This window comes from Amphiura filiformis, chromosome 7, assembly GCF_039555335.1.
Source record: "Amphiura filiformis chromosome 7, Afil_fr2py, whole genome shotgun sequence".
NCBI lineage: Eukaryota > Metazoa > Echinodermata > Ophiuroidea > Amphilepidida > Amphiuridae > Amphiura > Amphiura filiformis.
This window is the reverse complement of record NC_092634.1, coordinates 22879907-22998304: the sequence shown is the minus strand read 5'-3', so window position 1 is coordinate 22998304 and position 118398 is coordinate 22879907. Positions and strand designations below refer to the sequence as shown.

Here is a 118398-nt window from a genome sequence, read left to right as displayed (position 1 = left end):
AATGTTACTAATGTACAAACTCAGAATGGGTTCACTTCAAATGATAAAGAAACAGCTAATCATTTTAACACTTACTTTACCTCTATTGGAAACACATTAGCTGATGAATTTAAGTGTAGTAATGATAGTGTTCACAAACTCAATAATGATGTTGAAAATGCAGATTTTAAATTTGATATTATAACACCAAGTTTTGTATTTGATCAAATGTGTCAGTTTTCAAATAACAAAAGTACTGGTATTGATAATGTGTGTATTAAACTCTTGAAATTAGCTGCTCCTGTCATCTGTCACCCCCTTGCATATATATGTAACCTTTCCATGTTAACTTCTGTCTTTCCTACTGTGTGGAAAAAAGCAAAGGTACCTATTTACAAGGATGGTGGCAAGAATGAAGTCAGCAATTATAGGCCTATATCAGTTCTGCCAATATTATCTAAAATTTTAGAACGAACCGTTCATGATCAATTGTACAACTACCTTACATTAAACAATATTTTAAATCCATGCCAGTCAGGTTTTAGACTTAATCACAGTACTAATACTGCTCTCCTAGATGTAACTGATTATATCCTGAATAACATGAATGATGGTAAAGTAACCGGGTCAATTTTCTTAGATCTTAAAAAAGCCTTTGATACGGTAAATCATGATCTTTTATTTGATAAATTGTATTCATATGGTATCACTGGCATGTCACTGGACTGGTTCAAATCATATTTGAGTGGTAGATCCCAAGCTGTCAATATAAATTCAACTCTCTCTGATTTTAAAGATATTAATATTGGGATACCACAAGGATCAATATTGGGTCCTTTGTTATTTATTATTTTTGTTAATTCTTTACCAGAATCTGTTAATTGTAAGTGCGTAATGTATGCAGATGACACAACTCTTTTAAACAGGGATTTTTCTCGACACGGACTTAAAAAAATCCACTTTTTTTCTTAAATTAAAAAAAGGGGAGAAAATGGAGAAAAAAAAACATCTGCAAATTGCAACAGATTTTGATGATTTAGGCTACTAGGTCTAGAGTTCTGGCTATAAGACATAAGGTTCGGGTTTGAAATTATGATTTAGGGTTAGGGTTTAGATTTAGGGTTATGTCATAGAGTTAGAGTGTAGGGTTATGATTTAGGTTAGGGTTTAGATTTAGGGCTCAATGCTCTAGAGTTAGGATTACACCCCCCCCCCCTGTATAAAACATTGTTCCATGCATCTCACACGTACATGTATGCATGGGTGCATATTGCCTGGCTATAGGGCTATATAAACAATGACATGTATCTGTGTGTTGACACTGCACGAAAAGGTGTGAAGTGGCTAGAGTTCATGTTGGCTATTACATAACAAAGCTAATACTGATATAATGGGAAAGTCAATGACTTTGAAATTTTGTGGCAAATTTGCACTCATTTTTAAATAATTGTCACTCTGACTGTGTGTTTTTTGTGTTAAATCCACAGGCCTTTTTCCAATGACTGTTTCTTCTATCTTTTCCGATTTTTAACATTATGCGGCATGTTGAACCGTAAAATTGTGCGTATTTTCTACAGAATGACGAAGCACCTTTACACGAGTCGTAACATTACGCGGCATGTTGAACCGTAAAATTGTGCATATTTTCTACAGAATGACGCAGCACCTTTAAGCGAGTCGTAACATTACGCGGCATGTTAGACCGTAAAATTGCGCGTATTTTCTACAGAATGACGCAGCACCTTTAAAAGAGTCGTAACATTACGCGGCATGTTGAACCGTAAAATTGTGCATATTTTCTACAGAATGACGCAGCACCTTTGAACGAGTCGCAACATTACGCGGCATGTTGAGCCGTAAAATTGTGCGTGTTTTCTACAGAATGACGCAGCACCTTTTTTGAGTCGCAACATTACGCGCGGCATGTTGGACCCTTAAATTGTGCGTATTTAGCAGATATGCTCATTATGCACTCGATTTCACATTGCTATGGCAAGCTATTATTCATCTAAATAACATTTATAAGGGGGGGGGGTCAGAAACCTATAAGCTTACCAAATATTTGTGTTCAGCCCTGTCATACCCCTACGATCCTAGTTTATAATACTCACATGCCTATAGCAGACTTCCAAATGTCCGTAAATCCATCATGAACATGGAATTTAACAGGCTTTTATAATGGTTATCCTATCTGATATCACGTCCATGTTCATACACTTTGTCATGGAGCTGAATTCGGCAGCCATGACCTCCACAACCGTATCAAAATAAATTTTGATTTTCCAACTGAAAAATATTATGTCAGTCTGATTGCAAATAATTATAATCATGCATTATATTTGAAAGCAAAACAAAATCACCAAAATGCAGATTGTGCTTCAATTCAATGAGTTTAAATTCTGCACTATCGAGTTGCACAATTTTGCATTTCGGTGTGGAAGCTTGCCCATTTCACCCCCCTTCACTTGCTTTTAATACGCTTCATTTTACACCATTAAATTCTTTAGAGTAATTGCAAAGATTTGTGCCAAGTCTACATATTTTACAATAAGCAATGAACTTTTTAGACTGCGACAAGCCTGTTTTAGGCTGATTACATGTCTGTCCTTTAAAAATATAAACTTTTTTTCATTTTTTATATGATCAAAATAAATTGCAATTTTTAGGTAATTTTTATGTTTTGATTTCAAATCTGGACATTTTTGAGTCCGTGTTGAAAATAAATTCTGTTATAGACTTATATGGTTTCTGTCTGTACAGTGTACATAGGGAGAAAGCATGATATCATCATTTCAACACTGTGCAATTGTATGTGGGAGAATGTATGATATCATGGTTTCTGTCTGCACAGTGTGCATAGGGAGACTGTATGATATCATGGTTTCTGTGTGTACAGTGTGCATAGGGAGAAAGCATGATATCATGATTTCAACACTGCAATTGTATGTGGGAGAATGTATGATATCATGGTTTCTGTCTGCACAGTGTGCATAGGGAGAATGTATGATATCATGGTTTCTGTATGTACAGTGTGCATAGGGAGAAAGCATGATATCATGATTTCAACACTGTGCACTTGTATGTGGGAGAATGTATGATATCATGGTTTCTGTCTGCACAGTGTGCATAGGGAGAAAGTATGATATCATGATTTCAACTGAACAATTTTTATGGGGAGAAAGCAGACTACTTATATGGTTTCTGTCTGTACAGTGTACATAGGGAGAAAGCATGATATCATCATTTCAACACTGTGCAATTGTATGTGGGAGAATGTATGATATCATGGTTTCTGTCTGCACAGTGTGCATAGGGAGACTGTATGATATCATGGTTTCTGTGTGTACAGTGTGCATAGGGAGAAAGCATGATATCATGATTTCAACACTGCAATTGTATGTGGGAGAATGTATGATATCATGGTTTCTGTCTGCACAGTGTGCATAGGGAGAATGTATGATATCATGGTTTCTGTATGTACAGTGTGCATAGGGAGAAAGCATGATATCATGATTTCAACACTGTGCACTTGTATGTGGGAGAATGTATGATATCATGGTTTCTGTCTGCACAGTGTGCATAGGGAGAAAGTATGATATCATGATTTCAACTGAACAATTTTTATGGGGAGAAAGCAGACTACTTATATGGTTTCTGTCTGTACAGTGTACATAGGGAGAAAGCATGATATCATCATTTCAACACTGTGCAATTGTATGTGGGAGAATGTATGATATCATGGTTTCTGTCTGCACAGTGTGCATAGGGAGACTGTATGATATCATGGTTTCTGTGTGTACAGTGTGCATAGGGAGAAAGCATGATATCATGATTTCAACACTGCAATTGTATGTGGGAGAATGTATGATATCATGGTTTCTGTCTGCACAGTGTGCATAGGGAGAATGTATGATATCATGGTTTCTGTATGTACAGTGTGCATAGGGAGAAAGCATGATATCATGATTTCAACACTGTGCACTTGTATGTGGGAGAATGTATGATATCATGGTTTCTGTCTGCACAGTGTGCATAGGGAGAAAGTATGATATCATGATTTCAACTGAACAATTTTTATGGGGAGAAAGCAGTAACAGGGATTTTTCTCGACACGGACTTAAAAAAATCCACTTTTTTTCTTAAATTAAAAAAAGGGGAGAAAATGGAGAAAAAAAATACATCTGCAAATTGCAACAGATTTTGATGATTTAGGCTACTAGGTCTAGAGTTCTGGCTATAAGACATAAGGTTCGGGTTTGAAATTATGATTTAGGGTTAGGGTTTAGATTTAGGGTTATGTCATAGAGTTAGAGTGTAGGGTTATGATTTAGGTTAGGGTTTAGATTTAGGGCTCAATGCTCTAGAGTTAGGATTACACCCCCCTGTATAAAACATTGTTCCATGCATCTCACACGTACATGTATGCATGGGTGCATATTGCCTGGCTATAGGGCTATATAAACAATGACATGTATCTGTGTGTTGACACTGCACGAAAAGGTGTGAAGTGGCTAGAGTTCATGTTGGCTATTACATAACAAAGCTAATACTGATATAATGGGAAAGTCAATGACTTTGAAATTTTGTGGCAAATTTGCACTCATTTTTAAATAATTGTCACTCTGACTGTGTGTTTTTTGTGTTAAATCCACAGGCCTTTTGCCAATGACTGGTACGTCAATGTTTTCCGAGTCGTAACATTATGCGGCATGTTGAACCGTAAAATTGTGCGTATTTTCTACAGAATGACGAAGCACCTTTAAACGAGTCGTAACATTACGCGGCATGTTGAACCGTAAAATTGTGCATATTTTCTACAGAATGACGCAGCACCTTTAAACGAAGTCGTAACATTACGCGGCATGTTAGACCGTAAAATTGCGCGTATTTTCTACAGAATGACGCAGCACCTTTAAAAGAGTCGTAACATTACGCGCATGTTGAACCGTAAAATTGTGCATATTTTCTACAGAATGACGCAGCACCTTTGAGCGAGTCGCAACATTACGCGGCATGTTGAGCCGTAAAATTGTGCGTGTTTTCTACAGAATGACGCAGCACCTTTTTTGAGTCGCAACATTACGCCGCGGCATGTTGGACCCTTAAATTGTGCGTGTTTAGCAGATATGCTCATTATGCACTCGATTTCACATTGCTATGGCAAGCTATTATTCATCTAAATAACATTTATAAGGGGGGGGGGGGACAGAAACCTATAAGCTTACCAAATATTTGTGTTCAGCCCTGTCATACCCCTACGATCCTAGTTTATAATACTCACATGCCTATAGCAGACTTCCAAATGTCCGTAAATCCATCATGAACATGGAATTTAACAGGCTTTTATAATGGTTATCCTATCTGATATCACGTCCATGTTCATACACTTTGTCATGGAGCTGAATTCGCAGCCGCGACCTCCACAACCGTATCAAAATAAATTTTGATTTTCCAACTGAAAAATATTATGTCAGTCTGATTGCAAATAATTATAATCATGCATTATATTTGAAAGCAAAACAAAATCACCAAAATGCAGATTGTGCTTCAATTCAATGAGTTTAAATTCTGCACTATACGAGTTGCACAATTTTGCATTTCGTGTGGAAGCTTGCCCATTTCACCCCCCTTCACTTGCTTTTAATACGCTTCGCACACCATTAAATTCTTTAGAGTAATTGCAAAGATTTGTGCCAAGTCTACATATTTTACAATAAGCAATGAACTTTTTAGACTGCGACAAGCCTGTTTTAGGCTGATTACATGTCTGTCCTTTAAAAATATAAACTTTTTTTTCATTTTTTATATGATCAAAATAAATTGCAATTTTAGGTAATTTTTATGTTTTGATTTCAAATCTGGACATCTTTGAGTCCGTGTTGAAAATAAATTCTGTTATAGACTTATATGGTTTCTGTCTGTACAGTGTACATAGGGAGAAAGCATGATATCATCATTTCAACACTGTGCAATTGTATGTGGGAGAATGTATGATATCATGGTTTCTGTCTGCACAGTGTGCATAGGGAGACTGTATGATATCATGGTTTCTGTGTGTACAGTGTGCATAGGGAGAAAGCATGATATCATGATTTCAACACTGCAATTGTATGTGGGAGAATGTATGATATCATGGTTTCTGTCTGCACAGTGTGCATAGGGAGAATGTATGATATCATGGTTTCTGTATGTACAGTGTGCATAGGGAGAAAGCATGATATCATGATTTCAACACTGTGCACTTGTATGTGGGAGAATGTATGATATCATGGTTTCTGTCTGCACAGTGTGCATAGGGAGAAAGTATGATATCATGATTTCAACTGAACAATTTTTATGGGGAGAAAGCAGACTACTTATATGGTTTCTGTCTGTACAGTGTACATAGGGAGAAAGCATGATATCATCATTTCAACACTGTGCAATTGTATGTGGGAGAATGTATGATATCATGGTTTCTGTCTGCACAGTGTGCATAGGGAGACTGTATGATATCATGGTTTCTGTGTGTACAGTGTGCATAGGGAGAAAGCATGATATCATGATTTCAACACTGCAATTGTATGTGGGAGAATGTATGATATCATGGTTTCTGTCTGCACAGTGTGCATAGGGAGAATGTATGATATCATGGTTTCTGTATGTACAGTGTGCATAGGGAGAAAGCATGATATCATGATTTCAACACTGTGCACTTGTATGTGGGAGAATGTATGATATCATGGTTTCTGTCTGCACAGTGTGCATAGGGAGAAAGTATGATATCATGATTTCAACTGAACAATTTTTATGGGGAGAAAGCAGTAACAGGGATTTTTCTCGACACGGACTTAAAAAATCCACTTTTTTCTTAAATTAAAAAAGGGAGAAAATGGAGAAAAAAAAATACATCTGCAAATTGCAACAGATTTTGATGATTTAGGCTACTAGGTCTAGAGTTCTGGCTATAAGACATAAGGTTCGGGTTTGAAATTATGATTTAGGGTTAGGGTTTAGATTTAGGGTTATGTCATAGAGTTAGAGTGTAGGGTTATGATTTAGGTTAGGGTTTAGATTTAGGGCTCAATGCTCTAGAGTTAGGATTACACCCCCCTGTATAAAACATTGTTCCATGCATCTCACACGTACATGTATGCATGGGTGCATATTGCCTGGCTATAGGGCTATATAAACAATGACATGTATCTGTGTGTTGACACTGCACGAAAAGGTGTGAAGTGGCTAGAGTTCATGTTGGCTATTACATAACAAAGCTAATACTGATATAATGGGAAAGTCAATGACTTTGAAATTTTGTGGCAAATTTGCACTCATTTTTAAATAATTGTCACTCTGACTGTGTGTTTTTTGTGTTAAATCCACAGGCCTTTTGCCAATGACTGGTACGTCAATGTTTTCCGAGTCGTAACATTATGCGGCATGTTGAACCGTAAAATTGTGCGTATTTTCTACAGAATGACGAAGCACCTTTAAACGAGTCGTAACATTACGCGGCATGTTGAACCGTAAAATTGTGCATATTTTCTACAGAATGACGCAGCACCTTTAAGCGAAGTCGTAACATTACGCGGCATGTTAGACCGTAAAATTGCGCGTATTTTCTACAGAATGACGCAGCACCTTTAAAAGAGTCGTAACATTACGCGGCATGTTGAACCGTAAAATTGTGCATATTTTCTACAGAATGACGCAGCACCTTTGAACGAGTCGCAACATTACGCGGCATGTTGAGCCGTAAAATTGTGCGTGTTTTCTACAGAATGACGCAGCACCTTTTTTGAGTCGCAACATTACGCGCGGCATGTTGGACCCTTAAATTGTGCGTGTTAGCAGATATGCTCATTATGCACTCGATTTCACATTGCTATGGCAAGCTATTATTCATCTAAATAACATTTATAAGGGGGGGGGGGTCAGAAACCTATAAGCTTACCAAATATTTGTGTTCAGCCCTGTCATACCCCTACACGATCCTAGTTTATAATACTCACATGCCTATAGCAGACTTCCAAATGTCCGTAAATCCATCATGAACATGGAATTTAACAGGCTTTTATAATGGTTATCCTATCTGATATCACGTCCATGTTCATACACTTTGTCATGGAGCTGAATTCGCAGCAGCGACCTCCACAACCGTATCAAAATAAATTTTGATTTTCCAACTGAAAAATATTATGTCAGTCTGATTGCAAATAATTATAATCATGCATTATATTTGAAAGCAAAACAAAATCACCAAAATGCAGATTGTGCTTCAATTCAATGAGTTTAAATTCTGCACTATACGAGTTGCACAATTTTGCATTTCGGTGGTGGAGGCTTGCCCCTTTCACCCCCCCCCCCCCTTCACTTGCTTTTAATACGCTACGCACACCATTAAATTCTTTAGAGTAATTGCAAAGATTTGTGCCAAGTCTACATATTTTACAATAAGCAATGAACTTTTTTAGACTGCGACAAGCCTGTTTTAGGCTGATTACATGTCTGTCCTTTAAAAATATAAACTTTTTTCATTTTTATATGATCAAAATAAATTGCAATTTTTAGGTAATTTTTATGTTTTGATTTCAAATCTGGACATTTTTGAGTCCGTGTTGAAAATAAATTCTGTTTTTAGTTAGTTCACCAGATCCAACAATATTACAGTCTAATCTCAAGAGTAACCTAGATATGATAGCTAAATGGTTCAAGTCTAATAAACTCACTTTAAACATTAAAAAGACTAAGATCATGCTATTCGGCTCTAGACAGAAATTAAGTAAATTTAAGGATATATCTCTTGCCTATGGAAATGAGAGCATAGAAATTGTAAATAAATACAAATATTTAGGTGTAGTATTTGACCCAAACTTATCTTGGAGTGAACACGTAAATTATATGTCATCTAATGTATCTAAACGTATCGGTGTAATTGGTAGAGTCAAGAATTATCTTCCACCTAGTACTGTGAACATGCTCGCTAAAGCTCTAGTCTTCCCTCATTTTGACTATTGTAGTTCTGTTTGGAATAATTTCAATGCTAATTATCATCATGAGCTCCAGGTCTTGCAGAACAAGCTTGCTCGAATGCTTCTCCATGCTGACATCAGAACTCCAATTGACAAAATGATGGAAGACCTGAATTGGGTAAAACTAAATTGTAGATGGGATAATCAATCACTGATTGTTACTTTCAAGTGTCTTAAACAAATAGCTCCATCTTTTCTCTCATCTATTTTCAGTTTTACACATTCAAGTCATGACAAAGGTACTCGAAGTCAAACTCATAATGCCCTGATTGTTCCTACATGGAATATCTTTGCTGGTAAAAGAACATTCAATTACAGAGCTGCAGTACTCTGAATAATCTTCCACTGAACATTCGCTCAAACTTTATGGCCATGAGTATGTATGAGTTCAAAAATGCTATTGCTGTTTAACAATACTGTGTATATATTTTGTAATTATGTTTTTGGTTTATGATAATAATGGTAATGATGTAGTTCCTATTATTTTCATCTTTTTTTTTTTTGTGTATATACATTACTGTATTATTTTCATATCCTCATTTGTATTATAGTATTCTTTGTATTTTGATTGTTTAATTTATTATACAATGTATATTGATATTGTCTGATCTGGACCTCTTGGGAGATCAGTACTTATGTATTGAAAGAGCTTACCAGAATAAAGATAGATTGAATGAATTATTGTTTGAGCCTGATTCCATCAGGACTGACATTCCATGTCTGTGCAATCATCTGAAATTTTGGTTTCCGTTTTTGTTTTGGATCCGCATTGTTATTTTTGAGGTGTTAGTCTGGTACATAGCATAAACAATTTGCTTCACTCTACCCAGGTGTAAAATGGGGAGCTGCTGGTGGTGATCACAATCTAAGTCGGCTGAAGAGTACCTGCGCATCAATTGGAGACTTGTTGAAGCGGAAATGACGGGGGAAATGAACTGATATATCCTAAATGAGCTTAAATGGCAGCGGAATTATGTTGAAGTGTGCTGGTACTTAGGTGTAGTACACGGTTAAATCGCCAACATTTATTTTATTTATTTATTTAAATAAGTAGTTGGACAATGGACATGTGGTGCATCAAATCTTGGAAAAATCTGTCATTATGTCTCCCAATAGAGCTTCAAAGTCACGGTGTGGTAAATCATGATACTGACATGTTAAGCGCTTCAGACTCCGAGTATTATGCATTACAATATTGTATGTACAATATATACGTTATTTAATCTATTGCCATTCTATTTCCAGTAATGTTTAAGTTCTTCTAACGAATGTTTGATGACGAAAAATAGATAATATGTTACATACAATATCTAGCAGAAATATATTATTGATTTTACGTCATCAAACATTCGATAGAACTTAAACATTACTGGACATACGATGGCAATAGATTAAATAACGTATATTGTATATTACATACAATATTGTACGCACAATAAAAAAGTCTGTATACTGCTTAACACAAAAAAGCGAGATAATTTATTCTATAACAATAGCCATTGGTAATCTGGTAACTGATTGTTCTTGCTGGAATGCATGCAGACTCAAACTTTATTTTTTATGTTTTTTTCCAGTTATTTATCATGATAGGCATGCATACTGATAAAATTTGCACATTGTGGAGAGTAGAGAGGGAGTGAGAGGAGAGGAGAATTAAGTATTAAAAAGATGACAAAGAAACCAATAACATTGACACTCTGAGCAAGTGAGATTAGTAGTAGTATAGTAGAGAGGGTGCGGTATTAAGTCGTAAGTGTCACATTAATCTGGACCAGAATAACACTGATCAAAATTTGAGTTCGGGCTCATGAAAATTGATGAGGGTCCGTAGATTTCTCTATCAATCATTGGCAGCGCTTAACGTAGCAGGGGTGGGGGTGGGTGGGTTTGCAAGGAGAATTTGGCCCCATTTATTAATTTTCCCCCCTACTTTTGTGGCGAAACACCCAAAATTATGTAAAATTCCACTTTTTGCGGCAATTGTGTGCACTCTGGTATAGGTAGACCATTCCCTCCATTCTATCCCAAACATTTGGTGATTGTATCATTTCATCATGTACAAAAAAAGATGCAATTTTCTTAAAACATTAACATTGTTAATGGACAGTGCTGTTTCATTCTGAATTTATGTTCCAAATGGTCAACTGGGACCTGGTGTAGGCATATCATGCTATTGCAATCAGGGCCGGATTAACCTTTTTTGGGGCCCTGGGCCAGGCCAAATTTGGAGGCCCCAAACGCACCGTGAGGAAGGCATGTGCACTCATGTGGCCAAGTTTTTAGATTTTACTACGACATTTGCGCGCGAAGCCCGCGAAAAAATTTCAATTGTAGACTATTTTAGCCCGAATTGAAGCTGAATTTTGCTATATAACAGACCAGTGTGCGCGAAGCGACCAAAAATTTGCAATTTTTGTAGGTTATTTTGGCCCAAAACATGGTGTTTTTCGGCTAAAATGGAAGATGCCAACTGCACAGAGCAATTTTGGGGGCCCCAAAAATTTGGGGGCCCTGATTGCAATAGAGATTAGACCACTTCAAACACAGGTGAAAAGTTAAAATGTAAAGTTACAGAAAAACTTTCAAATCAGGATTGGCATGGGATTGATACATAGACAGGATTCTTTTTTGAGAGGTGGGGCTGGGGAGCTAAAAAGTGGCTCTCATGCTCTTTTATGTATTTTTCCTTCAAAAATGGACCAATTTCAAAGTTTTTCTCCCCAAAAGCAAACTTTTTATGAAAATGAGCTGATTTTCAACATTTCTACAGAAAAAAGTTGACATTTCCCCAGATTAGCATCAGGGCTGGACCTTAACTTTTTTGGCACTAGAAAGTTGGGTGTGTTACACGCTCGACAGAAATTTTACAAGCCTGAATAGTCTGCAGTTACATTGATGTTATGATGTTGTTTTTCCAAATCATTGTTGACTGTTGAGAGAACTTTTAAAAAACGTTGAAGCTAAATGGGTAAATCCTACATTTCGAACACAGTTCATTTGGAAAAGGATATTACCTGTTTGACAAATATTTGTTAGCATCTTTCAGAGAATCCATCCAAGAATAGCTACAGCAAATCCACAAACAATACAATGTCCCCATACTTCCTGGTATATGCCACACAAGTTTAAAGAAATGGAAGACACTTTCATTAATTTGGAAATACTACGACAGAAACAAAGCAACTGGTATTGCAAGTAGAACTCTACAATCACATGAGGAACTGGGTTCCATGACAACTAAACATGGTGTCAACATAAAACGCATCCTTGTTGATGGAATAGCCGGAATTGGGAAAACAATATTGACACATTCACTCACTCAACAGATAACATTTGAATCAGGTTGATATATATATCAATTTATTATTTAACATTCATCTATATTGCATTTTGTGTATTAAACAATCTATACATATTTTGTGAAAAAGTAAATTTCCTGTTTTTCAATATATATAATGTAATGGATGGCTTTATATGGACGGATAAGTTGGACGGTATCATAATGTTTAGTGCATTACCAGTAAAATTACATACATACAAAATACAATCAAGCACACACTAAAAAGTCTACCATGGACATACTGAATTTAGTATGTCCAAAGATGGTGAAACAATTTGAAAGTACATTACCTTCCTCTCTGTTAACAATTTGGGAACATTGCTAAAAGGTTCTGCATTATTCATGCCCGCATGTTCAATTCCGTTCTACAGTAGCATACCATAATATACACATTAATTTATTCCACAGAAAGTATAAAATGTGTACCATAAATTGATCCCAACAGTTTATTGAATAGACTGCGGTATGGGATACTAGTTTGAATTTTTGTTTTACAAGCAGGACCTCAATTCTCCACTATAATTCACTGCTTTTGTCCAAGATTTCTAGCAGCTCTTATAAAAAAGTAACACATTTATTATACAGTTTTCAAGGAAGGCAATACTTTTTGGTGTGCTGTTTTGTAGTTCTAGCGATATCAGCCATACAATTAAAGACCTTTATTTGTGTTTGTAACCACACGCCTGAATTAAATACGAAATGTTAATTATATCTTTTCCTTGCTTGCCATCAGCTGGACGGATCCTTAAAGAACTTGAGGAACCTCGATTAGAGAAAAGCGAGGGCAATAAATCTTCTTTCCATGGTCTTATTTTCACATACCACTGTCGGCAGGAGGGCTCCCAGCTCCAACCAAACCATGGGAAATAACCCTTTCCCTTCTTCCCTGGACCTCTGTAGACTGTGCAACTCAGTGGTATACACTTAGTAGGCCTATGTGGTAAAGTTCAACATAGTTATTCAACATGCAGAGGTCAATTTCTTATTTAGATAGTTATTCTTTCTTTTAATAGTTTCTTATTAAAGGGGCATTTCGTGATCCACAGCCTCATCCCCCCACTTTTCTCACTGGAAACCTCTGGCTACATAATGTTTATGTACAAAATATTTCTTGCAGATTAATTCGTTTAGCAAAGATATCGTGAAATTTGAATTTCGTTCTGGTGCACCAGAACGAAATTACAACGCATTGTCTATGGAGCAGTGTAATACACATAATCATGCATAACTTCATGAACGCAAAATCGGAATCAACTGAAATTTTGGGAATAGGTTTTTTTCGTGGATATCTAATGAAAAATGACATAAATAGAGGATGCTAGGATCACGAAATACTCCTTTAAGAGGCGCGTTCTCACTATGACTGTTTGATACCAGGACGTGGACTCGATCCTACATCGAGACCACTTCCAAGCAGAGTGAGAACGCGAAATAAGTGGTCTCGATCCTACATCCAGGATGTAGCATCGAGACCACCTCATTGAGGTAGTCTCGTACCTAGGACGTGGTATCAAACAGCATAGTGAGAACGCGTTTACAAGTGGACTCGATCCACTTATACCGGAAATGCTCTATGCATCGACCTTGATGGCCGTCGTTGTACTATAGGCCTATACAATACAGTCTACATTATATAATTTTCCATTATAAAATTTAAACATATGCATTTTCAACTTTAAAAATTCATAGCTGGTATTATAGAACAAATTTCTACAGGCTTTATTTCATGTAGTAATTTACAACATTTATTTTTTATGTGGAAAAAGCTCGGAGAAAGTGGCTATACACGGAAGTTCGTTTGAGATGCTTGCCGTAGTTTGATGAGCAGCATGCTTCTCGTGCAGTGTGAAAACAACGGCATCGCGGCAAGATACAGATTTTATCCAGTTTCAGAATTAAACAAAACGACATTGAACTTTACAGGATAGTAAAAGGATATTATTCAGGTGTAATATATTCGTTTTTGAGGTGTACATTTTGCTAGACTGAGTCAAAATTACCAATCAAAAATAGTATTTTTGATAGTGATTTAGAGGTTGTGTTATGTGTAAATCGGTGTGCTTGACCAAAATCAGAAATAACAACCCGATGTATTTCTCTCATTTTGCACGTATAGGCCTATATAAAATAATAGTTTTTAGAGCGTTTTATTTCAGATCTTTCCCAATTATAGGCCTACATATCACAAAATAACATATCCATAGATTGCAGAAATATATCAGGGGGCCTGGAAATAAAAAATGATCTTTCAAAATTGATAGTCTAGTAAAGTTTGATTTGTGCTGTGAGTTCGGCTCAAAACATGTATTGCAACAGAATTTGTGACGTCATGCATTGATATTATAACATCCGGGTAAGTGGAGTCGATCCTATCTCAGCATTTTGGTGTTAGTGAGAACGCGAAATCAATGTGGACTGAGTCCACTTGTATGTGGACTCGGACCTAGGTACGAGACCCCATGTCTGTAGTGAGAACACGACCTAAGATAGTTATTCTTTCTCTTAATAATATTTTCTAAACCTTTATTCTTTATGCAGTAGTATCCAATTTGACTATGGTTAATGTTGAATCTTTATGAATTCTTGAGCATGCAAGGAGTTTGCATTTCTTGTCTGCCTGACCATAGACACTGATATTTTATCTTATTTTATTTTTACTTATTTTCACTTCATAAATTTTCCTCATGTGATTATATGAAAATAATTTAAGCTGTGGTTTTTAGTGCAAAGAAGCAATTTGAAATACCAACAGAAACATATAACAATTATAACCAGAGTCTAGAACAAAGTAAAACTTGTAGTGAACATAGCTTGGTGCAAAAATTATATATACTGAGACCTTCATGTCCAGACAAGGCATAGTGCCTATAGGGCATATTGTATGTTCCACCTGTTGTTAACTAGTCAATAATGACATTTTGGTATGAACAAACCAGTAGGATTTCTAGCTGACAGCTTCCAAATTTGCTTTCAAAACTTTTTAAGGATATGTTCGCCTAATGCATTATTCATTGAACACAATGATGGTATGAAACTGTGAATTAACATATTTTGTGATGCAATTAAGAAATTGAGTCCAATGTCAACTCAAATCTAATTCGACATGTTTACATTTCAAATATTAGAAATCTGTTAGCTTCATTGTACAGAATTTCCCATGTCTCGATCACCTTTATTATTTTAGAAAGATTATATTCAAAGTTTATTAATCACGAAAGATAACATTTTCCCAGTTTCCTGGATAATCTCACTTGGTGTTCAAAAGTCAATATTTTAAAGAATTCTTTTGTTTGCTGTTGTTTTCTGGCATGTTCCAATGGACCATAGGCCTATCTTCTTTTCTTCCCTGATGACTTTCTGCTCTTTTTGTGAGAACAGGTTTCATATGTTTCCTTGCACATTGGTTAAGGCCTATCCAACACGATTTGCTTTTTATGGTGTATATAAAAATATCATGTGATAATAGATTTTTAGGGTTTGTTTAGCATTAACTTGAATGTCACTAAATAAATATATGTTGTATATAATTTGAATGGACGGCTTAACACAAAAACATGTCTATACATATTTATATATATTTATTTTCACAATGTAACACATATCTGTAGTTTATATTTATATACATAAGTACAAAATTTACAAAATATATTACATAACTCTATACAAAGGCACAGTAATTGAACATGTCAATACCAAGCAGTTTCTTCTATCATTACATTTTGAATGAATTTCTAGTCGACAATGTACATCTGAATTAAATTCAGTATACTAATGGTAGCTATAGGCAGTCACACGTACACATGAAGAGTTTCATCGAAAAATGTTATAAGCGCCAAATATATGAAAATTGAGATGACAATGCCAAACAATGGCGTGATTACATTTAAAACTCGCAACATATCCACCAGTAAACAGGTGTGCAATTTATTTCTTTTTTTGCAAAATGTGATAAATATCATATCCATTTAACACAAATTGGTCTTTTTCTAAAATGGATTTATCACGTTTTACGATGAAACTCTTTATACACTGACTTGACTAAGTTAAAGGTTATATGAACTGTTATAACAATTCAACACAACCTTTTACCGCAGAACTCACAATAAACATTGACATTGAGAAGGGCTGCATATATTATGGGTAAGGCAAAGGCCGGGGGCACTTGTATTTCAAGGTGGACACCATGCTCATGTAAAAAACAAGTAAAAGGGTTGTTTTTCAGCATTGGGCAAGTACAGCGCTGTACCTGTTTAGGGTGTCAAAACGCCAAAAATCAGGAAAAAGGGTATACTTTTCCAAGCAAAATACTTGCTTAGGGTACCAAAGTTAAATGACAAAATAAAAACGGGTGAAATAGGCTATGTTTGGCTTCTATCAGAACATATGGTAGGGTAAAATATTAAGAAACATCAAACTACTAATATTAAACAAGAACCTGAACATGAATTTTTACTTTCTTAGCGTTAAAAAAATGGCAAAATACTTGTTTAGGGTATGTTTTGCATGCGCGAGTAAGACTTGTTTAGGGTGCGCTTCAAGAGTCCATACATGAGCATGGTGTCCATCACGTAATGTAAGTGCCCCGGGGCAAAGGTAAAAGCAAAGATAATATAGTGAAGGAAAAGTGCACAATGCTCTATGATGTCCTTTTCCTTGACTTTACACCACACTATAAATTTGCTGTGTGGTTCACTTCTACTAGGATTTACCTTCCTAATACTTTGTTTTAACATTCCAGTATGCAAAAACTCATTTCAGGAAAATAGACACAACAGACAGACCTCGCCTAATTGCCCAACACTGTATGGTTTGACCACATAGTCTAGGGATTGTGAGAAATATGCAGCCAATATTCTAGGAAAAAGACCAAACTTTTATGCTGAAAGCATGCTTAAACTAATGTACTGGTAAAGCATTTACAGTATGATTATGAATCAATAAAAGCTTAAACATGTTCAAGGCATGATATCACCAAATCAAGTCAGAATCTAACCAATAAGATTAGTTATTATTATGCAAGCAGTGTAACTATTGGCTCTCGACCTTGCAAGTTCAAGAACTCGATCATCTTGTGATCAAAATCAATCGGTCTTTCCTCTGGATTCCTGAAGCGGTCTGACATGTTTGAGCCGAGGTAACGGATGAGTTCGCACTGCTGCTCAAATTGTTCCAGCTTGCGCTTATACTTCTTACGGACGTATTCGGAGCTCTTTGGATTGTAAGCTGTAGGAATAAGAATGATATATGAAAGGTTAGAACACTAGTCATTTGCATGCTAATTTAATGCTTGTTTATTTGGTCCATATGACAAAGTATGGTGGCTATATGGGTAAAATTTTATCACATCTATAGTGTCAACTTTGCATGCAAAGTGTGAAATATTGGTACAATATAACAATAAGTTACAGTACTTCTACAAGCACGCCATCGGTTTCTTACAGAACCGCTGCAGCTACTCTGTGTGAGTAGTAGCTTTCGTCAGATGTGTCCCTGACTTCATCAGGACTAGCCTATCTACTTCTTCATTGGTACAATGTTTGCCATTTTTGTGTTGAAATCATGGTTTGAATTGACAAATTTGAGAAGTAAAAATTATTTCAATAAAACTCCTCTCACCAATAGTTTGTGAGATTGTTAAAAGTTAACACCCTAAAGCATTTTCAAACCCGATGTGGCAGTGACGTCAAAGCGTTGAGGCATCTGTTTCGCGCGCGCATCTATGCAGCGTCTGCGTGTGTATGCCAGTGCTCTGAGCGAACACTAGCGACACTGCCACATCAGGGTGCAAAATGCTTTAGTAAGATTTTGTTACTAACTCAAACATTTTTTGACATCAATCTTTAATATGCTTGGATCATACCTTTGAGATGATATGCCAGATACAGCAGTGCCGATCTGGACGGTGTCAGGAATGGAAACTTGGGCTTGAAGCACCCAACAGCCGTCAAAGATTTGGTGATAGCTGATGAAATTGTCTGTTCCATGTAGCCAAGCATAGGCAGGGAGGTTACCAGCAGTGGGTCCTTCTTTGGTGGAAGTTTGTGTGGAAGCTTCAGGTTGTAGTATTTCTCTGGGTACCTGCGTTAAAAATACCAATGTGAGGGTCATTTGTGAAAACTGTTGACAAAGTTTACCCAAGCATTATAGGTAAATAGTAGCAATATAAGTTTGAGAAACATTTCATCATGTACCCTAGCATAGGTAAAACTGTGAAATGTGAATTAGCTTTAAGTTTAGATGTCATTTCGCCATTGATATTTGGCTTATTCAATCATGTCATAAAAGATCAGCAGTTCATTCACTGAAAAAACTTCATTATCACTTGATCCCTTGTTACTTGGTTCTTGTTACATGATAATCCAAGCAATAGTTAAGAAAGAATGAACTTTGTTGAGAATTGTAAGCGTAATATGTGGCCTGCTACCACAAAATTTTCAAAAACCCTGACTACCGTGTTGGTGTTCTTCGATTCACACGCACCTGTTCAAGCCAGAAATATGTCTGCATGTCTGGGCCATTCACAAGGACATACTACTGACTTGTACAGGTGGTAAGAACATCAACTCAGTCAGCAAGGAAGTGTCAAAATGACCAACTTGCGACTTTATACTCATTTCCTTGTAGCAGGTCACATATTTTCATACAATCAACTCAGGAGTACATAAGTTTGCAGCTACTATCTTAATTCAAAGCCTGTGAGGAATGGGAAGGTTAGGACAAGAGACAAAATAGTAAAAACATACCTGAGGAATTTCTGTAGTTTGTCTTCAGACTCGAAGCAGTAGATCTTCTGTCTGTACTCAACAATCAGCTCAGGGTTCCCTGGAACTATTGCTTCATATCTAGAGTAAGAAAAAATATTTATTAGAGGTTACTATTCTGAATAAGGTAAACAAAATGTATATTACGAAATATGACTGCTTTCTCAAATGAAAATACTCTTAAAAGTTCTTAAAGTGGCTGCACCAGACATTTTCCCTGGAGAAGGCAAAGTGAACTTCAGGAGGTCAAAAGTCATGAAATTTCTGCAAAATTGCAGTGAAAATTGTAAATTTTCAATTTGTTTGGTTTCTATTGTGCAACTGGGTGGCAAGATCTCTGACAGGGGGAGGGGTATTTCCCCATGGCCCACATCAACATCTTATGCCGCACATCAAAATCTCAACAAGGACCATATTGGAAATAAGCACGAAATATTGGCTTTCATGGGCAATCTTGGTTCCGCAATTTTATACTTTATATTTTTATCTTATTTTGTATCCATGTGTATTAATACAACTATAAAAATGTTTTATTCTTGCATAATTACGAGGGGGTATCCAAAAGTTTTTGACATCACCAAGAAGGAAAAGAGCTATATCGATGAAGTTTTGTCAGTGTATTCACTGGTCCTTATGTACATTATGGTCCAAAAATGGTCTCATAAGTATGTTTACTTTCTTTACAGGTGGCGCTAGATGGGCAGTAGGCGCATAACCTGCAAAATGGTGAAAATTGAGGCACACAGCGTGATTAAGTTCCTGCATTTGGAGGGTTAGGCCTACAATGCTCAGAAAATCTATGATGAAGTGAAAGCTATCTACGGTGACGATTGCCCATCATATGGCACTGTTGCTTTTTGAAAAAAAATTTCCAAACTGGCCACATGTCCCTCACAGATGAGCCAAGAAGTGGACGTCCATCACTTACGGATGATGTGGCCACAGTGAAGAAACTAAAAAAAGTGGAGGATCTTATCATGAAAATGTTATGCGCCTACTGCCCATCTAGCGCTACCTGTAAAGAAAGTAAACATACTTATGAGACCATTTTTGGACCATAATGTACATAAGGACCAGTGAATACACTGACAAAATTTCATCGATATAGCTCTTTTCCTTCTTGGTGATGTCAAAAACTTTTGGATACCCCTCGTATGTAATTTGATGTGCAACCGAAAAAAATGAATCAATCAGCACACCAGCATTGATTTATCTAAGTTAACGAGTAGAACATGGTTTTTAACCTATAATCATTCACAGAATAACCCACCTTAATTTCCCATCCAAGTACGTAACAGGGCAATACCCCTGAAGCTCAATCTGCATTGGGAACATACTCTTGATTTCCATCTGAGTGCGTCTCCTCGGCAACATGTCATACGATGGCAGTTGACGAGGTGCCAGTGGCGGTACGTACTGTTCGGGGTGCGCGAGGAATTGCTCCATCCTCTCCTTATTTTCCATCTTGTAGTAGCGCCCTCTAAATTCTACGGCAAATTCCTGAAAGATAAAATGTACAGTAAGTTTTTGTTTTCTACAGAGTGCAATGAAAACTTGAGCCCTAATTACTTCAGCCTCATCCCCTGAGGACTATGCTAGCATTGAACCTTTGTAACAGGTCTGTTGGTCCAGTTAGGGGGTTTGAATCAAGTCACTATCCTTACATACGGCCAGTGGTAGCTGCTGGGTACTTTTGCCAACAAGGCTAATCAGGGTGAAAGCATGGCTTGTCACAGTTGTGCAACAAGGAGAGAGGGGTGGGTTCTGAGAGGAGAGGTGCCCACCCACAGATGCCACTCAGTTTCACTCAAAATACCTGAAACTGGTGAGAAAAACCTGAAAAAGCATGTGAATGCAGGACAAAAAGCTTCAAACGGGCTGAAAATAAATAAAAATTCAGGCTAAAACCTGAAAAGTGGCATCTCTGCCACCTGAGTGGAGACATTTTTGACAAATAATAGTTGAAACGGACTACTTTGGTACACAGTTTAAAGGTATAATATCAATGAGATGGACACACTTCATGTTCTTCAATGAGCGGGAAAAAAGGCATGTTTCAATGTTTGGAAACAGAAACTTACTTGAGTTGGGTTTACAGAACAGTCGACAAGAGCACCATCTTTGGCCAAACTAACAGGACAGTATTGTCCAAAATCACCCAGTCTGGATAAGAACTCTTTGGGTGTCACACACATATCATGGATTGAAGCAGCCTTGCCTGCAAAGCAAAATGTAGAGAGATTTGGGTTGAAGAAATGATGATTACACAATAATGCAATATTACTAAGTGAGGTGTATATGTCCAAACCTGTCATTTAATTCTTGTTGGGGAACAAAATGTACCACACAGATATCTTTTGAAATAGTAGTACAAGATTACTTTGATACCTATTCATTTTAAAATGCATAAAATATGTTTAGGGATGCTATAAAATTGAAAATTTTGTACATAGCTTGGTAGATTTAAAAAAAGACTGGGAGTAATTGCAGAATCTAATTTTTTTAAAATCAGGTTGGGATTAGGGTTAGAGGGTTAGGATTACAGTATTACGGTTAGTGGTAGACTACAAACTACAATGGGTTATTCCATTTAAAATCCACACTACCCCTGTGGAAGTTTAGCTAAAGTCTTCCACAGATGGAGTATGAGTTTTGAATACAATAGACAATTGAATAACTAAATACTCACACCAGCTGTGGAAGATATAGGTAAAGCCATAATACAGGGGAGGTATGGGTCTCAAAAGGATTAACTTTGACCAGTTACATTTGAAAACACTATCCCTCTATGGAAGATATTTCCAAAATCTTCTACATGGGTAATGTGGATTTTAAATGGAATAGCCCAATTAAACCAAAAGAATGTAAGAAATTTGCTGCATATCTAATTTGCAGATACTTTTGTACAGGATATAAATCAATGAACATTTTCAAAAGTCACAAAATTTGCTGGTTCAATTGAAGTATTTCTTTGCAGTGTACAGCAAATTATTTTCTGTCTTGCAATGCTCCTTAAGAATTTAAAACTGCCTCAACATCATTCTGGTTTTGTTAATTAATATCAGTTGTCAACACTATATGTCCCCATACAGTCCATGAAGCCTGTATGTGACACTATGCCTTCAATAAATAATAAGAAATCTTTGACTCACCATCAGTAATTCTCTGCAGGTATGTCTGTATCTTTCGTACACTCCTCTTGCCTTCCTCGGCTGCCTGGTTCCAAACCCACCACTTAGAACGTTCCCCATCCACAGCAACCCAGTTACGGTGTTGTTCTTTATACCATTCCCTCACTGCTGTGATCTCTTTCTGCCAGGCTGCTATTCTTATGGCAAGAATCTGGGCACTGTCATGCAGTGGTAATACCCTGAAGAGAGAGAGAGAGCAACATTGAAAGCACTCAATTCAACTCAATTTGATTCATTATTAAAAATAAACTTAACACCATGGCCCAAAGGCCAGCCTGTATATGCGACATGATCAAGGGGAATGGGTCACATGTCGACCCTGGTCAAAAATGAGTTTTACACATGTTTCTAAAAAGGACATTTAGAGCTTTCAGAAACTGAAAACCCCATGTTGGTACAACTTTTCTTTGCGAAGTTATGTCAATTTATCAATCGTTGAAAACAATATAAAACAAAAGAATTTTAACACTTTCTTTGCTAATATCTCAAAATCAATATAAGTGACATCTGACTCATTCCCCTTGATCATGTCACATATTATATTGCTAAAAATATAAAATAACATAAAGAAATTCTATAAAAAATAAATTGCATACAATCATTGAATTTACCAAAGCACTCATTATTAAATAATAAATTACATTGAAGAAGTTCCCATATTAAAGCAAATAATTGTTTGAAAATTTTACCCCCATGCATTAAAACATCCATACTCACTAATTTCTCTTACCAAGGCCCAAAACTCAAATTGCATATTAGTTTGTTTACAATATAAAATAACATACCAAGTAATTCTTTAAAACTAAATTACATATAATTACTGAATTTACAAAAGCACTCATTATTAATAAAGTACACTGAACAAGTTTCCATATTAAAGCATATAATTGATTGAATAAGTTTATCCCATGCATTATACATCCATACCTGCAAGACCACAAACCAGTCAACCATATGCAGCACACTTACATGCAATCTAAAACACAAGCTGTAGCATAGCAGCAGACATTACATTAAACCTAATGCATCTGCACTCTCATACAAAATAGTCATCAAAATTACACTCATACATTACAAACTTCACTGCTCACAGCACCCCAGGTGCTTGTATCCTTAAACACTCATGGTACTCACCCACTCTCAAACTGCTCCCAAACCCCCAATAATATTGAACATCTACATTTTAAGAAATATAAACATTATTATTTATTACAAGCAAAATAAGACTGGATGCATAACTTAACATTACAGCCAATTATGGAATGCACTGTTCCTTAAACAAGCTTGCTGTGCTAGTACAATGAAATCAAAATTAAAAACTACACAACTACAACTGATTAGCAAGACGTCAATAAAATATAGTTCAGGCAAAAGGTTAAACAGGAAAAAGATGCCTTTTTGAATGAATAAATAGAAGGAAAATGATAAAATCAATACACTAGTTAAAGTTTGTTAGGCTTATAATAGGCGAAAATTATTCGGCTTTTGTTACTGCGCGCATCAATAAAGTCGCAACTCAAGCTCACGTTCACATAAACGTGCGCCAGTCACGCATTACTCAACTCACAACTAGCATAAGCACTGGGCCCAACTGCGTGCATGCCATTCTATATCAATACACTGTGTTATGAGTCTTTTATTTTTTTGCCTTATATTATCCAATCAAACTTAGCATGGGTGTTCAGCAAACTGATAAAATAAGACACAGGACTGTTCTGAATACAAGATGTTCTAATCTTATCTTGAGAAACAGAATTGCATTACGGAGATTGTTGTTCTGAGATTCAATACCGGTAAGTGGCACGTAGATATTATCTGCAAGACCATTGATTTATATTTCTGTACCTTGCAACTTAGTGGTGGAGCTTTGACTCGGTTATTTGATAGTGAACACATTCATGACCAAATTTTGTCACAATATCCCCTAAGTTTTACCCGTATATACATGTAACCATCACAGCAACAACAAAAAACACACAAAAAACAACAACACTTAAACAAAAAGGTTATGCTCCTAAGCCAAGTTTCTGACTAAGTATGTACTTCTTTCATTTTTGGTGCATTTACAAATGCGTTTTAACAATACTCTGAACAAGTTGACCTTGACCAGAAAAACAAAACTCTTTCTTTGCCATGCACATGTTTTTCTAAAGTGGTCTCCTTATAAATTCCCAGACTGTTTTAAGAAAAAACTATGAACTTTAACAAATAAAACAGACCAACCCATGCTGTGATCAAATAAGAGAGCAATGAGGTGTAAAAGTTTTTTAATGAAACCTTTTGGAGTTGAGGATTTTTCAGCAAGAAAATAACATCAATCGCTTGCAAATCCATAAAAATGTAACATATCGTTGTTAGGCAGGAAAAACCTCCTATGCGTTTGTGGCCCCTGAACATGCTTAAAACATTTCCAACCTATTCTCAGGTCTGCAAACCTGTTTCCGGCCATTTTTCAATTTGAGGGCCTATTTGCTTCATTATTGTGGAATGCGGTATTTTTGGCAAGTCAAGTGATGCTTATTAGGGTGTGGCGAAAAACTTTTTTTTTTCTCGGATCGACTTGAAACTCTCAGAGAATTTTACTAGGGTACATACTACTATTGTGCTGAAATATCAGTAAAATCGGAGCATGTTTAGGGATTTTGTGAAAATCTACTGCCTGGGTGAAACATGCTTCGATCTTACTAATATTTCAGCACAATACTAGTATGTACCCCAGTAAAATTCTCTGAGAGTTCCAAGTTGATCCAAGAAAAAAGTGTTTTTTGCCCCACCCTAATGTTTATCTTCCCAGAACTGATCCACATTACACCACTGGCAGAATGATTTGGTGGTGTGCTACATTGTGATGAATACGTACCTGTCAGGTGATTGTCTATCCTTCATGCCTCTCAACATCAATTCCCTGCTGTCTACTTTGAGCTCTAACACTACCACTGGTATAATGCTATGCTCTGTCATCAGGTCCACCTGTTGCTTGGTCACTGGAAACCCATCTAGTACAAACCTATAGATACAGAGTGAAAAAAAAAAGAAGATTAAAAAAAAGTGACCCTAGATGACCTTTGATCTCAAACATGTCAATGTACACAAGGGTCATTGTATTCAAGTCACGCTAAAATCCATCAAAGCATGTAGCCAGGGTTAATGTTATTTTGCAAAAGGTTAACATTTTCTGCACCCACACACCCACACCCCCATCAGAGCTTATTTTACAGTTCCCTTTCCAAATTCTGTTTGGCGGGTGGGGACAAAAATAGTTAAACATCTTAAACAATTTATGAGTTTTAAGAGTCTTTTTGAAAGAGTTTACAAATGTGCAGCTACAGAAAGACAAAGTGTTTCACAGCGTAGGAGCAGCTGTACAAATAGCTGACCTTTTTTGGAACAGGAATCAATACATGTCAAATGTTCCAGTTCATTCATGGGTGGTTGGTCTAGCCACCCCATGAATTGAGGTTGTGACTCAACTGGTTGGGATATCCTATTCTAGCCTGCAGCAAACACTTGTCACATCTTAGAATTTGAAATATGTCAATATTAAGGCAGAGCAGCAGCATTTACATGCAAAATAAATAAAACTGAACACTTACCCTCTAGTGTTTGTTTTCATATCCAGCATTACAATCTCCAAGGCCAATACACTGAGTTCATCAGGTACTGTCAATCCTTTCCTCATGTGTGCGTTCAGCTGTTTGGCCAGCTCCGTCTTGGGTTGGTGACTTAAGACAAACCTTACAGCCTCACCGATGGACAGCCTTAGCATACCGTATTCAGAAACAAATCTATTGGCCACTGTGGATGAGATACAAATGTATGGAGTTAGAATGCGGTAACATTTACCAAGAGACAAATGAATTAAAATTGTGAGCGGTAATGAAATCCATAACAAGCAGTGAGGTTTCAACAGCTGCGCCGTCGGACTAAAAAGGTTGTCAAGCTTTCTCGAGATGTGAGTCGTGACCCTGACTTCTTTAGCATAAATTTGTTTGCATACTCACACGTAGGCATGGAAACGTTAAACGCATGTACCGTTAAACGCTCGCATGATCCGTTAAACATTTAGCAATTGTGGTAAACGTGTAACACGCAAGTCATTTTCAGTTGAAAGTAACAAAATCTGAAGACGATCTTAATAATTTACATGAAACTTGCTCAAAACATTCATTATTTAACACTAATACGTCGAAATAATGCAGTTTCTGACATGTCTGGGCCGTTGACTTGGCGAGTTTTACCTTATGTACGGCGCCATTGGTACTAACATATTCTGTCAGAAATTCCGGTTTTGTGAGGTGCACCGCGCCAGATGGGGCTGGATCAATGCGTGTTAATACGTTAAACGCACTCATCACCGATGCGTTAAACGTTTAGGAAAATAAACGGAATAACCCATCCCTACTCACATGATGTCTTGCCCGATTTTGGTGGTCCTATGATAGCCATTCTGATAGGCACTACAGGTTTAGGTGATGCCTGCTTTAGGTATTTAAGTGGATGCATTGTAAACTGTTCCCTAGCCTGGATGGAGGATAAGTAGTAGATGTGTTGCCTGTAGATGGCTGGGTAGGATGGAAAGCCTGGGCCTTGCATAGGCTGAATACAATCACCTTGTTGCAGCTGTAAGAAAAGATTGATAAATTATGAGCTAGCAATTAGTGCAGAAGCATCTGGGTTTATATCGAGATGATTTTTGCAGGCCTTGACAAATACTATGTAGCATTACATGGCAACACCGTCTTTGACAGGGTGCATCTTGTCAAATAGACTCTTAGTATCTTACGTCAACAAGAATGGGCTAAATGTTTGAGGGGACCGGTAACGTAATGTGAAACAACATACAATAGGATGTCTCTTATGATTTCCTATGGAAACTAGAATGTGCTAAATCAACAAGAATGTGCTAAATGTTTGAGGGGACCGGTAACGTTATGTGAAAAAACATACAACAGGATATCTCATAGTATCCTATGGAAACTCAAACTGTCAACAAGAATTGGCTTGATTTTTCAGGGGACCCATAACATACCATGTAAAAAGTAAACATTGACATTCAAGTTACATTACCTTGACAGGACACCATTTGCCAAATCTACTCGGATGTTTATAACCGATCTGTAACATTTTCTTGGCTACACTTTCTTTCACAGGATACACCTTCTCAAATAGACTCTCTCTGTAATCCACTATGGGCTTCATGTTCTGCTCCAGGGTGAAGCGTACTATATGTGGTTTGCGGCCGGCGTTGAGCTCGATGCGAGGGATTAGGATCTCTTCTAAAGTTTCCTGTGTCACAAAATGGAAATGGATAAAGCTTTAAAAACAAGTTTTACAGAATTTGATGTTTGAAACTTTTCATGTGGACAACAAGAAATGTTCAACAAATGTTCTGAATTTTTTACAAAAATTTTCAGTCAAAATCAATAATCTTGGCCAAAAAACGCTGATTTAAAATGATTTTAGCACAATTAAAAAAATATCACCAAACTTGCAAATTCTGGGTCAGTCGGTCCCATAAAAAGGGGTATTTACGCCGCCTCAGCTTCTGAATATATGATTGCCTATGATATGCATTGTGTTCTTTCATGCACAGTGCATGCTCTAATTTATGCATTATAATGCTAGGCATGCACTGCTAATAAAACCATCGCATGCACATCACAGGTAATCACACATACAGCAATTAATGGAGATATGTCTTTGTGCCACTGACCCATTTGTGTGATATAATCAGCACATCAATATTTGACCACTCCAGCTTTACCTACCTGTACAGTTGACAGTTTACCAGTATCATCATCATACATCTCTGATATCTCATTCTTGAGCCTTTCCTGTGCATCATCCTCTAGTTCCTCCTCGTCCTCTTCCTCCTCTTCCTCATCATCAAACTCCTCAGCCAGCAGACCCTCGATATCGTCTTCCTCCTCCTCGTCTTCCATGTCGTCATCTGAGTGGTCTGATTCATCGCTGTCCCTATTGGCTGCTCGTTCAGCCTGCATGACAAAATATAAGAATAAATAATATGCAATGATCTTTGAATGAGTGCCACCCCCAATCTTAATCTGAACCTAGAAAATATTCATGTTTTGAGTAATTTTTGTTATTTTCTTCCAACAAATTGTCCATTCCTACAAATAGGTTTAATGTCACTAGTTCAGGCTTCAGGAGCAAGACAGTAAACAACAACAAGAAAACAATTGACTGAACCTATTTTTTCGGCCCGTTACCCAAGCAATATTTTTGGCACCTAATCCTAGTTACCCTACTTATTGAGAGCCAGCTACTTGAAAAATATCCCAAATTAAAACACTAAAAGGCATGTGCACACATACCTCTGTTATTATATACAAGTTATAGCAGATTCAACCCATCATGGGACGTTTTTCATACAAATCCAGGCTACCAGGCAATCATGCAAATCACGCTAAAGACGAGGTATAAATGATTGACCAGCAGCCTGGATTTGTTGGAAAAATGTCCCACGATAGGTTGAATCTGCTATAACATTAATTTATTAACTATGGAGATCCATTTACATTTCAATATATTTTGAAAAAGCAATGACCATGAAAAAAAAGGTTTCTTTCAAAACAGTTGTTAAATAAAGATCCTTGTTTACATTTGTTCAGAATTAAACAAAATAAACAATTCTTGTGAGCATTTTGTAAGTTTTGAATAGGTGCCCATTCTCAGTTTCCACAATCAATTTTGTGAGAATGAAGACAATATCATCTGATTTGATGGAAGAAATGGTTCTTAAGATGATGACACACCCTGGAAAGTCCTTCTTTATAACAAGTACAAATGTGTAAATTATACATACCAGTTTTTCCTAATATTCATCATAAAGCAATAGTTTAAATAAAGGGGCAGGTCAGGAGAAAGATAACAAATATGTATTTGGTTATTTTCAAATTTAGATAAAAACAACACCCAAATATTACTCCCATTTAGATTATTAACCTTTTTAATGGATTCAAAGTTAAAGTAGACAAGTGTTTTCCGCTTAGTCCGGCAAGTCATGACCATGCTTCTAAGCACCTGTGTTGAACACATATATTATACAGCCTTTCTGCCCAAAAGGATATATATCAAGAATGTGTTAAAACTGCGACCCCTTGAAAACATACCTTTGTCACTGATTCTACCAAAATATATTATAGCTAATTTCTCCCTATTACCCCAGCCTTAATAAAATACAAGACATCATGTTCATTTTAAATACTGGGTCTTAACCAAAAAAGAGAGAGAAAAAAACAAACTTGCATTCTGAAAAATTCAGCTATTAACAATTCCAGTAATTCTTACCGCTCTTTCTGCTTTCCTTTCGGCAATCTCAGCCATCAATTCCTGCCTCCTCTTGTTCATAGCCGCCTCCTTCTCCTTCAATTTCTTAGCTTTCCTGCGCTCCTTCCTCGCCACTCTCCTGTCTCTCTTCTTACGCCATTTATCCAGCTTGGGAGGCAGGAGGCGGTCAACTATATCACTGTCTTCCACTGTCAGAATGAGGGCTGCATCTGTGTAGAAGCCACGCTCTGCAAGGTACTGCGCTTCTTCAGCTGTTCTTGGGAAGCCTTCTAACACAAAACCAGTGTTCCTGTAAAATGAAAGCAAACCGATTTAAGGGCTGGGGTATGAACGTTTGGACAGTATTTATTTTGGGACATTAGAGCACATCAGACATATCGAATTGCATTCTGAATACTGAAGAATGTCATTCTGATATCAAATAATTTTGATTTTTTGAAATTGGCAATTTAATACACATTTTATGGCAAATCATTAAAAATTGATATTTTTGATATTTAACAGTACTTGAAGTAAACTTTATAAATCTGATGATTTATACTTAAAGTGTATGTAAATGGGATGAAAAGCCGAACAATCAATTGAAAATTTTGACCTTTAGTAAATGAAGATATTGATTTTTACCCAAAAAAACAAAAAAAAAAATTAGGTCTTTTTGGGAAAAAAAATCCATATTTTCAATATGAAAGGTCAGCTACATACACTTTAAGAATATATCATTAGATTTATATAATTTACTTCGAGGACTGTTATATATCAAAAATTTGAAAATATCAAATTTTTATAATTTGTCATAAAATTTGTATTATATTGTGATTTTAAAAAATGAAAATTATTTGATATCAGAAAGACATGCTTCAGATTCAGAATGCAATTCGATAGGTCTGAGGTGCTCTCATGTCCCAAAAATACTGTCGAAACGCAATAAACGCTCATTTTGGATCCCTTAAATGCTTCTTTCTTCAAAATTCAGTTGTTAGCAAAGTTGTAATTTAAGACTAGTAGTTATATAAAAGTGATGTTTTATCAATTTTGAAGTTGGACCACATCGACTTTGGGCCCCTGAAAATGTTGAATTTGCAATAAATTTCATCTTCGTGAGGGTGCTGTTCGAAATGTAAATGAGTTGTGACCTCAATTTTTTGGAAATGCATTGTATTTATCCTATATATAGTATCAGTGACAACAAAAATAATTAATCTGACAAAAAAATGAATTTATGGGGGCTAAACTTGCCAGTTTACAAAACATTACATTTTTTCTTGCATATTTAATGACCCTGTGACACAACGCGCAATTACAGAAATTTTTTACAAATTGGGCATGCAGTTAGTGTATACACAAAGTTGCAGACCTCTCTCTCTTTTTATAAAGAAGGCACAGACTCCCAAAGATGAAATTTATTTAAAGGGCAACTTTTGGGTCCAAATTTAGACACCCTACTCCAACTTTAAATGGCTGCCACAGAAAATCCGTAAGAGCTACAGACCTCAAATTTGCAGGTTTTTAATATTTTTACAGGTACAACATATGACTAAAATATAAACCAAATCTGAGGGTGTCAGGTGGAGCGACTCCTTGATTTCACATGGAGTGACCCTATATCATTACAAAAGAATTACACAACTTTTCCATAACAAAATATATATTCCACATATTTTGTCTTTTTTGAAATTTTATGACTTTTACACACTCTGGGTCTTCTGGGAACACAAATTTTTTATTTAAATGCTTACTTAAATGGTTCTCTCATCCACCAGTCAGGCACTATGTTGTCCAGTGTGTTGATACTCAGTACTTCTTCCTCCATCAGGTTGCCTTTGATGTTCTCTTCCAACTCGGTCAACTCAACTTCCTCCTCTTGCTACAAAGTAATGAAAATCAACATTAAAGGTATAATCAGTGATTTGTCAGTCAAGTTAGCTCAATCTATAAGGCGTTTGACTATAGTGCGAGAGGTGGCAGATTTCACATAATTATATGCATGGAATATAAATAGATCCCCAAGTCTAATTACAGATCACTGGGTCTTATTAGCGAACTTTCAATTGATGATCAAAGTGAATATAATTTTGATATCTTACATCTTCAGGATTTTCCTCTTCAGCCTTCTTCTTTTCTTTCTCTCCTTCACCTCCTTCTGACAAAAACAAAAACAAATGACAAATTTGTTGCTCAGTGGTTTCTGCATGCTGCATTGATAATTACATTTCTAGGCTATGTGCATTATGCTAAGGAATAACAAATATGCCTAATGTAAAAACCTAACAAGTCAGAGTGTGTACAAATAATTCTTGGTTTGTAAACACGTAATCTACATGACAATATTTCTGATGTATCAGGCCGTAATCGACCCAATGTCATCATGAGTATTGATAACGTGTAACACACTTGCAGAGGTGTGTGTATGTAACGTGTGGTATGCATAGACCTAGTGCATAATACTCACACACGCTTGCAGTATGTGCACTTGAAAATGTGAAGTTGAAAACAAGTTTTTATTCATTTTAGAATCAGGTTTTTATGATGGTAACTTAATTTTTGCTCAACAAATTAGTTTATAGTTATTAAAATAATATTAAATCAGCTATGGACTGTAATACCAAATTATGCAATAAACAAACTATCCACTAAAACTATTTCACTGCCTTCTATTTAGGCAAAAAAATCTTTGGTTGTCCTCTACCAGCCAACCTTAATCTTGAAAATTGGACAAAAAGCTTTTACTGTACTAACCCTAATTTTGGAAATTCCAGAAAAAGTTGTTGTTTTCTTCTTTCAGAATTTTTGACATCCTGAATCTAAGATTTCAAACATTTTTTAAACACTTTCTTTACACTCCTAAACTGTTAAAACATGAATGAAGTGATGCAGTATAGAAATATCCTAATTAATTTACACATTTCAAATTCACATATTAATTCTTTTTTATTAACAGCTAATTAGGCCTATATGTAATATGACATTTGAAAAAAATACCACCGACTGATCCTGTCTTCCACTGGGTGCATGGTTAAGACAACCAAACAATTATCTTTTGGTCTTATCAGATACCCTACCTGCTTCCCCATCCTTGTCCTCTGCCCCTTCCTCTTCAGGGTCACTCTCCGGCTCCTCTTCCTCCTCCTCATTCTCTGGACCAACCTTCTTCTTGGTCTTAGCAATGACCAGTTCTTGAAGTCTCTCTTTGAAATCTATGTGGAAGACTCCTAGTTTCTCAGCAAGGAAGCGACCATGGACAGACTTGCCTGATCCTCTAGGGCCAAGGATGAGGAGTCTCACTGGTGGTGGCTGGAGGCAAAAAGGCAATGAAAGACATTACATATTTCTTGATATTCATATATGACTCTGTATGGAGCACTGAAAAATAACTTTCTGCAAATCGTAAGTGCAACGTCACTTTATAATAGTTCCTTAGAATCATAAAATTTGGGCAAAATTAGGTGTGCATATTCCCACTAAAATGTTTGTATGACACCATTTTAGGATGTTATGTGAAAGCTGTAATGTTCTTGTTGATCATATGTGTGAAAAACCACTTCCATTTTGTTAGATGTGTAAGCTATCCCAAAATGCAATGTGTAGCGTACCACATTTTGAGTGGTGAAATGCTTAAAAATTACAGGTTGAGTCAAGAAAGTCAAATTTGTGAAAAACCTACATTGCTGATCTATGTTCAAAAAGAGACCCTACTATTGATAATTCACAAACACCAGCGCAATTTTTTTACTACTACAGGCTGGTTAGTAAAAAACAACACTCAACATTTTTAATATATTGCAACTTTTGTTTTCTTCTTAGTCTCCAATAAAATAAAAAACATTTTACTCCATATCACATTTGTTGCTTTTTGAACACATTTTGATGCTAGATATTGAGGGTTCATCAAAAAGTGTTTCTATAAATAGAATAATGACCCCACTACTTTTTCACTAGTGCAGTCAGAGACATTATACTATAGTATGCATTTCACTAGGTACATACAGTTCCAAAACATGGGTTTGCTTAAAACTCTGGTGTACACTTAAAGGAGGATTTCGTGATCCCAGCATCCTCTTTTTATGACATGTTTCAGTACATATCCACGAAAAAAGCCTATTCCCAAAATTTCAGTTGATTCCGATTTTGCGTTTGTGAGTTATGCATGATTATGTGTATTACACTGCTCCATAGACAATGCGTTGTAATTACGTTCTGGTGCACCAGAACGAAATTCAAATTTCAGGATATCTTAGCTAAACGAATTAATCTGCAAGAGATATTTTGTACATAAACATTATGTAGCCAGAGGTTTCCAGCGATATAAAAATCTCAACTTTTTTTGAGAAAAGTGGGGGGGATGAGGCTGTGGATCACGAAATGCCTCTTTAAGTGTTTGAAGATGTCAATTAGGTGTGCATGCTACCTCGCACTTGACTGCACCAGAGAAAAAGCAGTATAGTGACTCATTCTCACTGAAATGATTTTGTTGAATGTCAGTACCGGGGGAGGAGGTTCTTATGAGAAAGATCGGTATGGGTACATGAAGGAGATTTGTGGTCCATTTTCAGCCTTTTTGATATAAATTTGGATTGTAATTTTCAGAAACTGGTTTACAGATAAGGTGTTTTTTCAAAATCCCCCCCAAAAAAAATTCTGGAAAAGAAAATGTTCGTAAAATTTGAAAAATATTTTCCAAAACTGGACAAATTCACCAACATTTTGAATAGGAAAAAATTAAAAATTGGTGTATTTGGTTCTCTTTTTGGTCAATTCTGATAAACTTTTGGGGTATGATTTTGACTCCCCGACTGAACTCGACAACTGTTGAATACTCACCTCAAAAGGTTTCCTTTTGGCCACAAATGTCAATGGCTCAGATAAGAATAAATCCCTGGTATCAGCATTATTAAAGTAATACACTTTCTCTCTGTACTTGGCTGCAACTTCAGGGTTGCCAGGCCACAACACATAGTTCTCTTTGTATGACACGGGACAGAAATGTTTGGTGTCGCCAAATTGCTTTTTCTTGTTCTTGGCTACTTCCTCATCCTGTGGAAAAATAACAAAACAGGATTTATTTCTAGGCTTGCAGTATATTAAACTGCTCAAAACCAGTATACATTTTGATGAATTTTGAATCTTATTTGTTTTTAGATATGCTACACGATGAGTCAGAAATAGATATTTAGCTATAATTTCTTTAAAACACATTTCAATACTTTTCACACATCAAAATGATGCCTTTTAGTACAATTTGCAAGTGTAACCCCCTTTCCCACCCACGAATGCTGCATTCTTCTTGGCACACAAGGGAAAATATCATGTGTATACATGGTCCATTCCTACTCCACAGATGCAACTTGCCTCCATCCACCCACCCTCCCATCCACAATGTTTTTTGCCCTGTAATCCTCCACTATTAGAGCTACATCTTTCCTCTCCTCCCTCCATCTCTTCCTCCATAGCAACATCTTCATCTGTATCAATACTGGTATACACGGTCCATTCCAGCCCATTATGCTACTCATCCACTCACCCCCCCATCCACAATGTTTATTTTGCCCTGTAACCCTCCACTGTTAGATCTATATCTTACCTCCTCTTCTTCCATTTCTTCCTCATCCCCATCAGCCTCTGCATCTTCGTCTTCCTCATCTACATCAATGCTGGTATACTCCCATGGACGGTAGGTAAATGGCTCTGCAAGAATCATAGTCAAATCAACATTGTATTACTTAAAGGAGTATTTCGTGATCCTAGCATCCTCTATTTATGTCATTTTTCATTAGATGTCCACGAAAAAACCTATTCCCAAAATTTCAGTTGATTCCGATTTTATGCTCGTGAGTTATGCATGATTTATGTGTATTACACTGCTCCATAGACAATGCGTTGTAATTTTGTTCTGGTGCACCAGAACGAAATTCAAATTTCACGATATCTTTGCTAAACGGATTAATCTGCAAGAAATATTTTGTACATAAACATTATGTAGCCAGAGGTTTCCAGTGATATAAAAATCTCAACTTTTTTTGAGAAAAGTGGGGGGATGAGGCTGTGGATCACAAAATGCCCCTTTAACAGTGAAACTTACCTTGCAAAAAGCAGGGCTTGAAAATGTGGGAAGTTTGATACTCTGTGGGAAATTTTATATGAAATGTTGCTATCTTTGTGGGAAATTTGTATTATTTTTTAGGCTGGCAAAGATAGTTTATAATTGACATGCAGAACAAGTAACAGGTTTTTATAACAGGAATCCATCTGTTATGACAAGTGAATGATTCGTTCAATATTACATACGGTTTCTCATAATACAGTGGTTTAGAGATTTGTGAAATGGACCCCTGAACCTCAAAAGATTTTTATACAGTCCAATGGCTTATCCATGATGGAACCCAGCATTGGCGGGATAAATGAAAAATCATGATAAGTGAACTATGAGTAATTCTGCATTGAATGTCTGTAGTGCTGAAATATCCAATATGAGATAATAACTGCTAATAACACTGAATAATGGTATTTGAGCGCTGAATGCAACACATTCTTCACAATAATTCACGTTCAAAGCAGAAAATTAAGTGTTAAAGGCTCAAAAAGCATTAAAACATGTTTCCCTGTGAAGATCACAAAGGTGGATAACAGAGAGATCCGAATAAAAGTAGCCCAGATTACGAAAGTTGGAATGCACATGTATTAAATGTGCAAAACAAATATATGAACATAACTTACGATCCACAGACATCTGAGCTTCTTTAAACATCTCCTCCTCACTTCTAGCCTCCACCTCAACTTGTATTGGCTCCAGGTTAATTGTCCCTGTCAACAGTGCCTGCACAGAAGGCCACTCTCTCTCATAGTCATTCCGTTGATCTTTGAACTGCTGTGTCTCCGGGCCCTCTGGTGGTAGAGGGTCATCTAATGGACCAACATGTTCTTGGTCTTCTTCTTCTCCATCAAGGAAATCATCTAATATGTCAAAGTAAAGTTGTTACATGTCATATTAAAATTATAGTCTTTTTCATGCAAGTTCAATGAGCATGCTCTATGAGCACTGAATTTATTTTAATAAATTCAGTCTTAAAAGACTGCTGAGTGCTCATATGTAAAGCAAACATTCTGAATTTATTTTAATAAATTCAGTCTTAAAAGACTGCTGAGTGCTCATATGTAAAGCAAACATTCTTGGGAGTAATCCTCTGACATGTTACTGTTTAGTGTTTACTATTACTGCTTAATTATCACAGATGAAAATGATAAGCGACGCTTGTAAATGTCCGAGCAAACTTTTCTTGAAATCAATCTTTTTAAAATAAATCATAAAAGTTCTTGTAAGCAAATCTGATTTTCATGTTTTCCAGGCCTATGAAACATGATTGTCCTCTGCTGCTAGTCTGTTGCTCTCCTGTAACTGAAGACTGTCTCTGAGCTCTGGTAAAAGCCTTACTTAAGGCTTCATCCACTTTGACTCAATATTCCTCGAGACTGGTGCCAAACAATCTTGAGGTTTCAAAAATGTACAATTGTTTACACTTTAGACAAATAATCTTGTAGACACACTTGGTAATTTTTTGTATCATCTATGTCATAGGATGGGACAATGGGAAAATCAGAGACAGAGAAGAACATAGGAATGGAAGACTCATTAAAGGGAAAAAAAAACTATTTGGGCCTTTTGCCCTGCAATTTTATCTCAGACCAGCAGAGGGCGTATTAAATGCAAACCCATGTCAACTTATCTATAATACAGTTGATTTTGATCACCTACATTCCTCCAATGCTATGAAGCAAGTAGCTTTTAATGTAAGGTTTTTGATCAATCAAGTACTGAACTAGTCTATTCTGGTTAAAATCCATACACCTCTTATGGAAGACATCACCTTAAGGTTATTAATTATTTTAAACTGTTGTGATTTGGTAGTTCACAGCATCTGACTAATGGTAGTGAGCTTTGGCAAAAACTGCATTGCTCAATTCATAGCGGCGCGTAGAAGAATTAAAATATCACAGATATACTTTTATAGGTGCTGCGGTTCTTAAGTTACGTTGTAAAGAGGGCTGAAACAACAACACTTTTGTAAAATGTACATAACTCATTAACAACAATAAATTAAGCAAGTTTGCAAAGTATACGATTTGTAGAAGGAACTTTTGCAAAACATCAAGGTGTTAATTTTCAATAATATATTGATCTAGATAATGAAAATCAATTTTTAGGATGCTTCGACCAACAATACCTCGTCTACCCTTAATCTCCCACATATGCATATTTTAAATGGAGTCACCCATTCAGATAATCCCATTTGAAATTCACACTCCCTGTGTGGAAGATTTAAGGTCATGTCTTCCATACCGTGTGTATGGATTTCAACTAGATTAGCCCATTGAAGACTTAGTCAAAAATGAAGAATACTCATATTCTACATTACTTCGTTCACCCAATCTTATTAACCCCATCCCATATTACCTTCCTCTCTTGTCAATTCTGTCGTTTCCTCAACACCAGTTTGATCTGAATCAGGTTTAATGCTACTCTCTGCCATGCGTGCATAAATGAATGCATTAATTATGCAAATGAGATGCAAATTATTAACCAGAAATGATTACTACAGGATTAGTATGAAAGTTTATAGTCTGTCTTGTCTCAAGTTGAGAGTAATGTCATATGTGTACATCCATATCAAAACGATGCACTTGTCGGCTGCTACATGTGTCTCATTTCACATAATAGCTAGGAATAAAAACCAGACTCATGTCAAGTGGAGATCACTTCAAATCTTTCCCAAGTCACATGTTTTAGGAATACAGAAAACACTCCTTAACCATGTGACTTCGGGGATTATTTGAAGTGATCTCCACTTAAGATGAGTCTGGTTTTTATTCCTAGCTATTATGTGAAATGAGAAACATGTAGCAGCCGACAAGTGCATCGTTTTGATATGGATGTACACATATTGATTTCACAGTGGCAGATTTGAATACTGCGAGCTAACCTAATTCCGTGGGGCGTATACACATAAGGGTGACTTTTCCATACGCTAGCATCGCAACTGCGTAAACGCTCTGATTAGAATCTGCCACTGCAAAATCCAACATGCCGTTTCTCTCAACTTGAGATGAGACACACTTTAGTCTTGAAACTAATTAGGTCAGAATTAAAGAACTATCATTGCAGGCAAATTTGATGCTTAATTTGTCTAGTGTTATCTTTTTGCTTTACATTTGTATAAACATTGTCTTTAAACTTGGGTCATCTACAAGGCTATCTATAGTACACAAACAGTTTTAAATTGAAGGCTTCAATGTGTACCTGTGTAGTTGTGTTTGATCCAACAATTGATTATCACAACAGGTTAAAATTTCATACATCTAATACATATTGATCAAATTTGCCAGCAATTTCAGTTCCATCATCAAATCTTGATCATGCTATAATTGAAGATTGAATTAAAGACTAATTTGCATCTGACGTCAGGGCAAAGGCGCGGCGTGATTGGTTGCTGACCTGCGCAGTACGGCATTTTTGGTCTGATTGACAGGACGTCATACGCAAACTAGTCTTTTTAATTCTGTCTTCAATTATCACTGATTATATATTGAAATTGTAATACTCCATGTCATAAGCTAATTAATAAGGCTGTTTTAAAGATTAAGGAACAAGCTTTATTTTGGATCACTCAGCTTTTGAACCTGCATGTAACTGTATTTGGTAATTCTCATAGGTGTTCAGATACACATCCTGAGAAGCAATTTAGTTGGATTCTTGTACATTTTGAATATTTCCAGAGTTTACACACATATGTGTGTTCTCTATAAAAATGATCATGGTGATGTCCATTGACACCAAAGCATGGGACATGAAGTAAACAAATATCATGAAGCCAGCTAGCAATGTAAAGTGCATAGTTATCTAATAATAAATCAACTTTCTTATGCAATCGTTAGTATCATGGGCAGTACTGGGAGAGAGGTGGAGAGTTTTTATGTCTATATGGATGTCTACAAAATGGATTGTCATTAATAAGGGGTAAATGTTAGAAATTCTACAAGAAAAGATAAGAATTAGAGAAGTCAAGTTGTCGTCATCCATTGAAAAATGATCTTCACTGCTTGTAGAAGAATGCATGCTTACTTGGGGGTTCACTCAGTAGCATTCAATAAATTGAACCCCAAGATTAACAACAGGTGCTATTAGATAAGGTGAGTGTGAAGAAAACTGGAAAGGGTCTAAAACTAGAATCCCAAACATGCTCATCCATCAGTACACAGTTCTTTAAACCCAATAGGCTTCTACATGCATAGGATGACCTTTGATCGTGTTGGGTACAAAAACTCATACTCAGCAACTTGAGGTTAAATTTTGAGCTGTGTTTGTTAATGGAGGTCATTTAGCTTTGCCATTAAGGATGAAGTTATTATGGCTCATAGTGTAAGCTACTTAAAAAAAGACAAAAAAACAGGGTCTTAGAACTGTCATGCAAGTAAAGATAATGTTCACAAGATAATTAGTAGATGACTAGGCATTCCCACAATGATCACAAGGTGGTCATATGAGTATACATCAAAAGATGAGTCATGCAAATTAACATCTAAACTTCAGAGTAGATCATGCAGTAAGACTATCCCTTCAGGAAGATACCTTTTGCTTTACGTTCAGCTTCTAAAATCTCTGCTAATATATCCTCTGCTGTACGGTCATCACCCTTGGTAACAAGGTCATCACCCTTAGCAACAAGATCATCACCCATAGCAACAGGGTCATTTTCATTGGTGTTTTTGGTTGTGGGTGAAGGTGGGACATTCTCAATACCTTTTTGTGTGTGTAAGTGAAAACAAAGGTGCAGTTGATGATATGTGCAAAACATTCAATCAAATAACATCAAACAGTGAAATTACAACCTCTAACTAAACTTTGCAATATACTTTCAACATAGGTATAGATCAGGTCAATCTAAAATCTACAGAAATAATGCTCAATAGGTCTCAAATAGGGCAAATTGATGCTATTGTGTTGCTATAGCTCAATATAAAGGAAAGAAATCTGCTTCATAACAACCCAGTGTAGGTAATCTAGCTAAATCATCACATAATGCCTTCATTGTGGTTGCTTTATTTTTCATTTTTTAGATGTACTCTAACTTTACATAGGAAGGCTTTGGGTTATCAGTGACAAAAAGGGACTCAACTTGATAGAAAATTATCAGAGATTTGTAAGAATAATTATATTTTGTGCAATCTTTTTTGTTCCATATCTGAAGCTGCTGGTGGTGCAATAAACCTGTTCTTCTCTAAACAGGCTGGTGCAGCCAAAAAACTCGGCATTTACCATTCTGTGAGTACAACATAGTATTATCTGCAATAACTAGTTTGTGTTTTGTTTTAAAAATATGCTTTTCAAATGTCTATTAACTCTGTGAACTTTGAAAAGTTTATTGCTTCACCTTCAGACACTACTGAACATTTCTACACTAACTGCTGTTTCTAATATCAAATGTACTGGAAGTATTTGTCAGCAATTCTGTCAACCTTGAAAAACATTTCTTCAATAAACACTTCATTTTAGCTGGTTGCACTACTTTGATAGTTCTATTTCTTAAATTGCATCTGGCCATTACATGGGATTAAGCAAACTTAACAAGTAGCCAGGGGGAAGCAGGTACAATCCCTCTCCCTCAGCATGACTTGAGCAAGCCAGTCAAAGTTGGCAATGGATTTCACAGGCTGGCAAACCTGGTTACTTAGAGTTGAATATAGAATATATGACCGGGTGCGTAAAACCATGCCAGAATTAATTTTGTAGGCTTTTCAAATAAGCAAATCACTGACCACTTACACGACCAGCACACATGCATGAGTCATTTGAAATAAAACTTGCTATGATTTGTTTGCTCAATATCAGAAATCATTATGTAAAATCTTGTTGGTGTTGGCACAGCCTAAAATGATTAATTTCTTGATTTTATAAGTTACCAGAATTGCTGCTTATCTGTACATATCTATGTAACAGTCTATCACAGTTGAAATCCATACATCCCCTATGGAAGACATGACCTTAATCCTTCACACAGGGGGTGAAGATTGTAAATAGAGTCACCCATTCAGGTAACCCCAAGTTCACACGCCCAGTGTGGGGGATTAAGGTCATGTCTTCCATAGGGGGGTGTATGGTTTTCAACTGGAATAGTCCAATATAATAATCTATAACGAAACTAAATTTATATCTATAATATTCCATATGAAGAAGAAAAGTGCAAAAAAGTAGAAAAGTTAGAATTTGGGAAACAACTGATGACTACCTCCGCCGTCTGCCTTTTGTTCTCCTTCTTTCAGCGCTTCTGGCTCTCCTCCTTCGGCAGTTTTGGCTGCTTCACCTTCTGTTTCTGTTTTTTGCTCACCATCTGGTTTAGTCTCATCTTTTTCTTTTCCTTCATTTGGTATGCAGTGTTTGGTAAGATGTAATGAGTATTAGTGTATGATTATAAATGCAATAATTTGTGATGGAATTTTGTATTGGTATCATATGTTGCACATGCAAGACTATCAAAAGTGCAGAGAAATGCATAATGTTTTTTGATAGTCTTGCATTCTGCGGACATTCTTACACCTTGTAGTACCCTTCTTACTTCTCTGTCATAACGCATGCATTCTTCATAAGGTAGAAGTTTTGTATGCATATCACTTGTGCATCAGTTATATATGCATATCATGCAATGATTTGGAAGTGAACATACACACTCGGCATGTATTGTAGCAACATGATTTACAATATTTATTTACGAGAGTGATGTGAACAGGCTATTATCCTGCTATTAATCAAGCAGCCATTGGACTTGCATGCAGTGGCGGCGCCCAGGATTTTTTTTTTGGGGGGCATTGGAAGGCAAAGTTAATTTCAGGGGGGGGGCAAAATCACCAAATTTTGCTCAACATTTCTTCAAAAAGTTTAAATTTTCGCAATTTTGAGTTTTTACCCGGGGCAACTGGGGGTCAAGAGATCTAACTGGGAGGCATTTCCCCCCTGCACCGCCACTGCTAACATGCACATTCTGAATATGGCCAGAGATTCATCCATAAAACACATCCATCAAATCGTCCTTGTCAACTTTAAGTTGAATTCATTGATTCTTTGTGCAAATTATGAAATGTTTTAAACGTGTGAACTTGGTCTGATTATCAGCATGATGCGTGCACAAATTTGTGAATACGACAAGTAATTTGGCCAAAATGATGTGCAGATGATGCTTATTGATGCTTATGTCCACATCTCTTGCAAACAAAGTAGTAAATTAATGCAGAGTCCCCTAGTCTTGTTGGTTAATGGAGTGGCTAAGCAGTAATGCTTTCAAAGCAGAATGCAAACACAAACACACAAATGAGCAAAAAAACATAAAAAAGCATGCCCCAAAACATGATGTTACACCAACTTGTGTGAATATGTCATCAATTCATAACAAAGCAAAACTAAAACAGCCAAAAGTTGGCCAATCCTTCCTGTAATTTGTTTGTGCAAACAAATCCTAACTCTGACCCTAATCCTAACCCTAACCCTTATTTTGTATAACATTACATGAAGGAATAACCCAAATTTGCCACTTGAGTTGAGTGCAAGAAGTACATAACAGCTGTATTCTCACAACCCACTCGTCGGACCAACAGAAAATCACAACTTGGGCAATATCCTCAATTATGCTTCAAAATATTTCAAGAGGCTGACATCACCTCAAAGGAATAACACACTCTGTAATGCAGAATAATGTCAACCTTTAGCTGAGAAAAGTTTTCAGCATAATTGAGGCATTTGCCAGAATTCCTAGTAGACCTTCCACTTTTCATAAGCTCCCAATGGTATCCCTTTCAGTGGGAGTAAGCTTTTACCTTCATCTAAATCTTCCACCCCTCCTTCAGCCTTGGCAGCAACAGCTTCTTCATCCATTTTCTTACCTTCATCTAAATCATCCACCCCTCCTTCAGCCCTGGCAGCAGCAGCTTCTTCATCTGTTTTCTTCTCTTCTCCTGCTTCTTCTTCTTTCTGTTTTTCTTCCTGCATTCTGTATAAAAAGGAATTTAAACTTTCAGAAAATTGTTGCTCACACAATAGTGTTTTTGTATATTTACTTAGGGATGAAATCAAAACTCGACCGGCGGTTGACCGCCGGTTCCATCCGGTTACCAGTTTAGAACAATAGCAACCGGACCAAACAGCCGGTCAACCGCCGGTCGAGTTTTTCTTCCTGCATTCTGTAAAAAAAAGGAATTTAAACTTTCAGAAAATTGTTGCTCACACAATAGTGTTTTTGTATATTTACTTAGATGAAATCAAAACTTCGACCGGTTGACTGCGGTTCCATCCGTTACCAGTTTAGAACAATAGCAACCGGACCAAACAGCCGGTCAACCGCCGGTCGAGTTTTGATTTTGTCGCTTAGGCCGCACAAATTGCTATGGAAATAGGTATATTTCCATTATTATCTTACTTTGGCCTGCTTTTCTTATTTTGATGAATTCTTTGGGTTCATTTAATATGCTCATGGATGGTACAAAATCATTTTTTTTTTCAAATTTGTAATTCACAACATTTTCAATGTGCAAAACTGCAAAGGTGGTGCTCACAAAAAATCCATGGAGAAAAAACCCACCACTAACTATTATACTGTAACCAAAATCTGGTATAAGATGAGTAAGGTTTGATCTTTCCCTAAGAGAAGTCCTTTTCAGAGGGCTGAGCTTTCAGAATTCTAGCGAGTGCCATCTTCATCAGATGGTATAATTTTCATTATACCATCTGAAGATGGCTTAAAAGTCACAGTTGGATGTTCAAGACTTGAATAGTGCAAAAAATAATGTTACCCATCAAACCTGCCATACAAAAGCTATCACTATATAGTGCATTAGAGATGGGATAATATACAAATTATTGAAAATCAGCTCTCTTCTAAAAATCTGCAATATTGGTGCATAATATATATTTGGAACAGGAAATCAAATCATTCACATGGCTTTGACTAGCATTTTACCCATTTTGTTAAAAATTTAATTAACAAAAGTAATAAGTCAACTTGTGCATATATTTTCCTTATTAGAACATTGCATTATTGTGAGATACAGAAAAACAAGTATGACTTATGAGATTTCAGCATGTTTGACATTGAGCCAATTGAAACTTGAAAGCATGTCTGATAACTTGTTTTAAAAAATGATTTCGTATAATATTCTTTATCAATCAACAAAGGAAACAAATGACAAACAACATATCAGTGCATAGAAGTGACATTAACACACCATAATACAAGGATTGCATGTGAATCACAATAGGCTAATTCCAGTTGAAATCCATACACCACCTATGAAGACATGACCTTGATCTTTTACACAGGGAGTCAAAGGAGTCCCCATTTAGATAACCCCATAACTCCCCGTGTGGAAAATTAAGGTCACATCTTCCACAGGGGGTGTATGGATTGCAACTTGAATTGCCAATTGGAGTGATCTACACAGAAAACGTAATCTGCATCAATGTATGCTTCCAATATCAAGATCAATGTGGAATTGCACAGCAATATTTAGGACAGCCTACATGGTAAAAATGTCATGGCAGTTGTAATAGCACAAAGGGTTGAAGAAACATTTGTAGACCAGAAATGCAAGTCATGCAATGCGTGACAGAAGCGTGCCATGAATAGTAATCAGTGATGCAAGATGCAGTAAAAGTCACGCTGGAAGAAGGATGCTTTACGCAGTGCAGTAGCCTTATACACATGTTTATTAGGCCATCTTAATTTAAATGTTTGTTTCAAAGCCCCCGTGCACATTAGTAAAATCTCCCACTATTTGTGTGTTATTCCAGCCGGATTGAGTAAAATTAAATTTTTCCACTGTTTTCTCTGACAAAAATCTCACTTATGACATCGTCAGAAGTAAAAATAGCCTAGGACGTAAATCTCAATCAAATTCAAAGGAAAAGGGTGAAACTATATGTGAGTATTCCCCAGCAAATTCTTGTCAAAAAGCAAAAAAGTAAACCCCCCTCCAAAAAAAAAAAATGCATTCTGCATTAGGGTTTCAACTTGGAAAGGGCTTTGAGACAAACTATTAAATTTAGATGGCCTTATGCAATGCAGGTTACGGAAGTACACACTGATATACACCAATGCAAATCTGGGGTCCATTTCACTTAACTTTTAACCCTTCGTAACTCATGTAACCGTTCGTAAAGTTACGAATACCCAACACTAGACGTAATTTCACGAAGGGCCCCTGTAGTAAATCTCTATTACTTACGAAGGGTACCATTCGTAAGTATGTTTAGTGAAATGAAACTCACGACTCGTCGTAAGTTACGAATAATTTTGAGACTTACGAAGCTTCGTAAAGTTTAGTGAAATGGACCCCAGGTCTCCTGTGTAGATACCCCATTGTGGGCAAATAATAAATATTAGTCAGTATGCGATGGTGGATGTGCGATATATTAGTATTACCTGTCTGCTGGTGGAGCATTGGTGATTGGAATTACTGGGCTGAGAATTGACACACAAGACAAAATTACACAGAAATGATAAAATGCACATAAATGAATAACTACAGTTTCTGCCAAAGAAGAATGGCAGTTGTTTACATTTTGAGAGCGTGCACAGCGTAAACATGGAAGTGGGATTCTGATTGGCCGAATCAATCGTCTGACAACCATAACAGACACAGTAATCTGATTGGCCGATTACGCGTCAAAACGTTGGTTGAACGCAAACTACGTGGATTAACACGGCGCTCCCGTCAATCTGAGCAATGGACTGCCATTCTTCTCTGAAACAGAGAGCATCTATTATAATATGGGATATGAAATGTTAAGAAAACAGAAATGATTGGTAAATGGATTCCCACAACACATTTTATCATCTAAAACAGTTCATCACATAAACTTCTGCCTTTACACATGATAGATTGATTGATCATTTGATTGATAAATCGATCAGTTAATTGATCGATTGATTTATCATAGACATTTCACTTCATCACCATTTTTCTTCATTTTATTGTTTAGAATCAAGCATATGTTGTTGGAAACCCTACTATAAATAAGCTATCCATTACTTGTTATCATGGGTTAGTAATTAATACATTTACTAACTTGTAATATGAAAAAGCAAATGAAAACAACAACAACAGTCATTTATAAAATTAATGATGTTTGGATACCATCCTCTTCCTTCAGAAATTGAATGGCAACTGGCAAAATCATGACTGCACCTTGTTTCGCCTTGAGTTTGGGAGTGATAGTGTTTTTGTGTGGTTGCACTGAAGCTGTACCAACAAACTGTCCTTGTGCGCATGTTATACAGTCCATCTGATTAGGTTGGCAGAGCGAATTTGGGAAACCTGAGTTCATTACACTGAAAATTTATTCTCAATAATTGTGCTTCACTCGTGTTAGAATATTTGTCCATTCACTTTCTGAATTGAGAGGTGGAAATGAAATGGTAGTTATGTAATGCACTTTAATTTTGTTAGCAATAGCACAAGATTCTAAGAATATGTAGGCATAGGTAGAACAGTTGGTAAAATACAATAAAAAGCAACAGTACACAAAATAAAAAATTGTCATTTGATCTGATCTATGTCTGCACAAATTAAGATAAAAAGAAAAGGATATTTGTGCCCTGAGTTCTGTATGTTTACAGATGGGGACTTCAAGTTGCTTTTCAACATCAAGAATTTCAGGAAATTCCAAAGATAATGAAACACAAACGATTTCAATTAAACATTAGACTAGATCAAATCACACTTCCAGGCATAAAACAAGAAGATAAAAGACCTCAAAGAAATGTTGTTTTATTATGCCCCTTACTGCTTGATACCCAAACAATGCACACACGGGCCTGGCATCACAAGGACAATGGGGATGGCAATGGAGCACACATCCCACACTGATGTGAAAATTTAACAAATTTCAAAATATAAATTCTTTTTTAAAATGGCTGACGCCACCTCCATCCTGGATTGGTTGGTAGTTGAATCCATGTACTTCGGCAACACCCTTTTGCTTTAACAAGTGCATCATCAAACAAACTGACATCGACTTGATGAATGATTTTGGTTTAAGTGAACTGCACAGGACATAATACCGACTCTAATCTGCAAAATTTTGGTCCCCAAACATGCCAATCCAATAGGGAACATTTCACACAAACTCATTAATTAACTGCTGTTAATGAGGTCTTCATTCTTCCTCTTAAATTACTTTGATTACGCAAACATTTTCCACATGAGCAAAAGAATATGGCCGAGTGGTTAACAATAGACCATTTCAAAACTTCCCAAAAGCCTTTGAAAATTGACCTGAGAATACGTCATTATGGATGTGACATCCTCACACATACTCTCGACATGATTTATTCTCACTCAAATTTGTAAAGACTTTCAGAATATAACTAAAAAGGTGAATTTCATTATTTGATCTGTGAGCATTCTTACCTGGCTTCCTCCAGCACCTTAGCCTTTTCTCTATCCTCCTCCTCCTTCCTCAATCTAGCCTTCTCATCAACTTCTTCCCTGTTCATCTTGTACCAACGTTTCAGTAAGAACATGCCATTCTCGCTGCTGTCTTTCATATTGACAACTTCATCTGGCGCTAGGCCTCGCTCGATCAGCAAGGTGAAGTGCTCGCGGGTTTGTGGGAAGTTGTCAACCACCCAACCACCGGCTCTGTGGAATGACAAAACATAAGAACATTTCTCACTTAATTGAAACTACTTTTACTTAACTTGTGACACATTTTTATTTGAATCAAGTTTGTACGAGACAATTGCCTAAAATATATAACAATAATACAATGTAAGAAACAGGTGAATTCCATAATGCAATGGTAACATATGAAGCAGGATTACCCTATGCACAATGAGAAAAAATTATCTTCCTGAAAATTGGGGGAAAAGCTCTGAAAAAGCAAAATTAAAGCTTGTGTGCCTTGTTGTGAAGCAGTTACATAGTAATATCAATGATTATATATCTCAAAATTTCTAAGAAAATAACAGCAAAGAATTGCATTCCATGTATTGAATTGCATTCTACTTTCAAACAAGATTTTATCTAACCATAGTTTTCATTATAAAATTCTGCCTCAAAGAGATCAGGCAATACACAAAATTGATTCATATTAAAAGCGAGACCCTAGCACCAAGTGTCACAATGGCCTATTCTCAATGCAAATCCATACAAACTTGTTACACAATACTAAGATTAATTTGAGTACCCGGGTGTCTGCTCCAATAAAGTTAGGGTAGCTGACCACAAAATTACCCAAAATCCCAGCCATGGCACCATAATTATACCTATCAAGTCCAATTAACTTATATGATGATATATTAAAAAGGCACAGCAAAATTTGTTTGAATCATCACAATGCATTTCAATTATGCACTAAACCAGTCACAGGCCTACAGCTAAATACATACACAGGTCCATTCAAATTCTTCTTCTTCAGTTCCTTATTAACTTCCTGGATTGCTTCCTCCAAAACCTCTATGTAAGCTTCAGGTGCCAACGAATACGTCTGATTCTCCGCCTCCCTGATGGCTGCATCAACAAAAGCTTTCACCTCCGGGTGTGAGATATCCACCTCCATAGCTGGTTCTGTTGGGGCTTTGGTGGTTGCTGCTGTGATGCCAGTTGCACCTGTTGCTGTGGTTTCTGTTGGATGTTGAGATGGAGCAATGGTAGACTCTGCTACTGTGGCAGTATCATCTGAAAAAATAAATGACAGTTTGTATCTTACTTAACTTAATTATAAAAAGACAAAAACCCTTTCTGTCATACTAGGTGAAACAAGCTCAATTGTAATTGTTTATTTAGACCATATTGGAAGTCAAAAGTCAAATTACACAACTTCATGATACTTCTCATCTCCTCAAAGGCAGCTACGCATAACCTCAAGTGAAGTCTTGACCTGTATACAGGGTTGCCAAAACATTTAAGCCAGAGTCACAGGTCAAATCACCAAAAAGTCACCCAATTTTCCTCATAACCATTGGTTCTATGGGACAGGGCAGTGTCAAAATTCAAGGTGAAATAGTCCAAAAATCACCCAATTGGGCTACCAATTCACCTGCTAAGGCTTGTCATGCATGTACAATTTGGGCTTACCTTCTTTAGTAGTTGTGTCCCCATCCTCTTCCTTTTGATCATCTCCTTTGGTTCTATTAATAGAGAAAATAGAGATGAATTTCATTTGATAAAGTTCAAAATTGTCAAGACAATGCAACCAAGAATTTTTGAATGTGGACAACGGATAATGGGTATAATGCAAATGTTTTCCAGAATTTCTGACAATCTGTGACTGCTACTTCTGTATAGATTCGATGCAGTGGGCTATTGGCTGTAGCTAATTATTATCTTCTTGTCAAGCTATTATAGAAATAAGCATCTTTGAAAAGTCTTGAACCAAAGCAAGCGTTCAAATTGGTCAGAAAAAGTGGCGAACAGCTGCTAGTTCTGTAGGGGAAAAATAAGAATACACACAACACAGGCTACAGTACTCTGAAGTACAAAGTACCTACGCGGACGCACACATTGTGCCGACTTTGAAGGCATGCATACCTGCAGCAGAGACGCAACACTACGCGCTGTATACATGCGCGTTCTCACTTTGTACTTCAGAGTGGACAAACTGTAGATGACTGAAGGAAGCAATGTGCTGATTATTTTATAAAGGCATAAAATATGAATGCAAGGGTTGCAGCCTTTATCTGAGTATCACAAATAATATAAAGCAATGCCGTACAGATATGCAGACATGTAAACAAGTAGAAATTTACAAGCAGCTATTTTGTTAATATCCCATCACCACCATAGCAATTGATTGCCTCTTACACTACTGCAGCTAAATCAAACCAGATTTGTTTCTATTAAGAAAGCTACAAAACTCATACTACCACCACCACAGCTAATACAGTAATACTACGTAGTACTATGGGGCAGGTCAATGTTGGCCATAATGGCTAATCTTGCTGATCTACATTTACCAAAGATTAGATCCAAAGAGTACTGACTCTGACATGTTTGCAAACTAGTGTACCTCTGTATTATTACCCTATGTGCCTGTTAACATTTGAACTTTTTTGTGCTCATTTGCACTGTGCCGATAATGTGTGTTAATGCTCCATGCGCAAACCTTTCTAAGGCTCAAACTTGAAGACACAAATTGTCGTTCGACATCACATTTATGCTGATAAATGCAGAAGGTACACTTTTTTAGTCTCCATCAAACCAAGATGGCTTGATTTACCATAGTAATTCTGAGTTGGTACTCTTTGGGTCTAATGTCTTTGACATTTACTAGAGTACTACCAATGAGCTGATGATAACTGATACTACTAATAATCTATAACAAACTTGCTCTCTAAATAGTTTCAAGATTCTACAGAAAGTGTTACAGTACTGATCAAAGATATTTGAATTTTCTTGTGGCGTGACACACAAGGCTAAAATTTACATTCTGATGAATGGGAGGCTTTTTTTTTTTCCATGCTCATACCCAAAACATGTGGGCTGGGCTGGGCCCCATGTGTTTGTGAGATAAATGGTAAGCCTTGCCATCTTCTCAGGCCATCCTACCGGTTTATTTTTTCATGTCTTTACAGTTAACACACAATCGGGTGCAAATGCGAGACACTTGACACAAAGTTAACTTCTTCTTGCACTGCCGTGTAGAAGTGATTTACACGCAGGGCAGCTGCCCGCATGTTCCACGCAAAATGTAGATCAAAGACCATTGATCAGTACTGTTAGTCCGTTTACAAGATTGCAATTTGCTATCAAGGCTGTCCAGATTACAGCCAAAGTTTGGAATGAAAAACTGTAGTCTCTAATCTACATGTAAATAGTTTGAAAGTCTGAAAGTGTGAAAAACATAAGTTATCTCTACCATTACAGAAAACAGGTTCTACTTAACCATGAACAGTTTCTAATGAACTGAATGAAGACACTTCAATCAATTTCTTCATAAGCAGAGTCCACAGACCATGACATGTGGCAAAATATCAGTTTATACTTATAGCACCATGTCACCACAACATTAGGAAACATGGCTAGCCATTCATGCCAACTGACAGAATTCTAGTGATATTATCTACAGAAATTCAATGACCCCAGTATTTCAGAATAGTTTAGTGGACTCTGCCTATTTATTTTGACAAACAATTCGACTTCAAACCGGTCATCATCTTGTTCACCTTCTCCTGTTTTCTGCCCCTCAATGTTTTCATTTTGGTCAATAGTTTGACCCTTGACCTCAACTCCTCCATCCTTATCCTGTTTTGATTTGTTATCCTCAGCATTTTTTGTTTCTTTTACATCACCATTAACGGCATTGTTCTCCTGATCAGATGTGGAATTTTCAGCTAATAAACAAAGGGTGCACAATTAAGTTTAACTACTAGTAGAAATCATATGTGACACGATCTGATCAACTCATACCAAAGTCAGAAATTTTGAAAATTTAGTTTTTAGGCTACCATTACTAACTTGCTCAGTATGCAATCTTACTGATGTTGAATTCCTTTAGACTCTGGTGCACTTGGTTACAACGTTACTTTTTTATGTAATACATTTTCGAATGCTTTGTATTGTTATTTGCTTCTTAATTTTGCCTATATCATTATTGCCAACTTTGGTCTGATTGGGTTAGATTATTAATGTCACATTTAAATTTCAGCAAGGATCATTTGAAAAGATAGTGTACAAAGAATAAAGATGATTAACTGCTTACATACAATCTTAATTCTGCTGAAGCAAGGAGAGTGTATTTACATTATCATTTGTACAACTACAATCTACTGCTGAAGAGATCTATCTTACACAGAAAAGCATAAATTTAAAGACTACAATTTTTTTATCAATACAATTGCAAAGCAAAAAGGATATTTTAACCTTTCACAAGAAATGCAGCAAAGAAAATATAATAAATGCAAGGTTGGAAGGAAATGTTCTTTCTCATCAATATAACTAAATACACTTTCACAATGAAATGGTGTGAATATAGAGGCTATTCTAGAGTTGGGATCGATACGTTTGCGGCATCTTGCTGCGGAGTCGTGTTGGACATCAGGCGTGTGGATCGGATTCCAAATGAAACCATCTACAACCTGACCAACACCACTCCACTGGTTGCCAGAGACGAGATTCATCAACTCTGATTTCTCAGCCGTGTGCTGCGTCTTGGGGATGGCGAGCCTGTGGAAGAGTGTGCGCTTTATGTTCCACCACGTGGGGGGAGGGGGCCGGGGCGGCCTGCGCACGCTGTGCTTGCAGTGTGTCCAGCGCCTCCTGGGGGATGCTGGGGGGTGCTGCAGCCGGGCAGGGTTGCTTGCTCCGCAGCCGACTGATGATGATGAGAGTTGGGATGGGTTTAAACACCATCCTTACTATACAAGCTACTGCATACAATACACATATCTTGGTTGAAAAATGCACATATAGAACATTGAATTCTCAAGAATCGGACTAACTATCTAAGCACTAAAATCTACTGTACAATCCTTGGGCAACAGTGAGTACACACTGGTGTGTTTAAATTAAAGTTGGGATATAGCAATCACACTTTTCTGCCAGGCCTTTTCTGGCACTTGCCCATTGACAAATGGGACAGTTGTAAACTTCCATTATTTTCCCAGATGTCTAATTATAAATTTGCACCGGTCTTGCAATTTTTAATGAAAACTATTGAATTTGGTACAAACAGGGACAATTAAAATCCCAGCAAATAAAATGTGCAACGCAACAACAGGTCAATTTTAAGTCAATGTGCAAGATGACAAAAAGTGTAAGTGCAAGCCCTGCTGCCCACTACAATCTACTAATCAAAAATAGTGTTGTAAAGGTAAAGAGTTGTAATGACCTCGCTACAACCATACCAATCAACTGCACCAAGATTAAGAATCGAGAGATGGGAATGCACGACTCGCATACTTTGTGGTTTACCTCAAGTTCATGTATGTGTACGTGAACGCTCTGTGTGTTTAATTTTATGTGCATGATCTGATACTGTGGCCAGCGTAATGCATACCTATGTCACTACCGATCTTGAGGTGAACAAAAGTTTAAAATCTACTGTATATACTGCTACAGAGGTTGATTAATATAATTGAAGACCGAATTAAAAAGATTGGTTTGCCTCTGACATCAGGACAAAGGCCCGGTGTGATTGGTTGCTGAACTGCGAAATACAGCATTTTGGTCTGTTTGGCAGAACGTCATACACAAACTAGTCTTTAATTTGGTCTTCAATTATAGTAAGAATATGCTTTGATAATTACAAACAGTTACAGCCTATTACTTTGGAGAAAGCAGGCAATTTCAAAAATCTGCCTCCCATATTTGGTTTGGGTAGGCAGGGATGTGCCGCTGAGAATTTGAAAACTTGTGGACCCATCCATATACCAACTTTTCAAGAAATTTGGACCCATCGCTATACCAAAAGTCAACTTTCACCCGAATTTAATGCAAATTGTCAAACTTATCTGCAAATTTCAAGAATTTTGACCACAGTTTGGTAAAATTGGGCTATTTTTCGAAAAGAAAAAAAGGCAAATTTAGAAAAAAAATGATCGATCCATATACCAAAATTGGCCTAGGAAAAGAGGTAATTGATATACCAAAGGGTTGAAATGAGACCCATGTTTGGGGCACATACCTGTATGGTCATTTGAACTGAATAACCCCCCCCACCCCTGGATTTTGACTTGGGAAGCAGATTGATACAAACACACCTTATTCCCAAGTAAAATAGCAGCATCTGTTTGTAACTTATTTGTGATGTAATAAAGCAAAATGAGTCGAATGTCAGGAATATTGATTTTGAGAAATAGCCAATAAAAGCATTCAACTTCCTTTGTATTTTATTGTTCTGAGCAATGCTAAAATGGCCATTTCTCTGTAAACGTAAGTCTGATTATGATGGGGGTTTCAGAGAAATAAAGCTCTGAGAATGTCTCATGTAATGAAATTGAAAACTGAATTTTAATTTTGATCGACATCAGACTCATTTAGCTTGATCACATCACATTTACAGTTGGAAGAGCAGTAATAGCCAAGATAAGTTCTACTATACTAGCACAGTATTGACTACCTGTCTCCTCCTCATCAACACCTGCTTCATCATCTTTGCCTTTGGTAGCATCCTCCTCATCTGAATCTGTTGTTAGCCTATCTTTCTCCGCTGCTATAGTTGGTGTTAAGTGTGTTCATCATATTGCAGGGGATGGTATGAGTGCAAAATGTTAGTTAATGTTCACTTATTATTACAGTGAATTTGGTTTCCTCAAGACAGTAGTGTCTGCATGTGATACATACACTCACACAGTTTCAAGAAAGCCAAGTGGACTTTAGTTCTGCTCAAAGGTGAAAATAACAGTTTTTATTCAAAAGGGGGTCATGTTAACCTGAATTGAGCAACACATCTCAATTAGAGCCAAACAGGGTATAATATTAGAACTGATTTATTGGTCAGTCAAATGGAGCATTTGCTTGTTAAACACAACACAAACTGTGCATTAAGATGATTATGCTTAAAGATTTAACAAAAAATGACCTTTCACATTCATTGAATTCATTTTGATAATATTTTTACCTTCATATAATTCTTGATGCTATTAGCATTTTATAATTCAACACTATTACTACAATATATTATTGCTTTAGGTGAAATATACAATACAAAAATAAATACATGATTTTAATGCGACAAAGTACGAGACTACAAGTGAAATGATGAAGTGGAAATTATCGACCCTGTAGAAACAAATAGGAGACTGAAATGAAAGTATGTCTATTAAAAGAGTGAAAGTATTTCTATTTAGGTTATGTTAACATGAACTATAATATTTTTCACCCAGATGTGGCAGAGACGTCAACGCATTAAGGCAGCTGTTTCGGGCGCGCATCTATGAGGCATCTTAAAGCGAGTGTGTGCGTATACCAGTGCTTCGAGCATCCGCTAGCTACTTGAAGCTGTGCTTAATAAAACGCGCATTGACGTCACTGCCACATCGGGATGAAAAATGGTTTATATACTGTGTTTCATATGACACAATATCATAAAATAGGAACAATATGAAACAAATTATGTGAAGAACATGGCATCTGATACAAATGCAAGAGAATACAGAGATGAAAGTTAAGTTACTCAGAATATGGGATATTCCACTTGAAATCCTTACACCCTCTGTGGAAGACATGACATTAATCTCTCACATATGGGGTGTAGAATTCAAATAGAGTCCCCCCAATCAGGTAACCCCATTTGAAATTCCCACTCCCAGTGTGGAAGCTTAAGGTCATGCATTCCATAAGGGGTGTATGGATTTCAAATGGAATAGCCCAATGATACAGATGAAAGGTGTACACCATGTTTGTGGAAAGATTTATCTACAGGAGAAAATTATATGATAACCAAAATACAGGCTACGATAATCTAAAAGTGAGAATAACCCATACCAAATGTGTGACGACAATGTAAAATTCATGCATCAAGTTAAAAGACAACATGATTTTCCTTAAATTGGTACTCCAGATCTGGTGTGAAATGTTCAAGTAAGAACAGAACAAATAGTATGAGAGTACTGGGTGGGGTTCAGAACTTTTGATTTTGCATTTTTGTACATAATTTATAGCCTATTTCTGACTGATTTTATTCACACACTTTGCACTTCTAATATTGTGATACCACTATTAAAAGTTAGGCCCATGAATGAGCTTAGTTGAGACTTTATTACAACAATGATATTATAAAATTGGATGTCTGTTCTAAAAGTGTGACTTGTCAAGATACTGGTAAATAGCACAACAATCTCTATATCATTAAGCCTGAAATTTACTACCATATGCAAAACGGAAAGAAATATAGCGCATCGTTTCTTTTTTTACTGACAGTGTCTGGAATCTCTGTTCCTTCTCAAATTCAATGGAATTGGTTTGCAACAAGAATGTTCCCACACAGATAAAAGCCATTTAGCTGTATATTCAAATACTGTGATTTTTTCCCCATTGGACTATATCATGACATGTAATGACATAGACATTGTAAGTGAGTCTACTGACTTACAGGCATTGTAAGTGAGTCTACTGACACTATATATACTAGTTAGTAAGTACAGTACACTGAAGTGAATGATATAAAACATGACAGTGATAGAATAATCTGTGTTAGTCCTATATCCTGGAATGAAAAGTTAATGATTAATTTTACAATGTGTATTTTTCAGTGCATTGAATTACGAGGTGGAAGAAGAAGAATTATGTGCATTAGTGTACTGGTAAAAGAATGTAGATTGAACTAAGACATCAGTGAATCCTATGGAACATTTAATGTTAGTGAGTGAACTACATCCTGAGGTGAAATATTTCATTGATTAGTATGTACACACTGGACATCTAAGAAATGTGACTAGTACCTTCTTCTGGTGCTGCTTCTCCTTCTGTTGGTGGGTCAGCTTCTGATATTGCTGTTTGAGGAGACAAATATCAATCACCAATCAATCAATCAATCAATTAGTCAATTCAAATTAATTTGACAGCCAAATATGGTCGTCGGTGACTGGTGCAACAACAAATCTTTTTGCACAGTTGACGGGGTTATTTTTCACGGATACGGTACATGAACCTGATACATCATTATCGAATGTATTGACCTTTCACAGGACCAAAAAGTCATGAAATTTGGTACTTGGGATAGTATGTTGGTTCTCTGTTCAGTATTGGGTTTCACACTTTCTCTCGCTGGCCAAAATAGCAAGTCAGCAGCTCTGACGTTAGCAGTTTAGTTTGAATTCACTTTTGAATATAATTGACATGTGTGCTATCAATATCTGCACACAATATACAGAGAAATTATGTGGCACCTCACCTTTTTTCAAATTTGGTTAATACAATATTATTCACTACATACATACACAGGCATTATGACTATGAGGCATAGTGTACATGTTTTTACAGTATACAGTTTTATACAGTACTAGATTTCGCGGTTCTCGGGTTGGGCGCTTCTCGTGATAGGCCTATTTCTAATTACCCAAACCTGTTACCCATATACCTACCCTGACTTTTTAAACTACTATGAAATGCGTCTCTCAATGATCAAGACCCAACTTGACACAACTTAATCAACTCTGTTTGTTTTATAGGTGTGATGCTTACTTCGGTAGTTCGGTAGGCCTACCCTACCCATAATCTGGAAACCCATCATTCGCCTCTTCCAAGCCCTGACCTGTTACCACATTTAGAGAAACCGAAATTAGTATCTGGACGTGGATATAGGCCGTTACTAAAGTAATGAAATCAATCGCAAGAAATGTGAACGCAAAAACGGTTATAGGCCTTACCACAACGGATAATTTTTATGTTAACCATTCTGGAGGATTCCGGAAATAGTCATGTTCTGCTGAAATAGGCCTATCGCACGTGTTTGGTTTGTGTTGAAAATAAGGCCTATAATTACTGTAATGCTGTACTCCGCGCACTCCCGTTGATACTCCGCGATAGCGCACCGCGAGCACGCGATAGTGCACAGCGTGAGCGCGAACCGCGCAGACGCGAACGCGATAGCGCGCGGACAGAGGGACGGACGGACAGACACGCCGTAATTAGTATTAAGATACATAGTGAACAACTCAAAGGTAAATATTACTGGTTCAAATTTTGATTGATGTTTAAAAAATCAGTTTCTGCCTGTGCCCACAGTCAATGTCAATTTTCACTGAAGCATTATGATACAGAGAACCAACATACTGAGATGTTTTTATTAGAATTCATGAAATTAGTTTTAAATATTTCAGTGTTAAGTTAAAAAAATTAGTTAATTAACCAGGGCTGTACCTACAGTGGGCAGTGGCTAATGGTAGAGCCACTCACTCATTTATTGAGCCCACCACTAAAAATAATCTTAGTGCTGCAGCCCAGTACTTAAATCAAGCTTGTATCAAGAACACATTGATTTTACAGAATAAGTCACAAAAGTGAACAGTTTAGCTCAAATTTAGTCCACTACTAAAAATTTGCTATTCTTTGGTTCACCTCAAGTTCAGTAGGGACATCAATGCTCTTTTGTGGTTGCGCTGCGAGCTCCCCTGACAAACCACCATTGTATGTGTGTGTGTACACTCTACGTGATTAAACATTTTGTGGCAAATTGATACAGTGACCAGCAAAATACGCACCTACATCACTACCGAACTTGAGGTGAAACAATGTATAGCTACAACCCTGTTCACAATATTATGTTATGGCATTGTTAATAAGATGTTAAGAGTGTCAAGCAATTAATCTTGCTTGGTGATGCACATGTTATTGTTCATATACAAGTACTGACTGTGGATAAATATGTGCATTCAATTAGTAACAAAGTAGTTTAGATTTATTTGTGATCCACCTGACAACTGAAAATGTGCATGGTTAAAAGTGACAATGGGCTATCTGCATGCAGCTTTAAAATCCTGATTAATATGGCTCCATATTAAACTGCATCAATTCATAATGCACCTGTTTACACTGTTTGTGGCAAGTATGACTTTATTTCATTCCATCATCTCAACTGGCTACTGCTTTAAATGTCTTCTGTAAGTCGTGCATTACAATAGCATGATTGCATTCTTTCCTTGAGTATTGCTGCATTTTGGGTCATGATGAACGTTCCAACACAGCAACTCATTCTCTGTAGTGCTTTTGTTTGTTGTCTTTGCTTTCTTTCATTGAGGCAGTAATAGAAATTTTCCAGTGTTAATAGCAGTGCGCTTTGTATCAAGATCATCCCTAGCTAGATTGATTGAACCAGGTAAAAAATATTGCACTGATGGAAAAAAAAAACTTTACCAGTCCATAGCAATCAGGACTCAAAACATTATGCAGATAGCCCATACAATAAGCTGAAACAGACAAGAAGTGTGTTAACTGTGTATATCTCAGACTCTCTCAAGTGGGTTAGTACATTGTGCTTTGTTTGTTTTTTTACCGGTGGCGTCTGAAGGCTGAGCGGTCCCTTCTGGTTCAGGAGCGTCGTCAGATTCCTCTCCCATCACTAGATTGTTTGAAATTTCAAGGAAGCTTCATTAAACACCATGAGTACTAAATGCTGATTGGTTACAAGAAAACTATTATAATTTATTGAGCCAATCAGCAGCTTGGTAAGAATGGTCGCAGAGCTGAAGAGGATTGAGCTAAAATATCTAGAAGCTGTATTGGTCACTTGATGAATACATCACATAATTAACCAATCATAAATGTTGTAAGAAAGGTAATAGTTTTCATGGGGTTCAGAGAAACAAATAAATTGGCTGGGGAAAAGTTGAACACCATCATATCTTCTACTGCAATATCAAATTATCAGAACATAAGGAAATTTGTGTCAGGACATTAAAATTATGGAATGTGTGTGATGTTAAAAACTTACACCACCTAACCTCTCTGAGACTTCTTGTGTCCAAATCATGAATTGAACAATATCAAAAAGATGTAAAGTGAATTCTTCTAAATTTTAAGTACATTTCCCATGTCTTTGTCATCAGTAGTGGTGTTTTTTAAATACCTGAAGCTGGAGATAAAAAAAAATCCCCTTTTGCATTTAACCTTTGACCTTAATCCCCAAGTTATGACCCAGAGTTCTATACTTACTTTCTTCTTTCTCTCTGATCTTAGCTTGCACCGTAGCTATGGCCGATTCCAGTGCTTCTTGTTTATGCAGTTCCACTTGCTTAGCTTTGTGTGCTTCCATACGTGGCCTAATAAGAACATTGACATCAAGAACCTGGATGAGAGAAACAAAATCAAATTCAGTGATGAAACAATAATGGTTGACAAACAATGACAAGAGAGGGATTGGGTGATCAGGAGTGTGCTCTTTGAATACATATCTACAATCAAAGAAATATATAGATGGCACACTTTGACAATATGTTAGAATTCTTTATTGCTGCTCTGAGAGTTCAGTGAAATTAGTATAACTATGTTTGACTAGCGGGACACCCGCTAGATGAGTAAATGGGAGCGTTCACTAAAACAGGAGGAATTACTGAACAGGTAGAATCTGTCATTGAAAAGGTAAATTTTATTTATCTGAGTCTGACCCTCCTTAGGCCTACGTTTCTATTTTAGCTTCTTTCTTTCTTTTTAGTTTCTTCTACATGGGCCAATTTTGTTCCATTAAAAAAATTTGCAGCTAAGATTGCCATGTTTTTTTTAAATTTATTCAATCCCTTTCCCGTTACTTTCTAAATCTGTCCTTTCTTATATTTCCCTTTTAGCTTCTTTTTTTTTATTTGCTGCTTAGCTTGTCATTTCCCGTTTTCATGTTATTTATTTAATTTTGTCCTCAGTTTATTTAAATTTCCTGATCTTATTTTATTTTGATTTTTCGTACATTTCCTGATTAGTTTCTTTTTTTCCTTCTTTAGCCTATTTTATTCCCGTTTTCATTTTCTTACTGTGACTAACCATAATACTCGTACCTTTTTGTCCTCATTTTATGTTATTTTTTTATTTATAGTAGGCCTACCTCTTCATGTTGTTCGTACTTTTTAACACACATCTTTTTCCTGTATTTATTACGCCCTACTCTCATAGCGTGTCTACGGTCGTTCACCCGTAATATCATTCATTACGTGAATCTGCATCGCTTACGCTGCAGCTGTGGCGTAATGCTGTGTTACCTGTCGGTATCGCTGCGCTACGCTACGCGAGCGGCTTGCGTTAGATATGCCGTGCGGCGCGCGCATGGCTATCTTAGCAACTGAATACTCTCCTTGTTTACCTAGGATAGCAACGGACCATATTTTCACTGATTTTGAGGCCAATTCTTGACCATTTTCCACCAAATTAATAACAGGACATTCCCGTATATTCCCCGATCTCCCGTATGAATTTGGCGACATTTGGATCGAAACTGACGGAGGCTTTTCACTTTCATACATAGATAGTCACAACATTAGCCTATTTATAGTAAGATGAGAAGTACAAACCTTCCCCTTCCCTCCCCCATTCCCCCTCAACCAATGTCAAAATTGCTTTCATTAACATTGAATTGGGGGAGAGGAGCATTGATTTACAGTTGTTATGCCAGAGTGTGCCAACATTAATTTCTTTGGGGCATGAGCAAACAGGACTTAATGTTGCATTTTGGGAGCCCACTTTGGTGCGTATTTAAAAAAAAAAAAAATTTGAAATCTTTGATAACATCTCTATACTATCAAACACAAATTATGAGCAAGTGCATAATGATGCAGATGTCCATTTGTGAAAGAAACAAAATGTAACATAGCCTGCAAAAGAGGGTTTCCTTTGAACGGTTGGACCACATAATTTCATGCGGATCGTCGTCAGTCAAGATCGTTACCATTTATCGGCCACTCAAGTCATGCAACAAAGAAACAACTGCAACTTTTATTTCGGAGTTCACAATACTTCTTGAGAATACATTGGCTGATGCACAACCGGTTGGGTTTTTTTCTAGGGTATTTTAACTTCCACATGGAGGACATGTCTGATCGCGATGCCTCAATTTTCCGTGATCTCCTTGAATCTGCATATGTACAACATTAAATGACGGGACATGGTCAGTTTTGGGTTCAGCCTCAAACCTTCAAAATAGAAGAATATTATATTTCTTACCCTTGCATTAAATTTCTGTGCCAATAAGAATGCCACCGTTGTTTTTCCTGACAATGGAGGTCCTGTTACACACAGTTTACATGGTGGTCTGGGCTGTGGGCTTATCAGATATGGGCGGGGATTCTTCAGGAAGAGTTCCATCTGCTCAGGTCCAGACATCACATAGATCTTGTCCAAGAACCTGATGATGATAAAACAAGAGATGCATCATGGTTAAATGAGATACTGTACACATACAAGCAGAGCTGTCCTAAAAACATGCAAATTTGGATTGTGGACTCAACTGCCTGCATATCGACATAACCAAAGTAGAATCATATCTAAAATTATAATTTGGAATAATCAAAGAAAGGGATACAATAATTATTGTTTGAAGCAAAAATCAATCATACAGATAATAAACCTGTTTGCACACACAACAGCGAAATTACACAGAGATTTGGATTGACTGAATTTCATTATAGCAGCAGTCAGGTAATTGTTTGCAAGTGCAAATACAATATGTGATACTGGAAAGCAAGAAATGTTCATGTGCAATAAACTTTAAGAATTTCATCAGTGCAGTTTATTTAATGCTCGCAAGCAGTTTTTCTTCCTATAAGCCTTTAAGGGGGTACAACACCCCTGGCCAATTTTGTGCCTATTTTTGCATATTTCTCAAAAATTATAGTGCATTGGTGACAAGTAGGATATGTATATAATAGGGGCAAGGACTACAACTATTGCACTGAACATTCAGCAACTCAAGGCAAGTAGTTATTGATTTATTGATCAAATATTGGTTTTCCCTCATTTTTGACTGTAACTCCACAACTGTTGTCTGTGCTGAAATACAATTTCCAGTGCAGTAGTTGTAGTCCTTGCCCCTATAATATACATGTATTACTTGTCACCAATGCGCTATGATTTTCTAGATATGCAAAATTGGCAAAAATGGCCAGGGTGTAGTACCCCATAAAAATTCGTGAAATTCAGTGAGAAACGTGAGTTCTCTCCAAGACGTGAAATTTTAATGCCGCAAAAATATCATGCTTTACAGTATGTCCAAAGATTGCCATGTGAATGTTGTGAATTTCTTAATTATTAAACTTGATATTTTATGCACTGAAACACATTTGTGTACATCAGGGGCGTTTATTCTTCCGTTAATCGCCCCCAAAGGGGAGGGAATAATTTTACCCCCTTGGGGAAGAATTTTGCATTTTGAAAAAGAACAAAAATAGAGGGAAAAACAGAAGAAAGTCAACAGGGTCCAAGGAAGGTTAAATTAAAATTAACTAATTTGGGGAAAAATGTATAACTGGATCATGTATTATGACTATTTTTGGAATGAAATAGATGGTCACTGGCTGGCATTGACTGCTCTACAGGGTAGGTGAATTCATCAAGTGTCATTTAGGGAAGAATTATAATGGGTACATTAACATAGCATTAGCATGCATGTAGTGGTGTGGCTTTACCCATTTCCATCCCAAAAATAATTATTTGAGGGAAACCATGGACTTCAGCATAAAACAGGGAAACGTTGGGTCAGTAATTCTTCCCTGCCTGGGCAATAGTGACTAGTGGTTATACTATAGTTAATAATGCACACAAAGATTAAGGGAGCTCTTCTTTGCATATTTCATACAAAATCCATTTTCTTTTTAGTTTGGACATCTGCCTATCTACATGTAGGGAAGCATTTGGGATTCTAAGGGAAGACAGAATCATCAATTAGTTAACAGCTAAACCTCAGCTTCAGATCCAAATCCTTGATTATCCTTCCCTAGGCCTACATGTAGATGCAATAGTTCAGTTTCAATCTTCGAACTCTGTTACAGAAGAATTTTAATTCTAAGGCTTTATAAATCAGGGGCATGCGAGTCATCACAAACATGTATATAAATGAGCTGAAAACGCTGCAAACAGTTAGCAAAAAGCTAAAAACGCCTAGCAAAAAGCAGCAATTTGGGAAGACCCTATACTTTTGTACAGAGCAAGTGTACTGGTACAAAAAAAGCTGAAAATCAAAACAAAAAAGCTGAACTCTCACACCCTTTTAAATAATAAATCACAGCTAGCTCTGAAAATAATAAAGAGCCTAGAGGTGTTTGCCTTTGAACCATTAGTGTTTAGATGCAATGGTTCAGTGTACAAAAAAAATGTACCATCTAGGAAAGAATTTGATGTTTTTAGGGAAGACGGAATAGAACAACTCACAACTTAGCCTAAAGGTTTATATATAAACACCTCAAAAGAAATAAGTCTCCCTCTGAACATGTCGTCATAACATCGTAAGGTTTCGTTTTGTACCAACAAAACTAACTTTGAAATAATTATATGACTGTTTACTAAGTGCTGTGTGAAAATGAGAGATTTCCATGACTTCAGGGCTGAATGAGCCTAAATTGAAGACAAAAAGTGCCCTTTCCAAAAGTCACAAAGTAGGCCTATGATTGTTAACTGCAAGGCGATTGGGACAAGGAATGGAACTGACCATCTTACAACTCACTGTGCTGAACTCTGCACCAAGGGGATTTGCATGGCTGAATGATCAAGAATCGATACACATTACAGTAAATGTTCACTTGGTGATGATTTTAAACTGCACTCAAACACATGGGGTTTTCCATTAGTAACAAGCCATGAATCAACTTTTGTGACAAGCATAGGCCTACTTTGTGACTTTTGAAAAGGGCAGTTTTTGCCTTCAATTTAGGCTCATTCAGCCCTGAAGTCATGGAAATCTCTCATTTTCACACAGCACTTAGTAAACAGTCATATAATTATTTCGAAGTTAATTTTGTTGGTTCAAAATGAAACCTTACGATGTTATGACGACATGTTCAGAGGGGGACTTATTTCTTTTGAGGTGTTTATAAAGAAGAAGTTTCTGGGTCTGACAACACACCTATATTTAGGAGGGAACAAGAAAATAAGGAAAATTACATGTAGATAGCAACCAGCCTAAAATTGTACCTTTTGGGTCCATTTTTTGGGATCTCTTTAGTTGGGGAAGAATCTGAGGACGGATGTGACACAGCGCAGTAGGGTGAGGGAATAATTTCAATTTTCTGGAAGAATAGATACCTGGTGTACATCCATATCAAGCGATGCACTTGTTGTTACATGTGTCTCATTTCACATAATAACTAGAATAAATACCAGACTCATATCAAGTGCAGGTCACTTCAAATGATCCCCAAGTCAAATTGTATGAGGAATGTTATCTGTATTCCTATACCATGTGACTTGGGATGATTTGAAGTGACCTCCACTGCGGAGATGAGTCTGGTATTTATTCCTAGCTATTATGTGAAATGAGACACATGTAGCAGCCGACAAGTGCATCGTTTTGATATGGATGTACACATTTGTAAAGAGGGTTATGTGAGTAAATTCCTAATTTTGCATTTCATCATTTTAATAAGTGCCCTCAGGGACTGACTTACACTGCCGCCTAGAAGTGAAATCGCACTACACACAATCTGAACAGATGCTCAACACTGTAATAAATGCTATACAACTTGTATCAAATCTTGTTTGTAACAGTTCCTTGACCCTTTTACATTAATAAATTCAACTTTCTATGACCCTCTGGTGCATAACCCTTCCAAAATAAACTTTTTTTCCAAGGAGTTGAAATCTACACACAAAAATCCCATTCAGATTTGCTCATTACTTATTCATGACCTCATTATCGGCAACTTCACTCAATGGGGCTCTGTGACATGGGATTTTAAACTGCCAACTCAGTAGATACTGATTGATAAAACACATGCGCAGTTGATTTCAACATGTTCCTAGGACCTCAAAATACTTAGAAAATGAGGTCATTCAAAATTTATAAGCACAGTTTGGCTGATACAAGGTGATTTTTCAGAAGTGTAATTTGCCGTACAAGTTGTTGCAGTAACACTGCGAACCAGCCAAATTCTACATGCACCAGCCCTGGGCAGCATGCAGCAGCTCACTGGCCCAGGGTAGTTGACTTGAAGGGAGTGTGTGTTTAGCTAGGTTAGGGGAAAAGTAGGGAAATCATCATCCCATTAGTTTTGATCAGGGTAAACTACCACGGTAAATAATTTTCTGACTTTCAGAAAGGCCAAATGTTGGTGTTTTCTCAATCTGATCACCAATTTCTAACTGAGAAATTGCTAGGAGACTTGATATATCAGAATTTTGGCTGTTCACATTAAGTTAAAGAAGCAACAAGAGGAGGGTACAATGACAAATAAACCAAAAAGTGGGACACCCCAGCTCAAGTCTAGAAGTTATTCACAATTTATCAGACACCATGTCAAAACGCTGCCCTATAGTGATCACTGCAAAGAGCTACCACATTGCCTATTGAGCACTACAGGCTAATAAAACAAACAAACCCAACAGTATTTTTCAAGATTACCCAATAAATTACAAAGGTATCATTGTCCATAAATGTTATCCCATATTTTGAAATGTTTATTTAAAATAGAGGAAACTATATTATTAGGATAAATTTATTAAATAAAAAGTTGAATGCCCCAGAAAATTCTCTGTGCCCATGAAAGGTTACACACATACTGCACACATGCTGTAGTACAGTGCTGAATGGGTACCCGGTGTATTCTCCCAGGGTAGTGGGTCAGTGAGTGCGATACCACTTCTAGGCGGCAGTGTAAGTGCCTGCAAGACACTATTTGGTCGAATATACATGTAGAAAATTTAAAAAATCACTATCATTGACATCATTGAACAAAATAACATGAAGCAGTAAATGGTTTAGAAAACTATAAGCTCAAAACATACCCAACAGCATATTCTGGTTTGCCATTCACCACATTCCCTTTCTGTAACTCAACAGGACACGCCCTGGCCCACTTTGACCGTCTCCATCTATACCGTGGCGCCACCATGCTATTTCCCGCCAACGTCCGCATCAATTCCTCTGTCTCTATGTCCTCAGGAATCTCATCCTCTTCTTGACTCTGGAGACGATATTGGCACTGCTGCTCTCGTGAGGACAAAAGTGTTCAATTTCATCACAGTTTCTTTGAACAAGTTAGCGGCTGGCTTGTTGGCGTCTAACTCAATTAGGTATTGCTGGTCATGATCTGCCATGTAGTCCTGTGAAGAGGAAAAATAACAAAATCAAGTTTTAATTGTACCTTTTTTTAGCACTATATAGCACAGTGTACAGTAATTTCTATTTTCCTGCTTTTCTCAGGGTAACTTAAGAACTGAATTTAAAAAATACACAAGTATTTCGCTTGTTTTTCGATATATCCATTACACAAACTGATTGACTATTTTTTTCTCTTTTCTCTCCATCTCTCCCTTTACTATATTTCACACAGCCATTTTATTTATTTATAACATTCGGCTGAAGCCAGGCTAAGCCCAATAGTGCTCAGAGGCTACTAAATTCAAAGGATGTCATCCGGATATGACGGGACAGGGATATGGGAAGAGGTCTGATTTTAGATTCCTTGATATACAAAACCTTACCTCGAACATCCGTAGCAATTTATCTTTGAAAGCCTTGATGTCAGCAGCAGCCTGCTCCTCAAGATCCTCTGGTCTCCTTACTAGACGTTCAACTATCTCAAAAGTTAATTCAACTTTCTCTTCATGTTCCTTTGAATCAAACACAATGATAGACATGCAGTGAGGACAAAATAATAATGTCACATGCATTTATAAACAGCTTAAAATATTGAGTGATAAGTAAAAAAGACGTAAAACTATTACAATCAAGGACATATCATTATCAAGAACATGGCACAGTGTCATCGCCCCGTTATCTTCATGGCAGAAATCGCCATGGTAGGTTGAATCCACCGCCACGCATGGCCATTTTGTATCGACCTGTTTAATAGTTTTGAGTCACATAATGGGCCAAAGGACATCTGACTAAGGCTACTGACAATACTGCCCTCCTATGGCAAAAGGGCATAACTAACACTTTTGTCAAAATTGAGTTATGACCACTGGTAGGTCCAGGAACCTAATATCTACACACAGAATATTCAAAATGCCCCAATTTTAATTACAAAACCAGAAATTTAACCCTTCCGAAATTGGTTTACATGTACAAGTCTATGGGAGCAATCAACAGTTTTTGTCAATTATCTTGAAAAGATCAATATGTTAGTTATGCCCTTTTGCCAAAGGAGGGCAGAATAGCCCCGATTAGCTCGGTGACTGACCTCGCTGTGTGTCAGTGGAGCATGGTAGGCCATAGGTCATATGCTTTTAGATTACCTCCATGATTGGCCTATACACTGCGCCAGGGTTCCCGTTAAGGTTTTAAAATGTAAGTCCGTAATGACGCAAGTTTGCTGACGAGGTTGCAAAAACTTGCGTCCAGACAGATTTGTGTGCGTCCATCTGAAATTCACGATTATGACGATACACACATACCCCGGGTCTACACCTCATCAAATGTTGATTGTTAAAAAAAATAAAAGTGAATTTTCGCCGTGACATTCCATCACTATTCGCTATGGTCATTTTTCTCATTTCTGTGTTAGTTTTGGTTCGAAAGGTGGTCAAAAACAGGTGCAAAAACATGAGCAAAGTCTGTCAATCTGGAACAAATTTTCGTTCGTAATTTTACTTCCGCATTTCTTTTTTAAATTAACGTGCTGTTGATGCTACAAAGCTAAAACTAGTGCGCTGCCACAAATAATACAAAAAAGGGTTATCATTTGAATTGTGTCTTTAAAATTGCTTTTATTCATCTTACTATAAATAGGGGAATGTTGTATGTATCTATGTGGTTTATGTAAAAGGCTCCGTCAGTTTCGATCCACATGTCGCCAAATTCATACGGGAGATCGAGGAATATACGGAAATTGCCTCGACTTTATTTGGTTGAAATCGGTCAAGAATTGGCTGCAAAAACAGTGAAAATATGGGTAAAAACGGGTTTTTTGTTATGAAAATCAGTTACCAGCCTGCGCGTCACTGCAGCTGGCAGGCAGCGCGTCGGGCGCTATGAAATGCGTAATGCGACTACTACGCCAATGCGCGAGTAAGCGGCGAGAGCCACGCGACTTAAGAGCCAGAGACCAGTGGACAAGATAATAGGGAAAGAAGGAAAAATAAATAAAAATGGACAAAAAGGTACATGGACGGGTCATGGGATTATGATAAAGATGAACACGTCCGCATACACGCTCTGAGAGGACGTATACGGGAAAAATATGTGTGTTGTGTAAACAAAATGAAGCGGTAGACCTATACTATAAAGAAAAATGAAATTAAAACGACAAAAGAGGTACGAGTAATTAGGCCAACGGGTTAAATTAACTAAATGAAACGGGAACAAAACAAAGAAGGAAAGAAACTAATCAGGAAATGTAAGAAAAAAAAGAAGCTATAATAATGATAACAGAATTAAATTAAAAAAAAGGGAAACAGGAAATCACAAGCAGCAAATAAAAAATGAAGCTAAAAGGGAAATGTACAAATAACAGATTTAGAAAAAAATGGGAACGGGTTTAAATAAATAAATAACATGGAAACGGAAAATCAAAATGTATCTTTTCGATGATTCCACCTGTCCAGTAATTCTTCCTGTTATAGTGAACGCTCCCATTTACTCATCTAGCGGGGACCCGCGCGCGGGTATCCCGCTAGTCGTAACAATAATACTAATAAAGGAAACCTAGATTATTTATGAGTAAATAAACTTAAAATATTAAAAATTTAATATTGTCAGGTTGTGATAAATAATTAAATAAACATTAACCGCCCGTTAGCAGCACGTTATCGGCACGTGTTCAGCTTGTAAACAAATCAATCGGGACTTCCCCATCAAACAACGATTGTTAGGAAAGCATGCGAAAAGTGCACAATTTCCTGACGTTGCATTTACAAATATTGCAGAATTTACTTCAATTCTTAGCAGGTGGGTCAAAATTTTGGGGCTTTTATTATCTTAAAAATATAAAAGAATACAAATTTCTTATTTTTATCATCAATTAATGATAAAATTTCGAAGTTTTGTCTGCGTCCACATGCATTTGACATGGACGCAAAATACTTGATTAGCCATGTGAACTTGCGTCCAAATTTGTAAAATACGCGTCTGGACGCAATGACGCACACTAACGGGAAGCCTGCACTGCGCTATATAATTCGGCACATATATATCAGAATTATAGTCAGTTTTTGACTCAAGACGCAAGCTTCTCTCTCAAGACGCAAGCTAACGACTATCATATCTGTTCAAAATATATATTCATGTGCAAGGAACCACATCTGGTTTCTTTATGGTCATTTTCACGGTAAAGGGTGTAACTTTGGATTTTTAACATTTTAATCCGTAGTGTTCTAATAAAGCCACAGAATTCCATGATTTTTGGCCACATAAGTCATCTAGTTAGCAGCTACCTTGGGTAGCATAATCAGCTTTGGGAGTTACTGCGTTCAGTTTTAGCAGGCTTAAATGTACTTAATATTGCCATTTTGAAAAACTATAAAAAACAGTAACATTTTTGTAAAACCCTGTGTTTTCTTCAGTTAGCTCATGGATAATTTTTCTTATCCTGAAAGTACAGTCATATGTTCAGTAAACACTGCCACATTAGATTTAATTGTGAACAGCCCTGTATTTTTTTTTTTTTTTCTTCGATATTTGTCGTTTCGGAGGCTTTATTTTCCGTTAACAATTGTTAACAAACTTTGTGGGTGTAGCTTTGGTTCATAATTCTTGGTTATTTCTTCACTTCTTCTTGATTCATAACAGTTGTTATCTTAACTTGAAATGGGTAACAAAAATTAGTCGATTTGCAAGCTTTTAAAATTTTTATAAAATCTTGACTTCAAAGAGCCGTTTTTCCGTTAACTTTTTGAAGCCTCCAACCAAACTGTTCAGCAAGCTTGTGCAAATATAAATAAAAGAGCTCATCCAATCTATTTATCAAAATGTAGCAAAGTAGATCCTCAAGTCACATGTTTTTAAATTGTGGAGATATATATCACTGTTTGAAAATGGGACCCAATACAAACTTTCCGTTAACAATTTATTGAAGCCTCCGAAACCAATGAAGCCTCCGAAACAACAATAAGATTAATTATCATCTATGCATATCTAAATCGGTGTGTTTCATACTGATATCTGCATTGTAATTATTACTTGATATGTGCAGAATGTCATAAATTAAAAAAAATTTTGACATTATGGTTAATGTTTGAAAAATATACTGATATCCAAAAAAGCCTGTTTCGGAGGCTTCACATGCAAAAAACACCATACTTAACAAATGGGTGAAAAAATTAACATGTGATAAATCTACAATATCTGCCGCATAGAATCATTGATTCAATATACACAAGAAAATAACAGCTTAGATGATCACAACACTGTTGTTTTCAAAAAACTACTTCTGCAATGTTTAACAATAACATGAAGCCTCCGAAACAAAAAAAATGACTTGCTGTGATAATTTAATTTTTGTCACAACTGAAATTCAATAATAGAAGCAAAGCATGAAAATTGGTAATTGTGATATTTTTACCTATTTTTTATGTCAACTTGTAGTGGTTAGCCAAATATTTTACTTTTATGATCACCTGTGTTGTTAACTGAAGCCTCCGAAACACAAATCGCTTGAATTGCCAATTCTAAAAATAACTCCAATTTCTGTGAAACTTGGCTGGGAGGTTCCTTTCATCAAGTAGTATTTGTACATGAAGTTAGACATTCAAATTATTTTAGAAACCCAATTAAAACTTAAAAAATATGTTTAAGGTTTGGAAATTTCCATTGTAAATGACACTTGATGTTAAAAATTTTCAAAACTGCAATTACAAACATAGCACAACATGGTATAAAATTTAACTTATATCCGTTGACTTACTTTGGAATGGGATTTCACATGTATTCCAGCTTTCAAGTCATAATTTTCTGAGGTTATGTAAAATACATTTTTTCTTAGATTTTAACCAAAATGTTATGGAAATGTCAATTTTTTTATTAGAAATCAAAAGATTTAAGCCTTGAAACATTATTTTACTGGAATTTAAGTTGCTTCTATGCATGATTTCAGTAAACAGAAACATATTTAAGTGGTTTGAAATTTTGACCCAAAAAATCAAAAGTTACACCCTTTACTGTGAAAATGACCTTATACGAAATCATTTACGGGAGATATTCATCATTTTCTACCCCAGTATTAGGGTGCATCAGATGCCCCTCATGTCAATGGATTCATCTGTCCCTAGTCTTAAAATGTTCCTATTGTCACAAAACTAACATGTGCCAAGTTTGAATTAATTCGGAAGTCGGCCTGAGGGGCCACCGAGAGCCTAAAGTTACAATGTGTGTTCCTATGTAGTAAAGTTCGTTGACCCCTGTACAATTCCAATTAGAAGCCGATTGAACGATTTAAAGTAGCTGCCATATCAAAACCGTTTGGATTTAAAAGCTCAAATCTTGGGAGCTAAGCGTACTGATAATCATCTTTGAATCTGTGATCCATCTCCAAAGAAATTACCGTGTGTGTTTTATTGTCAAAAGCGCCCCCACAGTCCATATTCTTGGGAAAATCTATAATTTCTATCTTAACCAAGTGCTATAATACTTTATTTCACACTGAAAGTTGTTAATATGTATTATATATTGATTTAAGTTCAGAAAATCTGCTTTGTAAAAGTGTAATGACAACCAGGACATCAACATTTGTAAAATTTGAGGTAAAAATTACCACAAAATGCCTATTTCACTGAAATTTTGTATCGAGGGCGCTTGTGCCAATTCCACACATGCTCATTTTGTTGGTGATTAATTTTTATCACCGATGCGAAGATGATTATCAGTACTATAAGCGCAAAAGATTTGAGCTTCTAAGTCCTAACGGTTTTGATATGGCAGCTACTTTAAATTGTTCGATCGGCTTCTAATTGGAATTGTACAGGGGTCAACGAACTTTACTACATAGGAACACACATTGTAACTTTAGGCCCTCGGTGGCCCCCCAGGACGACCTCCGAATTAATTCAAACTTGGCACATGTTAGTTTTGTGACAATAGGAACATTTTAAGACTAGGGACAGATGAATCCATTGACATGAGGGGCATCTGATGCACCCTACCCAGTATCCAAAGATTTTCTTCTCATATCAAACTCGTGCATGGTAAATTCACGTGTATCGATCCCGGGTATTTATTTTAGTATCTCTGCTGACAAAGTAATTATTAGTGTGCATGGGTGATGTGTAAATGAGATCCAAACTATTGGCTGTTTTTCAACAAAATATTTGGTCAAATAATAAGTTTTTTGAAGAAAATTTATAATAAACCTACATTCTCTAATTTTTCAGATGTATGAAATGTGAAATGCCACATGTGAAACAAGTTCAAAATTGATTAAATGTTGGCAGCAAAATGCCTTTTTAATCATTCATTACTTTTGATAGGAATGCTGTACTATGTTGATTCTGGTATCAAAGTGTTCATTTGTCTATTTACTCATGACATGATGCTGAGTCACATTTTTCAACGCATAAGTGATAAACAATCATGCTGATAGTCTAATCAACAATCATGACACCAAAATAGTTGACCTATTGGTCATCAAGAGCATAGATGGGGCAGTGACTATCGGATACCCGTAACTCTGAACAATTAGGATATTCACTTTAAATTCACATTCTCTTATTCTCATGTCACTACACCTGTATAATGCATAATTGAATTTATACGTGAAATGTAAACCCATAATGTTTAAGTCATGCGACTTTCATCCTACCTCTTCATCACCCATCTCTTCTGGTGCTTCTTCCTCTTCTTCCTCCTCCTCTTCCTCTTCTTCACCTTCTCCTTCCTCTTTGTTCTCCTTCTGTGGTTTGTCTGGATTCCACACCTCTCTGGTGTACAGGTTGTTTGTGTTGGGATCCACTCGCTGGTTCACTCGTCTTTCTTTAATATCATCGTCTGGATTCTAATTGTATAAATTGAAATTATTGTAATTGTTTTTAAATTTACATACATCACCAAAATTAAATATCAGCAGGTTGTCAACAAATGGTAAGATACTGAATGGGTTGATTGTTTCACTTAGTGAGTTAGTCACCGAGTTGACAACATAATTTTTCGAGCAAACAATTGCATTTATCTGCTTCTTCCCTTATAACCTTAAAACATGATCTTTGCACAATCAACTGCAATCTATGATACATCATCTTCATCTATCCCAAGATAAACAAGAATAGTCTTAAAAAAAAAGACAATCATCGCTAAGGCAGTTCTAATGTGAGTGGAGTGGGAAGTCATGAAGGTCATCAAAACAATCAGCCTTCTCACCCCAAATCAATTGAACTTCCAGCTTATGCTGTGATTGGGTCACTTCTCTGGAATTTGACCCCAGCCCTGGTATAAAGGTGTGTGTAGGTCAAGGTCATTACTTACTTTGAGATTGATAATGAAGTCTGGTTTTAGTTTCCAGTTCTTCACCAGCTGAAGCTGATCAGGCACTCGTAGATAATCTTCACTCACAGAGGGGAAGCCATCCAACACATAACCTAGAGTATGATAGAAATAATTTGTTGTGAAGATAAAACATAAGTGGAAAAAAATGAAAATGCTACACCTCAACAAGATTATGTTTAAATTGACAAAACTAAATGTTGTCAACGTGTCATGATCTTGGGTACTTTTAAAACAAATTTCCAGCACGCTATCATTTCATTATGATGCTACTGCATTATTATTGATTATACACACCTACTCTACAGTGATGCGAAATGTTCATTAAAATGTGCACCTTGGTGTTGGTAAACCATTGCAAGCATATCATGTGATGTGATCAAGCAAAATCAGTCGGAAATCGGAAATATTGATCTTGAGATACAGTCACAAAATGAAATATTTCCTTTTGTTTCCTATTGTTTTGGAAACTCTTTAACTGTCCAAATCTTTTGAACTAGTTGGCCAATTTCAATGGGGTTTGCTGCAAAATGTAGCTTTGCAAGATAATTTAATGCTTGTACTTACAATCCAATAAGAAACTGAAAATTGAATTCAGACTTATTTTGCTTGATCACACCACATACCGTAAAGATTCGCCTAATGGCACACTTGGGCTCCCTTAATTTGGGGCAAATTTCATGTACAAATAGAGAGCTCCCTCCTCTGAAATCCCAACTAGAATTAAGGTTCCGTGCCCTTATTTGCCTAAAATTCCACTTATTTCAAGGGAGCCCATACCGCCATTAGGCGAACTTTTACGCTATACATATATCATTTTTGCAATCTGCAGCCTAATAATACCAAAACAAAAGCCAAAACTGCCCCTCAAAAACAAACAAAAACATGTCAATCTCTTACCATGATGTGCTACTTCCGGTGAGTTGATCTTCTCTTCTATCATCCTGGCAACCATCTCCTCTGGTAAAGCACCCCCACGATGCAGTATCTCTTGCATACGCACCCCTTGCTCTGTTTGCATCTCTATATGCTGGAGGATGAGATCTGTAGCATGGACTAGCTGACAACGCCACGTCTGGGCCAGACGTTTTGCCAGGGCAGTCTTGCCTGCGCCAGGTTTGCCCATGATGATGAAGCATGTTGGTTTGGAATGGAGAAATCGCAGCTCAGCCTGAAATTGTGAGAATAACAATCATTTTATTCAAAGTGATAAAGGGTGTATGCTAAAATGCTTCCAAAAAGGATAGCATTGTATCAGCAGGCCTACAAGTGCAATGATTTTTATGGACTTTCAGGAGGCCCCCGGGGTCACTTGAATATAAACTTGCTACCAATGCTCGCTAATCAATTATCAACCCTCAAAACAAACTATAATTTTAGCATAAAGTTCTGTATCCTATAACCGTCAACATTTTAATACCTTTAATTATACATGCAAAATAGGGGGTCACATTTTAGGCTATACGTCAAGTTACCTTCAACTTTGAAATATATATTTGATACCATCGTAATCAGAACAAAATTCTGCATATAACATCTGAAAATGACTCCACATTTTAGGTCTACTTTTTGAGAAAATTACCACTTTATAAAAAGGATAGATTTTCCCATGTTTACATCTGACTGCTAACCGCATTTTCAGCTTGTGTGTTCGTGCACACATAATCGTAAACAGCACTCAAATTTTCTTTTCAAATTTGTCGAGATCAGTACACATTCACAAGTTGTAGTAAAACATGATTTTCAACACTAAAATTTTTAATATTGTACCGGTACCGATTTTGACCAATTTTTATGCAAAGTTGGAACTATCTAGGCGCTATAAACTTTTACCGGAAACCACTTCACAGGCGGATTTAGTGGTATGGACCCTAAAATGAACCCCTAAACGTTGACAACACTGTACACTCAAATTCAAACCCATTTCTGATGTTTTATCAATGCGAATGTGTAGCGCATTCCCAGGAGCACCTGATTCCTAACACTGTTAAAATCACAGATTACTATACCTGGTCCTCATCAAATGGGTCAGCATCCATTGACTGTAAGATATCTGACAGACTTCCCTGCACATCACTCCTCACACTGCTGACGCTCATAGCCCGACTCAAAGCCGGGTCTAGTCTGGCATTGATGGCATCCATATCAATTTCCCCTGCCATGGGGGTGACTGAATCTAAAGCTGCATGGGTTGCTGGTCTTGTCTCTGCCAAGTCTATGGTCACACTTGGCGTGGCAGCGTCTACTGGTATAACCTCGTCTTGCTAAGAGCATAACAAAAAAGACAAACAGTATTGATGTTATCTGTTGAATACAAGAAGATTTGCTAAACACTGTATTGAAAATCTTAACTTGTACTGAGTGTACTGTAAGTGAAAGCCCCACTTTTGGTTCAAGTTCTTTGGGGAATTAGTCAAGGTTAAAATTATCCATGGAAATTCTGTTCTGTCTGTCATCAAAGTAACAGGTGTAATGGCATTGTCAGTTCTTCTGTGGAGAACTGGCCAGATGGGGTTTCCTGTTTAAGATAGCTGTAGTATATGTTTGATTACTCAAACATGTAGTACTAGTCATAGCTAATGTTTTTCTGGACAGGACACAAACTCACTAATTCGGCTAAAGGCTTTGGAAAAATAATCGTTCAATTGGTTGATAACCACATATTCATGCATTATTACTCTTAAATGTTAATTTTTAAAACAACTAGCGGTCACCAGTATCTGGCAGTAATGCTTTTATGTGGCAGTTAAAATTGGACAACTGAAAAACTGCAAGTATCCATTTCAAAGATCAGTACCGTATGTTGAACTGATATTACAAAAGACAAACTTAATGGACAACATTTTAATTCTGATGTGATCGCCCATCGTGATTCATTGGCTGTGTTTACTCCTGAACTTCCCACTGCTTTACACGGTGTCAAGGCATGCTTAAATAAATAGCATGGAAAAGGAAAAACAAATCAGAAATGTAAGACAAAAAGGAAGCTATGATAATGAGAACAGAATAGAGGCCATCAACCTTTCGCCATCTTGTGGGTACAAATGATCTGCGTGTTCATTGCATTGGACGCTACGGTTACGCGCAGCAGTTATCACGCGTTAATGCGACAATTTTGTTGTTCACGCATGCAGATCGAATGACCATCGCAGCGTGTACCCGCAAGATGGCGGCATATGACGTCACGCTGACGGCCTCTATTAAATAAATACCGTAAAATGGGGTAACTTTGGGCACTTCTGAGAGTTTTTAAACCACTGCTTCCAAACAAAACCAATTATATTTCTAATTATCTCTTTTTTGTGACATTAGGTTTCCCTTCTTCACCTTGAAGTTGAAAAAAAATATATTAATAATTTTTTAAGGGTGCCCTAGGGGTTAAAAAAAAGCCTGACCAAAGTTACCCCGCATTTGGGGAAACTTTGGACAGAGTATTACATTCCACGAAGAAAAAAAAATTGAAAAAATTGATCTTCGCTGTATATGGGCAAGTTGTTGTTTTTTGTGACATTTGACCCCTTGCAAAATTAATCAAGCACACATCCTTGCTCACAAATATCGATTTTTATTTTTTCTGAAAAAAATGTAAAAAAATGCTCATTTTTGGTCAAATATATTTGACCAACCAAAGTTACCCCGCTGACCGAAGTCACCCCATTTTACGGAAACATGGAAACAGGAAATCACAAGCTAAGCAGGAAAAACAAAAAATGGGAACAAAATATATGTAGAAAACAGAAAGAGAAGCTAGAAAAAATGGGAAATGTAAGGGCAGATTTAAAAATAAAATAACATGGAAACAGGTTCAATACAAATTATTGGGATCAAAAAATTGTACTTTTGAAGAAGCTTCTGAACTGAAGAGCCACCTATTTCAGGATGCTTATCAGCAGTAGTTTTTGAGCTAATGAGCGCCGTTGAACATTTTGAAATGATTTTGGCGCGATGACATAAACATGATAAATCATGTAACTGATTGATTGATTAATTATACTCCAAAGGGCCGGTTTCCTTAACTATCGTGTGCAAATTTGTGTTCTCGAGCCATGTATGTGATAGTCAGTGTTGTAGTCGAGACCGGCCTATCCGAGACCAAGACCGAGACCAGGTAGTCCGAGACCGAGACCGAGACCGGCTGGTCCGAGACCGAGACCAAGACCGACAGGTCCGAGACCAAGACCGAGACCGGGCTTGAAAGTATATCAATGAACAGTGGTGCTGCAAGCATTAAATTTAGGGGTTAGGGGGAGGGGGTCAGTTGGGCACAAGTATAGGCTTATTTTGGTCGGTTTTATTGAGACTTTTTGTGCGTGCGAAACGAGCAAAAATTTCAATATCGGACTATTTTAGACCTTAATGAATGTGTGTTTTGATGGGTCATTACGCATGCTAAATGCTGCAATTTTACCCTTGGGCCCAAGACACCGTGTTTTTCGTGATAAAAAGGAAGATACACAGGAAAAATCCTGCTTTATTTTTTCTTCTATTTTGATTTTTAGGGGGGAAATCACCCTTGCAAATATTTAGGAGATGTGTCCTTCAGCTTCTGACGCCTATGTTAATGTTGAATGATAATTATCTCAGTGACTGGTACAAGATGGCCATAAAATCCATATTTAGTACTAGATTTTCAAGCAAGGTACCAAAATTTAATTTCTTCACAAAAATTTAGATCCCAAAACAAGAGAAATAAGGGCAGTTAAAATGATCAATATACAACATCTAAATGATAATTAATGTACCCAAAAGCTACAACATGCACTGCTCATGGAGCTCTATGATGCGCCTTTGATCATGGGGCCTATATGATCCATGTTGCAAATTTTATGCAGAATTATCTGCTATGTATGAAATTTGAAAAAAAAATCTTTTTTTTTTCACTTACAAATCATTCACCCCAATACATAAAGCCAAAAGTTGTACAACACTTTAATGACTAGGTCCAGATGCATTAAAAGAGTTAGACCGGTCTAAAGTTAGACCTGGTCTAAGTGGATTTTAGTTCCATCAGGAATGGTCCTTTACTCCTATTTCCTTCATAAAGTAGCTAGCAAATTCTAAAGATTTAAATGCAGAGTTCAAAAATAATACAAAATATCTTAAGCAAATGTAAAGGAAAATGTCCTTTCTCCTGGGACTAAATTCCACTTAGACCAGGTCTAACTTTAGACCCGGTCTAACTCTTTTGTGCATACGGACCCAAGGTCTATAATTAAAAGGGTCTATAATGTGGACTTTAGGAAAGATTTCAAAATAACTATATGTTATCAACCATATTGTAAAAATCTTGTTTGTTAAATGCTTTCTGCCAACTTTATAATAACATTTATATATACAACAAATTCTGAACCTGTGAAACCTTACTGTAAAGAAAAAAGAAACACGTTTCATAATCTTTCCTAGCATCTGGAGTAGACAACCATGTTAACAATATCTGGTAACATTTGCGAGTCCTTTTAAATGCTATGAAGAAAAGCAAGAAGGGCTTCTGTGTTTCCTGGGATTAACTGTAATGTTGCTCATTTTTGAATGATGTATACGTATGATTATTTGGGCAAATGCAAAGACATATGATGGCTTGCTGAAAATAGATTTTAATGGAGCTTTAACTAAATATAATCTAGGATTCTGGAAATCGAGCTTGTTATGATGAATTTATACGATATTTAATTAATAATAGGGCCTAATTATAAATAATTCAGTAGATCTTGAGATAAGAATGAGAATGTTAATTGGAAATTTAGTTTTAAATCTTATAATGATTCAATTTATGAAAGCTGTTTGAGCAGAATTAACTGCTGCCAAAATGACCAGAATGGTGACTATTTTACTGGTTTCAAAGCCGGTCTCGGACCGAGACCTCGAGACCAGGAGGGCCGAGACCGAGACCAAGACCAAGACCAGCAGGTCAGAGACCGAGACCAAGACCAGGCTTAGCTGGTCTCGGACCTACAACACTGGTGATAGTATGTGTGTCATTGCGTGTGTTTGCATGTTTGCGTTTACGGAATTACGCTAAATTAAAATTTTAACTTCCCCGTAAAAACATATTCATGTATTGCGGTACACGTACGTTATATGTATGCCCAGCGAGGTCACGTCACACTCGGTGTGACGTGCCCTGAACTCCCAATAACTTTCGTAAGCGACAGACAAATTGCAGGAAAGCGTGCCAATTTAAGCTTCCTGTAATATCTATTGCACATAACGGACGAAGTCACAAACTTACAAACTTCAATATGCACTTCAAATACTGCAGACCAGCTGTTAATTATTACCGATCCTGTAGAATAACTTACATAATCTTCAATTTCATGGAATCCCGTTGCTCAGAATTGCAAATGTCATTTTTATCTGTCAAATCCGCTGTGTATGTGCTCAGAGATTTTATGATACCCTATACAAGTTGTGGTTGGAAATAGACCATCAGAAGTTTCACCCCGCCCAACACGCCCACCAGCAGTGCTTGCGCAAGTTCCATCAGCATCAAATCTGCCACCCACAAAAACTGAATCAAACACAACCAGCTTCCTCCTTCCAGGACTGTTTCTTACAAATGCCCGCTCATTAATGAATAAGTTTGATGAGCTGGAGATTTTGCTCAAACAAACAGATATCAACCCCATTGATATAGCAGTTGTCACTGAAACTTGGCAACCAGATAGAGTTGACAATGACTTTCTTGCAGTAGATGGTTTCAATCTGTTTACTACGACCAGAATTGAAAAACGCGGAGGTGGTGTTGCAGTTTACTCCAATGAAAACATTCCAGTGGAGACCTTACCTGACATCAATGTGCCCGACGAATTGAATGCATTTGGCTTCGCGCCGCCCCAACCGCCTACCTCGAGCTGTGTCTGCAATAGTTATCTGTGCTGTTTATATACCACCCGAGTCACCGTATCAAGACTTGCTGATTGAACATATTTTGACAACTCTAGATACTCTAAAGTCTCAGCACCCAGAATTGGGTATAGTCATTTTAGGTGATTTTAATAGGCTCAATATTAACCCGCTGTGCAGAGCCCATTGGGTGTTTATATACCACCCGAGTCACCGTATCAAGACTTGCTGATTGAACATATTTTGACAACTCTAGATACTCTAAAGTCTCAGCACCCAGAATTGGGTATAGTCATTTTAGGTGATTTTAATAGGCTCAATATTAACCCGCTGTGCAGAGCCCATTCATTAAAACAAGTTGTTGATAAACCAACACGTAACAATGCTATCTTGGATTTGATCATTACAAACCTTCAGAAGTATTATGGTACTCCTATTGTGAGCTCTCCAATCGGTAAAAGTGACCACAACACTGTCTACTGGTCACCAGTAGGGTATAGTAAGAACGGTAAATCTCACAAAAGAACAGTTAGGCCATTACGTAAACAAAGTGTGCATGAGTTTGGAAGATGGATAACCAAACATTCTTGGACTGAGGTTCTGAACGCGACATCTCCTGCTGATAAAGCGAATGCATTTTATGCTACTGTTCAGGAAGCAATTGATCTTCACTTCCCTCTAAGGTTATCAAATTACATTCTGAGGATAAACCTTGGATCACCCCTGAGATTAAGAACCTAATCAGGCAACGGCAGGTAGCTTTTGCAGAGAAGAAAATGTTTCTTTGGCGCTTTCTCCGCAATAAGGTTAGTCGTGCCATTGATCAAGCGAAGAAATTTTACTACAAAGATCGCATTCAGAACCTCAAGTCAAGTGATCCATCAGGCTGGCATAAGGGAATCCAACTAATAACCAACAAATGCCAGAAAAGGCCAATTATCTCAGTCCCTGGTGTCCAGCAAAATGATGAAAAAGCAATTGCAAGGGCTATAAATGATAATTTTGCCTCAGTCTCACAAAGTAGACCTCCAATCAACCCACAGGCGCTGCCTGCCTTCCTACCTGCAAGATTGCCACCTCAGATCCAGGTATGGGATATGTATAATGCTCTGAAAAAACTGAATGTTAAAAAAGCAGCAGGACCTGACGGTCTTCCTGGGAGGTTGATTAGAGAGTTTGCCTGTGAGTTTAGCATCCCAGTAACAGATATATTCAACTCATCTTTAAAAGATGGAATGGTCCCCAAGTTTGGAAAGATGCCACAATTGCCCCAATTCCAAAGGAAACCCCTGCTACAATCTCAAAACTAAGGCCAATCTCATTGACTTCCCTTTTGGCAAAAGTATGTGAGGGGTTTGTTGCAAATTGGGTGCTTGATGATATTTCTAGTGCAATTGACCGCAACCAATATGGTAGTATCAAAGGGTCGCTCTACTTCTCATTGTCTAATTGAAATTCTTGATGTTTTCTTCAAAGGTACAGACAAAGGAGGAACTGTAGGAACCCTAGTTGTGACGGACTTCTCCAAGGCATTTGATTGCATCGACCATACTTTAGCTATTCAGAGACTCTCTGAGCTTGGTGTCAGAAGCGAGTTACTGCCGTGGATTATAAACTTCCTCACAGCTCGTCAAGTCAACGGGTGCAGTACCACTCTGCCCTGTCAGAATGGGAAACTCTCTCATGTGGTGTCCCACAGGGCACTAAGCTGGGCCCCATCACATTTCTTGGTGTGATCAACAATGCTTCTGAGGAGTCTCTGACTAAAAGCTTTAAGTATGTCGATGATCTCACCCTTGGAGAGGTCCGTCCTGCTAAACAAGCCAGCCAGATTGGACCCGATGTTCAGGACTTGGATGCTTGGGCAAAAGACCATCATCTCAAGCTCAATCCGAGTAAGTGCAAGGTGATGCAGGTTTGTTTCATGAGGGAACCACCTGTCCCTCCTAGTCTTCACATTGCTGGGATTGAGCTTGAGGTGGTGTCTGAGACTAAGCTCCTGGGACTGACTGTCCAGTCCAATCTTGGCTGGCAGTCTCAGGTTAACAATATGGTATCAAAAAGCAGTCGAAGGTTGTACATGCTCTCACGCTCAAACGCTTTGGTGTTCCAACTGGTGACCTAGTCTCTGTTTATATTGGTTATGTTCGCCCAACATGTGAGTATGCAGCCCCTGTCTGGCATGGTAGTATTACCAACGACCAGGCACATCAATTAGAGCGCATCCAAAAGAGGGCTTGCCGCATTATCCTTGGTGCTAATTACTCATCCTACACAGATTCCCTTGACCAGTTGGAACTCCAAACCTTGAATGATAGAAGACTACATCTCTGTACACAGTTTGCTCAAAAATGTGTCGAATCTGATAGGTACTCAGAATAGTTTCCACACAATATGAGGACCCACAATATGACCCTTAGACAGTGCAATAAGTATCAGGTCCCCAGAACCAAAACAAAAAGATATGGGAACAGCTCAATACCCTATCTCACTCATCTACTTAATTAGTGCATCTCATTATGTTCATATTCAGCTGGTGTGTTTTAATGATTTTATGACAGCATTTTTATCTTCATGTATTCAATTTGTTCCTTATAATTTGGCTGGTCCAGTTTAAATATGTGCAATATTTTGTTATGTTATTTATTAGGCTAATGAAAGTTGACTCCCAGTTTCCCGTTACCCGACTCCGGTCAGAAAAAAATGCCGATCAAATATTTCATTATTTTCCATTATTTCATTATTTCACATTTTTCATGTTTTAAGAAAAAAGGATAGTTTTAATGTCATCTTTCACGTCCGACATGTATTTTAAGCACTTTTACGTCGACCCTGACCGGCCCGAATAGTCTTCGCAAACGCTGGGTTAAACTACGTGGTAAAATGGCGATATCGAAAGGCGCATTTACTGGAGACTAGCAATTCCCTGCATCTAAGTTTCTCCTACCACTAAATGGATAGACCGAACACAAAGAGAGGCAGCCAAGTTCGCGGGAGCCAGCGTATGAACAAATATGAAAGCATTTCTACCGTGCACTATGTAGCGCGCTATATATAGACAACACCAAAATAAATAAAATAAATACAATTTAAAGTCAAATTTATTCTGCTTTTCTTACAAATATATGTATTTAATAAAAAAACTTATAAATAAAATGATTTATTTGTCAATTTCTTGCATGATTGTTTTATTATTAACACGTGCACCCTGTGATGATTTTTACCAGCAACCTCCATGTGAACGTTCGAATTATCAGATTTAGTTTATTTCTGCTTTCAATTTTGTTTATTTGTTCATTTTGACTGACAATTTACTTTCCCCTACTGGTGTTTTTGATAAATATGTTGATTTCCGTGAAGGTGGAGGAGGAGGGCAAGGTCCGACTGCCGTGGACAATTATTACAACCGATATTTGAGTGAAGCATGGTCATTACTATACTTTATTTTTTTATTTGGGCCTCAAAACATAGCATTCCGTAATTAACTTTGCATCGATAATGAAAGTTTGAAAATAATGAATAATGAATAATGAAACAGTCACCTACCCAGTCATGAAAAACTATGTAACGGGAAACTGGGGATCAACTTTCATTAGCCTTAATTACTGCTTTATAAAATTAAATTCTTTTGAGCATCTGTGGTGTGTGGGGGTGTGTGTATATGGAGGGCTGATAGTTTGGATGTGGGTGTATGTAAAGTGTGTGTGGAGATATAGGGGTGTGTGAGCTGTATGAGTGTGAGTGTGAGATTTTGCCTCAACAAGTGCAATTAATTTCTTTGAGTAATTTTTGGTGTTTTTATGTATATTTTATATGTGTTTTTTTATGTCTTTTATTAAATGTAAACAATGCAAATGTAATATTTCATGTAATTTGGCCTACGGGCCACGAATTTGAAATAAATTTAATCTGAATCTGAATCTGAATCTGAATCTGATATGCTCCATAAATCACAACTGTGAAACTGACTTTATACCACTCGCTCGCTTTTAAAGCTAGCAGAAAAGCGAAGCCTCCCGCTACCTCGTGGCATGACGTACCACACAAAATTTCCGATGGGCGCCTTATTTATTTGTAACCCGTTTTGTGATTGGTTGCAAACACCATTCATCGCAATCGTTAGCCAATCAATGAAGGCGACAGTCTTTTACGGTATGAATTAATGTGACCCGCCAGTAAAGTACGTCTAACCTGATTGGTTTACAAAATAATTGGATATTTGCTAAGCCAGTCAACGTGCTTTCGATGCTTAACAACCTGGTCGTAGAGGTTTTTTTTTTTTAATAAGCGAATTCACATGGTGATCCAGCGATCGAGTATAAATTCAGCATGACTTCTGCTGTAACAGGTGCAATAACAATACGTCGACACAATCAGTGACATTTACACAATACAATAATGAATTATTTATGACATGCATGGGCTGGATTTTACGATCGAGGTAAGGTTTTCGGCCTGTCCCTGCGTGAATATCGCGACTTTTCAGCATCAAAGATACTTGCGATGACCAGTTTTTTGCGGACACTTTGATAACAGGTAACTTTTATAGGTCATAGGGTAGAAACGATAGTTGTACAATTGTACGAAAATATACATTTTGTTATAGGCCTAAAATGTTTACAAAAATATATTGGTCCGTACGTTGTGCATGTATTCAGTTGTTCGACGTATACGTTATATGTACGTACGTGCGCAGTTTCGCCTGTCACATTTCATGGAACAATCGGCCCTCATTATAGAGTGGTGCTGAGACTTTTGTCTGTTTGGAGTTTGTCTGTTATCTCTTTCGTCGGCGTGGCTGCAATGTTGAACATTCTTGAGCAGGTATTGTAATTTTGTAAACAGTCGACAGTAAAGGATCAAAATTCAACAACCTTTTCCAAAAAACCAACGATCGCAGTTGCGGCGAATTTGCTACCTAGTGTCTCGATAGAGAACTATTTTACAACATTGCTTGATAAAGAAATATACTTAATATATTTACTACATTGTCAGAAATTATAATTATAGCACCACTTTGCCATAAACTCAATGTTTTTTGGTGACCTAATGAATTATTTTCCTACCTCGTTATCCGCCATGTTGTAAATATCACCATGGAGATCTCGTTTATTTTCATTACATGTACGAAGTTTTGCGAGACTTCGGTTGGATTAGCGCCCTCATTATTTTTACGCATAATCACAGGAGATATAAATTTGAGCGAACTTGAGTTTTTGAACTTTATTGTTCAAGTTCTATCTTACTAGTATAGGCCTAAATAGGAAAATTTTTAAAATGTATGTTTGTGGATTTGTGGGTGGGTCCACGAAACGAAAAGAAACTATAGGACCTATAGAAATATAAACGAAAATATGTTTTAACAGATTCCGCTGGTGGTTAATTATTTTCGTCGTAGGCCCTAAAATGCTATCTTCAGAAGATAGCAAGCAAACCCGCAAGGAAAGCACAAATTATGATATTTAAGGCCTACGAAGAAAATAATTAATACCAGCGGAATCTGTTATAAGCATTTTTTGTAAAATATATTTATTTCTATATAGGTATGTTTAATGATTTTTTTTTTACTATCTACTGGAGATAGCAATTACGGCGGATTTATATAAGACAAACAATTTCTAGCGTAGGCCTACTGAATCATCATCGTTTTTTAAAATACCAGTCATGTTTTGCATTTTTGTTTCTTAATCTTTTTTCCTTCACGTTATTCCTGATAGGCCTAAGTGCCGTTTTTTGGTGAGCTTCGTTATTTTAGCATTTCTTTATAGGCCTAGCTTTGCATTCGGCGTAACTTGCGGTCAATTAGGATAGCCGCGAAGCGTAGGCCTACTGAATCCAATTTCATAATAGTAAAATTGGGTACATTGTTAAATACTATATGCATGATAAATTATGCCCATATCATAGGCCCTGCATATTTTATTTGTCATCCGATTTTCCTTGTTAAAAAGCCAAAAGTGATGTTTTATACATCAATCATTTCATTAATTATTTTCAATAATTAAATAATTAACAAATAATAGATTTACTTATTTTCCTATGCACATCATAGGCCCTAAAATTTTGTTTGTCGTCGGATTTTCAAATTGAAAAGAAACCAAGAACTGTTTTTAAAAAGGATAACGCCATGGATGAAGATCATGTTTCATAATTTGGCATTGACAAGTAGCCTACTTGGAATGCTAGTAATTGTGTGTGGCACAACTAACCGGGTGGGAAATATCGGTATTTATTGGTAAATACCATCAATAACAAACCATGAAATAGGCTACTCAAGAATTTTCATTTTGAAAGTTGAATTGAAAAACATGTGCTGAATAAGTTTACATTTAATTCACACTTGTAACAAATGGCTCAATCAATGGAAATCACATCCACCGAGTTTCACGACAATCTAAATTCACACGACCGTAAAAATGTTTGCTGCTCAAGGGTGATCATATCAACCAAGTTTCATGACAATCCACCTAACTTTTATCAGTAGGCCCCCTAACAGTTAACCTTGATATGACCTGAATGGTTTTTACGCTTAATTGTGATGTGATTACACGCACCACGTTTTATAACAATCCGATAATCAATGTTCAGTTGACATCAAGTGACCTTGACACGACTTTGAATATTCTATTCAATTATACTTAGTCGACATCAAATGACCGGTATGACCTTTAATAATTTTGGCGCAGAATAATCGACATTCTGACAATCTATACTCAATTCACCTCGGATGACCTTGACCTGGCCTTCAACATTTTCGCGCTTACACAAATCATGTCCATTACCATGATAACAATCTAACTCCTACAGCTTCCTGACAACTCTCTCATTCATAACTCTAAACTTCTGTCTTTTTGCCTTTTCTGTCTTTTACCAGGCATTTACGACTATTTAGAACTCTGCAGTTTTTTTTTTTTTTTTCTAAAACTGACACATACTGCAGTTACTGTCCGTTTTCCTATACACAATACACAGTGCTCTCACCATTGACGCGTGACCTCAACAAATGATGTATGTTGGGAGAATGGACACTTGCCTAGTTAACATCACTGTGTGAAAAATAACCAGCCAATATTTTATTTATTCTCCAAAACTTCTAGCAAATATATTTCTCTAACATGACCTAAAATTACAGCTATAGGTTAGATGTTCAGAAATGGTCGCACTTTTGTAAAATATGAGTGAGGGCAAGGCATAGCTAGCCAACTCCCCGTGTTAATTGAATGGAGATTTGACCGAAAATATTGGTATCGGACCGCTCACTTCTGAAGGATGCCACAAAAACGGTAAAAGCTACATTTAAATTATTCTAAATAGGTTCTAGAAAATAAAGTTTTGTAACATGTCCTAAATTTTTAGCTAATTTAGATGTTTGGAGAGGGTCGCACTTTTGTGTTTTAGGAAGGATAGGATGTAAACGACAGATAACACCAAAAATATGAAGAAATTATTTCCAAACCGTGTTAAGTCAACAATCATGTTGCTCATTTTGAAGAATGCTGGTTAACAAAAAGCAGGTCTTTGTCTCATTTCGTGAACAAAAGTACACATACCATTGTTTCCTTTCGTTTCCTTTATAATCGGTTACCCAACTGAAGCTATAAATACCAGCTTTATTGCGATGTCGCACATTGAAAACAGACACTTGTTCACAACCAGAGAAGATCTGATTTAATCAGTTGAGCTGCTTCAATGAGTGTTATCTTGGTTTAATAGCTTTTAATGGGGTTTAATCCTGCAAAGGTCGAGATGAGTTCTACTGTAGACATGACTGCATCATGAAATAAGGCTCCTGCATAACATGCAATCCCTTTAAAGCATAGGCCTATAGCATTTTATTAAAAATATATCTACTCGCAATATATAGTTTACTGTAAGTTACAAGCACATTATCATCAAAAAGACTGATTACTCAATCCAATCTTGTATTTTCTGAATGTATTGATTGCTAAGACTACACCACTTCTGCGAAGTTATTGTGCAAAAGTAGAGTTTGTTGTCAAATATTACAGGGCCTAAAACTTAATTTTTGAACGGATTTCATCGTTGACAAAACAAAATATATATAGGCCTAGGCTTTATGTTTAATATTAATTTAATTATTTCATTGATATCATTTTCCTTAGTTTTCATCAATAAATAATCACAGATCTTAGTTCATTAGGAATGTTGATTTAAACTGTGAATTTTGTTCATTTTGAACAATTCCGATTAAAAACGAAGATGATTTACTTACGTTTTAGTGACGTTTCACCACTAAGTGGAGGCAATGTCCCAGTGTCGAGGAGCTGGATTTTGCCCTCATGGATTTACTGATCCCAGGGGTGATTACCGACTGTAATATCCATGGAGCTATTAAAGATGGAGAGGCAATAGATTATGTAACGCATTGTTCACTTGTGCCGATTTGAAATCTGACAAGCTATTCATCGAAAGGTAGGCCTACCTTTTGTTTGGGACAAAGGGCTTCCGCCATTAAATCGGTAAGCTGACCCGACAGTGTATTAACGCTTTACCTAGCAGGCTACTGTCAATGGGCTATTCCAGAAAATAGATGCACACCCCCTATAGAGGAGTTCGGATATCCGGACTTTTTGTCCACTCGTGACTGTTGGAAATCCAGACTTTTAAAGTGCCCAAAGGCAATAAAATCCGGCAGAAAAATAGTTTGAAATCAGAAATCCTCAATTTGAGAGCTCATTTTCAACATTTCCGTCATTTTCCCTTCATTTGAATGTATTTCCAAGCTTTTTCCAGTAACATTGGCAACTGGAAATCCAGTCGTTTTCAGAAAACAGACTTGGAAATCCGGACATTTCTTTGATTGAAAATTTACTCCTCTATAGGGGTGTGCACCTATTTGCTGGAATAGCCCAATATTAAAGTGATCAAACGAAAGTCGCGTGAAAGCGCTTACTGGAACGAAAAGTACCCTTTGTTGTCATACCACCCAAGGGTGTGATTGAGTAGCCGTAAGCACAAAAGGCACACATTAGCCGCTGGTGCAGTTCGCTGTCACCCCACTGACTGTAGGTGCTTCATTTAAATAAATTGAATGCGCGTGCTGAATGATTACACATCAAGGCTGTCATGTCTGCATGCCTACTGTATAATGGTAATAGCTACGTATATACATGTAACATATAATAAGTATACCGGTATAGGCCTATATAAAAGTTTTTTCACAAATTGACATTTTATTTTAAGAAGGAGAATGTCATAAACAGTGGCGTACTGAAGGGGGGGGGCAGTTCTTTTGTGAGAGGTCTTGGGAGGGGATGAGGGAGGAAGAGGTGGACGAGGGGACATGAAGAATGAGAAGGGGCTGCAGGAAGAGAGAAAGAGGGACAAAGATAGTGGAAAACGGCATATTATTTGTCATTATAGCCTATCCAGAACATGGTATATAGATATTCATGTTTTTCAAAATGTCACCGGCGGCCATTTTGAAAAATGAGCTATAAATAGATTTTCCCGCCATTTTTGGGAGGGACATAGGAGCTATTTTTTCTTAGAATATGTCCATCTAGTCAAATCCACAGAGAAACAAAGGTATGCTATGAATGGTCACGGATCGTAAGAAAATGATTCAACTAATAATATTATGTTGGGTGTCAGTCTGGACTGAAAATAAGTCATTCGCCAGATTTCGTTGACTGCAGCAAATTTTATCTATGAACAAAAAAAATCCCTATCCAGCATATTTCATGTCTGCCTAAACTCTTCAAGTAGAATATACAACAACCTCATCTCTTTTTCTTAAAATAGACATATGAGAGGTCATCACAAGAAAGCCGTGCACATGCAAAATGAAGCAAATTCCCATTGCCAACTTGGAAAAAATGTATACTCGTAGACCAGTCCCGTACATAGCACCCAGTTTTGGTTTGTGGTTTCGAAATAATTGCGATTAAACGGGGATTAAACATTGGTTCTTTCAAATATGAGACGCAAAAACCCTAATCTAGTACAAAAAATCATTACATTAATAAAGATATATCAAACTTTCCATGGTAGAGATTGAACCCAAGACAAATTACACCTAAGTATAAATTTAGGGTTAACCGCTATGTCGAAAAAAAGGCACTGCCCATGAATCCATTTAGCTTCCATTCACCTGTTGTCATTAGTTGTGAACTATTTCCGCAGGACTGTTAACAACTGAATGTTAATCAGCTGGCAAATGAGTGACGTTGAAGTTGTGAATAATTGTGATCATCGGAATGGTTACAAAATTTTACGGTTTCCGCCAGGCGCTATTATAATCGCTGACCATTTTGCTGTGTAAGCATGGTAAGTATAAAACAACATTTTGTGGCGCCAGATTAAGATGAGGCTGTTTGGCAGCTTCTTCATATAAATACATTACGTAGTAAATTCATAATAAAAATGATTGTCTTGATGGCGGTTTCTCCATACAGTTTGGAAACTTTGAAGTACGAAGTAAGGTACACGCATTTTGCGTAAGCGTATCGTGCGTCGCGTATAAAGACGCTCATGCAGTTGGGTGCGCCCAGCAAGCGTGTTAATTCCTTTCGGCATTACGGCGCTCAGAAACTGCGTAATTTACTGCGTACTTTACTTTGTACTTCAAAGTGGACAAACTCAGTGTAGATTAGTATCGCATGTGGTTCCAATTTCAAGTTGTTCCACCTTTAGCAATTTTTAACACTTATCTAGAGAACTTCAATATCCCCTTATGAGGAGCATATACAACAAAGGCCATGTCACTTTTTACACTGCCACTTTCACTTTCAAACAGACGGTTAAACCGTTTAATGAGTTACTATTGACTATCACCTTAAACGCACCGATGATTTGTTTGTGATTACGATATAGATTATATCATTCATTAACACCTGGGCTTAAATTAAAATCTCCGATTAAATCATGCATAATTTGGAGCAAATTTTATAACCATTGAGAGATTCTATTTTAGGGAGGTTCATATACAGCCTGGCAGTCCAAAACATTCGTATTCAGTATCTTTTACTCTTTTAAATTAATTAAAATAGTAGTAAATCCCGTACTCACACCCGTTCGTAAGTAAGTTTCAATAGTGAAATGGAACTTACGACTCGTCGTAAGTTACGAATGATTTCAAGACGTACGAAGCTTCACAAAGTTTAGTGAAATGGACATCAGGTGAAAACGTGGCACAGTAGAGTGATTTTGATCATTGGTGTATATATTGAACAGGAGAGGTGCGAGAACACTGCCTTGGGGTAGTCCGTTCCTGAGTCTTCGCCACCGGCTCTTCTTGTCTCCAAGCTGAACAAAGAATACCCTGTTGTCAAACATGCATTCGATGAGCTCCGTCAGGTGGATATCTTTGGTTAGCTCCAGGATTTTGTTGAGGAGACATGTATGATTGACGGTATCGTAGGCTGCTGACAGGTCGACGAAAACAACCCCGGTTACCAATCCTTCCTCAAATCCATCCTCAATGTGCTGGGTAAGGTTGAGAACTTGGCTTGTTGTTGACTTGCCAGGACGGAAACCTGCTTGTTCTGGAATGATCGTCTACCACAGGCTGAGAAGCCCTGGCTTCAGCAGACCGATGATATGAGACTTCTTCCAGATCTTGGGGAGTCTGTGGCTGCTACGACAGGTGTTGTAGAGCTGTAAGAGCCATTTCTTTGCCTCTGGATCAAAGTTCTTCAGCTGCTCAGTTGCGATGTTGTCAAGGCCAATTCGTCGGCTGTATTCCATAGTGGCGTATAGTGATTTTTGGTCATTTTTTTGAAAATTGGCACATATGTCTTTAATGATGTTCTCTTTCATTTTTTCTAAGTCTCATCAGTCATAATTAGCTAATTAATTAGTAATTGATTAATTAAATGTGGCGTATAGTTACAAAGTGACATTTTTCGTATTCCATAGTGGCGTATCGACCATACGCCACTTTTTATACACATTTTATAATTATGAAATATCGGCAAAATGAAAAACATCGTATGTCATAGTGGCGTACGCGTATCGGACCTATACGCCACTATGGAATACGATGTTTTTCATTTTGCCGATATTTCATAATTATAAAATGTGTATAAAAAGTGGCGTATGGTCGATACGCCACTATGGAATACGAAAAGGTTAGGTATTGCGTTTTGTTCGTTTTCCATAGTGACGTATAGTTTTATTGTCAGTTTGCCAGCAAAAGTATGTATTTATTTCTTTTGAAAAATATATAACAATAAAATCTATTTAGTTTACTACAGAAATTTCACATCATTTACAAAATATAATGAATGTCTGATTTACACAACTCGATTTTAAATTGGCATTTCTTCAAACCCGATTTTCTCGAAAAGTTGTTTATTCGCGGCGCCCCACTATACGCCACTATGGAATACGGACGACGAATTGCTTTCCCTGGTTGGAGTTTGGCGATTTCTGCTTCCAGCTCCTGCATAGTAAAGGGCTTGGTAAAGCCGGGATCTCCGCTGTATTTCTTGCGGTCTAATTTGGTCTTCTTATGTTTCTTGCCACTTCTTCCATTCAGGAGCAGTTGGTGGGCAACCTGGTTGGGTGTGACTTTGGGCTGCTGTGGGGCTGTGGTAGGGTCACCTTGGAGTTTGCGGATGGTGGACCATGCCTTCTTGCTGTTACGGGCCATGTCTGTTGACTCTATAAGGGTATGCCAGGTCTTACTACGCTCATGGGAGATGGATTCCATAACTGCCTCACCCTTTGCTCTTGTTTCCTCGGCGAAGGGGTCAGCTTCAAACATGGTCACATACTCTTGGTATTCTTCTGCACATTCCTTGGAAAGGCCTGGTATGTATTCCACCCTGCAGTCTCTTGGTATATGTCCACGAGCAGTCTTGGAAACTAGTTGGGCAAAGGTGTCATAGTTGTCTTGAGTTGGAGTAATTCTCTTCACCTTCTGATCTAGCTCTTTTGTGAATCCGTTCCAGTTTGCTTTCTTGTAATTGAAGCGTCGCTGAAAAGGCACTTTGTTTGGTGAGATTACGGTGTTAACGTGGATACCAATCTACCGCTGTGAAACCTCACCACACCATCCGCAGTATGCTTGTTCACCCTAAGGACAAACTTCTCCCTCAACAAAAAGGAGAGGCGATAATATGAAATCCCCTGCGAAGATTGTGCTGGTACCTACATCGGAGAAACCGGCCGCACATTCGGCGTTCGCCTCAAAGAACACCAAAAAGAGGTGGAGAAATTTGAAATGAAGCCCTACACAAGAGCCAACCGCACGTCATCTATCACAGACATTCACAAGTCAGCTATCACTGATCATGTTGTCTCTACTAATCATTCCATCAATTGGGAGGACTCAAAAGTCATCGATAGAGAAGCTGATAAGACCACTAGGTGGCTGAAAGAAGCCATCTGGATACGCCGAAAAGGAAAAGACACTCTAAACAAGGACGAGGGGGCCTACTTACTCAACAACATCTTTGACCAACTCATCACGCCCTCTATAGCGGTTCATGTTGCCTATAAAAGGAAGCAGATGTGATGAGTTGCCACTTGCCAGTCTGAAGAAATCATTAGTGTAGTGGCGAAACGTCACTAAAATTTGAGTTTAACATCTTCATTTTTCTTGGATTTGCATAAAACGAACAATGTTAACAGCCAGTAAATATTCTGTTGAGTAATCATGGTAATGTTTTTATCAGATATACATGATATTAATGGGTAAATATTTGTATCAGGTGTGCATATAATTAGGGATTCAATCATGTTTCACCGTTGTTCATCACCATTTAACAACGATGCGGCCGCGTCGTCTGCTGGTTTACTTCGCGAGGGCAGCTTTAGCTGCCCGAGCGAAGTAAACCACGCAGACGCGCCGGACGCGAGTTGTTAAACGGTGATGAACAACGGTGAAACATGATTGAATCCTTTCAACAACGAAAAGAAGCTAAATATCGTATAATTCACGATTATTTTACGAGGAATGTCAGTTAATCATTGCCACTCAGCCTTACAAAAAAAAACTTCGATGATTTCTCTTTTGATATCAGCAATAAAACTACAGAATAAAACGGCAATGTTTAGCCGCTACATGAAAAATACTGAATTCAACTTGTAAGCTGGCATACGCACAAAGGTTCCAGGCATGACGAATTTTACGCGCTCTCGCGTAACGCGTAGTCTCGCTCGCGTTCGCGTATACGCTACAGTAAAAGTGTGGGTTCATCACGGTTTAACAACGGTTGGCTCCTGTACAAAGGTATAGGAAGAGTTGTTGAAATTTTAATCATAAACTTTTTACGTCCGGTCCAGGTGTTTGAATGTAATAACCAGTAGTATCATGACAAACGGAAACATTTATTATCTTTAAATTTCACAGCGGCCGCGTGACCCTGTTTTTGTGTAATTTAAGTGAATATAACGGAAGGAAGAGAAAGTGGAAGAAATTGACCCGGGAAATTAAAGAATATAAAGAAGAAGGAAAGAGAAGGAAGGGAAACTTAAGTAATATAAATAAATGCAATGGAATTGGAAGGGGGGGACGTCTTTCCCCCCGAAAATGTTCTCCCCCCCCCCCCCCCCTCACACCAAGCTAGCTACACCCCTGCCTTTAAACCGCTGGTTTCTTGTCATTATAAGGCTAGGTGGCGTAGCCAGACCTCTCTGGCAGCGTGGGCAAGGGTCTAAAAATCCCCCCCCCCAAAAAAAATATATATATACCAAAATACGAGCGGAGCATGGGATCCAGGGGACCGCTTTAGGGCCCGTGGTTGGAGTCCAAGGAGCAAAGGCCCAGGAAGCTCATGGGTTTTCATGTTTTAGGCAGCTACAATAATATCATCATCATCAGTCGGCTGCGGAGCAGGCGACTACAAGCTTTCTCCAACTGTTGCGATCTTGGGCAAGCGAAACAATTTTGTTTGGCTGCAGCATCCCTTCAGTATCTCCCAGGAGGGGCTGTACATGCTGTAAGTACAGTGTCCGCGGCCGTCCCGGTTTCCTCTTCCCATGTGGTGGAATAAAAAAGGCATATTCTTTCACAGGCTCGTCATCTTCAAGACGCAGTATGGCCGAGAAATTTGAGTTGATGAATCTTGACTCTGGCAACCAGTGGAGTGGTGTTGGTCAGATTGTAGATGGTTTCATTTGGGATCCGATCCACACGCTTGATGTTTAACATGACTCTGTAGCAAGATGTTGCAAAGGCATTGATCTTGTTTTCCATGTCCTTGGTGATTACCCATGACTCGCACCCGTACAGAAGGATAGTGACACAAGTTGTCTCAAACAGCTTGATTTTTGTTCCGATTGGCAGGGATGGGCTTCTCAAAGGCGTTCCAGTTTCCAGAAAGCGGCCCAGGCTAGTGCTTTTCTTCTTTTTAGGTCTCCAACACTAGAGCCCATCTTGGAACCCAAGTACTTGAAGTCTGTGACATGGTTGATGGTACTACCATAGACTTCAAGTGCTGGCTGGGCATTACAGTTTGCAGTCATATATTCTGTCTTAGGTGCGCTGATGACAAGGCCTAGATCTGCTGCTGCTGTTGCAGTCCTAGTAAGCTGTGACTGGGCCCGGGCTATAGAAGATTCCAACAGCGCAATATCATCAGCAAAATCCAGGTCATTCAGCATCTTAGCAGGATACCTGCTTGACCGACGTGGGTAGGTAACAATTCCAGCGTCAATTCCAGAAGTTGATTTCTTCAGGAGGTAGTCTACCAGGATAATGAACAGGAATGGTGCCAACACATCACCTTGAAGCACTCCAGTTGTTACTTGGAAAGGCTCTGAGATACTTCCATCTACCATAACGGCGCTATTGGAGTCCTTGTAGAGCACCTGGATGGCATTGACCACAACCTTTGGTATTCCATAATGCCGCAGCACTGAGAACATGACGGACCTGTTGATGGAGTAAAAGGATTTTTTGAAGTCCACAAAAGTGACTGTCAAGGGAAGTTGGTACTCCTTGAAGCCTTCCATGATCCTCCTCAAAATGTGTATTTGCTGAGCACAGCTTCGACCTGATCTAAAGCCAGCCTGGTTGCTTCTCAGTAAAGGATCAATGTGAGGTCGGATTCTGTTCAGAAGGATCTTGTTGTACACTTTTGCGGCAATGGACATAAGTGAAATACCACGGTATTAGTTTGTTATGAGAGAGAGGTCGCCTTTCTTTGGTAGAGGAATGATGACATTTGTGACCCACTGACGTGGCGGTGTCAGCGTTGAGAATACTTCCATACAGAATTTGAGAATCATATCAATCATGCTATACCCTCCTCCTTGAAGTGCTTCAGCAGTTATAGCACAGTCCAATGCTGCTGCCTTGTTGGTCTTCATGGCTGCTATTGCTTCAACTACTTCTTCACGAGTTGGGGGCTCAGTGATAATAGGAAGATCTTCAACAGCTGGTGCAGGAAGTTCTGAAGCTGCTATATGCCACTGTCGTTGTTAAGGAGTGAGCTGAAATATTCCTTCCATTCCTCAAGCAGTTCATGGTTACTGGTTGGGGCTGATCCATCTCTCTTCTTGACTTTTACCCCTTTCCTTGAGTTCTTCCCAGAAAGCGAGTGTATGATTTTCCAGGTGGTGGTGTAATTCCCCATTGCATCGGCCAGCTTCAGGTCTTCCATCTGCTTATTGAGTGTAGCAAGCTCGATAAGAGAAAACATAATAATATAATTTTCAGCAATTAAGCAGTGTTTGTTTATAGATAGCCTTTTTGAGGAGCTTCAAATATTTTTGAACAATGTGCATTAAAAATGTGCAACATTTCTTTGCGTTATTGACATGGGGTAGTCGGGGAGAATATTTTCTCTTATCGAAACCTAACATTTTACATGTTTTATAGGCCAAGAGGTGAAAAACTAATGACGGGACACGCAGTGATATACGGACGGTGTCCGTTTCATTATTTTTAGAGACGCACAAAAATACGTAAACAACAACCTCTTACAGTCACAGATGTTCTACATTGCTCTATAACTACATCACTAACTAGTGCATTTAATAATTACATATTAAATTAGTAACATCGATGGTCTTTACCAAAATCCAAATATGGAATCAGTATGTCCATAAGCTTCCATATTAAGACAAAATAATTGACCATCGGACTATGCACACGATCTATGAGGTTAATGGACTACGTCATACCCCCTGAAATAGTACATGACGGGAAAAGGTCTACATGTATAGTCCTTTTGCAGCTGGCCGCTAAAATAGCAGAGATAATCAATAGTAATTGGCCAATCAAATGACAAGAAGCTTTACATGAGTTATAAAAATATGCATGATGCATAACTGATGAAAACCCACTTATAATGCTTCTGGTAAACTTGGTATAGTGAATGCTATTCATAAGGATCACTTATTACGATATTCACTTTTTAAATCGTTAAAAACGCGAGAAAATGGTTCACAACATGCACAAGGATGGTCTAAAATCATGGACAGTGCTAACAGCAGTAACTTTCAGTTTATTCTTAGAAATTGGAACAATGAAAAGTTTTAGCGTTTTACTCATTGATCTCAAAGAACAGCTTGTTATGAGTACGTGGGTTGTAGGTTCGTGTATATCAATTATTACAGGCTGTGGTTGTGTAATCGGTAAGTCATTTAACTTGAGTGTTTTTAAAGTTGAAGAAAAAAGCTTGTTCTACAGGCCCGACTCACCCACATTTTGCGTTTTTGATCACGGCTAAAAAAATCATAAATTTGGTTGATTTTAAAGGGTTTTAGGATCAGTTGCAAAGACATACCCTACTTTAAAGGATTTTGCATTCGGTGTCTTTGCAATCAGCATAATGTCTTTAATTCCATAATTGTGAGAAAATGATTTATGTGTCCCTAGTGCATACATCCGTGATATACTTCTATGGGGGGGGGGGCAATTGTCCCCCCTGGCAAAAATTGCCTATTTGGGTCCCCGCCCCTAGTGCAAGGAAAAAAGAGGGAAAAGGAGGAGAATCAATACGATATGCAATACCATACGATTATTATCAATAAGCCTGGCAAAATTGTCTATGTAAGGACATCCGTCCTTACATCCGTGTGATAGAAAAATCCGATCTGGTAAAAGTCCGATCTAGAAAATTCCGATCTGGTAAAAAAAAACCCACACAAATGCCAAACGGCAAATCGTTATCTCTCAACATTGCTGGTATTACTTCCATGTAAATAATACGAGAACCATCAGAAAGTTATTGACCTTAGGAAGAGAGGGATACGCTGCAGAAGAGAAACTCGCGTTTCTTGCATTTCTTACGAAAGAAAAAAGGGGAGGAAATACTTAAAAAATTTTACATTGATACATCCCTGTTATGAATTCAATGCAATGTAAACTTGTGACACTGAATTGATACATTTCAGGCGTCACATCTGGAGCAATTGTAAAGTTGCTGAACCCACGACTAGCTCTTATGTTATCTGGTCTATTGGCAAGCATTGGATTAATAATATGTTCTTGTGCATCAAATTCAGGAATGCTTTTGATTGGACTGATCTTTACAGGTAAGAATTTATCGTGAAAATAAAATGTGTTTTCTCGTGCAACATTGTGAAGTATTTTTACATGTTTTAGGTCATTCAATTTCAGCAATAAACGGCATGAATAGGTACATAATGGAAGATAACCATACACCATGCTAACTATATACATGTCAAAGTCAAGGTGATCTCAGTTTTGGTGCGCTTTTTAAAGCATCTAATACAGAATTTCTTAAAATATTCACGTTTAAGTTTTTAAATATATTACTTGGATTTACAAATTTTGACGAAGATAATACTACCATCACGTCTATATTTTCCTCAACAGGTTTTCTTCTTGTACAAGAAAACATCGCAATTGGACTGATACCGCTATATTTTGACAAATATTATGAAACAGCAGTTGGAATTTACTCTTGCGGTACTGGGATAGGGATTATAATTATGCCCATTATTACTCAGAATTTTCTCGAAACTTATGGTTGGCGAGGGACTCTTCTGTTGCTCAGTGGAATAGCACTACACTCTATCCCTTGTGGTACTCTTGTAACGGATACGGAAAGAGCGTATTCTGAAAGCTCAAAACCAGAATCTGAATCATTGTTACATGGGAGAAGCAGAAACACGCCTAAAGAAAGCGAATCGATATTACAATTAAGAATAATTTTAAACGAGTTTGGGGTTCAACTTCTTACCCAACCTGCTTTTATCACCCGTGTGTTGATACCAGGATTTGCTCTAGGATATGCGCTGACTGGGTGGATGATATACATTGTTTCTTTTGCGGTTTCAAAGGGAGCTTCAATTAAAGAAGGTTCGATAATCGCAACCTTTGGAGGAGTTGGTGTTACAATAAGCAGAATTGCAGTCCCATTACTGAATAAATTTATAGCATATAAGCATCTTCTTTTCCTTTCCTCTATTATTACAGCAATATCGTTATCTTCTATACCCTTTTTTGGCAGTTTTAATGGAATGTGCCTCATTGTCACGTTTACTGGTATAGGGAGGGCTTTTTGGAGCCGAACTTTATATTTCCGCTAAATTTAATTGTAGAGAGTCTGATCATTTTCATGTTATTGCTTGGACGCACCTTGTGTATGGGACTGCTGCTTTGCTTAGCGGTTTTCTTACAGGTAAGGTTATCCATACAAATACGTTATTCGCCAGCCAAGTGTTACGTGTAATCCGATTATCACTATGTCAACTGGATCACGCTTTTGAGTTCTGCACCACGATCGAAATGATCACAACACAAAGTCTATATGGCATGTACTACTAATTCCAAAAGGTGCGTTAGTTAAGGAGTTATGTAACCACTTCGCTGGCGAATTTATTTTTCACCAGTCCTGACTCACGATAAACGACTTGTGTCCCTCAGAGGATGATTTAAGCACTTCCCACCACGCCACTGTGTTGACTTGCGGTTAGCACAGCTGTGTGAGTGAACATGACACGACTGCTCGCACATTGCATTGACGGCCATGGTTAAATTTGAATTTGGACTGATATATTTACAATAAAAACGAATTCACAATGCTGGTCGATTTCACATTTTATGTTACCTACAGAAGGTGTGAATTATCCTTCATGCATACATCACTTTAGATCTGAAATCGACCAACTAATAATGACACACGCACAATTCTTAAACAACATCTTTTGCACAGAATTCAATGGGATTTGAAAAGTAAAGTGGCAGTTGAAACTCTGGTGATAACACGTTTGCAGTGCATGATGGGGCTTCCTTAAATCATCCTCTGTGTGTCCCTCAACCATCCATTATTTCACGGATTGCAAAAAATGTTTTTGCCGATATGCACAATTGACAGCGGCAAACTGCGTTACAAACTGTAAGTATAAGGCCGTATAAAATTAATGTTTTGGATCTCGTCCAGAGGATTTTCATGAATTGATGCGGGAGGGAGGGCTTTTTCGTCAATGCAAAATTAACATTGTTAGAAGTTTTCGGTCTTTTCCAACACTGCTCGAGGAAAGGAGGAGGTCTTTTTTCTTTTTCCTTTTTTCAGATGTGAGATTTTGAGGGATAAACCCCCTAGAGTACAACAAACAGAGTTGGAAGTTAGTAATCCTTGTTCTTTAATAAACTTCTCTAAAAAATCTGACACATCCCAGGAATTGAGGAGAGGGGAACGAGAACCACAACATTTTAGGCCAAAAATTAAACCCATAACCTCGGCTGCGTTAATACAACGTATAATAAAGTGGCAAGTATTTTGGGCACTCGAAAGGGGAGTGACAGGCGATATCATGCGCGTATTTGGGGGGGGGGGGGGCTTTGGGGCGCCAGCCCCCCGGGGTAAAAGCAGGGGGCGGCCAAAATGAAGGGGCGGCGGAAGAAGAAGGGCGGCAAAAAAAGGGCGGCAAAAACGAAGGGCGGCAAAAAGAATTAGCATATACAAAAGGGCGGATAAATTTGATAAAGCCTAAAAATTTGTGAAAAAATGGTACTATACATCAAAATGTGCTGCTTTTAGGGCGCTAGCGCCTGAAAACCAGTCAGAACCAGTCAATTTCAAGCGGGAAACGTATTTGCATTGTGGAGCAGACTGGTGATAAATGATATCGAAGTATTTAATATTTTATTAAATTTATTCATATGTAACTCTATTCATATATTGCAGGATTTTTGTATGATGTGACGGACAGTTTTGCTATTTCGTTTTACATACTTGGCGCAGTAGCTTCATTGACGGCTATATCATTGGCAGTGGGAGACATCTGCCTAGGACTCCATGATGATGAAAAGTGATTGACTGTGTTGTTTTTGTTTCTGTTGTTTTTCACCATATGATTAAAGTGAAACTCACAGGAGGAAGAAATTGATAAATAAGTTATATTTGGGATTTTTGGTTTTGGTGAAAACGTTTTAATAGCATTAAGGTTAAACAAAGTGTTGAAGGGCTTTACCTCCAGAAAAAATATATTATTACCTTATACGTAAGAAAATATGTCTACTTATCATGTGAAATAAAAAAATCTGGAAAAAATTGTGTGAAAATGTGTTTTTAGCCTATTTTTTTTAGCTGTTATCAAGCACTATTATTCGATTTGTTTACAAGCGCCAAGCAACTGTCGTCTGGGAGAGTGATTGACATCTTTATTATTAGAGAAGAATGGAATCTGTATAGTTCATGAATATTCATGTAGTATTTACACAACCTGTATCCCAGCCATTTTTGCCTAGTTATCGTAATCGTTCATATAAGACGCCCATATGATCCATGGTGTTAAACTGATATTCAACAACTTTATATCTCTCGATCTTTGCGATCCGAAATATTGAATTTCAACTTTAGGCACATCTCTAGCAAGGTAATAAATACCTGTCACAAATAGAGGTCTTGAAATGTTACTTGCAACGTTAAAAATGTGAATAGAGAACAAATCGGGTTCAAACATGCTTCAAAAATATGAAGGTAATTGTCAACGCCTACTACCAGAATAGCCGGAAGAGGGCAGACTTCATAAGGGAGTGTTCATATATTTTAGTGGGGACAAAGAATTTGGAACTTATTTCGGGAAATTTCCTGGGTTTTTGGTTTTGTTTTTTATTTTATCTTCCTGTTCGGGTGTTTCGGTTGGCACATTTTCGGGGCATTTTCATGCACTTTACAGGAGTTTTTCGTGGTTTCTCTGTAGCTGCCGTGTGTACTTTTCCCCACGTAGGCCTACAGGGTATAAATCCCGGGGTATAAATAAATAAATGAATAATAACATATAAAAAAAAGAGTCTGGAACTTCAACGTCAAAAAACAAGACAAATTGTACCCTGCTAAAAATATCAACCCATATCCTCTCTGAGAATAAAAATAATAAGACTCCAACCTCACCTGCAAAAAATATTTTTCGGGGATAATTTGGGATAAGTTCGGGCCTATTTTATTGCGACAATTTTCAAAATCTATAAGGTGAAATGTGTCGTGGGGATGTGCGGCAGATTTGGGGTGCATTTTCAGCCATTTAGTTTAGACTCTGTTGTATTTTTAGCCATGATTTTATTGACCCTCAGTGTCATGAAAATTAGGTTCAAGAAGGGTATTTTCAATAATTTTCTCGAAAAAGTAAAAATTTGCGAAAACTTTCAGTCCAAAAGTTGATACAATTTTGGGTCTGTTTTCTTCAAATTTGGTTTAAAATCGTACCGTAGTTTTTCGGAGTCACAGCCTCACATCCTTACCCAAACCAGCTTGAGAAGGTTCCCCCGGGTGTGTGCAAATTTGTAATTTATAGGCCTACACTCGTTATTTAAGCCTAAAATCAAAGTGTTAATATCATTAACACTGCCATGGCCCGTTTTGTCGTGATGACTGGCTTCCAAAATGTAGGCCTATTTTAAATTATAAATCTGGTCCCGCTAGAGGTGTGTTTTTACCCGCGGAGGTCTCTCCTCGGGTTCGTGGATGTGCCACAGTTTTGGGGTAGGCCTACCTTTGCAACGACTATGATGGGTGGGTTTACAGCGAAGACCAACTTTTGGGCGCATTTTGGCAAAAGTGCCCTTACATAAGCGTCAAATTAGGCCAAATTTGGATGACTTTGATCCCCGCGGTACAAATGTTTTGAAGAGACCCGCCCGAGGGGTTTTTATTTAAAAAAATGGTCGGGCCTGCTACAAAACCTCCCGGAATCAAGCATGGGTAGGCCTACCAAAATGCCTTGAGACCCCCCCCAACCCAGCGCCGTGACCTACATGACATGATATTCTCCGCGAGTCCACCAGAAAATATAAAAATACAACATTTTGATAGGCCTACTATATTTGTCTGTATAAAGAGCTAGGCGTACCGGGATTTGCCGACTCCAATGTTCATTTTGAACCATTAATATTTGAGCCACGGCGCTCGGGAATGTGAAAAGCGGGGGGGTAGGAGCAACAAATTATTCAGGACGATGCGTGAGATTTTACTCATTTTGCAGCTTTTTGCGTGAGATTTATTACCTAGGCGTGAGATTATACTACCTTGGCGTGAGACCGTGAGAAAGTGACCCAATGCGTGAGACTCACGGCCAATGCGTGACAGTTGACAGCCCTGCTTGTAGGCCTACCGCGTATGTCTACCGTGATGACAGTAGCGTAGCTGCCGGGGGGGGGGGGGGCAATTGCAAAAATTGCCTATTTGGGCCCCCCGCCCCTAGTGCAAGGAAAAAAGAGGGAAAGGGGGGGAGAAAGAGGAAAAAAGAGAGGAGAGGGTGAGAGGAGGGGCAGAGAGATGGGGAATTCAAACGATATGCAATACAGCTCAATAGGCCTACCATATATACGATTATGATAAGCCTGGCAAAAATTGTCTATTTGGGCCCCCGCCCCCAGTGGGAAATTTGGTGGATTTGGGCCCCGCCCCATAGGGCCTACAGTCGTGCCCTCCTGGAAAAAATCCCAGCTACGCCGCTGCGTGATGATGTTGCAAAGTTGCGGAAGTTCATTCATAAATTTCCCATTTCCACTCGACAACAACAGACCAGCACGCAGCGCGCAGTAGCTAATCCCCGAGCTAATCAGAGACATGTGCGTTTCTCTTTCAACAGAAAATAATGTGACCATGTGACTGACACGATGTACGCTTCAAATAATTATGCTCTCGGCGTCAAAAGTATGATAATGGAAAATATTTATAATGAACACTCCCTTATTTCGCCACACCTTTCTCGTGTTGCCTGGTATATCAGCAAAATCCTACACTATCGCCTTCCCTTGGTAAAATCCCTGATAAAAACTCGTGATATTGAAATTGAATTTCAGCGCCAGAACTTCCGTCATTCTAGCATCATGGATGAGCTTGGATGGATATGCAGTGGCGCCGCTAGGGGGGGCAGTATTTCCCCCAATATTTGTTCTTTCTCATCCAGTTTTTAGGCAAAATCCCCACAATTATGTAATTTTCCACTTTTTGCGGCAATTTCAAGTGCAATAAGTGCCCTCGTCTCAAATTCACTTCCCCCCCCCCGGGCCCCATGCCCGGAAAAAATTCTGGTTCCGCCACTACGGGTATGGCCATAGCTAGGGGGCGTTCCCCCCCGGTTGCCCTTGGTTATGCTGGACGTATGAGAAATTTAGAGCTTGTTCAATTCCGCCAATTTTAGAAATTTTAAAGGTAGGCCTATATACAGTGTAGGCATGTATATAGCCTATAGAAAAACGGATCACAGTCAAATAAAATATAAAAATCGTAGGCCCAATAATTTTACTAATGGCATTTATTGAGCTGCTCACTTCTTGAAAATCCTATGGTTTAATATTGATATTATATAATTGAGCTCCTTGTCAAGCTCCTCAGTAGGCCTACACATAGGAGAGTGACTAACTGAGCTCCCGCTATTTTCAGAAATGAAGGCCTGGCCTATTAAATGAATAATTAGGATTGAGGCAGGCTTTTGTTTCATTTTACAGAACTTTTTTAATCCCCCAAAATTAGTGGGTTTTTTTAATGGGGAGTAGGCCTACGCTTTTAAAACGAAATTCAAATTTGGCAATATTTTCCATTGCTTAATGAATTGATCTGCGTGAAAATGCCTAAACATGTGGCCAGAGCGGGATGACTGGTATAAAAATCTTAACTTGTGAGAAAGGACGTAGGCCTATGGGGTTGTATGAGGCTGTGGATCACGAAATGCCCCTTTAATGTGTGCTAGGTAAAAGTCATTCTTCCTTTCGACCTGCCAAAATTTAATTTTATTCCTCCCCGGCCCCGGCTTGCAATCAGTACCGGTATTAGCCTACTAATTATAAGCCAAAATTTCCAAGCGACTCGCTAAAATCGCTTGCCTCCCGTCTCGGCCAGCCGAAAATCGCTTGTCCGCACCCCCTGGACTGCCAAATTTTTGTGGCCCCTCCCCCTTCACCTGCCCAAACTGCCCCACCCCCCTTGCCTTAGCCTTGGCCTATATGCCAACTCTTTTGGATCCCCAATTTCCATACCCATACCCATACCTTAAATGGATTTCTAAATATCTACCTGTTGCAAGCGCAGCATTGGCGCTGGATTTTAAGCTAGAAAATACCTAAATATTTTAAAATCCAAACTCGGCAACACCACTTGCCCTCGGCAACACCACTTGGCAAATACAGCCCGTCGTAACAATGTCGTACGTAAACAGCGTGTTTTAAAAAGAAATGAGAGTGTCACTTCTGTCCAAAAAACTTCGAATTTTGGCCTTGAGCAGCGACAATCAGAGGTAAGAAAAACACAGTATGACGCAGCTTGAAATATAGAATCACTATATCAATTTTGAAGTTTGTACTTCAAAGCACAAGCCGAAACGAGGTGAAATGGTTCGAAAAAAATTGATTTCGCTGTATCTTTTATCGCGAAACTAGACAATTTGGCAGCAGCGAGTCGGAAAAATAGCAAATATCTCAATTTTCTGCTATCGAAATGAAAATTTAAATAGCACCTGCATGCAGAAGAGGGTTTATAGAAATAATGTAGGTCAGAATTTTGTCTATGAAATCTTGCACGGAATTATTATTACTGGTTACAAAACGACATACAAGTGGAGGCCATTTTACTTCAAATTCGGCCAACATTTTAAGCTTATATAAAAATCGAGACAACCAATATCAAGAATGAATATGCACATTCTTTTATTGACTTGTTTGTAATGTGCGTCGAAGTTCCCAACAAAATCGCCACTTCCAATGAGAAATTATGGCCGTGTTCCCAAAAATCTTGATGCTCCGGATATTGAAAAAAAATTGAAATGTTTGAAAAGTACATTTCATTTTGAGCCAAGTGGAAAATTCAAGCATAATAATGACCCTTACACTTTCAGCTTTTAGACGTAGTTTGCGTTTTCTCTCTCCGATATTTATTTCCAGAAATAGATAAGTTTAAAGGGGGCTACGTGCATCCCATTTTGCTTCTGAAAATGGCAAAATTGTGTATAACCTTAAGGTTAAACAAAGTGTTGAAGGGCTTTACCTCCAGAAAAAATATATTATTACCTTATACGTAAGAAAATATGTCTACTTATCATGTGAAATAAAAAAATCTGGAAAAAATTGTGTGAAAATGTGTTTTTAGCCTATTTTTTTAGCTGTTATCAAGCACTATTATTCGATTTGTTTACAAGCGCCAAGCAACTGTCGTCTGGGAGAGTGATTGACATCTTTATTATTAGAGAAGAATGGAATCTGTACTGTATAGTTCATGAATATTCATGTAGTATTTACACAACCTGTATCCCAGCCATTTTTGCCTAGTTATCGTAATCGTTCATATAAGACGCCCATATGATCCATGGTGTTAAACTGATATTCAACAACTTTATATCTCTCGATCTTTGCGATCCGAAATATTGAATTTCAACTTTAGGCACATCTCTAGCAAGGTAATAAATACCTGTCACAAATAGAGGTCTTGAAATGTTACTTGCAACGTTAAAAATGTGAATAGAGAACAAATCGGGTTCAAACATGCTTCAAAAATATGAAGGTAATTGTCAACGCCTACTACCAGAATAGCCGGAAGAGGGCAGACTTCATAAGGGAGTGTTCATATATTTTAGTGGGGGACAAAGAATTTGGAACTTATTTCGGGAAATTTCCTGGGTTTTTGGTTTTGTTTTTTTATTTTATCTTCCTGTTCGGGTGTTTCGGTTGGCACATTTTCGGGGCATTTTCATGCACTTTACAGGAGTTTTTCGTGGTTTCTCTGTAGCTGCCGTGTGTACTTTTCCCCACGTAGGCCTACAGGGTATAAATCCCGGGGTATAAATAAATAAATGAATAATAACATATAAAAAAAAGAGTCTGGAACTTCAACGTCAAAAAACAAGACAAATTGTACCCTGCTAAAAATATCAACCCATATCCTCTCTGAGAATAAAAATAATAAGACTCAAACCTCACCTGCAAAAAAATATTTTTTCGGGGGATAATTTATAAGGTGAAATGTGTCGTGGGGATGTGCGGCAGATTTGGGGTGCAGTTTCAGCCATTTAGTTTAGACTCTGTTGTATTTTTAGCCATGATTTTATTGACCCTCAGTGTCATGAAAATTAGGTTCAAGAAGGGTATTTTCAATAATTTTCTCGAAAAAGTAAATATTTGCGAAAACTTTCAGTCCAAAAGTTGATACAATTTTGGGTCTGTTTTCTTCAAATTTGGTTTAAAATCGTACCGTAGTTTTTCGGAGTCACAGCCTCACATCCTTACCCAAACCAGCTTGAGAAGGTTCCCCCGGGTGTGTGCAAATTTGTAATTTATAGGCCTACACTCGTTATTTAAGCCTAAAATCAAAGTGTTAATACATTAACACTGCCATGGCCCGTTTTGTCGTGATGACTGGCTTCCAAAATGTAGGCCTATTTTAAATTATAAATCTGGTCCCGCTAGAGGTGTGTTTTTACCCGCGGAGGTCTCTCCTCGGGTTCGTGGATGTGCCACAGTTTTGGGGTAGGCCTACCTTTTCAACGACTATGATGGGTGGGTTTACAGCGAAGACCAACTTTTGGGCGCATTTTGGCAAAAGTGCCCTTAAAAAGCGTCAAATTAGGCCAAATTTGGATGACTTTGATCCCCGCGGTACAAATGTTTTGAAGAGACCCGCCCGAGGTGTTTTTATTTAAAAAAATGGTCGGGCCTGCTAAAAAAACCCTCCCGGAATCAAGCATGGGTAGGCCTACCAAAATGCCTTGAGACCCCCCCCCCCCACCCAGCGCCGGGACCTACATGACATGATATTCTCCGCGAGTCCACCAGAAAATATAAAAATACAACATTTTGATAGGCCTACTATATTTGTCTGTATAAAGAGCTAGGCGTACCGGGATTTGCCGACTCCAATGTTCATTTTGAACCATTAATATTTGAGCCACGGCGCTCGGGAATGTGAAAAGCGGGGGAGTAGGAGCAACAAATTATTCAGGACGATGCGTGAGATTTTACTCATTTTCCAGCTTTTTGCGTGAGATTTATTACGTAGGCGTGAGATTATACTACCTTGGCGTGAAACCGTGAGAAAGTGACCCAATGCGTGAGACTCACGGCCAATGCGTGAGAGTTGACAGCCCTGCTTGTAGGCCTACCGCGTATGTCTACCGTGATGACAGTAGCGTAGCTGCCGGGGGGGGCAATTGCAAAAATTGCCTATTTGGGCCCCCGCCCCCTAGTGCAAGGAAAAAAGAGGGAAAGGGGGGGGGGGGGGAAAGAGGAAAAAGAAGAGAGGAGAGGGTGAGAGGAGGGGCAGAGAGATGGGGAATCCAAACGATATGCAATACAGCTCAATAGGCCTACCATATACGATTATGATAAGCCTGGCAAAATTGTCTATTTGGGCCCCTGCCCCAGTGGGAAATTTGGTGGATATTTGGGCCCCTCCCCATAGGGCCTACAGTCTTGCCCCTCCTGGAAAAATCCCAGCTACGCCGCTGCGTGATGATGTTGCAAAGTTGCGGAAGTTCATTCATAAATTTCCCATTTCCACTCGACAACAACAGACCAGCACGCAGCGCGCAGTAGCTAATCCCCGAGCTAATCAGAGACATGTGCGTTTCTCTTTCAACAGAAAATAATGTGACCATGTGACTGACACGATGTACGCTTCAAATAATTATGCTCTCGGCGTCAAAAGTATGATAATGGAAAAAATTTATAATGAACACTCCCTTATTTAGCCACACCTTTCTCGTGTTGCCTGGTATATCAGCAAAATCCTACACTATCGCCTTCCCTTGGTAAAATCCCTGATAAAAACTCGTGATATTGAAATTGAATTTCAGCGCCAGAACTTCCGTCATTCTAGCATCATGGATGGATAGGCTATGCAGTGGCGCCGCTAGGGGGGGCAGTATTTCCCCAATATTTTTTCTTTCTCATCCAGTTTTTAGGCAAAATCCCCACAATTATGTAATTTTCCACTTTTTGCGGCAATTTCAAGTGCAATAAGTGCCCCCGTCTCAAATTCACTTCCCCCCGGGCCCCATGCCCGAAAAAAAAATCTGGTTCCGCCACTACGGGTATGGCCATAGCTAGGGGGCGCCCCCCCCCGTTGCCCTTGGTTATGCTGGACGTATGAGAAATTTAGAGCTTGTTCAATTCCGCCAATTTTAGAAATTTTAAAGGTAGGCCTATATACAGTGTAGGCATGTATATAGCCTATAGAAAAACGGATCACAGTCAAATAAAATATAAAAATCGTAGGCCCAATAATTTTACTAATGGCATTTATTGAGCTGCTCACTTCTTGAAAATCCTATGGTTTAATATTGATATTATATAATTGAGCTCCTTGTCAAGCTCCTCAGTAGGCCTACACATAGGAGAGTGACTAACTGAGCTCCCGCTATTTTCAGAAATGAAGGCCTGGCCTATTAAATGAATAATTAGGATTGAGGCAGCCTTTTGTTTCATTTTACAGAACTTTTTAATCCCCCAAAATTAGTGGGTTTTTTTTAATGGGGAGTAGGCTTTTAAAACGAAATTCAAATTTGGCAATATTTTCCATTGCTTAATGAATTGATCTGCGTGAAAATGCCTAAACATGTGGCCAGAGCGGGATGACTGGTATAAAAATCTTAACTTGTGAGAAAGGACGTAGGCCTATGGGGTTGTATGAGGCTGTGGATCACGAAATGCCCCTTTAATGTGTGCTAGGTAAAGTCATTCTTCCTTTCGACCTGCCAAAATCAGTAATTTTATTCCCTCCCCGGCCCCGGCTTGCCAAAAATTGCTTTCTCGAAAGGCTGTGCAATCAGTACCGGTATTAGCCTACTAATTATAAGCCAAAATTTCCAAGCGACTCGCTAAAAATCGCTTGCCTCCCGTCTCGGCCAGCCGAAAATCGCTTGTCCGCACCCCCCTGGACTGCCAAATTTTTGTGGCCCCCTCCCCCTTGGCCTGCCAAAAATGCCCCATCCCCTTTGCATATAGCCTATATATAGGCATATGCCAATTTTTTTGATCCCCAATTTCCATACCCATACCCATACCTTAAATGGATTTCTAAATATCTACCTGTTGCAAGCGCAGCATTGGCGCTGGATTTTAAGCTAGAAAATACCTAAATATTTTAAAATCCAAACTCGGCAACACCACTTGCCCTCGGCAACACCACTTGGCAAATACAGCCCGTCGTAACAATGTCGTACGTAAACATGTGTTTTAAAAAGAAATGAGAGTGTCACTTCTGTCCAAAAATTTCGAATTTTGGCCTTGAGCAGCGACAATCAGAGGTAAGAAAAACACAGTATGACGCAGCTTGAAATATAGAATCACTATATCAATTTTGAAGTTTGTACTTCAAAGCACAAGCCGAAACGAGGTGAAATGGTTCGAAAAAAAATTGATTTCGCTGTATCTTTTATCGCGAAACTAGACAATTTGGCAGCAGCGAGTCGGAAAAATAGCAAATATCTCAATTTTCTGCTATCGAAATGAAAATTTAAATAGCACCTGCATGCAGAAGAGGGTTTATAGAAATAATGTAGGTCAGAATTTTGTCTATGAAATCTTGCACGGAATTATTATTACTGGTTACAAAACGACATACAAGTGGAGGCCATTTTACTTCAAATTCGGCCAACATTTTAAGCTTACATAAAAATCGAGACAACCAATATCAAGAATGAATATGCACATTCTTTTATTGACTTGTTTGTAATGTGCGTCGAAGTTCCCCACAAAATCGCCACTACCAATGAAAAATTATGGCCGTGTTCCCAAAAATCTTGATGCTCCGGTTATTGAAAAAAATTTGAAATGTTTGAAAAGTACATTTCATTTTGAACCAAGTGGAAAATTCAAGCATAATAATGACCCTTACACTTTCAGCTTTTAGACGTAGTTTGCGTTTTCTCTCTCCGATATTTATTTCCAGAAATAGATAAGTTTAAAGGGGGCTACGTGCATCCCATTTTGCTTCTGAAAATGGCAAAATTGTGTATAACCTTAAGTGTCGGGTTATATAAAGGTCATGAAAACGTTTTAAAAGGTTTTGTATGAAAACACACACAAAATCGTTTTTTCGAAATGTTATTGCAAAATATTTTCTGCAAACATTTGTTGCCAAATATTTTGTCAACACTTAAATAACGTTATGTTAGAATGCTTGAAGTAAGTTATCAAAATATGTGTTGGAATGTTATCAAAATGTTTTATAACCCGATATTTAAACGTTTTCTGGCAACCTTTTCCGAAAGAATTGGTTTCTTCATGATGAGGGCCTGTACTTAAGCAATTTTTGGAACTGGTCGGTGAGTCTTTATTGGGCGAATTATCGTGTGTCCACCAGTAATTCGACCGGGGGCCAGGAGGAGCAAGTTTTTTCCTCTGCTTGAAACACCGGGACAAAATTGACCAACAGTTGTAATGTAATCTCCCTTTGGCCCGGTACGCGCCTATTTGTCCCGGTAAAGTCACTGTAGTAGCGGGTCAGCGTGACGATTTGGAAATTTTACCCCCTTGGCTCCGTGGCCTCGGTACGCCCCTGCTGTATACCATAAGGCTATGACTCTGCAACGAGCATTTAAAATTTCACAGGGCAAAGGACCGGAACAGTGGCGTAGCTAGGGGTTGTGGCGCCCAGAGCTAAGGATACATAATTGCACCCCTCCCCAAACCCTGAAACAAATGTGCGCGGAGCGCTCGAAAATTTGCAAAATAAAGTTGAAACAAAGTCGCCTTTCATTCTCTCTAATCCCATATTCTGTAGGTAGTCGTTGCCTTCCCTGGCTCTATAGGGGCGAGCGTTGTCATCTTGGAGGATTGCATTAGGTCCCCGATTGTGAAGGGATTGCAGTATGCTTCACAGAATAGTGGGCAACTTGGCACATTCTGTTTGAGACCCCACTACATTCACAAGACACAAGATGTGTACTCAGCCGTGAAAAGCCGATTGTTTCAAAATGTGGTGTAATTATAAACAGATAAAGGGGAAAGTGGTTATCCATTGATATGCAACACGATATGATTTTGTCATAATAATCTGATATAGATGCTTGAAAAAACTTTTGCTGAGGAGTTTATTAATTTTACAGATCGCCCCCGATTTTTGTTGCGAGAGAAGTAAATCCTTCGGGTGAACGATCAGACAGCGAATTGTACGGTGTGGTTAAGTTTTTAGATTTTACTAGGACATTTGCGCGCGAAGTGCGTGAAAAAAATCAATTGTAGACTATTCTAGGCCATATTGACACAAAATTTTGCAGTATTTTGGCCTAAAACATGGTGTTTTTCGGCTAAAATGGAAGATCCACACTGCACAAGGCAATTTTGGGCCCCCCCCCCAAGTTTGGGGGCCCTGGGCCCGGGCCCATCTGGCCCTATGGTAAATCCGGCCCTGAGGTTACTGATTAGTGTTGTTTGAGCCCAGAATAATGGTCAATTTGACACATTCTGTTTGAGACCCCACTACATTCACAAGACGTATACATGTTTATATTCAGAGGTCAAATTTACATGTGAGATTTTTCGCAGCAACGATATGTTTTATGCATACAAACTTTGATTTTAAAAAAAACCGCGCGACAAGACCACCAATTCTATATTTTTCTAAACGGGGTTTCATTTTTTTACAGGTAAACGGTGTACCAGATAAGTTTGATTCGCAGATCTGGTCAGCAGTAATATTTTCCCCTTGAAAACACTTCCGAAAAATGTACGCCAATGTAATTTAGGACCTTGTTGGTCAGAAAAAATATTGAAATCTTCATGTTTCAATTTGACATTGCGTGAATAATGATCACTAATGTGAATATTGTTATTGATTATCACATTTTTGATCCCCTCCAAATGCATGAAACAAAAAGGATAATCCAATGAGAGCTGAACATATTTCCTTCAATGGATACTGAATACAAGACAATAAGATTTTACTACAACTTTCAAATCTTGGGTTGCGTCATCAATATTCGGACCATTGCAAAAACTGAGGTGTCATAATGTGCAGAATCAAATTCTGCTTCGACCGTTGTGGAATAATAGTTATTCATTAAGGTGGGTAATTACTTTTTGGTAGGTGTTTATATATTTTCAAATTTCAAAATGGCTACTTATGAATTGGTGGGTGAGTCGTCTAGGGCAGATGGTATTATACTGATGTTAATTCGAAGGCCATGATAGCGGCAAGGTGCGTGGGTTAGGCCATCCTCTACCAAATTAGTTTCCTTTTTTTTAAATTTCATTTTAGAGAAATGGGACAAGGCGAATTTATGTATGGGGTTGGATGATGTGCTCATAAGTCTTTGAGGGTATACCTGTGATGTCGTCACGCCGATGCGCACATCGGCTTTAAAATTTGCAGCAGTAACGATGTTCGCTAAACGGTGGATACTTCGGCGTGACGTCAAATGACGACATCTACCCGCAAAGGCTTATGGGCTTTACCGAAAAGGTCAATTTATTTACTTGGCGTACGAACGCGTAGATTGGCGTAAGGAACCTCTCAAGTAATTGCACTTTTCACCAATTATATTAGACCAGTTCAGAAATGGAAAAAAATGCCAATTTAAGAGGTGCTAAACATTATTACGTATTAAAGAAGTATTTCGTGATCCTAGCATCCTCTTTTTATGACATTTTTCAGTAGATATCCACGAAAAAAGCTTATTCCCAAAATTTCAGTTGATTCCGTTTTTGCGTTTGCGAGTTATGCATGACTATGTGTATTACACTGCTCCGTAGACAATGTGTTGTAATTTCGTTCTGGTATACCAGAACGAAATTCAAATTTCACGATATCTTTGCTAATCTGCAAGAATTTTTTTGTACATAAACATATAAACATTATGTACCCAGAGGTTTCCAGTGATATAAAAATCTCTACTTTTTTTGGGAAAAGTAAGGGGATGATGCTGTGGATCACGAAATGCCCGATAGCAATCACTCTAATGCAACTTTTATTTTAGTTAATTTGAGGGTGTTGAATTTGAATATTTTTGACTGCCAAGCTGTAAGGCTAAAATTAAATTTGCTGCAAAGTACATAGCACTCCAGGTCTTATGATTTATTCCTATTACCAGGTGTTCCGAAATAGCTGATGCCTTAATCGTAATAATACAATAGTTCATCAGTGTATTAACTCACTAAAATATTTAATCATCTGTTTTAAAATTCACAGTAGCAGTGCAATAAAAATCCCTTTAAAAAGGGATGCGTCTGGTCCAGAGAAAAGATTGGATGCGTTGTGGTCATGGAAACAGACTTGACAAATCAGGATCCAAGTACTAGTATATTCTCATGACTTTTTATTAATCGACATAAATATAAAAATGAATATAGTTGGTGGTATTTAAATAATTTTTGAGAATTATTACTTTTTATTGTTGATGGTATTGGACATATGTACTCAAGTGATATGTACTCATGATAGCGACACTGTTTCATCTCGTTGACCCCATATAACCTGACCTCTGTTGACCTCTGTTGATGACATTGATTAATTAATTATTTATTTAACTGACTACTCTTTCTTCTTTAAAAAGGTTAAAATGCAACCCTGGCACAAAATGGTATAATCCTAGTTGCGGCATGATAGTGGTACTGTAAATTCTGTTTCACCCCGTTGACCTCCATATGACCTTTGACCCCGGATGACTTCTGATTGATAACCTTTGACCTCGGATGGAATTAATTAATTAATTAATTAATTAATTAATTAAATAATTAATTAAATAAATATATTTATTTATTTATAAAACTCTTTCTGTCTCCATTTATTAAGGGTTAATATATTTAACCAATCCCTGTCACAAAATTAATTAATTAAAATTAATTAATTAATTAATTAATTAATTAATTAATTAATTAATTAATTAATTTATTTATTTATTTATTTATTTATTTATTTATTTATTTATTTATTTATGAATTAATTAATTAAATCTAGGCTGGTCAAAACCCATCTCTGAAGTGCATTACTTTACCAGCGTGCTTCACAATTTGTGTAATATAATTAGTGAACAAAAAATAGTTTCAAATTATACTATTTCATATCATTCCCGGGATATCATTAAGTTTGGAGGAACATTATTACAAAATTACAGCAATATAATGTAATACATTAATATTATGGCAACACACGACTATGTTCATATAATCTTCTGATTTATTATATTGTACTTTCTAGCATTGACCTATGAACCTATTATGGCCACAATTCTTCCTACTAAATTTATGACACCATAAGCCGCCTTACCCTAAAGAGTCATAAAAGGCTGGTCGGTCAAATCCCATCTCTGCCTCAGTCTCTGTCTCAGTATCAATGATCACATCTTCAGCTGAGTTATAACAGATAACTTCTAGAATGTGTCACTGGAACTCCCTGGGGATTTAATCCCGACACTAAATGCATCTGGCCCCTTGGGGCCAGACGCGAAAAGGTTTCATGTTATTTGTTGGATAGGCTCTAAGAAGTTAATATAATACGCTTTCAGCTCAGGGGTACTGCGATTCTTTAGATAAGTGTCAACATATGAAAGTGGAACAATTTAACATTGGAACCACAACATCAACAGAAATGTGATAGTAATTTATGGAGAAACTTCCATCAAGATTCAGCCATTTTTATTTAATACCATTTCACTTCTTGTCATGTAGAGATACAACATAATAATAATAATAATAATAATAATAATAATAATAATAATAATAATAATAATAATAATAATAATAATAAACAGAAAATTGATATCGCATTAGTACGAAATGCCTCAATGCGCTTTACAACACAAAAAAAAACATACAAGCATGTAATGGGGGCTTGCTCATGGCGCCTGGCGGAAATCGTATAATTTTATAACCCTATGAGCACAATTCACAATGCGTGTATAGCATATCATATTGCCAGCGTGTTGACTTAATATTCAGTTGTTTACTTGTTGAAGTCCTCAAACGCGTAAAATGGTTCACAACATGCGCAAGGATGGTTTAAAATCATGGGCAGTGCTTAGTGCAGTAACTTTTACCTTTTTCATAGAAATTGGAGTAATGAAAAGTTTTAGCGTTCTACTCATGGATCTGAAAGAACAGCTTGTAACGAGTACATGGGTTGTTGGTTCCTGTATATCAATTATTACAGGCTGCGGCTCTCTGCTTGGTAAGTAGATTGGTGTCCGTACAAGTATATAGGCTATTGTTTGTCATTGGTTATATTAATACCGTAGAGGGTGATGCGCAGTGGTGCGTATGGGTGGAGGTGAGCGGTCCCGCGCGGGTGTGGGGGGGTGTCTATAGTCGCGTGCGGGTATTGGGGTGTCTGTTTCGTGGGTTTGTCTATGTCTTAAAGGAAGTCTCCGGCAATCACAACATTATGCCTTATATGTTAGAAAAATAATTATGAAGCACAAATCACCTGGTTTTATTTTAAACAAACTCATAATCACCATAAAAACGAATAAAAACAGTCGTCTCTCAACACGCGATATTCAAAATTCCCGGGCGCCGAAATTGTCGAATGCAATGACGTCCCAGTAATACAATGAAGGCTGACGACAATTGGGCACAAATAACCGTTACGTCATTGCACTTAGACAATTATTTTTCTAACATATCAGTAAG

The 118398-nt window shown here is 37.6% G+C and overlaps 2 protein-coding genes across 2 annotated transcripts in view; one reads left to right on the top strand and one right to left on the bottom strand.

The window, feature by feature from the left end:
• Positions 1 to 16916: 16916 nt before the first annotated feature.
• On the bottom strand, positions 16917 to 86584 carry LOC140156483 (adenylate kinase 9-like). Its single transcript, XM_072179426.1, is given in 38 exon segments — positions 16917 to 17553; positions 18191 to 18408; positions 19074 to 19172; positions 20362 to 20591; positions 21173 to 21309; positions 22244 to 22461; positions 25143 to 25289; positions 25876 to 26077; positions 26689 to 26902; positions 27350 to 27568; positions 28051 to 28278; positions 29594 to 29882; positions 31330 to 31457; positions 31678 to 31733; positions 32653 to 32884; positions 34412 to 34624; positions 35172 to 35275; positions 36305 to 36541; positions 40212 to 40421; positions 41869 to 41997; positions 43514 to 43620; positions 46048 to 46086; positions 48038 to 48268; positions 49018 to 49306; positions 49706 to 49901; positions 51767 to 51960; positions 57010 to 57060; positions 59562 to 59627; positions 60221 to 60353; positions 62213 to 62393; positions 66983 to 67170; positions 67172 to 67300; positions 67682 to 67810; positions 73933 to 74124; positions 74592 to 74704; positions 75510 to 75780; positions 76619 to 76873; positions 86519 to 86584. Coding segments are annotated over 38 exon segments (6501 nt in total). The 5' UTR covers positions 86534 to 86584; the 3' UTR covers positions 16917 to 17341.
• Positions 86585 to 117756: 31172 nt separating this feature from the next.
• The window catches only part of LOC140156310 (monocarboxylate transporter 3-like), a 5604-nt gene continuing 4962 nt past the window's right edge, over positions 117757 to 118398 (top strand). Inside the window, exon 1 of the mRNA XM_072179291.1 lies at positions 117757 to 117937. Coding sequence (XP_072035392.1) covers positions 117829 to 117937 — 109 coding nt within the window. The 5' untranslated portion in view covers positions 117757 to 117828. The remainder of the gene's footprint in view (positions 117938 to 118398) is intronic.